General features: G+C 35.3%; 7 protein-coding genes and 2 long non-coding RNA genes across 25 annotated transcripts in view; 4 read left to right on the top strand and 5 right to left on the bottom strand.

The window, feature by feature from the left end:
* The window catches only part of LOC145135615 (Major facilitator superfamily protein), a 5,375-nt gene extending 3,178 nt beyond the window's left edge, over positions 1 to 2,197 (bottom strand). Inside the window, exons 1-4 of one of the 2 annotated variants that reach the window (XM_079069871.1) lie at positions 2,117 to 2,197; positions 306 to 486; positions 145 to 207; positions 1 to 13 (exon numbers count right to left, since the gene is read on the bottom strand). The exon at positions 1 to 13 is cut by the window's left edge and continues 77 nt beyond it. In XM_079069871.1, coding sequence (XP_078925997.1) covers positions 1 to 13; positions 145 to 207; positions 306 to 461 — 232 coding nt within the window. In that variant the 5' untranslated portion in view covers positions 462 to 486; positions 2,117 to 2,197. Of the gene's footprint in view, positions 14 to 144; positions 208 to 305; positions 567 to 2,116 lie in introns of those variants that run through there. The other variant, XM_079069870.1, reaches the window with a different exon arrangement.
* Positions 2,030 to 7,999, bottom strand: RKF3 (receptor-like kinase in in flowers 3). 3 transcript variants are annotated; one of them, XM_079069868.1, is made up of 4 exons: positions 7,580 to 7,999; positions 5,182 to 5,288; positions 2,957 to 4,914; positions 2,030 to 2,207 (listed from the first exon to the last, which is right to left on the bottom strand). In XM_079069868.1, the coding sequence occupies exon 3, from the start codon at positions 4,897 to 4,899 to the stop codon at positions 2,971 to 2,973; it is 1,929 nt and encodes a 642-aa protein (XP_078925994.1). In that variant the 5' UTR covers positions 4,900 to 4,914; positions 5,182 to 5,288; positions 7,580 to 7,999; the 3' UTR covers positions 2,030 to 2,207; positions 2,957 to 2,970. The 3 variants fall into 3 exon arrangements, with proteins under 3 accessions (XP_078925994.1, XP_078925993.1, XP_078925995.1); XM_079069867.1 differs by lacking the exon at positions 2,030 to 2,207 and having other exon boundaries at positions 2,727 to 4,914; XM_079069869.1 differs by lacking the exon at positions 2,030 to 2,207 and having other exon boundaries at positions 2,727 to 4,914; positions 5,202 to 5,288.
* A 5,732-nt stretch (positions 8,000 to 13,731) lies between these two features.
* On the top strand, positions 13,732 to 20,764 carry LOC145136172 (autophagy-related protein 18g-like). The gene is made up of 8 exons (XM_079070353.1): positions 13,732 to 14,166; positions 15,176 to 16,084; positions 16,173 to 16,415; positions 17,149 to 17,925; positions 19,111 to 19,268; positions 19,370 to 19,494; positions 19,577 to 19,888; positions 20,424 to 20,764. Exons 1-8 carry the CDS (start codon positions 14,002 to 14,004, stop codon positions 20,426 to 20,428), a joined length of 2,694 nt encoding a protein of 897 aa, XP_078926479.1. The 5' UTR covers positions 13,732 to 14,001; the 3' UTR covers positions 20,429 to 20,764.
* A 24,541-nt stretch (positions 20,765 to 45,305) lies between these two features.
* On the top strand, positions 45,306 to 46,982 carry LOC145141406 (uncharacterized). The gene has a single exon (XM_079074702.1). It carries the CDS (start codon positions 45,706 to 45,708, stop codon positions 46,900 to 46,902), a length of 1,197 nt encoding a protein of 398 aa, XP_078930828.1. The 5' UTR covers positions 45,306 to 45,705; the 3' UTR covers positions 46,903 to 46,982.
* A 14,892-nt stretch (positions 46,983 to 61,874) lies between these two features.
* On the bottom strand, positions 61,875 to 65,939 carry LOC145137843 (transducin family protein / WD-40 repeat family protein). 4 transcript variants are annotated; one of them, XM_079071978.1, is made up of 11 exons: positions 65,795 to 65,930; positions 65,204 to 65,354; positions 64,583 to 65,109; positions 64,284 to 64,403; positions 64,065 to 64,142; positions 63,294 to 63,470; positions 62,979 to 63,056; positions 62,716 to 62,891; positions 62,465 to 62,623; positions 62,314 to 62,374; positions 61,875 to 62,237 (listed from the first exon to the last, which is right to left on the bottom strand). In XM_079071978.1, exons 3-11 carry the CDS (start codon positions 65,009 to 65,011, stop codon positions 62,040 to 62,042), a joined length of 1,476 nt encoding a protein of 491 aa, XP_078928104.1. In that variant the 5' UTR covers positions 65,012 to 65,109; positions 65,204 to 65,354; positions 65,795 to 65,930; the 3' UTR covers positions 61,875 to 62,039. The 4 variants fall into 4 exon arrangements, with proteins under 4 accessions (XP_078928104.1, XP_078928105.1, XP_078928106.1 ...); XM_079071979.1 differs by lacking the exon at positions 65,204 to 65,354 and having other exon boundaries at positions 65,795 to 65,939; XM_079071980.1 differs by lacking the exon at positions 65,204 to 65,354 and having other exon boundaries at positions 64,583 to 65,000; positions 65,795 to 65,929.
* A 245-nt stretch (positions 65,940 to 66,184) lies between these two features.
* Positions 66,185 to 108,036, top strand: LOC145137752 (uncharacterized). 3 transcript variants are annotated; one of them, XM_079071892.1, is made up of 6 exons: positions 66,185 to 66,331; positions 91,709 to 91,801; positions 106,828 to 106,920; positions 107,035 to 107,184; positions 107,269 to 107,655; positions 107,738 to 108,036. In XM_079071892.1, exons 4-6 carry the CDS (start codon positions 107,070 to 107,072, stop codon positions 107,899 to 107,901), a joined length of 666 nt encoding a protein of 221 aa, XP_078928018.1. In that variant the 5' UTR covers positions 66,185 to 66,331; positions 91,709 to 91,801; positions 106,828 to 106,920; positions 107,035 to 107,069; the 3' UTR covers positions 107,902 to 108,036. The 3 variants fall into 3 exon arrangements, 1 of the variants encoding a protein (XP_078928018.1); XR_013721206.1 differs by lacking the exons at positions 91,709 to 91,801; positions 106,828 to 106,920; positions 107,035 to 107,184; positions 107,269 to 107,655; positions 107,738 to 108,036 and adding an exon at positions 67,974 to 68,669; XR_013721205.1 differs by lacking the exons at positions 91,709 to 91,801; positions 106,828 to 106,920; positions 107,035 to 107,184; positions 107,269 to 107,655; positions 107,738 to 108,036 and adding an exon at positions 66,682 to 68,669.
* LOC145138918 (uncharacterized) lies at positions 88,053 to 89,012 on the top strand. The gene is made up of 2 exons (XM_079072917.1): positions 88,053 to 88,387; positions 88,577 to 89,012. The coding sequence occupies exons 1-2, from the start codon at positions 88,053 to 88,055 to the stop codon at positions 89,010 to 89,012; spliced, it is 771 nt and encodes a 256-aa protein (XP_078929043.1).
* Positions 108,037 to 110,293: 2,257 nt separating the features above from the next.
* On the bottom strand, positions 110,294 to 113,225 carry LOC145140757 (uncharacterized). The gene is made up of 5 exons (XR_013722266.1): positions 112,287 to 113,225; positions 111,215 to 111,327; positions 111,033 to 111,080; positions 110,741 to 110,890; positions 110,294 to 110,618 (listed from the first exon to the last, which is right to left on the bottom strand). It is a non-coding gene; the product is annotated as an uncharacterized LOC145140757 (long non-coding RNA).
* An 801-nt stretch (positions 113,226 to 114,026) lies between these two features.
* Positions 114,027 to 117,523, bottom strand: LOC145140914 (uncharacterized). Of its 9 annotated transcripts, none has more exons than XR_013722346.1 (7): positions 117,150 to 117,523; positions 116,759 to 116,847; positions 116,176 to 116,617; positions 115,727 to 115,820; positions 115,498 to 115,550; positions 115,178 to 115,226; positions 114,027 to 114,414 (listed from the first exon to the last, which is right to left on the bottom strand). It is a non-coding gene; the product is annotated as an uncharacterized LOC145140914 (long non-coding RNA). The 9 variants fall into 9 exon arrangements; XR_013722347.1 differs by having other exon boundaries at positions 114,027 to 114,263; XR_013722340.1 differs by lacking the exon at positions 114,027 to 114,414 and adding an exon at positions 115,964 to 116,013 and having other exon boundaries at positions 115,086 to 115,226.
* Positions 117,524 to 144,179: the final 26,656 nt, after the last annotated feature.

Genomic DNA, 144,179 nt, shown 5'->3' with positions numbered 1-144,179 from the left:
CAAACAATGAGTACTGTAAAAAGCCATACTGTTAGATATGTGGAGTCCTTCAACATATATAGAGAAAGATATGATTTCAGCCGCAATCGGTCTCTATTAAAATTTAGAGATTATAACACGTGTGCTGAAACTGAACGTACTAACCTCAGCTAAGGACAGATTTAGATCTTCTGTGATGGCTGATTGAGTAGGCGACGAGTAACCCGCCTGAGAAATAAACAAACATAAACAGGAGTATACATAATTACAAGCAGTTTTAATTTATTATGGTTTTAGTGTGCGTATGGTGCAAATATAAAACTTACGCATGATCCAAAGGCGAAAGAGCCACAAACAGCAACGAAGGTGCTGAGATAAACCATGAAGTTGCTCTGCTTGATGCTTTCGTGTTTTTCATCAACAGTTTGAGCGACGAGTGGGGCTCGGATGTCATCTTGATTCAGGGTCTCGGTATTCGCCATATCAAAATTGTGAAGAAACTAGGATCTAAAATGAAAGCTCTTTAGTTATGTTAGATATATATGTATTCAACTAGTTGCATTTATATATGAAAGTGAAGCAAAATAACACAAACTGTTCTTTATTTTTTGAGAGGAATATTATGGACAGCTCGATTAAAAACAAGTTTGTTTGTAGTGTTTAAAGATTAGATCGATGGATGTTTTTAAATTTGCACATGGGTTGTTCTTTCTTGGTATCTTGTGTGCATCAATATAATGGCAGTTATCTGGACCTATTGTGAAGTACTGCATGCCACCATCTCAAACTATATAGCGACAGATTTGGAGTTTCGAGTTTCAACCAATGGCTTTTTCCTTTTAGACGGATTACCATTGCACAAAACTTATTTTGTTTTTAGTACATCATAAAGTTTAATAGATTAGTTCAATTATATACAACATTTATTTTCCCTATTAAACTCTTCAATAGTCATTCCACTTCATACATTAAATGTCAACCGCAGAAATGAGGATGTTGAGGTGCTCATTCGGTAAAACTTTGCTCGACAGCATACCAAACTCGGAGTTCTTTAGGAGTTGCACCAATTTCTGAAAAATTAAGAGAAGGTAGACTTCGGTGGTTTCGTCATATATATCCATAGGAGGCTTCCAACGGCAACAATTACGAGGGTGGAGACAGTGGAGAGTTCAAAGAGGAGAGGACGACCTCAAAGGAAGTGGAAAGATAGTGTTAGGCTAGATATGAAGGAGTTAGGTCTTTCAGAAGACAATACCTCAGACAAGAGTATTTGGAGACTTAGTACTAGGGTAGTCGAGTAGACTGGGATCCTTTATTATATTTATTTTGTTCTAGTTTGTGTTTTATGTATCGTATTGTACCGGTATTCTTGTATTTGCTTATTGTCTTATTGTCGGTATTAGCTTTCTTCGGTTATATATGTTGAAACTTTGTTCTCTTGTTTTTTTTTTTTTTTTTCTATTTGATGCATTTGCTCACCAACTCTTTGGCGTTTGGTGTTTGATGTTGTTTGTTAATAGGTAGGGTTTTTATGTGTCGAAGGTCATATATGTGATATATGTGAAGCAAGTTGTTTTTTCATTGACAATTTGGTCTTTATACATACATATGTTTATATGAGTAATACTCATTCATTTGAAGAAATAGATTATTACTTTTACATTATAGTTTTTATAAATATATATATAATAAGAACTATATTTTTTTCCCAAAATACAAATAAAAGTATTTAAGTCAAGCCAATTATAAAGCTTATTTATTATGTCAAATGTTGCTCTAAAAAACATTATTAATGTCAAACCAATAAAAAATATCTTAAAAAACATTTTCTAACACGTTTTTTAATAATTAAACATTTATTATAATTGTTTGAAATATTATTTATTCCTTTCTATTAGGCAAAATAAATAGTTTTCTCATAAAATTGTTTCAACAAAATATTCCATTTTTCGCATTCTTCATCATATCAACCACTAATCTATTGTTTAGACGAATTTATTTTGATTATTAAGTTTTTTTAAGTTAATTTAAAGTTTTTGGAATAAAAATATTAGGTTTCCAAAGATCTCGAAAGGGATTAGTTGGTAATTTGCAAGTTGTGTTATGTTGTCGTCATGGCTAATACAAGACCCTTTACCTTTAAAATATAAAGTATCTATACACAATTTGCATAGATTTTTGTCATTTTCATTAGTTTAATACTTTTTTAGATCTCAAGTTTTGCAGGCCTGCAAAAAATATATATTAAAAGGTTAGTATGATTATAGATAATGTGACAAACAAATGTGCTACTTCGTCTCATAATATATCATTATTTTAACATGTAATTTATAATATATTGTTATTAATGAGTGTTGATGTTGATATAAGATATTTGTAGTTGAACACTTCTCTAATGACATGTCACTATTGAACAAGTGTTAGAACAAACGAATGAACAAAACAGGAAAGTACATTGCCTTAATATATTAAGATAAAAAAAGTACAATGTATCTAATAGGAATAAGATTATGCATCAAATACATTGATGTGCTCAACAATTTGTTTGAAAAATGTATTATGAAAACGAAATGCCATAAGATTCAACAAAGTATGTCCAAGAATTGTTGTAGTTTGATCAAGTGTTGACACTCAATATATTTCAATTTAGGACAAATTCCCCTACTTTATGCAAAAATAGCAACATGTTCTAGTTTGCACCCATAGGTAAATGTATTTAGTGTGCTCCTTTGCAAAGAAACCAAGTATGATAAATAAATAAATAAATAAAGTTGTTTGTTCTTTTACTTTTACAAATTGTAACGAATCGAAGTGGAAATTTCCTTCAAAGACACGATAAATGACATCAAATCGGGTTTCCTCTGTTTACAAAATCCTACTTTACAACATAATATACAAGTCTATGATTCAAACTCATAGCTTAACCACATAAGGATTCGAGTGGGAAAAAAAAAAGAATAAAATCATGTAACAGTACCTGTATGAGGTGTGCTATCTGCCACCCGAAAGACGGGCTCCTTCGTGCTGCTCCCTCTTGGTGGAAAATTGTCCATCTATCTCAAACGACTGATACCCTCTAGGAGTAGACAAACGACCCGATCCACTACTACTAACAGATTTCTCGATATCCTCGATTCCGGCTATAAGCGGAATCGGCCTTTCCGGTATTGAAGGAACTGGTAAATCCGTGTCTAACATCTTCAACACCTGATCCATTGTAGGCCGAGCATATAACTGAGGATGAGATGCAAGAACTGCCGCCAACACATACTTCTCCATGATTTCAGGTGAACCACATTCCGGCATACTATCATCGATTACCTCTAAAGGTGTACCTTTTCGCACCATTGACCAAGCCCAATCAGCTAGAAGAACCGGTTGACCATCACCATCCCCAACCCCAATAAGAGCCTTTTTACCACTTAAGAGCTCCAAAAGCACCACCCCAAAGCTATAAACATCACTTCTTTCGGTCAGTTGCCCGTATAACGCGTACTCCGGGGCAACATACCCCATTGTTCCGGCCACCCTGGTGCTCAAATGTGTGGCTCCTTCGGGTGCGAATTTAGCTAGCCCAAAATCAGCAACTTTAGCCTCAAAATTTTCATCCAAGAGTATGTTACTAGCTTTGATGTCTCTGTGAATGATTGCAGGTTGTGCTCCGTAGTGAAGATAGGCCAATCCACGAGCTGTACCCAAAGCGATTTTTCTACGGATCGGCCAACTGAGGTTGGCTCGTGATGAATACTCCCCGAAAAGATGATCATGGAGGCTGCCATTTTTAACCAAATCACAAACGATGATCCGTTGATGACCTTCATATGAAGTGGTGGCGGTGCAGTATCCTCTCAAACCCACAAGATTTACATGGCGGACGCTCGCGATTACTTCCACTTCGTGTGTGAAACTTGCATCGCCAGCAGCCGAACAGTTCTTGAATCGTTTCAATGCGACTTCGGTATCATCAGGTAAAACACCTTTGTATACGTTTCCGTAACCTCCTCTTCCAATTATGTTATCTCTCGAGAAGTTTCTAGTGGCTTCTTTGATATCTTCGATGGTGTATCTGGTTAGCGTTGTGCTTCCGGTAATCGAGTCCAAAGCAGAGACGGTATTGGAATCGTTTCTTGTTCTTCGATTCCTTTTGAGTTTTCTGTTCCGATAGAACAAAAATCCAATCGCAATTCCAAATAGAATGATTGCAACGATAACCACGACGATGACAATTATAAGTGTTTTGTTTTTCTTCTTGGATTTTGATAAAGCGATATCAAGGGAGAATAAGCAGGCTGCGGTACCTCTGTCGGTGGGGCCGAATGGATTAACGAAGGCAGCAGCGTAGATGAATGGATAAGCGCGGCAGTCCGTTAGGTTTCCGACGAAGTCGCCGTTAAGGTATGATGCCTGGAGAGTAGAAAGCGCGACGGTGCATGCTGAACAAGAGGAACCGGAGAGCGACTGGTTACAAGCTGAAATGACGGGGTTCAGTGATGATCTAGAAACATGGCTTTCGAATTCTCGACGGGTACTTATATTCATACAACCAGGGACGGCAATCCAGTTCGTTTGGAAGCGGCATGTTTGCCGCAGATCAAAATTGGGGAAAAAGTCATTAGCCAGGATTTGGTAAGACGCCCAACATGACTCCGCGGAGTTCAACGGCGGTACGAAAGAGTTTGTACGAAGAAGGTAATCAGCTTCGACCAACCGGAGACCTTGCTGAGCGTACCGGCAGGCGGTTGCAGGATCATCTGTAGTAGGGCGACGAGAGCCAGCGAGACGACGGAGTAAGTCAAAGTTCAGAGGACATGAAACGTTGCTGCTTTGTAGTAGAGTCCGCTGGTGGTGGTAGCTGGTGGAGAGTGGGAGTACGGCTAGAAAGAGAAAGGGTAGAAGTAGGTGCTGGTGGTGGATACCCATGGATTCAACTGTCACCTTCAAGTAGAACAAAAGCGCAGTTAATAGACATCCCATTGCTGAAACCTAAAAGAAAAATATTATAGTGGACTGGTCCGGTCAAGGTCGGTTTGGAAAAGACCTGGCAGCATAAGCATTCTTTATCCGGTTTGGTCGGGTCGTATCTGGTCCATTTTTTCATAAAATTGACAACAAAAACTAGAATGTCACGAATAGTTTGCAACATGAAATTAAAAGGTGCTTGTGTGACCAAATCAAATTTGTAGCTAAATGTGTTTTCGTTACCAATAAAAGTGGTTTTCTACCGGCTGTATCTACAAAGAGTGCATTTAGTGCGGTAATAACGATCTGTAACAACGCGTAGATTAGTGTTCCAAGATCCGCAGGAAATCCTGAAAAGCCAAAGTAAAAGGTATGTTATCGCTCTGTATTTCCGATCACAGCCTCCTATTGGCTGTTTTAGTCAATTATTTAGTTGATTTGTTTCCTATTTGAATTATTTTAAAATAATAAGAGATAAGAGATTTAGTGGAAGATAATATTTGTTTCCAGAATATATATATATATATATATATATATATATATATATATATATATATATAATCTAAATCTTAGGAGTATTTTCACTGTAAGATAAATATCATATTAATAGTAGTAAAGTAGTAATGAGTGTATCCTGCAAAGTGCTAGTAGTTCACTGTAAGATAAAACTTTTGTTTTATTTTTTCTAAAATGACTCAAATAAATTTGTATTTGGAAAATAGAGTTTAAGTAAAAACAAAGATTACTGAGACAAAGTAGTAAATATATCCAAGTGCATAGAGTTACCCCTGTGTGTAAAAGAATTAAAAGATCAAAGATAGTTGTATGCATTTAGAGTCTATACAATCTGAATAGCAAACTATTTGATTTTACAAGCTTTCTAGAAGTTCCCATTTGTTTATACCGTTCTCCATTAATGAAAATGTTACTTGATCAACTGAATTTGAGATGAACAAAACAATGGAAGTAAGAAATTTATCTTGGACAAACAACTAAGCATCGTACCATTCTCCATTAATGAAAATGGTAAATGATCAAAAAGGAATTTATGAACATTATATGAAAACTGAAGGTTCTTAACAAGTCCCATGTAGTGGTACATTCATACTAAAATCTGAAGAGTTTTTGCATTGAGTAAGTACTAGGATTGACAAACAACTAAGCAAATGCAGATTTTTGTTAGGTCATTTGACATTGCATAGTCTATTTTTGTCTTGTAAAGTGCAAGGATATGTATTCTAGGTGACTTTAGATGGATTCACACTGTGTATAGTCCATAATGAACCAAAGATGATGTTAGCAAATAATATTTCATCTATATGCTACAATTTCAGTAAAACCACAATTTTCATCAACGAGTAACATCGCCTAACAAATCGATCACCTCATGAATCCTTCGAGTCCAAAAAACCACAATTTCAAATTAAGGAAGGAAAAAAAATGAAGCAAAAACCTAATATCATCAGTTGTTCAGTAACTACTCATTGACACCTAGTTCCCGAGTTTACTAAAGGAAAGAAAAGAAAGGGAAGGAAAATATGGAGACAAAAGAAAGGGAGGGGAAGGAAAGGAATAACTACTTTCGTGTTCCCGAGTTCGAATGAAATGGAAGGAAGGCTAAAAAAAAAAGGTGTTCCCGAGTTAAAAGGAAGAGAAAGGAAAACAACTTTACAATTTTACCCTTACCTTTTTTTTTTCCCACCAAACTAACTAATCTTTTGAGGCTAAAAGTTTTATATATTATTGTTAATGATAACGAAAATCATTTTACTAAATAATCAAATAATTTAGTAAACTACAACGTGCATGTTCAGATGCTATTCATGCTAACAAAAAATGAGTATTTTCCAAGCTTCATGGTGAAAACGTAGATTAGGACAAATGACTACCAATAATCAAAAATGAGTATTTGCTGCTACTGGTCTATTTAAAAGTTTAGTGGAAAAGGACCATTCTACCCTTGGATGCCCTATAAAGCAATAAGGGCTCATAATGGTTCATTGCATTTATATGGACGACAACATGAATTTACTAGAAAGTTGAAACTGTTTGTATCTGGACTTGAATGAGAAAGTATTGTCAGCTCTCCATTTTGACCAAATAAGCAAAAAATTGGCAGATTTTTAACCAATCCAAAACAAAAGTTGAAACTGTTTGTATCTGGACTTGAATGAGAAAGTATTGTCAACTCTTGGGTTACAAATTGGTGAAAAAACAACGGGGGATTACCAAAAAAGATGAGTAGCATTCAGATTTTGATTTCTATATCAAGTTGATTCATAGTAACAACTCAAAGAATGCACCTTCATTTGGATTACTCTTGGAAATAATTCATAGAAGTAGATTATATATACTGGATAAACTGAAACCAATTTGAAGTCAATGTAACAGTAATCAAACAAATATTTATACCTAGTTCTGTAAAGTAATTCATAGAAATACATTATATATACCGGATAAAAAAGTTGTCGACAAATGCAAACTACCTTTTGTGTTGCCAAATTGAAAATTATAATTGAATATAAACCCACTAACAACCACCATTAATAATAACATTCAATTGATATATGATCCTATAACAGTAGATGATAAACGAAGAATAGAAGCTTGAGAAGAAAAACAGAAGAAAAATAAAACTTACCTTGTTGCAGAGACGAACCAGCGGCTTGGAAGATTGCGCAAAAAGCTACAACTCCTTGTAGTTGTATACGTGCTGTGTTATTTGATCTCGTTATATAGTTATTTTAGGGGTAATTATGTAATCCGAATATATATCAAGAGACGATTTTCTTCCTTCCAAATCCCCCAAATTTAGGAAGATTAGGAGAGAAGGGGGATGCGGAAGCGGCTGGAGGCCGGAGGAGGAGGCTTCGTCGGTGTCTTCGACTGGATGCCGGAGGATAAGGCTTTGTCGGCGTTGTCGATTGGAGACCGGAGGCGGAGGCGTCTTCGGCCGGAGGCGAAGGTGGAGTCAATGACTTCGTGTAGTTGATGTTGTCGTTCGTATTAGCAGAAAAGTGAAGCCGATCTACAGGGGCAAAATGGGAACATTAGATCCAATTTTGACGTTTGGGTCAAATGAACAAATAAGAAGTGCAATTCTTTTACGATGTATAAAGGAGTTTTTTACAAAAACGTGGTAATTATAAAAAGAATTTACAAATGATGGTAGTTTTAAAAATATTTACAAAAAGATGGTAAAAGAATTTAATGGAGTTTTTTACAAAAACGTGGTACTTACAAAAATATAAGCTCAATAGCTTATATTTTATTACTAATAAATAAAATAAAATGGTCTCATCAGTCTACTTTCAACCTTTCTTCTTTCTTGAGTTTTCATTTCTTACTTTTTGGTTGGAATTTCACCGTTTCTTTTCCGTCGGCAACAACCAACAGTGTTTAAGAGATTATAACCTGAGAACTCGATGTGTGACATGTCTAAAACCAAGCATTTAAAAAGATCATGGAAAAGAAACAAGGCTTATATATTTTTTAACTAGGTAAAACCAAACATCGTAGGAGAACTAGTTGTGCGAAATCTCTAAAAGACTAAAACCATTAGTCAAGAATTTTCCGATTGCTCCAGAATCACTCTAAGAATGTAAGTAGACAACTACATTTAACTTAAGATCAGGATAGCGAGACTCGAGACTGTTACAAAACACAAATCTTGGAGAAATCTCGTATCTCATATAATTAAATGACAAGTTACAATTCGATAATGGTCGTAGAGAAGAAAAGCAAGCAAGTAGGAACTCCCGCTAGGAGCGAGGATGCCGCTAAACCGACAGACAAAAGCGACTCATGGCAAGGTCGTAAGGTACCGAAATATGAATTAGACTAAGATGATCCAAAGATTGTTGATCCAAGGGATTACCATAATTGTATTATGAGATAAACCTACTTAGACTAGAGGGAGTGGGTTGCGGCCCCTGCCGCACTTGAGTGCCACATCAGCAGGAACACCGCCCCCGAGGTGCAGTAAGGGGTGCAGTGTGGCATTCCAAGGGAGCACTCCTTCAAGCAATGTGATTGGTCTCTTTTGAATGATTTCAAGTGCAACAAACCATCTGCCCAGTTGTTGCATTGTATTATTATGATTTTTTAATAAAAAACAGCAGCACCCATCTTCCTAAAGAGATAGCCGCTGAGAAGGAGGGATGGAGTTACTCTCCCCTTGTGTATTTATTATTCACCTATAATGGGGAGAGGCTCCAGTTTAATGCAAAAATGGCAGCTCCGACGAGAAAGAAACCACAATTTCGAGGAAGAAGAAAACAAAAGTAGAGAGAAAGGATACATGCGGGATCCACTTCAATTATTTATGTTTTAATATAAAAAAGGACTCATAATTATTTTACCATTCTTTGGTAATTACTTTTCAAACTACAAGTACTTAGTAAATATTTTTCATAAATATCATGGCTAAGTTATTAAATCGTATAACATTTCAAACTTATTTTTTTAAGCATCTAAAATTCTTTTACCAATTTTATTTTCCTTTTTTCTTTTTAGTGTTTTACATAATGAAATAAAGAATAAATTATTGTATTAAAAAGGTATCAAATATATTACAAATTTTCTTAGGGAAAGATATAAAAGAGAATTTGTATTTTAATCATTTTATCAATTTTGTAACTTGACTCTATTATCTTCTAAAGTGATTTAACCATTATACTTTTTAGACCGTTTATAGAGACTATTATAATTTATAGTAACTGTTTTATTGATTTGGCTGATGATAAACCATTTAAGCTCTTTTTACAAGTGAAGCATAATTTTATTAGTGTTGCAAGATTCTGAGTGAATCCAAGGCATCTCCTCAAGTCCTTTCTGTAACATCCCAAAAATCATAGAAATATTTTTTTTTTCATAAACATCTCATTAACCATAAAGTGTTTACAAAAATCATTGTTTCAAAAGTATATGTAACATCCCGTTTTCCGAAGACGGTGGGCCAAGACCTAAGAAATCAAATAAGGATTTGGAGGAAATGCTCAGCCACGACGTGGGGCATGGTGTCCACAGTGTGGCGTGGAATTTAATGAACACGTGTTTTCAAGTGCCACCACGACATGGAAATGGATGGCCACGACGTGGAACCTGTTCAGGTCCAAGCCCACAAATTATTAGGGTTTCATCCATATTTAAACATCTTAACCCCCATTTAGGTCACCTTCTTCAGCCTCCATCCCTTAATCTCGAAACCCTAGCCTTCATCACTCTTGAAAGTTCATTTTTGGTGCTTTGTTGGTATTCTTTAAAGGAGAAGGAAGTTATTGGTGTGGCTTATCACCTTGTAAGCAACATATATCTTCTAGCACGTCTTTCTGGACTTGGGTGAGTGTTCAAGACTCAATCCTTTCCTTGCTAAGTTGATAGATCTTGGATTTTGGTCCCTTTTCTTCATATCTTGTGGATTTTGGAGGGTGGGATCTCATAAAGTTTGCAACTTTATGAATCCCCAGGTCACTTGGACTATTTGGCTCTTTGGATCTGAAGTAGAATTGAGTTCTAAGGCCATACAAGGAATCTTGGCCCTTTTGCCCTTGTTTTGACCTAATAAGAGTTCAAGGCATGCATTAGACATGCATGCCTGAAAAACACGAATTTTTATGATGGAAATGGTGCAAGAAACCCTTTTGGAATTGTTGGTCAATAGATCTTATAGGTTAAGTGCTTATTGATTAAGGCATGTCATGTTTTTGCCCTATTTAGACCTAGGAGTGAGATCTCTATCTATTGGAGGGTCTAAAGGGATAAAGTTGGAAACTTTATCCACTTGGACCTTAGAAAGGACCGGATCTGAGTTTTGGAGCCCTTGAAGTTGGAAATGAAAGTGACTTAATGGTTTAAGCTGCCCATACCAGTCCCCACGACGTGGCTCAGGTCACCACGACGTGGCGACTGGGTCTAGGCAAATTTTCTTTGTTATAAGTTTTGAAACCACAAGGGTCATCTATGAGGTTTTTTAAACTTATGGACTATATCCCAGATTTCGGGAAACCACGGGGACCATCTATGAGGTTTTGTCTAAAAATTATATTGATATGTTTTTCATGGAATTACATGTTGATATATTGATATGTGGAGTTTAAATAGTCTATTTGTGAATGTTTTTACCATAAATATATAAGTTAACTTGTGTGCATTCCAACCGTTTGATGAAATGCATAAACTAAATATGTCATATATTATTCACATGTGAATTTACCATATGATGTAATATTCACATATGATTATATCATGTAGCATGCAAATATGAATATATCATGTAATATTTACATATAAATATAAGATATAATTATCACATATGAATACACCAAGTGATACTCATATGTGAATATGCAATATAATTACCGCATATGAATATATCATGTGATATTTACATGTGAATATACCATCACACATGATTCAATATATGTTTATCGAGAGTATAAAACTAAGATGTTTGGTTATATGTTATTTACATGTGAAGAACTTATAAAAATTACACTCACATATGAATGTACCATGCATTATTCACATATAAATATATCATATAATTTATAAGATCTATATTCATATGTGAATGTACAAAATAAGGAGAACATACAATGTAATCATCACATTTGAATATATTCACAAGTTAATATACTATATAAAATAAAATATATCATATAATCTTCACATATAAATATACAATATAAATATAATATTTACATATGAATATAAAATATAAACAAATATATCATGTAATATTCACTTATGAATATACAATATAATTAAAATGTACCAAATAAACATATATTCACGTGTTAATAAAACTAACAAATCATAATGATGTCAGTTTAGTAAGAATGAAAACTTAGTGACATTATCATAAATTTTAACACAATAATTTTCTAGTTTCGGATTTAGATGAAATTTACATAGTTTATGTAAAATGGTGTGATTTACAAAATTCACATTTCACCAAACACCCTTTATTCTTTACTTAATGATTTATTTAAAGAGTTTTTGATAAATCAACTCCTAATTACACATATAAGCACCATTTGTCAAATACTAAAATTAATATATCATTTTTTAAAGTTTTGATACCGAACAAATTAAACCAAATATCTTTTTAAAACTCCATTTTAACATCCAATAAGCTAATAAATATTTTTATTGAAAAAATATAAATAAGCAATTTCAAACACCCCAAATGTTAAAACTTAAAGTTTTTTGACTAAACTGCAAATTTGGTCCCTGTGGTTAGCAAAAAAATGTGGATGTAGTCCAAAAAGTTTCCAACTTGCACCACTGGTCCAAAATCACAAACTTTTCGTGGATTTGGTCCCTGAACAATTTTGAAATGACTCTTTTACCCTTTTGATTTGTTTTTTCTATTTTCTTTATTAATTTTACTATTTAAATGTTTAAAAAAAAAATCCTACCCCATCCATCCTTCTTCACCGGTAACCTCTCTCTCTCTCTCTCTCTCTCTCTCTCTCTCTATCTCCACCTGCAAAACCCTCTTTCTCTCATCGTCTTCTTCATCCCTTCAAGGACAAAAACACCAGGTAACAAAATTTTAGAGCCACCTTAAAAAAACCTTAAGCCATCACCATCATTGGAATGATTCCCTAGAACCGGAGCAGTTTTTGATCTCAAATGGAATTCCCCCAAAAAACGATTCTCATGGAAAATGGGGTCTCAATCTTCTAAAGCATCCTAACCCACCCTCCAAATTCGTAAACCCCACCCTCCCTTTATCTATTGGGTTCATCACACACAAGAACAACCACGAGTTAAAACCTATATCTGCAATACCTTTCGATGGTGAACTTGAGTCACTGTAAAGAATCAGAATCTGCATATTGGACCTTCAAGAAATTGAATCAGAATCTGAAGATTGGGTCGTCAAAAAATTGAGATATGGAAATAATGGTGCTGAACAAGTGCTTGATAATCAGACCTTCATCACATACATACACCGATGAACACATAAATTGACACCACCTGAGCATCTAAAAACCCTAAAATCTCGGATCTGAACAACTACACACATTCACTGATGGTCGCTTCGCTCTTGGAGGTTCACTGAATGAAAACCTAGCTCCGACGGTGAAAATCCTTTGTTGGAATGAGAGACTCAAGAAAGAGAGTAATAGAGGGAGGTGTTGGCTTATCAATGTTCTCAATCTGGTTTATCAGTATGTGTGTGTGTGTGTGTTTGTTGAATTAGGAAGAGAGAACGAGAGACGCAAGAGAGAAAGGTATGTGTGTGCACATATGTGTGTTTAATTTGCATCAGTTTTTCCAAAACTTCATTATGTGTGCTCATACGTGTTGAATCTGCATAATCTTTTCCCAGAACTTCATTGTGTTCATAGTTTATGTATGTGTATTAGTGTATGATTGTGAATTAAATCAGTAAGATAGGGGTAGGGTTATCGGCGTAAGAGGTGAGGGTAGGAGGGGTGTTGATAATATTTTCTTTTTGCTTTTTTTTCAACTAATGAATTACTGAAATACATAAAAAAATGGAATAAACAAAATGGAAGGGCAAAATAGTCTTTCTAATTAATTTTAAATTTTTCAGGGATCAAAACCACAAAAAGTTTCAGCTTTTGGACTAATGATACAAGTTGAAAACATTTTGGAACTTATCCACACCTTTTGGATAACCACATAGACCAAAAATGCAGTTTTATCTAGTTTTTTTTAGAAAATTTTAAATGTCGTAATCTTTTGTGTATTTTTTACGAGCAAATAATATTTGTTTTTTTTAGATTCACTCGCTCACCTGATTTAAAATGGAAGTAATCTGACCTTGGGAGAAATCAACTCAACAATAGGAGGCTTTTGAGGAACACAAAATTTTGGGAAATCTTCAATCAAATCTTCAAGTCAAACCTAAACCAAGAACACACTTGCGATTACTTCCACGACACAAAAATCAATTCGATTACGCTCTCGGATGATCATAGTTGATAGGCTAGAGGCGTCAGCTACGGCGGTGGTGGCGGTGGAGGACGGTGACGGAATTTTTTTCACTGCTGAGTCGGTGGTGGTTGGGAGAGGTTCAGGTGAGGGATGAAGAAAGGCAAAGGAAAGAATACCGGATTGTTGCCTAATTCTTTGAAGATTATATCTTCTTGTATTAAGACCGTGTCTACTAATGCTAGCACCGTCGTTCGTTCCGCCGGTGCTTCCGTCGCGGCTTCGATTGCAGCTTCCGGAGACGATCAGAGAGATCAGGTGTTTGTTTTTCTGATCGACGTTATATACTTTTTACTATATATGTTAAATAATTGCCTGTTGAGTATTTTTGGCTGTACGATTAGAATAATCACGCTGGATGATATCAACTGGAATACCTCTTAGCATCGGCATGTTTGTTAATAACAACTCTGTGCAACCATGAGCTAATTTGTTAATTTACAAGTCCATGTGATGTTGTTCAAGCATAATAGGGCAGTGGAAGGCTATTGGAGTCTGGACAATATTTGTTTATAAGTAATATTAATCCATGAATGTATGATGCAAAGCTAAATAGAAATATGCACCATGGGAGCTGATGTATGACAATATGAAAAAATTCCTTGATTCCTTCTATGTCCGCTAAGTATCTGCTGAGTACTTTGGTTGTATGACTAAAGTAAGTATGCTGGATAAGATCAAGCGAAATAGCTCTTAGCAATTGTCATGTTTGTTTATTACAAATCTGTGTAATTATGATTCATCGGCTGATTTGAGAACTTAAAAAAGTTCGTATGACGGTATTTGTGCTTAATAGGACAATGGACTGTGCTACTATGTCTTCAACTTTTATAAGTACATAATTCCATGAATGCATGATGCAAAGATAAATGGACTTGTACATCATGGATGTTGATATATGATTCCTTTTTGGTTGTACACTTGTATTATTGAAGTAAGTATACTGATCAGATTAAATGATTATCATTATGTTTGTTAATTACAACTCTCTGCAGTCATGAGCAGATATGAAAACTTATAATTCATGTCATGTGTTGGTGCATAATAGGACACCAGAAATGATCTAGTATGTCTTGGAATTTGGATAATATATGTTTGTAGGTATAAGAATTCATTCATAAATGCATGATACAAAGATAAATGGAGTTATTGATCATGGGCGGTATTATCATATGTTAATTACCTGTCTGCTGATTATTTTTGGTTCTCCTTTTTATTCTCAAATATTTCTACTGCCACTATCTTAAAAAAAATTGATGGTAAACAGGTAACATGGGCCGGCTTCGACAGATTAGAAGTTGGCTCCACTTCCTTCAGACATGTTCTATTGCTTGGTTATCAGACTGGTTTTCAAGTGATTGATGTGGAGGATGCATCTGATTTTACTGAGCTTGTTTCAAAGCGTGATGGCCCTGTCACTTTCCTACAGTTGCTGCATATTCCTGCAAACCCTGATGGCAATGAGAAGTTCCTACCATTACATCCGTTACTAATAGTGGTTGCAGGTGATGAAGCCACGAGGCCCACACCCACCATGGGTCAAAATCGAAGCTATTTGAGTCCACCTGGCAGGGATGGTTCAGTTGTGTCTCATCATCAGTCAGGAGCCTCTGTGGGTTCTACTGCAGTGCGGTTTTATTCCCTTCAGTCCAACTGTTACGTGAAGGTTCTCAGGTTCAGGTCAACTGTTTTTATGGTCAGATGTAGTCCTCTGATAGTAGCTGTGGGTCTTGAAAAAGAGATACACTGTATAGATGCAGTCACACTTGAGAATAAGTTCACTGTTCCAACCTATCCAGTTCCTCAATTTGGAGGACAAGGAATGGTTGGAGTTGGAGTTAACATTGGGTATGGTCCATTGGCTGTGGGTCCACGGTGGTTAGCTTATGCTTCAAACAAACTGCTTGTATCAAACACAGGTCACTTAAGCCCGAAGAACCTTACTCCTGGTATTAGCCCATCCACCTCACCAAGCAATGGTTCATTGGTGGCTCGTTATGCAATGGAATCAAGCAAACAGTTGGCTGCTGGAATTATCACCCTCGGTGACAAAGGCTATAAAACCTTCTCTAAATACTATCCAGAGATGCTCCAAGATCGTCCGGGTTCTCCTATGACATCAAATCCAGGATGGAAAGTTATGAATGCTTCTTCAGAAGTAGATAATGCGGGCATGGTCAGTTCTACTGACATTTTTTTTAGCAAGGATTTAATTGATCTTTCCCTTGTGGATGAGAGATTCACTAATTATATATTTTCTGCAGGTCATTGTGAAGGATGTTATTTCAGAAGCTGTTATATCACAGTTTAGAGCTCATTCCAGTCCACTGTCTGCATTATGCTTTGATCCAAGTGGAACCCTTCTAGTTACAGCCTCAATACATGGCAATAATGTAAATATCTTCCGAATCATGCCTTGTACTCGAGGTGGTTCTAGCAATCAAACCCATGACTGGAGTTCCTCTCATGTGCTTCTTTACAAACTGCATCGTGGCATAACATCAGCTGTTAGTACACAATTCTTTTTCTATTTCTTTATGTAGAGGTGGCAATTTCGACTCATTTACCTATAAATGGGTAAAATGAAAAGGGAATGGGGTCACCCGAAGTGCAACCACAAGCATACAACCTCATCAATCTCTTTTTACAATCTGGGGCGTATTTGGTTTGTGGATTCTAGTGGAATCGGTGGAATTGGAATTTGAGATTCTATTCTATGGTGTGTTTGGTTGCCAACTGGATTGAATCTAATTCTGTCAAATTCCACATTTGATGGGTTCCTAGGGTTGGGTGGAAGGAATTCAATTCTATTCTCTCTTTTCTATTAATAGACCAAAATACCCTCATTATTTGTATTGAAATAAAAAAAAGTAAAAAATTAATTATTAGCGAATTTAAAATTTATTCAGTTCTTGCTATTGAATTCCATTCCCTTTCCCGCCAACCAAATACATAACAGATTACAATTCCCTCATATTTCAATTCCTTTGATAGATTTCATTCTATCCAAAAACATTCTGCAAACCAAACGCCCCTTAAGTTTTTGTTATAATAATTTAGCTTTTGTAATCATGTCTAACAATATTTATAAAATTGGACAAAAAACATTTACTGGTCAACCCAACCTCACATTAATTTAAGAAAACCCGTTTTGCCACCTCTAATATAATTTTTTAGTATAGACATGCCCTTGGTGGCACTCATTTGCTGACTTGATGCTTCATTTTATATGTTTGACAGGTTATCCAAGACATAAGCTTTAGTCGCTACTGTCAATGGATTTCCATTGTTTCATCCAAGGGTACTTGTCATGTTTTCGCTCTATCACCCTTTGGCGGTGACACTAGCTATCGGAATCATGGATTCCAGAGTCGATCAGTCAATCCCGTTCGATCTCTCCCATGGTGGTCAACCCCGTCATTCGTCATAGATGAGCAACCTTTACCACCTCCACCTCCTCTTACCCTTTCCGTAGTTGTTAGGATCAAGAATACTAGTTCTGGATTTCTCAATTCCGTCACCAATGCAGCTTCTTCTGTGGTCGGAAAGACACAAATGCCCTCTGGTGCTGTTGCTTCTGTTTTCCACAACTCTATGGCTTACCGTAATCATGATGTTTCAAAAAACAGTAATTCCTTGGAATCTCTGTTGGTTTATACTCCATCTGGATATGCAATTCAATATGAACTTCTGCCATCAATGGGGACCCAGATTGATGTTGGTTCAAGAACTCAGTATCAACTGGGCCAAGATGAGGAGTCAGGAGTGATATTTGAATCTCGTCAATGGTGGCAAGTTTGTAGGAGGTTGGATTCTCCAGAAAGGGAGGAATGCATTTCGGTTACTGGCCAAGGCTCTAAAACGTCATTTTACAACTCCAGAGGTAATGTCAGCATGGGTGGTCAAAATCTGGTGAAAAGTGATGCAGTGAAGCGAAATGATAGAGCACATTGGTTTCTGTCAAATGCTGAGGTCCAAATAAACTCTGGGAGATTACCAGTATGGCAAAATACCAAGGTATACATCTTAAACTCTTAGTACATGTGGAAAAATGGGTGGGTCGGGTAACAGGTCAAAGCAGGTTCAAGCCAAAATGGGTAAACTTTTAGTTTGAGCTAAAACGGGTTGGGTCAGCCAGCAAATGCTTTTTGTCCATGTATTTAGTTTTATAGATAATTGAAATGATAAATGTTATGTTATTACAAGAAAAACCTAACATGGTAACCCTTTTTCCAGATAAGACCTAAAGTTATTTTTTTTTACAATTGAAACCAAAAGTCTGACCTAACCTTTTCTTTTTTGACTTTTTAACTGTTTAAAAAAAATTAGGTCTTTTCTGAAGAAGTGGTCAAAATATTGTGTTTGTTATGCAAATAAGCATAAAATCTTATTTGCATAAGCGACACAACAATTTGATCACTTTTTTGGAAAAGACCTTTTTTACCGGATGGAAACCTGTAAACTTTTGGTTTAAATTGTAAATAAAAAATAAAAAAATAGGTCTTGTCTGAAAAACGGGTCAAAATGTTAGTTTTTTTTTTTTTTTTTTTTTTAGAAAAAAAATAACATTTATTATAAAAGCAATTAATCTATATTTTGTTCCTCGTTCTGGAAAAGTCGTTTTCCTTGAAAGCCATTTGAGAATTTAGATTTCCATAACTTTTCGTAAAAGTCATCTTAGAATTCTCTTACCCTCTAAAAGTTCCATGAAAGTCATCTTAGATTTGTTGGCTTTCCATAAAATCTTCAATAAAAACCACCTAAGGCTTGACTTTCTATAAAACCCATCAAAGACTTGTTAATTTTCCATAAAGTTATCCATGAAATCCATTTGAGATTTGTTAACCTTCCGGAAAAGTCACTATATAAAATCTGGAATAGCTTTCATGGAATTTAATTTTTTATAATGGATTTTCCGGGAAAAGGAGCAAAGAATAAGGGATTTCGTGGCATTTCCCTTTTTTAAATGCATGTGCATATGTTTTAGGCAATTTTTGACCCATTTGGCACGATCTACCCATTTTGACCCTTTTTCTTTCTAGTGACTTTTTTTATTGTGACCCATTAGTGATAGAATATAACCCAAGTCGACCCATTTACCTATACATGGGTCGAAATTGCTACATCTAAATATCTAATCTTAGCATACTTTTAGTTTGATGCTGCTCTATTTACGACTGATTTGTTGTGTTTTTTGTCCAGGTGCATTTTTATGCGATGAGATGTGTGAATTTGGAGGGATTTGGAGGTGGAGAGGCTCAGATTGAGAACATTCCGTGTTATGAAGTTGACATAAGAAGAAAGGATTTGTTACCAGTTTTGGAGCATTTCAATAGCATCAAATCAGGCTGGGATGACAGGTGATGATTGATTATATTTATTTGGCTGGACACGCGAGGGTTTTAGATATTGGATTAATAATAGTCAAATAAATTTCTTAAACTGTATTGATTTGTCCCAGAGTCTATTCTGCCCAAAAAAATCCCACTTTGGAATCCGGTGAAGATAGAGAGAAGGCCAGTGATGAATCTGTCATCTGTCTTTCAAAGCCAGCATCGGTTAGCTCTACTGAAAGCTCGGATGGAGGTATAAAAGAACTTGTATTAACATAAAATATAATCTAAATCAACTGATCTAATGTGATATTTTGGAACTTTTTTTTCTTCAGGATCATCCCGAAGGATTGAAAATTTGCTTGATCTTGATCCAGTGAACAATGGCAGTCGAGTAACAAGCACCCCATTCTTAACAGCCGACCATTTTGATATCAAGGAAGTGGGTAGTGTGTCTCCAGTTGAGAAGGAAGCGGTAGATTTTGAAGGGTGTTTTCAGGAGGGTTACTGTAAGGTGGTTGAACCGGGTCCAGGTGGTTGCAACATAATCGGTTATGGTCAAACTGATGGCGATGGGAGGGACACCTCAGAGAATGAAGGGGAGGAGGATGAACTGCTTGGTGGCATGTTTGACCTTTCTGAAGAAGGTAACCAACTACACATTTTGACTTTTCCATTCAAATTTAATTACTTCCTGGGCCAATTGCGGGCGGTTTTATATTTTTACTTAAACAGTCGATGGGTAAAGTTAAAAACAAAAATTGTGAAAATTTACCAAACTTACCGGACCCACCCACCCTTACTTCCAAATTCAAAATAGAATGTCCTATCATTTCTATTTGTATCGATTAGAGGGTGCCAATTTCGTCCAATTGACAAAAATGGATCAATTTTTGGGTATACTTTATCCCATCCAACCTGTATTCAAATAGTTGCAAACCTCTCCAATCACTTTATTATTATTTTTTGTAAATTAAGTTATTATTGTCATCATTTAGTTTTTGTAATCACATTAATAGTCAATTCATAAAATTCAAAACAAATGAACAAAAAGTATTGACTCGTTTACCCACCCTGTCTATTTTGCCACTTTTTTTTATTGATTTTTGAAATTGGAAATGTTTAGTATTTTTGACTTTTGACTAAGTAAGTTGACCTTTTGTATCTCAAATGGAACAACAGGTTGATACATTAGTTGCAAGATGCATCCGAATCCTTTGATGGCAAGGTTAGGGTGGGGGTGATCTCTTGCTCTTTATCTTTTCTCAGTTCTCATGTATATTTGTGAATAAATGACAAATTTTATGTTTTTTTTATTTTTATTGTGGGTCTGGTATTGGGATTTGGGTCATAGGGGAACGACTTTTGAATTCCTTCACTCCATCAACTCAAGTTTCTCTGCTTAGTTTGTTTGCTGGACGTGATCAGTGTGAAAGTTCTCTACAAAATGTATAAAAATAAATCTGTATATTTTTTATTCAAACAGAAAAACAAAATAAATTCAAATTAAGATTTTTTTTTTACTTACATAGTTGCAACATGTTTGTCTTTTATGGCATGATGGTTAGGGCTGCGATCAAGTTATTTGAGCTCAAATCTCATATAGCTCCAAATATGTAACTAATCAAGTTTGTGAATATAATGACTTGACTAGAATTCTTATCAAAGTTTCAACCCATAGGTGTAATATTTGGGGTTATTTTGTTTTATTGAACATAGCTTTTAAAGATACTTTCTAGTTATTCAAGTTTTTACATGTTTCATTTATTGAAATGGGCTATAGCTACACATGTTAGTCATGTGTTTATCGGTATATTTTCTCACTGGAAAATCGTTGTGATATTGGTGATGTGAACATAATTATGATTTTTTATGAATCGACTAGTTTGTTGCCTTCTCAAGAGTGTACGGGGTTATTGATGTTATTTTGATACAAAATAATATTTTGTCCATAAAATAAAGAAAAACTTGATAATTGATACTTGATAGTAAGAGATGTGAGGACTGAGGACCCATGGGTTAGTTGACTAACCTAATCTTCAAAAGGAAAGGTCAAAAAGGTAATCAGTCCAGAAAAGGGTAAATGTGCGATTTAATACATTTAATGTGAGCGAAAGGTATCATTAAATACTTTCAAATGGACAGGCTTCTCTTCAATCAATGCATGCATTAAAGAGCTCACAAAAAAAGTTTTAAAGAGTATAAACAGGCATATATCATTTTTATACCAGAAAATTACTGTGGTTTGTTGGTTTTTATGGGTTCCGTCCATTGACTTATAAAATTACAGGTGTGGTTTGCTTAGGCTAGTTTGATTGTGGATTTATCTTTTTCACTTTGTCCTTAATTTATATTTGTCAATTCATTATTATTAAATTTATAGAAATGGTCCATGTGCTTATTTGATAATTACAGATTGAGTCTCTGAAAAAAAATTGCCGCCTCGTCCTTGTGCCTTTAGTTTGTTCTTAATCAAGTCCCTATCACAAACACCATTAATTTTTTCTGTTACATGTGTAAAGTTATTATTTTACCTTAATTATGTATTTTTAACAATTTGTTATACTATTATTATCTAGAGTAAATTAGATGAATTGTTGTTATTACCATTTATTTATTTATTTATTATTGCCAAATGGCCCACCATCATCATCTAACGCCTCTCATCCTCTAAATATTATTCTCGCTTTCAATGAAGTCAACAACAAACTTCTCATTTTTCTTCTAGAATTCATCCCGTCGATGACACCACGCCCCGGTCTCTATGGAGGCCCGTCGCAACCACCGTCGGCCTTACCAATCATCTCACCGTACTCTTTCACCTCTGACAACCTCCCCCTAGTTCCTCTCGTTTTTCACCGGAGACCGTTGTCGTTATAGGGTTCTATACCAATGTTCTATATCGGTTTGCAAGTTTTCTATCTATTTTGATATCCAAGGTTCTAGATCTGGAAGTTCTACGACGGATTTGGAGTCACGAGATTCTATGTTGTAAATCTCATATCTTCTAGATGTGTTTGATTCCTATATGTTATGATATCCAAAATCAGTTTTGGTAAGTTTTTGCATAAATTCGTGTTCGATATGGAAGCCTCCAATGTTGTGTTAATATCCAAGATGTTGTTTCATTTTTTCGGTCCATAGCCTCCGATATGGTGTTGTTAAAACATCCTAGATGTTGTGTTATACATTCTAGAAATCATCCCATATATGGTTTTAATTTTCTGTAAACACACAAGAATTGTGGTGACTGGAAGTAAGGTCCAAGGCCTCTGATGTGGTGCTATTAAAACATCCTATGTGGTTTTAATCTTCTGTAAGATGACTGGGTGTAGGGAGCAGGATGGGTGGGGATGAGACTGATGACGTGTAAGTATTAACTCTTTACATAATGACTAAAAAACTATTTAAAAATAAATGAATATTAAAAAGATAAAGGGTAAAATGTTTATTTCACGTCTAGCAGGGACGAAATGTGCAACAAAATAAAGTTTAGGAAAACATATGAGTGAGAAAAAAAGTTAGTGACTAAACACGTAGATTGCCCAAACCATAAGGACTATTCGTGTAATTTATGAGAAATATAACTTATTGATAAGAAAAGTGAAATACTACCCGATGTATTTCTAACGAGAGTATTTCTAACGAGAACGACGTTGGTGAATTGTTGAAAATACTCAAGTATTGAAAATGGTAATGTACTTTGTGAACGCGACGCGTAGGCAAAGGGATATGCGACGTATGAGACAATATGTTGTTATATTTAAAGTGGTGATGTTTCACGCGGCGCGTACACATGTTAGACACGACACACAAGTGATCGAGAGTCCATGCCATTAAAAAGAGGATGTGGCGTGTCAACGTCGACATTAAACATGTTTAAACATAGGAGAGTCGGGTGTTGTGATTTCTTTTCCACATATTCGACCTTCAAAATTGCATATCACGATTTGTAAGAGCTTGATGCAAAAGGAGGAGCTAGGTGCGAAGGAAATAAAGAATCAAGCTTCTGTCTTGAATTGGAGGTAAATTTCTTATTCTTACAAGTTTAAATGGATTTATGGTGAAATTAGAGAGAGGAATGACGAAACTCTAGCTCATATACTACGAAAATCTTGATGTTGGTAATATAGTGAGCTTAATAAACTTGTGGGTAGGTGTTGTATGTTAGAATCATGGTTGGATGATTGAAACTGAGAAAAAAAGGTGATGAACCCTAATTTTGGAAGGTGGTGATATAATGAAATTGAGGTTATGTCTTGATCAATTAAGTTGTATAGATGATTTATACGTGAAGTATGATTATATTTGGTATAAAAAGTTGGTTATGTGATTAAGTCATGAATGAATGAATTATAAATTGAATTATGAGTTCCAATTAATGTTATGAGTTCCAATTAATGAAATAGGACTTAAAAAGGAAGTTAAGCTTATGTCTTAATGGGTTAAGACACCAGGATAAGTAATCCATGGAGCTTAATGAGTTTAGCTACATAATTAAGTATTATGTATTAGATGGAAATGTTGAATCAAACACATAAAAGGGTGATACATTAAGTTATAATATTCAAGAATTATGTGTTACTTTGACATCTATTGGCATTTCTGAAATGGGAGAAGCTGTGGGATTTATAAAAGCTTGAATTCCTTATACATGAATCATACACAAGTGAGTAACCATACTCATATTCTTGATTGTTTGATATCTAGTTTTGTGGTGATTAGCGTGTTAAGATTTTTAGTGCTAGTGCAATGTCGTAGTTTGTATGTAAAACTTTATGGTGAATATTATATATATATATATATATATATATATATATATATATATATATATATATATAATTTATTAACTTTGGATGATGTATATCCAAAGAGGTGTAATATACCATATGGTGCTTATGGTATTATCTATGTATAAGATGCAAAAGAGATTAAATATCTCTTATATATAATATGTTTTATGGTGTAATACATAATATCCATTTTATGATATTAACTGGTGAGAGGTCGATGTAACGTAAAGGTTATCTTGTGACTAATTTTGGTGTTTTAGTGAGCCTTATAACAAGTGTCTTAAGGCAATATCTATTCGATGTATGAATGTCATCAGTGTTAATTAAGATTAATATCGGATTGTTGATTAATAGTTAGTGAAGTTATTTAATAACTTGGTGTAATAGATAGTTGCATCTAATTGATACAAGATAATTAAACGGTTGTGTTCGATAAACTAAGGCTTAATAGACCGTAGAGTCTAACAGCTAGCAGTACGATGAATAATTGTATTTAACGGATTGAAATATTGGAAATTTATGATGACTGATAGACTGGGTATTAATATTTAGTATTAAGGAGGTAGAATGAGAGATATGTAGGTGATTAACGGTCTAATATCCATTGCACGTGGCAACGAATATTTATTTGGTGATTTGTCGGTGCGATATCTAATGCATGTGTCAACAGGATATCTATCAGACGATTTGTTGTTGTAATATCCAATATAGGTGGCAACGGATAATCTATTATGTGATTTGTTAGTGCGATATCCAATGTAGGTGGCAACATATATCCATTTGGTGATATGTCAGTGCGATGTCCAATGCAGGTGGCAACATATATCTATATGTTGATTTAACAATGGCAATGTCCAATGCGGTGGCTGCGGGTATCCAATTGGCATCAATTTTGGTATTATACTATTTACGCGTGGCATATGGGTGAAGTTGAAAAGGGTATTTTGCCTTGTAACATCCCACAGGGATTTGGATATATATATATATATATATATATATATATACACACACACACACACACAATAACAGATACAAAGGATAAACCCAATAACCTAGGGTCCTTATCTATACAATCAATTAAATACAAATGATTCTATCTAATATTTATTCAAACGTCTTGCATTATCCTTAAGTTTACATTCCCCCTCAATCTGAACTGGAACAAGGTTTAGATTGTACTTGAATCGATCCAACATGTTACGTGTAATTGATTTGGTAAATCCATAAGCTATTTGGTCATTGGTTGAGATAAAACGAACATCAAGGGCCCCCATTGCAACTTTCTCTCTAACAAAATGGAAGTCAACTTCTATATGCTTCGTCCTTGCATGAAACACAGGATTAGCAGTTAAATATGTAGCTCCTAGATTATCACACCATAAAACAGGTGGTCTCGATTGACAAACTCCAAGTTCTTTAAGTAAGGACTGTACCCATGTTACTTCAGCTGTACCATTTGCAAGAGCTTTGTATTCTGCTTCCATACTTAACCGTGAAACCGTGGGTTGTTTACGTGAACTCCATGAGATTAGATTTGGTTCAAGAAACACCACAAAGCCTCCAGTTGACCTGCGATCATCTGGACATCCAGCCCAATCCACATCTGTAAACACACTTAGCAATCTTGAATCAGACTTTTGAATGTGTAGCCCTGTGTTAACCGTACCCTTTATATATCTGAGTATCCATTTTACAGCCTCCCAATGCATGTTAGTGGGTTTAGATAAGTATTAACAGACTTTGTTTACAGCAAACGAGATATCGGGTCGAGTTAAGGTAAGATATTGCAAACCTCCTACCATGCTCCTATACTTGAAAGCTTCATCCTCAGTTAACAGTTTGCCATAGTCTTTTGTGAGCGTGGCAGTAGCTGACATGGGAGTTGAGGCACTCTTACAATTCGCCATATTAGCCCGATGAAGAAGATCAAATGCATATTTATGTTGCAACAGTGTAATTCCCCCTGAATTGTGAGTGACCTCAATTCCCAAGAAATAGGTGAGTTTGTCGAGATCATTAACAGGAAAAGAGTTTGAGAGGTTACACACCAGTTGATCAACAATCTCTTGAGAGGAACCGACAATGACAATGTCATCCACATACACTAGCATGTAAATATTATGCTTCCCATGATGAAACAGAAAAAGAGAAGCGTCGGCCTTGGAGGAGCAGAAACCGAGTTGATGTAATTTATGACTAAGTCGTGAGAACCACGCACGAGGTGACTGTTTTAAACCATAGATGGCTTTTTGAAGTTTGCACACAAAGTGAGGCTTACTAGGATCTTCAAATCCGGGAGGCTGTTTCATATAAACATCTTCATTTAAGAAACCATGAAGGAAAGCATTACTAACATCAATTTGTCGAAGATGCCAATTTTTGGATACTGCAAGGGCAAGAATTAACCGAACTGTGGCTGGCTTCACAACAGGGCTAAAAGTATTGTGGTAATCAATACCATATTGTTGAGTGAACCCACGGGCAACCAAACGTGCCTTATGTTTGTTAAGAGTGCCATCTGGATTCTGTTTAAGTTTAAATACCCATTTAGAGACAACTATGTTAACTTCATTGGGACGTGGAACCAAGACCCATGTTTTCTTCTTTTGAAGAGTATTGAATTCGGCTTCCATTTCTAGGCGCCACTCAGGTTGAGACAAAGCCTCCTGATGAGAATTGGGTTCAGCAAAACAAGCTCGCTTAGTAGGGTCATATCGAACAGTTCCATCCTTGTATAACTTAGGAAAATGCTTCCCTGCTTGACTTTGTGTAACAACACGCTGTTGTGATGATGGAGGACTTGGTGGAGATGGTGACTCGGGTGAAGTGTCAACTGGTGCAGAAAATTGAGCAGTAGTACCAGCATCAGTTTCATTGCCGATGTTATCAGCACTTTGAAAATCGGAAGTTTGATCGTTGTTGGAGGGCACAACTGCTGGCATATCTAGAGAAACAGGTGTTGGATTATTGTGTTCATTAGCCTGGTACAGTGGTTGTTGAACTGTATGAAAAGGCACTGTTGGATCCGGTCTTGTTTGACTCTTGTTACTCTTAGATAAATCTGCAGCTGCATCAGGTTGGTTAGCTAACAATAAGGATGTGTCATACTTCTGCATGTGGTCATTCATGATACTCGGTTCATTTTGGGGAAACGAGGCACCCGTAGCAGTGAGTGATGGAGTCCCGTTCATGACAGATGCAACAAAAGGAAAACGAGACTCATCAAATATTACATCTCGTGAAATATAAATTCGACCTGTTTGTCTATCTAGACACTTATACCCCTTATGCATTGAACTGTACCCAAGGAAGACACACAAAGTGGATCGAAAAGAAAGTTTATGATGATTGTATTTTCGAAGACTCGGCCAATAAGCACATCCAAAATTTCGTAAGAAAGTGTAATCAGGTTTGATTTTGAGAAGTCGAGTGATAGGAGTAGAGTTGTTTATGGTTCGACTTGGCATATGGTTTATAAGATAGCAAGCAGTTAAGAAAGCCTCATCCCAAAACCGAAGTGGGAGTGAAGAGTGAGCTAACAGGGCTAGCCTAGTTTCAACAATATGTATGTGCTTTCTTTCTGCTATTCCATTTTGTTGGGAAGTATGAGGACATGACAAACATTTTTAAGAACAAGTGAACGACCCAAACTATGGATTTGTGAATGACCAACATGAGAAATATGCAAACCTGTTCCATTTGCTACTTGGACCCGATCTTTACCATGATAGCGCTCTGGTAAGGACAAGTGGTCAAGATCACTTGTGAGATGGTCTGTTGCTCCGGTATCTATGTACCAATTTGGGTCATTGTTGTAGTTACCAAAAGTGGCACTATTTCCCCCACGATAATCCTCAGCTTGATAAGAATGATTGAATCTATTTCTGCAGGTCAAAGCAGTGTGACCTGGAATACCACACACTTGACACCGTGGACCGCCATTGTATCTCCCACGGCCACGTCCACGACCACGATTTCCACCTCGAGAATAGCTTCTTTGATTTTCACCTCTATAGTTGCTCGAATTTCTGGAATACCCTTCATTGTTGTTGTTTTTCCATGGATTGGTTGTTTCTTTTTTGGTGACACTGTTGACAGATGAAGCAAAGTCTGTGGGTCCTTTGGTTGCCATCGATTGAGCCTCATGGGCAATTAGATATGAATAGAACTCAGGTAGCTTCACTTCTTGTTGATTACTAAGAACGGTGATTGTTGTAAATAGATCTCCATGGCCTGGACCTAACCCAACTAGAGTATATCCAATGACTTCCTTGTCATTCATGGCATGACCGATATTGGCCATAGTATCTGCAAGTCCAGTCATCTTTTGATAATACTCAGAAGCACTCATATCCCCCTTCTTGGTGTTTGAAAGTTGCGTTCGAATTTGAATAGACTTACCCCTGTGTTGCGCAGAAAACATTGTATGAAGGGACGTCCATAGTTGACCGGACGTGTCTGTGCAGTGAGTGAGTTGCGAGAGAACTTCTTTCGTCATAGAAGATAGCAGGCCTCCAAGTATAGCCTGATCTTGAGTAATCCACGTTGCATAATCTGGGTTATCTTCCTGTTTTGCTGCATCACCGGTACCGACGGTGATCTTGGTTGCTGGGACTTTAGTTGTTCCATCCAGAAAACCATACAATTGAACTCCGCGAAGAATGGGAACGACTTGTGCCTTCCAAAGGAGAAAATTGGTGCGCGTGAGTTTACAAGTAATGGCTGTGGCGATCTTGGCCGAATTGATTACATTAGTGGAAGAAGAAGCCATGAGGAGAAGACGACGATAGCCCTTTAGGGATCGTAGCTCTGATACCAAGTTGAAAAGGGTATTTTGCCTTGTAACATCCCACAAGGATTTGGATCGATATATATATATATATATGTATATATATATATATATATATATATATATATACACACACACAATAACAGATACAAAGGATAAACCCAATAACCTAGGGTCCTTATCTATACAATCAATTAAATACAAATGATTCTATCTAATCTTTATTCAAACGTCTTGCATTATCCTTAAGTTTACAGGTGAGACATAAGTCGAGTGCATGGTGATAGTCGAGTACGTTAACTATAGAGTACGAAATACTTTGGTGGTAATACCCAACACGTGTTATGGTGTAATTGAATAAGCAGACTTGGTGAGCTGAGACATAATACAAGTTTTATAAATCATCTATGCTTGAGAATATATCGATGTATTCATGAGGAATTTATATTGGCGAAAATATATATAATTTTGGTGATACTGTTAGTAGTAGTAATATAATGGTGTTTAGGCGAGTCAAGTAGTAGATATCTAGCGACAATGCTCAGTGAGTATGGTGTGATAAATTGAAAGGCATTATGATTTTGAAAATTGTAGAGTTATTTATGATAATAAATGTTGATGAGATTATATTTATATAATGTGTAGGTTACTCACTAAGATTTTGTGGCTTGCTCTTTTGTTGTTGTATGCCTTTCAGGTAAACTTACTAAAAAAGCGAGGAACTATAGAAGAGAAGTAGTAATGCACGGATCACATTTTGTTCATGATTTACTGTATTTGATCCTCGATGATACCTACTTGTATCTAATTGTTTAACATTTAAGTACACCGGACGATTTTATATTTTAGAAAGCGAAGATTTTTGGTGTACTTTGTGTCAAAAAGTCGGGTGTTACATTGTTACATCCCCTTCCTCTTTCGTTTTATTTAGTGCTAAAACCCTCTCAATCCATGTATCACCAAAAATAAATGCCCATAATTCCCACCACTACCTCCTCATTACCATCATTGCCGCTGTGAACCCCTCAATGACTTATATTGATAAATATTTTATTCCCCTTGTGGAATCTTTACAAGTTGGGGTAGTTTACCAACATCACCATCAACAACCTCCCAATCTTTATCAATTTCGAATAATTAAGCCTTTATCTCTTTGAATTCATATGATTTTTTAGTTTTAGTTGCACGTCAGAAGGTTAAGCCCTTACTTGTTAAGAGTTGGAAGGCTTTAATCCTTAGTTGTTACACTTTACTTCTTGTTACAAGTTAGTTGATAATAATCAGACAAAATATCACATCTGTCATGGTTGGTGGATACGAAGACATAGGGAGGATAGGGAAGGTGGGAGTGGGTTGGAAAATCAATAATAATTATAAAAAATACATGGAAGAAAATCCATTGAGTTGGTTCAATGAATGCTCACTAGGTTTTCAAACTAAAAATATTTCAAAGTTAGTTGAACTTTTCCAATACCCTTAAGAGTTGGCTCAAGGAATGCTCACTAGGTTTTCAGAGCCTAACTTATGTATTTTGACATGTATTCAAATTGGAAGACTTACTAAAGGCTGAAGACGAATTTAGCTTTTAGATATTTAGAATATATTGTAATTTAGAGTTAATATATGTAAGTTTTTTACTTTACATTTGTCTTTAATTATTTTGCTACACCATCGTATACTTTGATAAATTTTTATTGTTATGGACCTGACTATTTGTGACTTACTTCTATAAAAAAAATTAACCTAAAGAGATTGTTGGTTTCCAAAATACTTAAAACTTTTATTTTAAAAAACTAAATAATTCAAATGAGAAGTGTCTTTGGATGTTGGTGAAAGACATTATTTTATGAAAATACCAACATAATGAGAATATCAACACTTGTATTTAATTGGTAAAACATTAATTTATGAAAATACCAACATAATGAGAATTATTGATTCTAGAAAGTAATAATTATAAAGAACAAAAACTAGTTATACTCATAAGGTATGAATATATAAGTCATGTACAATTGTTTGGGCACTTTGAGTAACCATCTAGTTACTACATATAACTAGTTAGTTAGAAGTTAAGTGAAAGATAAATCAACTTTGACTAGTTGGTAGTCAAATCGTGGGTCCCTCTCTTTAAGAGAGGGGTTGCTTGTTGGTTAAAGACTTTCACTCCATAACTCTTTTATACATCATATCTTGACTTTAAAGAAAGTATGGGGCCTTTTGTACCATTTATCCAAGTATATAATGAAGGGTAAAGACAAGAAACATAGTTAGTTGTTTTTCACATCTTTCCTTCTTCTTTCTTCTCTATATTGTCGAGAGCTAAAAACTCTCCCTCCATCTCTTAGTCTTGCAATTTTGGTGCATGATCTAGATGGCTATGTTCTTTTTTCTTTAAAGCTTTATTTGGTATAAACTTCTAAGGATTAAGAACAACATATTTACAAGTGAATACTAGCATCTTTGATGGTTGATCCTTGCTTGGTGGATACTTTATAGAGAGATTCTTCTTTGGAGTTTAATGCATGACTTCATCAACTTCCATCTCCCATGAGAATCAAAGTCTTCAAAGGTTGTAACACTTTCCTTTCTATGGTTGTTTTAATCTTTCCTAGCTTTGCAAAATGATCGATGGTAGGTAAAATGATTTTAGTTTATTCAAATATAAAATTGCTTCTGTTGCTAAACTCGTAGTTTTGACTATTTATTTTAGACTATTTTTGAATAAAACCCAACCGTTTTCTCCTTGCAAATGCATCCAAGCCATGATCAGATCATGTAGGTGGGTTGAAATAACGTAATTAGGGTTTATGTGAAAGCATAGATGGATAGAAAAAGTAAACAGGGGAAAATTAAAGTATGTACATAGGAGTCGACAACCTATGGTTGGTGTGTGTGTGTGTGTATTTGCATGCATTGACTTTGATCATAATTAATAATAAAAAATATTTTTAGAAATCTAAAAGTAGGGGTAAAATGGTAAATAAACAATGACTTGATAGACCAACTTGCACAACTGTTAAGTCTGGGATCAAACCTGCATTGAAACTAAGCCAACATGACCATATCCATAATTCTGAAAGTCATTGTACGATATCCAAACATACTACAAATTTAGTCCATATGGTTTGTCATTTTTTTTGTTCCAATCCATGTGGTTTTAAAATTACAAATTTCGTCCAATTTTGGTTGTGGATTTGGTCCCTCCATTTAACACCATCAAATTGTGTCTATTAAATCTCTATTGCATTATCATTTTGCCCTTAATATAACATTGTCTATTTATTACTCTTATTATAATATGTTTGTTGTAAGTGGCCCACCATCATGAAACCTTCTTCCACCCATGCTTTTTTGTTTACGATAGATACCATTAGTGTCATGAACATCACGAGCTCCACCTACCCACCCCTCTGTTGTGAACATCACCAAAGCCACTACCCCTCCTCTGTTGTGACCATCCTGACCCCATCCATTCCTCGATAAAGCTTTGTGTGAAACTCATATCTCCGTGTACATCAATAATTTTTAAAGGAACATCAAAATTAAAAACTACAACCAACATCTCCAATGATTTTGATATGCAACCCACATCTCCGATGAATCTTGATCACCCTAAGATCCACAACATTGGTCTTGCTCTCAAGATCCCAAATCTTAATGTTTGACTCTATAGCAGATCCCCAAACCAGGATGGCAGAAACGTTACATTGTTTCAACCCAATGTATACTTCATGAACAGTATCACAACATAATGTATAATAGTGATCAAAGCAAACACAACCATCATAAATATAATTGAAAATGTTACATTGTTTCCAAGTATTGTATGTTTCAAAACCAATTACATTATGATGGAAAATGAATAGTACGAAGCCGTAACGTCCCATCCTAAAAGGCCTTGTGAATACCTGTTTAGCGGTTTCCTGAGAATACAAGTAATTTTGAAAAGTGTCAACATTTAAGTTGGTGAGTTCATAAGAGTTTTTTATGTGAAAAATCTGTAACTCTTTCCTTGTAAAATGATAGTGTTTGTTCCATGCTAAAACTGAAGTTGGATTTTGGCTTGCTATTGTTGGATTAGGTGTCTAAGTCCATAACCATAATTGGTATGTACTTGATTTGATTGTAGCATGGTCCTTTTAGGTTGCCTTCACTCTTGCAACTTGATAGGATGACTTTTGGTGAGAAGTAGAATTTATTGTTTGGAATAATAAATTCATATAAATGATTTATTAATATGTTATGAAAATAATATATTAATTGGAAATCATGTTGTTTAATTAATATTTAATCATAAATTAATTTGGAATTAATTTTGGGATTAAAGGAATTAATTAAAAGTACAGGGGCTATTTTGCAAATCATTAATAGTTGTGAAACTGGGCTCTTGGACTCCTTGGATAGGAGTGGACGAAAATTATAGGGTGGCCCTATAAGTTTTCGTCCAAGGCCTTCTAATGAGGAGTCCATGGGTTGCTTAGGCCTTAAGCAGGGAATTAGGGTTTCCACCTGCAAACCCTATTTTTGGGACTAAGTCACCTCATGTATAAAAGGGATCTAACCCTTTGGATTTTCGGCCAATGCTTGCTACTCCAAACCCTAGCCTAAATTCTAAAAGCATCCTTTCTCTCTCCTCTCATCCTCTTGCAAAGAGTGTTTGTAAGCCATTAGAGGTGTCATATTTGAGGCACTTGTTTTCAAGAGTCAAGGATCTTCAAGGTGTCCTTGTTATTACTACATAACAAGTAAGGTAAAAATCTAAACCCTATTATTGTGTAATTTTCGAATAATATACTAGTTTCTAGGGTTTTGCTTTGGTATTCAATTTGCATGTTCAACTAGTGAAAAACTTAGATCCAAAACAATTAGGGTTGCATGAACACATAGGTTGTAGTTATGCTCAAAACCCATCAGCTGCGACGTTCTTCAGGCATCAGAATGTTAGACATTTGTCACCCTAGACCTGCCGGTCTAGCTGTAGCTAGCAACTTAGGTGTGGGATTGTCAGTCCCGTATAGATATATACACAAGTATCACGCTCTCTTACCGAGATTCTGGTTATAATTCAGAACTTTAGTGTGTACTCTGGTAGGTACGGTGAAGACTTTGTCTCACATAATTGTTTCAACAAGTTTACGTTATGTGTAATGAAAACCCTTGTAAGTGTAAATATCACTTTTCCATAGTATTAATGTGGTGTATAATAATTATATACTTTTATATAATTATTCGCCTTGTCCCAAAATGTTATAATAGTGTTAATGACTCATAAACTATATTTATTATAGTTTATTATAAATGTTTCGTTGTACCCATATATACACATATATATAAGGTAACATGTTTGGATGTTCATAAATAACATATATTATACATCTAACACAAATATATAAACTATTATTATGATAAAGTTAGTTTTCTAGTTTTTGGTCTTTTTACGTCTCCGAACGGTAAATATTGAATTATAAACTATGTAAAATTTATGTTCACCTTTTTGTGTAGTTTAATTCAAGCTAACCTTATATGTTTAAAACAACATATTTTAGGTCAAATCTCACAAAAATGGTACCATAACCTGGTTATGACCATTTTTGCTAGAAAATTCTAATTTTTACTTAGAATGATAGATTTTTGGGTTTTATTTTTGTAAAACCAAATCCTTGGTATTTATAACTAGTTTCATAACATATGTCCAAAATAACTTATTTTGATTTATATCCCATAAAAATGGTGTAATAACTTGGTTACGACCATTTTTGCTAGAAAAATCATATTATGTTCTTAAAAAAACCATAGTTTTTATAGTTTTGTTTTTATGACTTTTTCTCAAGAACATATAGCATGTTTATACTCATTTTTCATAGAATTGTATTTTAAACAACATACCACACATAATGTTCATAATACTAGGTAATAAAATTATTTCATGTAGATAACATTTTTACACAACATGAAGATAAAGCATGTATAACAGCTTATATAATTATACAAGTTTACTTGTACCCCTCCCCCCCCCCCTAATAGTTGGATAAAAACAAAAATGAGGGGTATGAACTTACCTTGAGTGTGTTTCTTGGTGGATAAAGAGGTGAAGATGAAATATTTCAAGCTAAGAACACTTGAGATTGAAATATCGTATGGATATTAACACATATTAATGTGTGTAATTGTAACAAAACTAGTATATATATATAGAATCACTAGATTAGTAAGGAAAAACTTACCAAAAGATCAAGAACCAACTTATAGAGATTAATCTTGAGAGAATGACTTGTTCTTGAAGAGAAAATGAAGAAAATGAAGAACATGGAATGAAGGGGGGGGGAGGGGGGGTTCGACCGAGTTTAAGGAAGAGAGGGATGGGGTGAAGGGGGGTGGGGTAGGTATGGAGGGGGAGGTAGGGTGTGACTTTTTGAATAAAAAATTCAAGTTGACTTTTTTTTTTATTAAGTTAAAAAATCTTTATAAAAGGTGTAATCACCATATAAGACAAATGTTGTCTTTGTAGTGTATTTATATAAAAATGGGTAATTTTTATAAGAGTTGGTGATTTTTATAAAAAGTATGGTAAAAATGATGTATAATTACTTAATTTGAATCATCTAAATTCAAATTATTATAAAATTCATTATCATAAAAAATAATAACACACTACACGAAAGTTAGGATGATTCCTAATTCTTTTTGTTAAAGTTTGAGTGTTTAAGCCGGGTAAAGAATTTGTCGCATTTGGTGACGAATTCACCAAAAATCTGAATATGTAACTCTTGTTATGAATTTTCCATGTAGCATAAAGTTTATGAACTCAACTACATTGTGTTATGAATATTATTTATACCTAAATAATATATAATTGAATTATCGAATTTTTAAGTTACTAACCCTAATTTGGGTTTATATTCAATAATTGGAAACAAGAGAGGTGCTTTGCAGTATAACTCGTCAATAGTACATTAGTATCATTAGGGAATATCACATTGTCTGTCTCTTTTATTGGTAGGAAATACGCGGATTCGGTTAACCTATCGACAATTGCCCATATGGTTTCATGCCCACCAGTTGTCTTGGGCAATTTAGTTATGAAGTCCATGGTTATCCGCTCCCACTTCCACTCGGGTATATCCGATTGTTGTGGCAAACCCGAGGGCTTTTGGTACTCTACTTTGACCTTGGCGCAAGTCAAACACTTGCCCATATAATTAGCGATTTCCGCCTTCATGTTTGGCCACCAATATAGTTTCTTAAGGTCTAGATACATATTGTCTGACCCAGGATGAACGGAGTACTTGGTCTTGTGAGCTTCATCCATGATAATGTCTCTGTACCCGACAAATATCGGTGTCCATATTCGATTCATGAGATAACGAGCTCCGTCACCCTTGACCTCAAGGTTTTTATCCATTCCTCGCAAGGCTTCACTTACGACATTCTCAGGTTTCAAAGCTTCAAGTTATGCCTCATTGATCCGGGTGGACAGATGTGAATGGATAGCCATTGTTAATGATTTTACTCGGCGGCCCACGTACTCCTTTCGACTTAGGGCATCTGCTACCACGTTGGCCTTGCCCAGATGATAACGAATTTCACATTCATAATCATTTAGTAACTATACCCATCGTCGTTGTCTCATATTGAGCTCTTTTTGATTGAGGATGTGTTGGAGACTCTTATGGTCAGTGAAGATCGTACACTTTGTACCATAAAGGTAGTGTTTATAGATCTTTAAGGCAAACACTACTGCCCCTAATTCAAGGTCGTGTGTGGTGTAGTTAACCTCGTGAGTCTTAAGTTGTCTTGAGGCATAGGCAATGACCTTTCCCCATTGCATGAGTACACAACCTAGACCCTGCTTGGACGCATTGCAGTAGAGCACAAAGTCATCCGTTCTTTCTGGAAGAGACAAGATCCGATCACTGCATAAAGCTTGCTTTAGCGTCTGTAAGGCAGTTTCTTGTTTATCCTCCCAGTTGAAGGTCACTCCTTTTTGGTTCAGCGCAGTAAGTGGCTTTGCGATGTTGGAAAAATTCAGTATGAACCTTCGGTAGTTGCCAGCAAGGCCCAAAAACTGGCGGATTTCTGTCGGTGTCCTCGGCGCTTCCCAGTTTTCAATTGCTTTAATTTTGGAGGGGTCCACATGTATCCCTTCCTTGATGACCATGTGTCCCAAGAAGTCCACCTTTAGAATCCAAAATTCACATTTTAAAAACTTTGCATACAGCTTCTCCACCCTTAGCGTCTCCAAGACTTATCGCAGATGTTGACTATGCTCTTCCTCACTTCGCAAATAGATTAGTATGTCATCGATGAACACTATCACGAATTTATCTAGGCAAGGTCGGCATACGCGGTTCATTAGATCCATGAACACCGCGGGTGCATTAGTCAATCTGAAGGGCATCACAACGGACTCGTAGTGGTCGTAACGAGTCCTAAACTCCGTCTTAGGAATATCCTTCTCCTGGACTCTGAGCTGATGGTACCCCGACCTTAGATAGATTTTCGAGAAGTATCTCGATCCCTAAAGTTGGTCGAACAGATTGTCAATTCGGGGTAGGGGATATCAGTTCTTGATGGTGAGTTTGTTCAACTCCCGATAGTCAATGCATATACGGAATGATCCGTCTTTATTATTTACGAACAAGGCTGGTGCTCCCCAAGGTGAGAAGCTTGGTCTGATGAATCCTTTACTCAACAGTTCGTTCAGCTGATTGGACAATTCCTACATTTCTTCCAGGGCTAATCGATATGGTGATTTGGCTATGGGGGTGGCTCCAGAAATCAAGTCGATTCTGAACTCGACTTGTCGCATGGGTGGTACTCTCGGGAGGTCTTCTGGGAATACGTCGGGAAAATTTCAGACTTCTGGAATATCCTTGATGTCCTTCACTTCTCTCTTCTCATCAACAACGTGGGCTAGGAATGTGTGGTACTTCTTGCACAGGTACTTTTGATCCTTGATGCAAGAGACGATTCAGAGGTTTGTGTCGGGTTTGTCACCATAGATGACAAGGGTTTCGTTACCCGGTAAGTTAAGTGGGACGAACCTTTCGTAACACATGATATCGGCATGGTGGGGGCTTAACCAATCTATGCCAATGATTACATCAAAGCTTCCTATTGTAACAAGCATTAGGTCGATTTGGAAGGAGTGATTGTTTAGGGTTAGTGTGCATCCTATGTATATGTATTTGGTGCTTTCAGTTTTTCCATTAGCCATCTCTATTCTGAATATTTCATTGAGTGATTGAGGTTTTTGTTTGAGTATGTGTTTAAACTTGTGGCTCACGAAACTTCTCTCCGCACCACTATCGAAAAGTATGCATGCATATGAGCTATTTAGGAGAAACGTATTGGTAACCATAGCGGGATCATTCATCGCTTCCTCGTGCCCCATCGTCAAGACTCTTCCCACGCTTCCGACATTCTTGTTCTTTGCCTTTGGGCACTCCCTTTTGAAATGCCTCGTCTCCCCACATCCGTAACACGCCTGACTCACCCCAACATTAGTGGCTTGGGTGGTCTGTTGAGCGGTATGCCCCTTTCGTGTTACAGTTGTTGCAGTACATCTCTCGACAAGCTCCATTGTGATGAAAGTTGCACTTGTTGCATTTAGGCAGGTTCCCATCATATTGTTTAGTCGGCGCTGGGGCAGTAGGGACAGTGGCGGCATGGACTGCCACAGTTTGTGGTCTTTTTGACAGACTCTTGAGTCGGTTGGCCCTTTTTCTTGTTCCAAAACTTTTGCTTGTTATCTCCCATTTTTGGTTGATCAGGTGTGGGTGTCATAATGCCCTGGCGGACTCTGTGGTCGACAAGACTTTGTGCCAAACATTTGGCACTGTCGTAGGTGGTTGGGTTAGCAGATACAACCATTCCTTGAATCTGGGTGGATAGTCCCCAGATATAGCGCTCCACCTTCTTATCTTCCGGGGTGACCATCCCGGGGCACAAAACTACCAAGTCGTTAAACTTGGTAGTATAGGTGGCCACATCAGAGCCCGTCATTGTATGGTTCCAAAGCACTTGTTCTAATTTCTGAATTTCGCCTCTCGGGGAGTACTCTTTCAGCATCATGACCTTCAGATCTTCCTAACTCATAGAGTTGGCCATGGCGAGAGTCAGGGTTTTAGCATGGTCATTCCACCAGGATAAGGCCGAGTCAACGAAAGTACAAGCTGCGTACTTGACTTTACCATCATCTGGGCATGAACAGACTTCAAACACAACTTCGGTTTTCTCAAACCATCTCATTAAGGTGATGACACCGTCGTCGCCATGAAAAGTTTTGGGCTTGCAGTTCATAAAATCCTTGTAGGAGCACACTCGTTGGTGTCCTTGGCTTTCGCCCTGATTGGAACTGTAGGCACCGTTCCCGTTTATGTTTCCGTTTGTGCCATTAATGCTAATTTGTGCCATGACGGTTGCCACCGCGGCTGCCACAGCGGCTTTGAACATAGCGGGGTCCACCTGTGGAGTTGGTGTTGGTGGAACTGTTGGTGTTTCGCTGGCACGTCAGTTACTTCTGCGTGGTAGCATTCTTCTGCCATAGGGATTAGAGATGGAATAATGGTAAGTCCTCGATCATAGTTATAAATCGGGTATTATCGTAATAGAACGTATCAATTTATATGTTTGTTATGTCTTGCCTTTATTGTAATTTGTAAACATTTCAATAAAAAAAGTAATTACTATAACAAGTATACAATTGCATAACAATTTAAACTTAATAGTAATACCCAATGAAATAAAATGCAAACCATTTCATTGATAATGTTTCATAGTAGTACATAGTTTTGGAAAATTGACCTTCATGGAGGTCTATAATACACCTGAAACCCAAAATAAAATCGGCAGCATAACGACCCCTAGAATAGTGTAATCAATTATTCGCAGGGTAGGACCTACATGCATGAGGGAGTAGCACCAACGCTTACTCACAAAACCTAGTCTATAACAAAAGTTGAGTATGATAAACACTACTCATGGCGAGTGACATCTTTCGTCCCTCGAAGTGTGGCTATGAATGCTCGCATCTCCCTTGTTTCCTCTCTAGCCTCCTCAGCTCGGCGCTCTGCATCGATTATCCTCTGCTCCATGTCGGCATGCCTGTCCATGAGGTCCCTAACCTCGGCTCGGGCAGTCGTGACATCCTCCTGAAGACAATCGATAATCCTGCGTGTCCGATCATGGTCTTCATCTAGACGACGAAACTGGGAGGTGGTGACCTCAGAAGTGGCACCAACATCTAGGATCTGGCTGATACACTCCCTAGCATGTTCATTAAGGCGCGAAATGCGGCGAATCATGACAGGGAGAGCCATGTCGGCCGAACCGCCGTTACGGAGGTCGTAGAACTCTCGGCACATCCCGTACGGGGGATGCTGGCCACGCTCACAGATCCATCTGTGTAGGTCCTCTGTCCAGCGGGTGTCGGTCCCTGGAGTGGTACACCTGTCAGAAAAATCTCGGGTCTACGAAAGGGAGGTATCCTCTTACGAGGAGTGTGCATCCATAATGGACCACCTGGATGGCGGAATACCAGAAAACTCGGCTTGGGCATAGGATCGTGCAGCTTGCAGACGACAAAGTGTGGGTCACTGACCTTAGAATCGGCATCAGAGTCCTCCTCCATCAGGTCCTCGTCAATGTCTTCATCATCATCTTGACCCTCCTCCGGGTCCTCCTCAGCGGTTGGTGACCATGTTGACTGTGCAAGGATAGAGGTATAAGAGGCATATAAAGAGTCTAGGTGTATGGTTCTATATATAAAATCATAAAATAATCTTATAGTATTTTAAACTTTATGTTTGGTTCTAGAGTTTCTTTGTATGGGGTGTTGGTAAGTCTTAGACTTGTTGTTCACTATGACTATTCCTAAGCACATGTTAGTCATATCTCAGACAAATACAGTTGATCAGACTCTATTTTCCAAGATCTGATTACATAACTACCTAGGCCTATTCATAGTGTTCAACTTATCTTATTACTTTTTTATTGTCCTTATTAGGACACCGTTATAGTATGTAGGTATGTACATATACTTTATTAAAAATATCATCATATTTTAAAAGTATACTTGTACGAAATGTTTTAGTCAGAGAGTTTTAGTCCCATTGTATTTATAGTTGTATATCTTACATGGTTTGATATACTTAGTTCACTATAAACAATGCTCTCATACCAATCTGTCACACCCCCAAACCAGGATGGCGAAAACGTCTGGGGGTGGATGACTTCATGAACAATATCACAACATAAGGTACAATAGTGATCAAAGCAAACACAACCATCATAAATATAATTGAAAATGTTACATTGTTTCCAAGTATTGTATGTTTCAAAACCAATTACATTATGATGACAGAATGAATAGTATGACGCCGTAGTGTCCCATCCTCAAAGGCCTTGGGAATACCTGTTTAGCGGATTCCTGATAATACAAGTAGTTTTGAAAAGTGTCAACATTTAAGTTGGTGAGTTCATAAGAGTTTTGTATGTGAAAAATCTGTAACTCTTTCCTTGTAAAATGATAGTGTTTGTTCCCAAAAAATCCATTATTTTCTTAAAATGAGTTGTAGTCTTAAAAACTTAAGACCAAAAATGTATAAGTATTTCTATACTTTAAATAGTATTACGTAGTTTTATTCTTATAGAAAACCATCTGAACGCATGTTACCCCGTAAACTAAATGTATTGTTGATTCCCCATGTGAGTTATTACAACCATGCTAAAACCGAAGTTTGCCTGTTGCGACGTTCTTCATGCGTAAGAATGTTAGATATTTGTCACCCCAGACCTGCCGGTCTAGCTGTAGCTAGCAACTTAGGTGCGAGATTGTCAGTCCCGTATAGATCTATACACAAGTATCACGCTCTCTTACCGAGATTCTGGTTATAATTCAGGACTTTAGTGTGTACTCTGGTAGGTACAGTGAAGACTTTGTTTCACATAATTGTTTCAACAAGTTTACGTTTTGTATAACGAAAACCCTTGTAAGTGTAAATATCACTTTTCCATAGTAGTAATGTGGTGTATAATAATTATATACTTTTATATATTTATTGGCATTGTCCCAAAATGTTATAATAGTGCTAATGACCCATAAACTATACATATTATAGTTTATTATAAATGTTTCGTTGTACCCATATATATATATATATATATATATATATATATATATATATATATATATATATATATATAAGTTAACATATTTAGATGTTCATAAATAACATATATTATACATCTAACACAAATATATTAACTATTAGTCTGATAAAGTCAGTTTTCTAGTTTTTGGCATTTGTACGTCTCCAAACGGTAAATATTGAATTATAAACTTTGTAAAATTTATGTTCACCTTTTTGTGTAGTTTAAGTCAAGCTAATCTTATATGTTTGAAACAACATATTTTAGGTCAAATCTCACAAAAATGGTACCATAACCTGGTTATGACCATTTTTGCTAGAATACCTCAATTTTTACTTAGAATGATAGATTTTTGGGTTTCCTTTTTGTAAAATCAAATCCTTGGTATTTATAACTAGTTTCATAACATATGTCCAAAATAACATATTTTGATTTATATCCCACAAAAATGGTGTAATAACGTGATTATAACCATTTTTGCTAGAAAAGTCATATTATGTTCTTAAAAAAAACATAGCTTTTATAGTTTTGTTTTTATGACCTTTTTCTCAAGAACATATAGCATGTTTATACTCATTTTTCATAGAATTATATTTTAAACAACATACCACACATAATGTTCATAATACTAGGTAATAACATTATTTCATGTAGCTAACATTTTTACACAACATGAAGATAAAGCATGTATAACAACTTGTATAATTATACAAGTTTACTTATATCCCCCCCTCCCCCCGCTAAAACTTGGATAAAAACGAAAATGAGGGGTATGAACTCACCTTGAGTGTGTTTCTTAGTGGATAAAGAGGAGAAGATGAAAGATTTCAAGCTAAGAACACTTGAAGATTGAAATATCCTATGGATATTAACACATATTAATGTATGTAATTGTAACAAAACTAGTATATATATGCATAGAATCACTAGATTAGTAAGGAAAAACTTACCAAAAGATCAAGAACCAACTTATGGAGATTAATCTTGAGAGAATGACTTGTTCTTGAAGAGAAGATGGAATGAAGGGGGGGGGGGTAGGATGTGACTTTTAGAATAAAAAATTCAAGTTGATTTTTTTTTAAATAGCAATTCTTTATAAAATGTGTAATCAGCATATAAGACAAATATTGTCTTTGTAGTGTATTTGTATAAAAATGGGTAATTTTTAGAGTAAATTACACGAATGGTCCCTTTGGTTTGGGGTAATTTGCATGTTTGGTCCCTAATTTATTTTTTTAACTCGGAAGGTTCCTACTGTTTGTTTTTGTTGCGTGCTTAGTCCCTGTCTTACCTAAAAAGACTATTTTGCCCTTGATTTTTTAATTTATTTAAATAAACACACCCCAAACCCATTTCCACCTCACCTTACCTTACCTTACCTTAGTTACCCTACATTATTTAAATAAATTAAAGAATCAAGGGCAAAATAGTCTTTTTAGGTAAGACATGGACCAAACACGCAACAAAAACAAACTGTAGGGATCTTCCAAGTTAAAAAAATAAGTTAGGGACCAAACGTGTAAATTATCCCAAACCATAGGGACCATCCGTGTAATTTACTTTAATTTTTATAAGAGTTGGTGATTTTTATAAAAAGTGTGGTAAACATGATGTATAATTACTTAATTTGAATCATCTAAGTTCAAATTATTATAAAATTCATTATCATCAAAAAGAATAACACACTACACGAAAGTTATGATGATTCCTAATTCTTTTCGTTAAAGTTTGAGTGTTTAAGTCGGGTAAAGAATTTGTCGTATTTGGTGACGAATTCACCAAAAATCTAAATATGTAACCCTTGTTATGAATTTTCCATGTAGCATAAAGTTTATGAACTCAACTACATTGTGTTATGAATATTATTTATACCTAAATAATATATAATTGAATTATCGAATTTTTAAGTTACTAACCCTAATTAGGGTTTATATTCAATAATTGGCAACAAGAGAGGTGCTTTGCATTATAACTCATCAATAGTACATTAGTATCATTAGGGAATATCACATTTCTCTTAAAATTCTAATACGAGTTGAGTTGATCTGGTTGACTTTTGTTGATCAAAATTGACGGTTGTCACAGCAGAAAACAACCGGTACCCACTAGAGTTGAAGCAAAGAGCATGAATTGTGATAGTGGCATCATCCAAATCCCAAAGCAAAATCATCACATCTTTTCTACCACTAGTATATACATAACCATAAGTCGTCACTGTGACGGTGTTACATAGCATTTGTGTCTGACTAAAGTTGATTTAAGCTTGGAGTTGGTCAAATTCCATATCTTCAAAATTGTCCCAAGCGGCTGAGACAATTGTCGTCTACAAAGTGTTATGGCTAAAACGAACACAATTAGCCCAATGATGGTGTGCATCGCCGTCTTCAATGGTGTATTTGCATTCACCGAGTGTGTTCCATAGCTCGAACGAGAATGCAGTGGAGAAAACATGTTTGGTATAAAGAGATTAAATCCATAACTACCTATTGAAAATGATAAAATTTGTAATTTTGAAACCATATCGATTGGAACCAAAAAAATCGGTAAAGACATTGACCAAATTTGTTGTTTTCTCTTAACTTTATTGTGTGTATGAAAAAACTAAAACCATAATGTACAATTATAAATTTTTAAGACTAAAACTAAATGCAATAATTAACGATGCTACTCACTTGTATATACATATGTGTATAACTTGTCAAATTGTTATTTGTCTTAATATTGATTAAATATGCGAAATGTTTCGTATTCTAGTAAGTATTTTAAATATTCTATTATAAAAAGTTACTGACATTTATTATAGTAGATGGATATTGAAAATGTTTGACTTATTATATCTCTTAACAATTAAAATTAATAAACATGTAGATATGTACTAAAGGTTTTAATATTAAGTTATTAAATAATTATTACCAAAGAGAAACAACTGAAGTAGGATTAGAACTTTTTACCAAAAAAAAAAACGTAATATTTTCTTGGTGGATAAGATTTTATCTGCTGAATCTATTTATAAAAAAATTGTTTATATACGATTAACGTGTATGTATATGTTTGATTAAGTAAAAAGTAAAATCTAAAACAAGTGGTAAAATACAATGGAATACGGATGATTACAACGTGTGTGACTGACAGCTTCAACCAATATGACGAGGCAAAAAAAAAAAACACAAACGGCATCTCACCTGACAGCCGAACCTCCCACGTAGGCTCGGACAACCGTTGGTAGTTTCCCAAGCCTACCCAAATATAAACAAAAAATTATTTTTAATTAATAAATTAATTAATGATTTCCACCGTAGAGCAGACACACATACACACATAAACCAGCTTTTCAGGTATCATCACTTCTTTCACTACCATCATCTTACTCACTCTATAGAAATCGCCATTAGGCTCTCTTCCATATTCTCAAACAAGTACACTTCGAGTATCATCTTCCCTCTTCCTCTTTTAATTTTGCTGGTTTGATCTAATCGATTGTATATTCTTTCTTATGCCCAGTTTTGTGATTCTAATATTGTGTTCCTAATCTCATTCTATTTTTGGGTTTGTGTTCTTAATTTAGAACTTTGTTGTTTTTTTCTGTGTTTGTTTTCGGTGTGTGTTGTTTTTCTTTTCTGAGTTTGTATTTTTGATTGCAACCTTTTTGTTTTTATCTGGGCTGTGCTGTTGGCTGTTGATCTTAGTTTATTTCTAGGTGATTTTTTTTTGTATTCATTTATTTTTTATCATGAAGAACACAATGTTGGTGTTGGTTATGATTAACTTGTTGATTATTGTTCATGAAATTCGATTTTCTTTTGCAATTTTGGAACCTGTTGATTTTTTAGCCTTACAATCGATTAGAAAATCACTTGAAGACATGCCTGGTTCTAATTTCTTTTCTTCATGGGATTTCACATCCGATCCTTGCAACTTTGCCGGCGTTTTCTGCGACGGTGACAGAGTTGTTGCTTTAAACCTCGGAGATCCACGCGCCGGTGCCCCAGGTCTCTCCGGCCGTCTTGATCCGGCTATCGGGAAGTTGACGAATCTCGCTGAATTTACCGTTGTTCCCGGTCGTGTCATGGGTAAACTGCCGGCAACATTGTCAGAGTTGAAGAAGCTCCGGTTTTTAGGCATTAGTCGGAACTTTATCTCCGGTGAAATACCGGCGACTTTGGGTGAACTTCAAGGGCTACGAACACTTGATCTCAGTTACAATCAGCTCACCGGAAGTGTTCCTTGGGCCATCGGAAGTTTACCAGCATTAGCTAATGTCGTTCTCTGTCACAACCATCTGTCCGGTTCAATACCTTCGTTTGTTTCTCAGACTCTAACCCGGTTAGACCTTAAACACAACAACCTCTCCGGTTCGATACCTCCCGGTTCACTCCCTTCTTCGTTAGAATACCTTTCTCTCTCCTGGAACAGTTTCTCCGGTCCGGTTGACCTTTTATTACCCCAACTAAACCGGTTGAACTTCCTAGATTTAAGCCTCAACCGGTTCACCGGTCAAATCCCCAGTTGCGTTTTCAGTTTCCCGATAACCAACCTCCAACTCGAGAGAAACCTTTTTTCCGGTCCGGTCCAGCCATTCAATGAGGTTGCAATCCCAACCGTTGATCTTAGCCACAACATGTTGTACGGACAAGTGTCTCCACTGTTCTCAACAGTTCAGAATCTTTACCTCAACAACAACCGGTTCACTGGTTCTGTTCCGACGACTTTGATGGACCGGTTAATGGCCGGAAACGTACAGTTGTTGTACCTGCAGCATAACTTTTTGACGGGGGTGCCGATCAATCCGATGGCGGCGATTCCACTGAGCAGTTCAGTTTGTTTACAGTACAACTGCATGGTGCCGCCGGTTCAGACGCCGTGCCCGATCGAAGCCGGTACGCAGAAGACCCGACCCACATCACAATGCATGGAATGGAAAGGGTAAAACTGGAAATTGATCCTATACTCTACTTCTAATCAATCTCGTATAAAATAAACTATTATTAAACTAAAAATATTTTTTTATTCATTTGTTTTTACATCCAATTTAATTGATTTTTTTTAAAGGGGAATTATAAAAGTTTATTATATATATATATATATATATATATATATATATATATATATATATATATATATATATATATATATATATATATATATATATATATATATATTCAAGTTATTTCATCGTTTTGCAATATAATAATGTATCGCTTTTGCCATGAAAATATAAATTTTAAATAAGTTGCAAATAAAATCCATATTTCGAAAATTTTCAGATATAAATATACGTCGGTTTTTGAAATACGGATTCCGTTTATAACTTATTTACAATTTATGTCTTCTTTGCGATAATACATGATTGTATTAAAGTTATATAACAAAATGATGTTTTGAGCATACATATTTTGGATACGAGACTGGTTAAATAGATGTGTAAAAATATTAGTATTTAAATGAATACATACAAGTTTTTTATAGTGATTGTTGATGGTTTCGGAATTCGGACCTTAATGTTTAATGTTACTTTCAACGGTTCTTGGTTATGTGTTTGTTTTCACCGCTGATTGTAGATTGTGGTCTGTGATTAAGTACATAGTTAACCACGAAAAAAACTTAGTTTTATCAATATTTTATACTATAGTGGTTAATGTATAATGAAAATGTCATTTTGATTTGAGTACTACCAAAAATGAAACTATAGTGGTTGATGTTCAATGAAAATGAAACATTTTAATTATTAACAAAGAAAAACATTTAATAAAATATAATGATTGAATTGATTATTAATATTTTTCATTTTTCTAAAAACCTCTTATTTGAGACGGTCTTATAGTTACATAATAAAAGCATTTTTTCAAGAGCTTGAAATATGAAAATTTTAGAAACTCTTAACATGAATTTTTTCAATAATATGTGTTTTCAAAGAACTGAAAATTTACAATTTATTTAAACAATTCATAAAAATCAATTTGAAAAAGCTCTTCTATTAAGTTTTTATTTTATTTTATTTTTTATTTTTATTTTTAAGCTTTTCCATTTAAAACTTTTTTATGAAAAAATTCAATAAAAAACTATCCTATTATAGATACTCATGTGTTCAAACTTCAAATACCATTCTTAAATGGCACATAAATACTCAAAAGTTCTGAAAATAAACATTTTTAAAAAACACATCATTCTTAAGATTGTCTGATTAATTATAAAAAATATATTAATAAACAGAAAAAAAATTATTACTTTTTTAAACTAAATGTAACAGTTACTAATATAATATTTTTATTTTTAGAACATTGTATTTTGAAAATGTTTATTAATCATAGCAATACAAATTATTTTGTATTTAAATTACATAAATTGTTCTTTCGAAAAGCAATATTCTAATAAAAACAAATAAAAGTAAGATTTACAAAACAAACAAATCAACAAAAATAAATTTTTATTTGTTTCATTTAATCCTTTTTTTTTTCTTTGTCCAATTAAATTGCGCATTAAATGTCGCCAAAATCTTTCTTATAATAAATCTTTAAAAAAAAGTCAATATTATTAGGTAATAAAATCGAATCTACAGCTTTTGGATCGTATGGGGTTTATTGGGAGCAGTTGGCAATAGGCATGGTTTTTGTTTCGTTGGCTTTTTCTTGTTTGTATGATTCTATTCTTACATTTTTTAGTTTTTAGACCAATATTTCAATAGTGTTCATGGTATAATTAATTGCTTAGTTTTATTTATTTAATTTATTATTACTACTTCTGTAAAACTCAAAACACATCATAATTTTTTTTGTAATTTTATAATGTCCTTTGACATATAATAAAACTCGAACAAATCAATCAATTTTTTATTCATTTGTATGGTTTGTTTTCAAGCTAAAATTAGACTTGCGTAGGTCAATCGTCTATCTATTATTTTGTCATGTGTGTACGTACGTTACAAGATTGGTCTATAAAAAAAAAATCAAATATCCTTGTATCTTTTGTTCCTACTAACCTTCATATTCATTAGATTAAGACAAATGTCAAAATCAAGAAAGAAGATTAAAAAAGAGAATTAGTGGATTCTACATGTCATTAATTTATAAGAGTATGAAGATAAGTAGGAACAAAATGTAAGAGAATATTTAATTTTTCATAAAAATATTCAGGGAAATTGTCAGAAAAATCATAATATTTTCAGGAAAGTTATATTTTAGTCCCAAGATTTTTTTTTTTGAACATAAAAGTCCCGATTATTTCATTTTGGCTCAAGTTTACAAAAAAATCTTTTTTTTTCTTTTAACAAGAAATGACATATTATCATGTTTTTACAAAAAATCGGGACTTTTATGTTCAAAAAAAAATCTTGGGACTAAAGTGTAACTTTCCTGAAAATATTGGGACTTTTCTGACAATTTCCCAAAATATTCATATACGTGGTAAGTTTCTTTTCTTCATTTAGATTAGATGTTGAGTTTTTCCCCAAATACCCATAAATAATTGAAAGTACATTTATTGGTATTTTTTGTGCATCAGGATTGATAAACAATTAAAAGCCATAAAATAAAAAAGAGAAATTATATTTTTGAACAATTGTCGTCATTTCAAATAGGTATGAAGATTTTTTTTTGAACCGACAAATAGATATATAAATAGGCAAACCTCTAGCAAGAGACTAGAGGCCGCAATGCGAGTTTACAGAGGAAAAATCAAAACATAAAACAAAAAAACAGATAACAAGCCACCAAATAACAAGAACTACAGACAAATGAATGGACTCCTGCACCAATCTTGCCACTCCAAGCTTGAGTTTTTCCTCCTATTTTTGATCCAAAGAAACGTAGTGGACTGTATGATATCTACACATTTGGTGGAGGGCAACCGCTGCTTTTTAAAAACTCTGTTATTTTGTGCTTTCCAAATATTCCAGAGGGATCCATAGCAGATCCCGAGTAGCAATTTCCTCCTTAGTGGGCAATCGAACCATTTGGTTGCGTAGTCTAGTACGTCACACACCGATAGGAGAGTGGGTGTTGGAATCCCACACCATTTGAATGTCCAGTCCCACACAGTTCTGGCATATTGACAGCGAACCAGAGCATGATCCGCGCATTCCTGTATGTCCCCACAAAGACTGCAGAGAATATTTTCCAGATTTACTCCTCGCTTGGATAGAGCCAAAGCTGTAGGAATCTTACCCATACGCGCTTTCCATACAAAACACACTACCTTAATGGGGATATCAGCAGTCCATTCAAAGCTCCCGATAGAGATAGTAGAGCAGGATTCCCAGACTTTTCGAAGAGCTTTGACAGTAAAACTCCCATCAGAAGCGAGACCGCAGGTCCACGAGTTTCCAGATCCACTTGGTTGTTTCTTCAATATCCGATCAATTGCAATTTCTTTTTTCAACAATACTTTGCTTACCCTGCTATGTTCTTCCAGACTCCAGGTAGTTTATTATTAGCATAGTAACTATCCGGTTTCGAATTAAGATCATGTAAACCTATGATTGCAGTTGCCCAAGTTGTTGAAGGACCAACTCTTAGCCTCCACCACCACTTCACTATAAGAGACACATTAATGGAATTAATTGTGCCTATTCCAAGCCCGCCAGCTTCTTTGGATGCAGTGACCATATCCCAAGAGGCCCAATGGATCTTTCTAGTACCCTCCGAACTCCCCCATAAAACTTCTTTCGGATACATTCTAGTTTGTCGATCACCCCTGAGGCGCCACGAATAGTGACAGGAAGTAGGTCGGCATGTTCCCAAGAACCGATTGCACCAGGGTTAAACGACCTCCAAATGAGAGTGTTTTAGACTTCCAATTTGAAAGCTTATTTTGAAATCTTTCAATTACCGGTTTTCAGGTTGTAATACGCTTCATGTTTGCCCCAACCGAGACCCCCAGATAATTGAATGGTAGTTTGGCCGGTTCGCATCCTAAAGGTCTGGCATATCTTGTAACTTCCTGCGTGCTTACCCTCACCCCAAATACCCTAGACTTGTTGAAGTTAACCCTAAGGCCTGCGGATACATGAAAACAGTGGAGAATCCTAGCGAGATTTTTGATATTGTGTTCGGACCACTCACCAAGGAATAGTGTAACGCCCGCAGATTCGGGCTAGTCAATTTAGAGACGATAAGCGTAAAAAAATGACTTTTTGATATATGATTATTTAGAATAAATAATCTTAACTAAGTTTTAGTATATGTCACAAGGTTTCCGTAGATATAAAGAACGCCGAAATCCGAGTTATAACGAAGAAGTTATGACCTGTCGAAGTTTTCCGACAAAACCGACACGACACCGGGAATCATAAAAAGCGAGTTTATGATAGAGTACTTTTTAGCCCTAGTGATCTAAAAGAAAGTTGTAGAGTACGTCTCCACCTACGCGTGGATATAAAGAACGTCGAAAACGGAGTTCGTATGCAAAAGTTATGACCTTCCGAAGATGTAGCTGTCTGAGGGCATGACACGTGGCAGAAACCCTAGCCGCCTTAAGTCACGATGTGAATATGAAGTTCACGACGTGAAACGTGTCAGGGACACTAATCGGGGCTAGAAAACACGTGTTAAAGCTACAGGATGACTCATGGAAGTTCACGACGTGAACCTATCATGTTCACGACGTGAATGGGTCCAGAACAGCCTATAAATAGCGATCGAGACCCTTTCATTCCTTACACCTTCTACTTTCTTTCTCTCTCGTTTTCTGAAGCCGTTCCGCGTCCCGAGCCCGACGATTACGAACCGCCGACCGTTTCTAGTTAGATTCTGTCAACTCACGCTAATAAGGTGAGTGCATATTATTTTTATCTTACACATAGATATGAAGTATTTTATATAAATTACGTGCTATGTGTGCATATTATCTGTATACTTGTTATCTATGTTAGATGAACACTATTATACATGTTTTAAATGATTTAAACTGTATATGTATTTTATATCTACAAATATGTTGGGGTAAAACATGGGTAGATGAATTAGATGATGTGTGATGAAATAAAAATTGATGAGAGGTATCGATGTTTAAGATGATTTAGTCATCTAGCAGAGTATAGACAACGGCCACAGACTATTCTAGATAGTCCAGTGGAACGTTAGCAGACTCGTAACCTGTAGGTATTTTTGAACTAAGTGTTCATTAGGTGTTTTTGAACTAAGTGTTCATTAGGTATTTTTGAACTAAGTGTTCATTAGGTGTTTTTGAACTATGTGTTCATCCGATAAGTATCATGTACAAAGTTCTTCTTTTTGACACTATTACGTATCGGGGTACGGGAGCGTACGGGAGTACTTTATTAGTATTTTACCTATACTTCTTATTTTGAAGAGCTTTGGAGTCTTCGTTTCTTTTATAAAGTGATCAGACGAGCTTCATGTGTTAGCGTTTCCGGTCACGATGTCAGACCACTGCTAGGCAAAGTTCGATGCCGGATAGGGTGAGTCTGGGGGTAAAATACCTCACGATATTCAGACCACTGCTAGGCAAAGTTCGATGCTGGATAGGGTGTGTCTCGGGGTAAAATACCTCACGATATTCGTACCACTGCTAGGCATTGTTATCTAGATAACTACCCCTGACTTAATTGTCTTGTTGTTCTTTCTTTTACGAACGAAGGTTTGTGGTGAAACTTATTCCATTCCCCTAATTTGATGTCTTTATCGATCCCCGTTTGTTGTTAGGGAATTTATGAAGCAGCTTCGTCAGTTTGTTGTTCATATCGATCCTTTAAGCTAGATCTTGTAAGATCATTGTATAGGATCAGTACGTGGGGATCGACGCTCGTTAGTGCTTGTAGTATAAACCTCGGGCAGCGATGGACTTCGTGCCTATTCCTTAGGATAATCCTTAGGAATGAAGGATAGATGATTCTTAGGGTAGATCCTTAAGATTAAAGAAGATAACGGGGATGGGTAATTGGGTTGATTGTTTGATGATTAAATATAATAATTATATTATTGTGGGTTGAAAACCCTATGTACTCACCATGTTTTCCAACCTGACCCACTCAAGTTTATTTGTATCACAGGTGTCGATACGAAACTACTTTACACTGAGAGATTTAAAGGAGATGTAGATCACTAGTGTAAATAAATGTAAGGTCTGTTTATGCTTATGTTTCAGTATTGACTATGACATCCTAAAGTTTTAATATGAACAATATACATTTCTTCGGAAATGCTTTGATAATATATTTATCATGTTTTTCTAGGAACAAATTCCGCAACATTTTTATTAAAAAAAAGTACTCTGATTTTCAAATAAAGCATAAACAAAATCGGTATTTTTTGGCCGTGAAATTTGGAGATGTCACAGTTGGTATCAGAGCATTAGTTTAAGCGAACTAGAAATTTGTAGGATTTCTAGACTTAAACTTAGAATGCTAAGTGATGATCGTGAGATGAGTGTCTACCATATTTTAGACACGAGCACTAGTATATTTTAGGAAAGATGTCTAAAATGTTTTTATGTGCTAAATGCTATATGTTTGCCATATATGATATTATTTGTTCGGATCTATGGTCTGTTGCCGACCGGATCTGGAAATTTTATGTGCTCAGGATTCTAAACGTTTAATTACGATATTAGAACTGGCATGTAACTTTTTGGAGTAATAAGGAGGAATATGCGTCAAAACCTTCCTCTATCTATATTCTCGTCTCGATACACCGAACGTCTGCTTTGGTGTATAGAACATCATAGTGAAGACTCATAGTGAACTGAGTAAATTGAGGAAATGAGAAGGCTCACGATAGTGAATGACTCCTATCGGAAGATATCGTAAGAGTGGTATCTTGCCTTCAGAATGTGTCTGATAAAATAACAGTACGTCTAGAGAAGTACGGTACATCTAAATGTACACATTTGATTAGTGGGATGATAGAACGATTGGTGTAATTCCTAAAGTATTCCTATCATTTGGAATTTCCATCACCAACCGATTTGAAGTAGAATTGATGATTGAAGATACACATGGAAGAAGTCCTAGTAGAGTCTAGGAAAATTTTTATGATTAATTGGACGTATTCGTATGTGTTAAATTGTTTTGTGATTTTAGGACTTGGGGACTGCGAGACAATACTTGGGACGAGTATGAGTAGGTGTGAATAGTAGTAGAGATCTATACTACTGGAAGCACATGACTCACACTTGGATCAAGGAAAGTCACAAGGTTACCAAGAAGCTAGTAACTGATTTCGTTTTTGTTCATGTATGCCGTTACCATCGTTTCGGTAATGACTAATGAGATGATTGTTATTCCGACCCTAGTGGTCATATCAAATTGAGTCCGACTACGATGAGTTTGTTACGTGGTTCAGAGAACCAAGTTCGATGTAATATCTGACTTAAGCTAGAAGATTGAAATCAAAGCGATCAATAGTATCGCGCTTGTTGTTAAAGAAGTTGATAACTAGAAAAGCTACATGTAAAATGTGATTATATCACATTAGAACATAAAGGAAGGTATAGTCTGTTCTGGAATTTGGCTCTAAGAGACCTGAGTCTAAGCGTTGCGACATACGATGAAAGGTCATTAGAATATGACACATCGATCCATGGTAGTAAGAAAAGAACTTGCCTTAAGTTTGTTAAGAAGAAGAAGGAGTCTCCAGTAAGGATCGAGATTGTGACTTGAAGGTCATAATTTTGAGTTTAACATAAGATAGAAAGCAGGTGCAAGATTTGAGCACCACCTGCAGTCAAGAAGTCCAAGAGTTAGATACTCGTTTGAAGTAACATAGATTACGGTTATTACTTAGGATTGAAAGATAACGTATGGAATCATTATACAAGCCCTATTTCGTTGATGATTCTGGGACGTAATCATCCTAAGGGGGAGATAATTGTAACGCCCGCAGATTCGGGCTAGTCAATTTAGAGACAATAAGCGTAAAAAAATGACTTTTTGATAGATGATTATTTAGAATAAATAATCTTAACTAAGTTTTAGTATATTTCACAAGGTTTCCGTAGATATAAAGAACGCCGAAATCCGAGTTATAACGAAGAAGTTATGACCTGTCGAAGTTTCCCGACAAAACCGGCACGACACCGGGAATCATAAAAAGTGAGTTTATGATAGAGTACTTTTTAGCCCTAGTGATCTAAAAGAAAGTTGTAGAGTACGTCTCCACCTACACGTGGATATAAAGAACGTCGAAAACGGAGTTCGTATGCAAAAGTTATGACCTTCTGAAGATGTAGCTGTCTGAGGGCATGACACGTGGCAGAAACCCTAGCCGCCTAACGTCACGATGTGAATATGAAGTTCACGACGTGAAACGTGTCAGGGACACTAATCGGGGCTAGAAAACACGTGTTAAAGCTACGGGATGACTCATGGAAGTTCACGACGTGAACCTATCATGTTCACGACGTGAATGGGCCCAGAACAGCCTATAAATAGCGATCGAGACCCTTTCATTCCTTACACCTTCTACTTTCTTTCTCTCTCGTTTTCTGAAGCCGTTCCGCGTCCCGAACCCAACGATTACGAACCGCCGACCGTTTCTAGTTAGATTCTGTCAACTCACGCTAATAAGGTGAGTGTATATTATTTTTATCTTACATATAGATATGAAGTATTTTATATAAATTACGTGCTATGTGTGCATATTATATGTATACTTGTTATCTATGTTAGATGAACACTATTATACATGTTTTAAATGATTTAAACTGTATATGTATTTTATATCTACAAATATATTGGGGTAAAACATGGGTAGATGAATTAGATGATGTGTGATGAAATAAAAATTGATGAGAGGTATCGATGTTTAAGATGATTTAGTCATCTAGCAGAGTATAGACAACGACCACAGACTATTCTAGATAGTCCAGTGGAACGTTAGCAGACTCGTAACCTGTAGGTATTTTTGAACTAAGTGTTCATTAGGTGTTTTTGAACTAAGTGTTCATTAGGTGTTTTTGAACTAAGTGTTCATTAGGTGTTTTTGAACTATGTGTTCATCCGATAAGTATCATGTACAAAGTTCTTCTTTTTGACACTATTACGTATCGGGGTACGGGAGCGTACGGGAGTACTTTATTAGTATTTTCCCTATACTTTTTATTTTGAAGAGCTTTGGAGTCTTCATTTCTTTTATGAAGTGATCGGACGAGCTTCATGTGTCAACGTTTCCGGTCACGATGTCAGACCACTGCTAGGCAAAGTTCGATGCCGGATAGGGTGAGTCTGTAGGTAAAATACCTCACGATATTCAGACCATTGCTAGGCAAAGTTCGATGCTGGATAGGGTGAGTCTCGGGGTAAAATACCTCACGATATTCGGACCACTGCTAAGCATTGTTATCTAGATAACTACCCCTGACTTAATTGTCTTGTGGTTCTTTCTGTTACGAACGAAGGTTTGAGGTGAAACTTATTCCATTCCCCTCATTTGATGTCTTTATCGATCCTCGTTTGCTGCTAGGGAATTTCCGAAGCAGCTTCGTCAGTTTGTTGTTCATATCGATCCTTTAAGCTAGATCTTGTAAGATCATTGTATAGGATCAGTACGTGGGGATCGACGTTCGTTAGTGCTTGTAGTATAAACCTCGGGCAGCGATGGACTTCGTGCATATTCCTTAGGAATGAAGGATAGATGATTCTTAGGGTAGATCCTTAAGATTAAAGAAGATAATGGGGATGGGTAATTGGGTTGATTGTTTGATGATTAAATATAATAATTATATTATTGTGGGTTGAAAACCCTATGTACTCACCACGTTTCCCAACCTGACCCACTCAAGTTTATTTGTATCACAGGTGTCGATACGAAACTACTTTACACTGAGAGATTTAAAGGAGATGTAGATCACTAGTGTAAATAAATGTAAGGTCTGTTTATGCTTATGTTTCAGTATTGATGATGACATCCCAAAGTTTTAATATGAACAAAATACATTTCTTCGGAAATGCTTTGATAATATACTTATCATGTTTTTCTTGGAACAAATTCTGCAACATTTTTATTAAAAAAAAAAAAAGTACTCTGATTTTCAAATAAAGCATAAACAAAATCGGTCTTTTCTGGCCGTGAAATTTGGGGATGTCACAAATAGTACATCATCTGCATATAGTAGGTGCGATATTACTGGTCCCCCATTAGGGATTTGCAGTCCCTGGAAGACCCCTCTTTCGCAGGCCGCTCTCATCGCCACACTCAACCCCTCCATGGCTATTATAAAAAGGAATGGCGATAATGGATCGCCTTGTCTTACTCCCTTGGAGATACAAAATTCCTCAGTTGGACATCCATTGATGAGAACCGAAGATTTGGCTGATGCCAAACAGCCGTTGATCCACTTCCGCCACTTGACTCCAAACCCCATTGATTGCATGTTTGAGTTTAAAATGAAAGAACCCCTTTCTAAACTTTACAATATTATTACTCCAAAACATGCTACATGTATATTTATAAACGTATTTTACATATATGGTATTATTACAAAAGACTGGATACAAACCGACTATTAAGACTTTTACAAAGTTTTATATATATTACATAATTTCCCAGGAATTTATACACCAAATACAAAAGCTATAATATTATATATTCTACATCTTCTACCAGTATAAAACTATACTGCATGCTTATCACCTGCAATAATTAAACACTGAGAGGGATAAGCGGGTGACGCTTAGTGAGTTCAATAACAGTTACAATATAACATTATGACATATACATATCAATATGACAGAAGCAAAGAGGGACAAGGAATATCATTTTGCTAGAATACACAGGCTTTCAGCCCTATCTTAGCATTCTGCTAATGCCAAAGTGATGCTTATGTCATACACTTTATGGCCAAAGGCTACATACCAGTACCCAAGTGATGCTTATGTCATACACTTCGTGGTCAAAGGTATAGTTCATTATCATAATAACATGGGAAAGCACATTGAACATATAACACATAACATACAATTTTCCCTATATTGAACTCACCGTGAAATAACCGAATATATAAATAATAATTTGGGCAGCACTTCGCCTTTAAAAACGACTTTCTTTTATGAAACCGGGGATTTTAGTTGAAAATCGGGCTTTGCGCGGGCAAAGTTTCAACTTGAAAACATTATTTTCTCGGGCTTTCGGAGCGTCGGGACTTGCTTCGGGTGTCGGGGATGTTTCCAAGGCTTCGGGGGGGAGGGGGGTGTTAGGGTAATTTTAGAGAGATTTGGGGGTGTAAAAGAGTAAATTTCGTAACCAAAATCCGGAAGCCTTCGGTTGCTATTTATAGGGGACCGAGAGTTCGCATTACGCTGGGCGTAAATCTCCGGTACTCTGGGCGTACAGCGAGGCGGTCTACTACGCTGGACGTACGAGGTGGATGAGATTAGACGCGTCAAGCCTACGACACGTGGCACTCTTGCGAAGGAATAGGGAGGGTGACGGACTCCGAATCTCTTACACGAGTACGTTGGGCGTACTCATGTACGCTGGACGTACTTTGATTTATCAAACTTATAAAATCCATATCTTTTGCATACGAGCTCCGTTTTTGACGTTCTTTATATCCACGCGTAGGTGAGATGATATTCTACAACTTTCATTTAGACTCCGTCGGCTAAATTTGATTTTATTTTTAAAGTTATATTTTTAACGGGCCGGGATAGGACACGTCCGTTAAAAATTCATAACTTCTTCATCTGACATCTGATTTTGTCTGTCTTTTTACCGTTGTACTACTATTAACGAGATCTTCGATTCTCGTTTAGGTTGTGTCGGCTAAAAATCACTCGATCTTTATTTCGATTTTTTAGCTGTATACTGCTATACCGAAACTTAAAAAAATCATAACTTCCTAATACGAAGTCAGATTTGAACGTTCTTTTTATGAAATTTCTCGGTTTTATGAATACTACGACTTTCATTTAGATCATAAAGGCTAAAAAGTAGTTTATCGAAAACTCATTTTTATGTCATACGGCGTCGTGCCGGTTTTGTCTCGAAACTTCAAATAGTCATAACTTCTTTGTTATAACTCGGATTTCGATGAGGTTTTCGCCTAAATATTTCTAACGAGATTCTTTACAACTTTCAATAATATAATTTTACTTATTTTAAACTTTATATTTTCGTTAATTTCAATAGCTGATATTTGATTGGAATCTCATAAGACTTCCAATACTTTGTGAATGATTCTAAACATAGTTTTACTTCAATTCTAGTAAAAACTATCTGTTAGAACTCAAAGCTTAAATTCACATAATATTTCATAATATTATTCACTTTTAAATTACAAAACACGATAATTGAACGTGTATGTTACATAAAAATTCCCAGTTTATAGCGTCGAATGCTTTGTTGAAGTCGACTTTGAATAATAGTACCTTCTTTTTTACAGTTTTTGCCCACGAACAAATCTCATTAACTACTAGAGAACCATCTAGTATACTCCTTCCCTCCACATAGGCAGATTGTACCTCGTCAATGCAAGATCCCAATACCTTCTTGATTAGGTGTGCAAGTATTTTCGCAATGATCTTGTATATCGAGCCGATGAGGCTGATGGGACGAAAGTCACTTAGCACAATGGGGTCTTTAACTTTGGGAATTAAAGAGATGAATGACGAGTTGCAGGCATTGTCAATTTTCCCGTATTTCTCAAAATGTTTCACCACCGCAGCAATGTCCCCGAGTAGCACATCCCAATATTTTTTAAAGAATTTAAACGAGAACCCGTCGGGCCCCGGGGCCTTCTCACTGCCACACGCCCATACTGCTTCTTTGATTTCCTCCAGGGTAAACGGGGCCTCGAGTATTATATTATCTGTCGGTAGAATGCGTTTAAAGTGACTGCTCACCAGCTTGGGTCTAGAAGGCCATTTCTCCTTAAATTTATCAGCAAAAAATCTGAAAAGATTCTGCTTTAATTGCCCCCGGATCAGTGCACCAATTACCATTGATCATAAGTCCCTCAATCCGGGTTTTTCGATTATTATTATTAACATAGCCATGAAAGAACCTCATGTTTTCATCACCATCCACCGCCCACTTGATCCTGGATTTCTGTTTAATATCCAGTACCTTGTATTTCTCCTGCTCAGATACCATCTTGAGACTATCTCGCCTTTTTTCTTGTTCCACAATAGTTAATGTTCGTGTCTCGGCCACACGGTCTAATTTTTCCATCACCTCCTTATGTTTACGTAATTCCAGTTCCTCTTTGGGATGGTCACCAACTCTCTATTCCTTTAATCCTTTCTTAACAAATTTCAATTTGGCTAGAAGGTATTGGTCGGGTGTTCCGTACCCCATGAAGTTGTTCCAACAAGAGATAAAAGCTTTCTCAAATCCGTCTCGCAACAACCATGAGTTGAAAAGTCGGAATAGTGGTGGACCAAAATCAGGTATGGAACTGGATAATAGGATCGGACAATGATCTGATAATTCCCGGGGGAGGGCAGTGACAGTGGCTGTGGGGGAGATGTCAAGGAAGTCGGGGCAAAAAAGAAATCGATCCAGCTTACTAAGCTTCAAATCATTGTCTCGGAAGCACGTGAAGCGGAATCCTCCCATTTTAGGATCGATTAGCCCAACTTCCCTGATGAAATCATTAAGAAGAAAGTAAAAGGGTATTTAATTTCTCAATAAAAAGAGTAAATTACACGACTGGTCCCTATGGTTTTGGGTTATTTGCGCGTTTGGTCCCTAACTTATTTTTTTAACTCGGAAGGTCCCTACTATTTGTTTTTGTTACGCACTTGGTCCCTACTGTTTGTTTTTGTAACGCGTTTGGTCCTTGTCTTACCTGAAAAAACTATTATTTCAATAGGGAAAAATTGTGGGGTAAGTAAGGTAAGGTGATGAGGGTGGGGTTGGGAGTGTGTTTATTTAAATAAATAAATAAATCAAAGGCAACATAGTCTTTTTAGATAAGTCAGGGACCAAACGCATAACAAAAACAAACAGTAGGACCTTCCGAGTTAAAAAAGTAAGTTAGGGACCAATCGCTCAAATTGCCCTAGAACTAGAAGAATAGGCATGTATCATGTATGGAATTTTAAGGCTAATAATTTTTCTCGTTACATCAGCCTTAGTTTCCTTTTCAGCTTTAAACCTGCAATGCAAGCCAAGCATGTCGTGGGGCTCACTACGATTTTGCAGTTTGCACCAATGTCATTCTGTCAATGTGTATGCTATAGTGGGCCTCTTACTACAATTATATACATAGAATAACTTTTGCTTTTAAAATATTCATAATCAATAGTTTTTATAAAACTCTGTTGAAAGATTTTATCCTTGAAAATTTTAACAAAATTTAGCTGAATGAGAGGCCCGGTACTAATTTATTAATTAACTGATCAAACTCTTGCCCACCTAAGAGGAGCAAGAGTGATATCTGATATATTATGATCCAATGTGTAAAATGTGTGTGAGAGACCAAATCTGTAACTAAACTGTGTAAAATGTGTCGACTGTTGAGTGCCAAAATCAAAGTATATTTGTTTTAGTGGAACTTTCTATATAAAGTTGTAGAGCATGTGGAGATGTTAACTGCGCTTAATGTACGACTTATATCTCCTGAGAACATGAATAAATGTTTAAAAATGTTGGAGGCCTCAAACGGTTGAATCTTAGGGAAAAAACACCATTTGCTCAAAAAGATTTGAAGTGGTATACAAACTTATTGTACAGATTATCATTACTTGGAATTAAAGATGTTACATTTGTGTTGTCACGTTAGTATATCATTTATTTAACGCGTGCATGTTAAAGGGTTCTATAATTCATGGCGTGCATGTGTAAATTTATTGAGGTTGAAAATGGTCAGATAAGTAAAAAATAATACTAATAATAAGTTATTTTTTAAACTTGAAAATGGTCAAATGAATCAAACTGGTCGAAACTGGCGTCGAAAATATGTGCAAAGTAGAAGAACACACCACAGACAAAAGACTGAGCCATATGTGCAAAGTAGCAACATTTGGAATAAAAATATATTACATATACAAATATTCAACTATACCGATGAAAGAAAGAATTTATTATCTATATTCTTGTATATACAATCCTTTTGTGTAAAAAGCAAATGAACAACAAATGATTTCCATGAAATCCGTTTATTTTATTTTCAATCAAAATGTCGTCTTCGGGGTCGCCTATTGTTAACAGGAAGCGGGTTGTCTCCATTACCAGGAGCAGGGAAGTCCCACTTTGCAATATCTCCATCAAATGAAGAACTAACAAGCATTGGGTAATGAGGATGCCAACTGCAGTCTCTCACCGTTGACTTATGGTGCACAAGTCTCGCAACTTGAGCTCCACTCACCTGTTGGTTTATATTTATTTATCCTGTTAACTTATAATTTTGTAAAAAAAAAAAAAAAAAAAAAAAAAAAACTTACCAAATCATATATATAAACACAGGAGTCATGTGATCCGGTATATATATACTTGTGGCCAGTGCTGCAAATTTTATATAAAACAATGAATGACAAGTAGTTAATAAAAAACATTTGATCTTTACAGGAAAGATAAAGCAACTGTAGTTGTTACCTATATTCTGGTGAAAAATAGCAGCGTATTAGTGTCCGCAACACGGAATGACCTTTATATGTGGAAACAGACTGATCAGATGGATGCTTCACATCTCTTGCCCGAAGTGGGTAGTCCATCCATCTGTAATCCCATTCATAGTTTCTGAACCCTGGACTCCTGAAATCAATTTTAAAATACTTTTATTATATATAATTATAATTATAATTTATAAATAAATAAAGGAAGGAAGGACATTTAATTTAGCATACCGAGTGGCATTAGAGGACATTTTTCTGATATCCCAAAGCTTGATAGTCTGATCCTTTCCATTTGAAATGAAATAACGACCATCTCCACGGCTGTCGAGAAATGTAATTCCTTCCAGATGCCCCATCAGGATTCCAGCAGGTTTTCCTTTTGATCTGAAGCATCTTCTGTCCCAAACCTGTATATAAATAAATCCCTCTAATATCCCCATCCATTTATTATAAAAAGGATTTCTAACTACAAACAACTGTTTCTTATTAATTACCTTACACAGATTATCGTCACTCCCAGAATATATTAGATGGCTGGCTTCATCGGCAAAGCACACGCTGTTTACATCTGACTGCATCATGTAACAACATATGTTACTCTAATAATCTATACAATTCATACCATGTGAACGTGAAAGTATTTAGGTTTTAATACATAATAAATAAAAAAGAGAGATTACAAAAGAAAAATGGGTCAACGATGTTTAAAAGAAATAGACACATTCACTTGAGTCAAAAAACATAAGCACTCTGAAACAACAACCTGATTGTAGAATCAAAATTTTGCTAAAAAAGAGTATTACTATTACCGTATGTGCTTGAATTCGAAGGGAAAGTCTGTTTGCTTCAACATCATAAACATAGATTGAATCATCACTGCTTCCAGCTACAAGTTCTCTGCCATCATTAGAAAATTTCACTGAAAAAATTCCAAACGAATATCCCCCTTCATCATCACCAGAAAATTCTAGCGCTTCATGGATCTCCTGCAATTTATCATTGTCAAACAAATTTTCAATAAAAGCTTAGTAGTAGTAATAATCAGATTAACTTCCAATGTTTTTGCTCTGGAAAACTAAATGAATCAGGTGGTGGTATATACAGCATACCAAAACCAAACTATTTGATACTTGATAGCATGTACAAGACATTACATTAGAAAACCAATCGTAGAAAAGGGCAGTATTCTTCTTTGTTTAGTATATTGAAGAGAAGAGAAGAGAAGAATGAATGTGTAAATGATAAGGAAAATACTTGTTTATAAGTATAGAAAACAGTGGTTATATTACAATATAAATTGTAGTTTATCACAATTTTAATTAAAATGAGTAATTAACTATCCAAGCCCTCCTTTCGATAGTCTTCTTTGAACTTTACTCAAGTTTTAGCATATCCCCATATATAACGCTTTGATAGCTATGTGGGACAAGTTTTTTTTTTCTTGATATGCCCTTGATCACAACCATAAGAAGACTTGAATGATAGTCTTGATTAAATAAAAAGCACGAACTTCTTTTACTATTATGATCATGCCTGCAAAACACACATAGTACTAGTCACAAGATAGATGTAGTTTATACCGTGATGTTTGCATGAGACTCTGTTGCAGCAGATCCAATATTAACTATGTTGACAATAGGAGACATAGTGGCATAAACCTACAAGTAGCAATAACAGCACGTATATCTTAATAACTAATACAAACTAATGAACAAGAACAGATGGATTTTCTAGATCTGTCAAATGTTAAATCATTTTAGGCGGATCACTTTAAAAAAAAAAAAAAAAAAAAAAATCACCAGGAAACGCTTATCTGGTGAAAGAGATGTATCAGTAATCGTCCACCGCAAGCTTTTGGCATGGACATTCTTCTGAAGTTTCCACCCCTTTTCAGCATTATATATTTTAATGTGGCTTCCCTATTACAAAGCATAACTTTTATTTAGAGTAAAAACTCGAGGACAAATGTTTTCACTTGAAATCCAAATACTTGAGCAGGAGTATTGTTTTCCAGCAAAGGATAAAAGACCTTAAAAACTTTAGTGAGGCAAGAAAATTCATATTTTGATTTGTCATAACTTGAAACAAACAAGAATACCTGAAATGCAGCAACAAAAAGGGAACCATCGTCTGAAAACTGTGAGACATAAGCCCGGGTGGTCAACTGGTCAACTATAGAAGGACCTTTAACAGGCAAGTATTTATTTAGAAGATGACAGCGATCGGCTGCAGTGAACCTCCCTCTACCAGAGTAATTCCCTTCTCTACCAGCTAACATCTTCACTGGAGAAACTGGAAATTCAGGCCTCCGTGGAAGAACTTGTTTCAACCTTTTATGGGGTGCTGATCTCAGCTTTGTAAGCTGAGCAACTTCATGCTCCAAATTGTTCTCTGATGAAGGTTGAGGAGTGTCATTATCATCTCCAACAGGAGATGACTCGCTGTCTGAAAAGTCAGGGTCAATCTCCAATCTACTCAGAGCATATCCCATGTCACCTATAGCAGTATTCCAAGCCCTAAAGTACATTTTAACAGAAACACTTTATAAATGATTGGAGTCTTGGAATAGCATAAAGCATTACACTATGCTCCTTCATATCATCCACAATTTTCAACTTGCATCTCCTGCAAACAAGAATACCATATCATATCCTAATTCCAGGATACCCGTTCTAGAATTAAATTTGATATGGATTTGTTGGAAATTGGGAGCAAACACCTTTGTACTTTTATTGCTGCTTGTAAATTTTGATCTAGATTTCAATTTTCTACAAATTTCATGAACACGTAGCATTCAGCTTTTAGTCTTTAATATCAAAAGTCAAACTATTTGTGGTTCCACCGAGGGACTCTGATGAACACCTGCCTCACTAAGAAATACAACTGTAATATAGGAATCGGCACACCTTCGAACTAAATTTTCAGTTATTCATTCGATAAACAAGTTGATTTTCGGTGATTAATCATTCTATATAGAATCTTAAACAATACCATAACAGACTACCATTTGGTGGCTGTTGACTTGTTTATCAGAACTAAAAGCAGTTTAGCAACTGTCAAATCAACAAATTCTCGAATACAAAACAACACACCTTTAATCGCTGGATATATTCAATGATAACAATCTATAAAAACTAAAAGGAAAACACCGATTTAGCAATCGGAACCCCCACATTAGTGAATTACGGGATAAATACCACAACAAATTACATAAGCATCAAGAAGAATCAAACTCTAATTAAACAGCCTTGAAGCATCACTTGTGCGATTAAACAACGAGAATATAGCTATTGAATTGCCTGTAACTTACAGGAGACAAAACGACTTCTTGGTTATCTGAACTCCATCACCAACCTTCAAAGGACTTAATGAATAATTATTTATGTAGAATTTTTTAGTACATTTTCAACCGTCTTTTTCTTTTTCCTTTTCAGAAAACACTCGTATGTTTAAAAATTTTCAGAAAACACTCGTCCAACTTTGTTTATCATTTTAGAGGGTGTTTGTATTGACTTTTAAACTGACTTGACTTTTGACTTTATCTTTTAGAAAAAGTATTGGGTAAAATGAAAATGACTTTTTAATCAACTTTTCCTATAGAGTAAATTCAGTCTTTTTGAAAAGTCACGGAATGGTGACTTTTCCTAACTTTTCACCAGCTAAAAACATTAAATTACATTTATAACCCCATCTACCCTAATCAATTCACAGACAATATGTTCCCTCATTACTCTCTCGTTCTCTCCGCTCACCCACTTTCTTCTCTCTCGCATCTCGTTCGATCGTTCCTGCAACACCGGCGATCTTGCTGCAACACCGGCGATCTTCTTTCTCCATCTCCGATCAGGTAAGTTTGTTTTCTTTTCCAGTCGATTTCCGATTAATAACTCCGATTTTACAATATCTTTGTCGATTTCCGATTTCCAGTAGCAAAGAAATGTAAGTTTTCAATTTTCCTTGAACTGTTCTTCTCTCTCGCATCTGAAATACTGATTATTCTGTGATTTGTTCCTCCCGATTTCTGAAATTGATATTCTATAATATTCTGTGATTAACATACCTTTGTGAAATTGATGAAATAGGGATGAAATATTGATTAATAATTAGTGAACTTGATGAAATATGGATTAATAATTAGTGAAATTGATGAAATATGAAGCTGATGAAATTTTTTGTTCATGATATTTGTGTTAACAGGTAACCGATTTCTGTGATATTTTGTTTTTCTGTTTTGATTAGAATTTTGATAAATTAATGAAATCATTTAGGAAGGTTAATGAAATTGGTTTGTTGTTTAAATGTTGATACTATATGTAATTCACAAATAATGGATGAAAACGACACTACAATTGTTGATTGTGAAACATCTTTGAAAATGAAATTGGTTTGTTGTTTAAATATAGAAACATGTACTTTTTAGTCATAACCAAACACTTTAACTTTTGACTTTTTCCCTTCAAAAGCTAATCCAAACACATTTTAAAAAACAACTTTTACAAAAAGTTCTTTTACAAAAAGGACTTTTGCCCCACAAAAGCTAAGCCAAACACCCTCTTAGTCACTTAACTTTTTTAGGTGTTGTTTGTTTTTTGGAAAAAAAAACCTCTTCAGACCTCTTATTGTTGCGCGGTGCAGCACACGCACAACACTTTTCATCTCACAACTGTTTGTTTTTCAGAAGTCTTCGGATTAAAAAACATTTGCGCGTGTTCTTCTTGGCGCAACACTTGTTTTGCCTCTTCCAACCTCTTCTTCTTCTTTTTTTCTTGCTAAAATATTGATTACATATTGTTGAAATCTTATTTCACATTTTTTTCGATTTTTTTTGTTTATTCTTGTTGAAAAAATAATTTCTTTTTTTTATATTGAATAATAATAATTTGTTGATGATATATCATTATTTTATGCTAAAATATCTTTATTTTTTGTTAAAATATCATTATTTTTTGCTGAAATATCATAAATTCTTGCTGAAATGTCATAAATTATTAAATTTTCAGTATTAAAAACTATTTTCGGATTATAAAATCAGTTTATTTTAATTTTTTAATATCTGTAGCAGCATGCAGACATTAAAAAAACAAACACGTTTCTTATTACAGTCTGCAACCGTTTGGTCCACCTCTCTACTGCAGAGGATTGCAGAGGTGGTCCGCAGACTTTATGGATTTTTGCTTCAAAAAAACAAACAGCACCTTAGTGGCTTAATGAGGGAACGAATTGTGTTGCAACCTAACAATTTAGTCCCTTTTACTTATTATACCCGGTAACCATGCCACATCATCCCAATTTGACACGTCATCGATGACATGGCGAAAATGTATTTACGTCTTCGACCCAAACGACGTCGTTTTGGAATGTGAAACGTAGAGGCCACGTTCACACTGTTCATCCCGCCTCCGTATAAAATGTGAAGCTTGTGCCCTAAAATGGCACAATTCCTAACCTGGTTACCCCAACTACACCCTAAACTTCAATACCAATCGCAGAAACGATGCCTTCACGATCATCTCCAAATCACAGTTGGTCACCCAACTACAGTCGGCACATGGCTGAAAATGTCTCGAATGGAGTCACAAATGAAGACTTGGCGATCAGTCTGCTGTAGACACAGTTAGAGATGTCGCATGTGAGGGAAGAGATTGCAAACGACCTTCGTGAACTACGACGCAGCCTCACTGGAGACTTGGACGCCCTCAATCATGAAGTGGATGATGTTAGGGCAGGTCAACTCGATCTAGCTAACATGGTTGTTGATTTTAAGAAGCATTTATGTTCATTGCAAGCGTCGTATGTCAACATCGTTTTGGGAGAAACAAGTGGAAGAAAGTGAAATGGGTCCTTCGGGTTTTTGTCGTTCCTATTGTGGGGGTGTTAACCTACAAGTTTTTAAAATGACAGAAGAACTTTAGGTTATAACATTTCAATATTGGGTTTCTATTTTGTTTTGATATGCATATCATTTATTATCCTTATTAGTAACGCGTTTTGTTCATTGTCTTTTGGTTTCTGGTTGTAGTATTTGGTGGTTTTGTGATCATGTTGTTGTGATGATCAGTATTTTGATGGTAGTCATAGGTGATGGTTCTCGTATGTACTTAGATAGACGTGGTAATCATATTTTAACTTGTTTAATCGATGTAAAGATGCAGAAACCCATGAATAAAATGTTGGTTAAGTTCAAATGTTCCTGTTATAAATGTAAATGTGCATGTGTCGTGAAGTAATATGTATATTTTTTGTTGATTTTCTTCTTGGGACCACATGAAACAGTCAAACTTTTTAAACCATTAAAACATGAATCCCAATGTTTGTGTGTGGGACATGGGACAAAAAAGAAGAATCTAATACCCAAATTTGTCGTTGCCTATAACCCAGAAATGGAAAACACTGGAAAAGTGCTTTTTTGTTGTATTTCTGATTGTCCACTTTGGCTAATTGCCTGGAAGAAATGAAATACCCCTAATGGGTTAAGTCAAATAAAAAAGTTAAAACTGAAATACCCCTAGTGGGTTAAGTCACATAAGAAATATTGACTGTAATACCCCTGATGGGTTTAGTCAAATAGAAAAGAATGACAGAAATACCCCTAGTTCTTTAACTAATTAAAATGAGACTAATACACCTAAGGGGACTGTATGTAATTTAACTTCTTTTATTGACTAAAATACCCCTACTTTAATAATAACTTGAAATAACATACACCTATTGGATTAACTAATTCGAATGACTAAATTACCCCTAAACTAACATATACATGCACTCCTCAAATATTTTTAATGACTATATTACCCCGTACACACTAATATAAATAAGATCATACATATAATAAATACATAAACAATTCCAAATATCAAATGTTAAGATTATTTTAACATATATGAACATAGAAAACATAAATTCCCTTGTTCAATCCACATAACAGACACACAATTAAAATTGTAATTAATCTAACTCCATTGGCGATCCAACACTACTACCTTCACCTTCAACTCTTTTAGAAAGCTTTAGTTTAAGAATTCTCTCTAGCTTTTTCCTATTGCTTGGTTGACCTGTAGTATACACTTGCCCAACAACTTGATTAACCCTGCCCAGTTCCTCAGCTTCATTAACCCTCACCACTTGCTCAGATTCGTTTACCCTCACCACTTTCTCAGATTCGTTTACCCTCACCACTTGCTCATATTCGTTTACCCTCATAACTTCATCAGGTTGTAGCTCAACTGCATCATCCATAACAGCATCTTCTCCACCCCCTTGCATATTCACTGATTCTTGTGTTTTCATGAACTTTTGTTTCTTTGTGAAATTAGTTTTAGGAGGCCTTGGCACTTGAGTGCAAGTGGTCTTGTTGTGCCCTTTCTGTTTGCATATGCCACAAGAAACCTTTTTCCCTGCATTTGAAACCGTGTGTTTTCCAGACCTTTCAGAAGCATCCCTTATTCTTTTGATTGTTGGTCTGCCTGGAATTCTTCTTTTTAAAGGAGGCAATGGAGGTATAAAGTTTGTTGAAGGCCACATGTTCATCCAATTCATGCCACTAATAGACTGTTTGTAGGTATTATGGAAGAAGGTTGCCAGGTACAATGGATCTACATATGGCCCATCAGGTGTTACGTTTAAAAACACTAATGTAGCTACTGAATGAACACAACCATACCCATTTAGTTGCCATAACCTGCAATTGCATTCCTTTTTTGTGACATCGATAATGTACGACTCATCCATTTTCCTTGTTTCAAACTTCATACCCCCATAAGACACAACCTGCTAATGCCTACATAATGTAATGCAAATGTTTAGAGTTGACAGAGGTAAGGTATGTATGAAAAAATAAGTATGCATACCTTTGCTCATTTTGGAGAATATTCAATCTTGTTATGATGTTTGGACAAACAAAATAATGATTCCATCCTTGACCTGTGAGTTTCATAGTGACCATCCTTTGCATCACATATATACGAATGTCCTCTAACATGATGATAATAGGTTTCTTCCTAGCATCCAAAATGACACTATTAAAGCTCTCTGAAAATCCATTCTCCACAGATTCACATGATGAATTGTGAACTCTAAAAAAAGCTAGAGACCATGTCTTTGGATCTCTATCCAAAACAAATTTTCAAACTTGGCTCCACTAAACTTCTTTCTGAAATTAGCATATATATATATATATATATATATATATATATATATATATATATATATATATATATATATATATATATGCCTAGCACACTGCCTATGTTCTGCTGCTGGGAATACTTCTTTCACTGCGTCAACCAAACCCTGCATATGTACCAGTAATAGGTGAAGTTAGAAATGTAAATATTTATTATACTATGTTTAATATTTTACAAACATACCTTGTGTTGATCAGAAATTAAAACCAAACCACTTCCTTCATTCCAACATTGCAAATCTTCTGCAAGATTTTCAATGAACCATTTCCAATTCTCCTTGTTTTCCACACATACAACTGCCCAAGTAATTGGGAATATTCCATTGTTAGCATCCCTACCAACAGCACAAAGCAACTCACCTTGGCAAAAAGTTTTCAGGAAACAACCATCCAAGTTAATGATCCTTCTACACCCTCCACTCCACCCCTCTTTGACTGCAGCAAAGCATATGTAAATCTTGCTGAAGTAATTATTACCATAATGCATTGTATCCACAGAAATTTTAACAGTGGATCCAGGATTTGATCTTTTAATCTCCTCACTGTAAGACCATATTCTAGCATAATTTTCTACAACCGTGCCTTCAGCTAGACTCATTTCATACTTTTTGGCTCTCCTACACTGACTCATACTTACTATAATGCCAAAAGTGGTTTTCACCTCCTCTCTAAGTAATCTCACACTCATCTTCTGATTGTTGAAAAAATGTTGGGTAAAGTGGGTACCTATCCATCTATACGTAACAATTGATCCGAATTTAAAATTCTTTGAACAATCATGGTCACTAAAAAGAGACTTGATTTGGAAAGACTTGTCATCAATCATCCATGAACCCCAAACCCTAAATGTACATTTTCCATCACAACATTTGGCTAGCAACCTTCTACTATCATTTTCACAAAACATAATTGATAACCATTTGCAACAACATAGTTACAGAGCATGTGTTTCAATTTTTTAGGACTCTTAAACCTCATACCTAACACAGGTTCTTGCTCCTTCCAGTGCAGCTTTTCATTGAAAATATTTGGCAACTGAGGATAAAACTAGAGTGATATTATCTCATTTAAGTAAAGTTATTAATAAATGGCATGGCATACACAGTCAACAAGCCAAGGGGTTTAAGTAACACAGGTGGCATAAATATGATCGGCTGACCCCTTCACAATTGACATAATGACGTAATTGACCCGAAAAAATAAAGTTCGTTCCCTCATTCAGCCACTAAAAAAGTTAAGTGACTAAAAGGGTAAACCCTATAAAGTTCATAGGTCGTATGTGTCATTTTCCCCTTATATAAAACTAGAGTGATATTATCTCAACTAGTAAAAAAAGTTTGAGCTATGCCATGGGTTTTGACCGATAAAAAAAGTTTCCTTTAGTTTTTTTTCTATTAACAAAATATCGGAAATACCCCTTACATCTTTTCTTTTTATATAATAAATATAGCGAATCTCCTCAATCCCATTGCAATTGATTCAATAAGCACACATTGAAACTATAGTTGCCATCAAAGGAAAAAGCACATTCCAGTAACAATCTACAAAAAGACCAAAGCACACTTGAAACTTATTATTGCACCAGACCAAAGAGACTTCAAACTAAATAAGAATCTCTGTCTGTCTAAGCATAAAGTTAATTGTTTCCTTTCCGTCATGCATCGAAAGCTTTTCCATTCTCACTCCCATTGTCATTTTCTCCATCAGAGCTATCTTCTATTTCAAGTGTAAATGGTGAAAAGCATGAATATAATGGTTAAATTGTGGGTAAATTGTTGGAAATTTCTCATGCACATACCCGATCATGAATAAGTAATTAAATCACATTTCTAAAAAAAATTCCAATTGTTTTTGACAAACACACATCTTTTTAACTTCATAAACTCATCAAACATATCTTTATATTAGATAGAAGAGTTTGTTAGAGGATTTTCTCCTTGGTAGAATGGTTTCTCCAATCTGAAACTTGTTTTCTACTTTTTTTATTGATTAGTTGAGTTTTTGTGCTTAACATTGGGTCAGTTCATAGCATCTACTCTTCAAAACCAAGCGGCACAATCAGTTAGATGTATTCATTGAAATTCAAGTTAGTCGGTTTTCATCCCTTGTGGTGTATCTGAAGGGTCCACATACATCTGTGTGTATGAGGTCCAACAAACCTTCACCTCTTTCATAAGATTCAGTGAAAGATGATTTTGTCATCTTACCCAAAAGACAAGATTCACATGCATCATCCGACCTTACGCTAAATGATTCCAACACTCCATCCTTTTGGAGTTGGGCGATGCGTTTTTTGTTAACGTGTCCACAACGACAATGCCACAAGCATGCTTTATCTATACCATTAGACGAATCAATTTGAAATACATTATTGCCTAAATTGTCTACACACATCACATTTTCGTACACGTCATCACAAGGTAAAACTTCAAAATAAAAATACCATTTTTAAGCAGAAATTGAACCATTCAAATCATTAAAAGCATATCTAAAACCTTGTTTGAACAATGCATGAAAAGAAATAATGTTTCGTGTTATTTCTGACGAGTACCAACAATTTATTAAATCTAAATCAACACCATTACTAAGCACTAGACTATAAACTCCAATCTTGGTGACATGTGAAGATTGCCTATTCCCCATGATCAAGTTCATTCTACTGTGCTCCACCTCCTCACTTCTTCTTAGCCCCTGCAAATCAGAACAAATGTGAAATCAACATCCTGTATCAAGGACACAAGAACGAGAAGATGATGAGTTATCAGATGAAATAATGTATATACCTGTAGAAGTTGGATTCACCTTGCCATCTTTGATATCTTGCAGATACTTTGGGAAACTTCATTTCCAATGCCCTTTGTCGATGCAGTAAAAGCAAGTGGCCTCTTTGGGATCAGAGAGAGGAGGAGCATCAGAACTGGATTTACCTTTGGGTCCATTGCATGACGACCCATCATGAGACTTTCCCTTTCAGTTTTGCTTTGGAGTACCTTTCCTCTTCTTCCCCTTCCCTTGACCAATGGCCAGAACAGGAGCACTAGAAGGAGTGGAGGCAATACTATTTCCCTTCATACCCGCTTCAGCTGTATGCAGGAGGTTGTGCAATTGAGCCAAGGTGGCCTCACTGTTGTTCAAATGATAGGTCAAGATGAACTGATCATAACAACTTGGTAAGGAGTTCAAGATTATGTCAATAGCCAACTCATCTTCAAAATGCACATTAAGCCTCACAAGGTGCTCCATGTAACATTGCATTCTCTGTACGTGGCCACAAATATATTCTCCCTCTTTAATTTTGCACGCCATGAGGGACTTTACCACCTCATATTTTTTCTGACGAGCTCGCTTTTGGTACTTCTCAAAAAGGTCCTTGTTCATCTCATATGGCCACTAATCCTCATAGAATCTCTGGACCTCAAGGGTCATCGTGACGACCATGATGCAAGCAACTTTTGTTGCATCATTGTAGTGCCTCTTGTAGGCGGCTAGTTCTTCAGGAGTGGCCTTCTCTTCTAGTTATTTCTCAAGGACATACTCCTTGTCCTCGAAACGAAGGGACATTTTTATGTTGCGCATCCAGTCATTGTAATGGGTGCCATCCAATGTCACCTTTGAGCAGATGATCAGCAACAAGAAGTTTTGATTTGAGGAGGAGGAACCAAAAGCATCATTTGGAGTAGACATGTGTAAAAGGAAGGTAGTTTTAGTTAGATAAGAATAATCATAAATATAGCAACCCAAAAATGAAATATTAAGGTTGGGATCCAACTATATAATTCACAACTTAGAAAAGGGATGTTGTAATCTAATTGTAAATTTTATAAAGGTAAGTAAATGACGATTTACCAATTCCACCATGTGAAAACGAAATTGTTAAAAGGAAATTAAGTTTTTGATGAAAATCCTAGATCTTTTGAGATTTATTGAAACTGATTAATGACATGTTTAATCTCAGATTATGCTCTTCTATTTGTGACTAGGGTACCGAAGATCACAAACAAGATGTGAATAACCATGCAAATGTGCTTGGTAACCTCATTATCATTTATCATCTCAATTGATGTGTTGGTAAACCACACACGCTCCATCAACAATGATAATTTATGAGATACCCATTACAACTTTTTATTAGTCTCTATTAGTGTGTCGGTTAACCACACACACTCTACTAACGACTTATAAAGTGTAATGTGCAATTTCATGGGCTAGCATACAGATTCACATTTTTCCGAAAGTAACTAAGACTGGGTTTCTTTATAAAAGGGTTTAGTTACTTTTTAATATCATTATAATTTTAATGAGAATTATATGTCCTGTCAAACTCGTTCGACTAACGACCCTCCACTAATCAAGGAAGCGGTGAGTAAGAGTAGACACCCATTCAACTACCATTTTATAGGCAGTTTCCTTGTACCCCCTTATAGACTAGCTTCGTGAATGAGGCGTACTAGCGGTTCGACTGACTTAGTCTTATACGTATACTAATTATTAAACTTTTAATTTTACATATAGTATAAGGTGTTTTTAAAACCTTTCAAAATACTAGGTTTATAATTAAATTTCGAAAATTAAATATAATTTAAATTTAAAAAATAAACCAAATGATTTAATATTTATCTATTAATTAACATTTAATCAAATATATTAAATCAAATAAGGATTATCTAATTAAATTAATCAAATAATTTAATCTTAATCCTTACCCTCTAAATTTTCGAAAATAAGGTATAGGATTTAGTCCAATTTTAAATTATCTCTTTTGAGGTAAGTAAAATGATAATTACCAAAATTTGAAAAACCCTAATACATATCAAAATTTTGAAATTTGCTTGGGGAGGAAGGTTAGGGTTTCAAAACCCTAACCCTAATTTCGAAACTTAGGGGGCAAGATTAGGGTTTCAAAACCCTAACCCCATTTTCGAAATTTAGGCCTTTTAGGGTTTAATTTACATAAACCCTAATTTGATCAAATTCAACAATTATAGCAAATTCAGTTGAAAACAAACCAAACGCTCTGATACCACTGATGGGTTTTAGGCATAACAAAACAAACTTAAAACTTTTAAGTGTGCATGCAACCTGAAACAAGATCTATGTTTTCACTATCGAATCTCTAACTATGAACATCAAAAAGAACCCTATAAACCCTAGGTAATTTTCGAAAAAACACATAAAATGGTATAGGATTACATACCTTATTGTTATTATAGCAAATAACAATGATCCTTAAATTGTAGAAGCTTTGGAAGCAAGCACCACAAATGTCGTGCCTCTAGTGATTCACACCCAAGCTAGTAAGAAGGAAGTTAAGGAGAGGGGAGAGTATAATTTCGGCCAACCCTTGGGGAAGAAGTGATCGCCGAAATATGAAGGCTAGGAGCCTTTATATAGTGCAAGTAGGAAACCCTAGATAAGCACAAAACCAATATAATAAAATTATCTTGAATTGATAATTATCTAGCTTCCTAATTATCCTCTAAGGATAATTCTAGAAACCCTAAAATACCTCTAGAAACCATCTACCCTATGTGTGGAAGGTTTTGGAGCCTTTTTTTCAACTATTGAACAATTGAACTTTAGTCCCCACACTTTTGATTAATTCCATTAATCCCAAAATTAATTCCAATTAATTTCTGATTTATTATTAATCAAATATTAGTATTTATAATTAATATATTATTCTCATAATACATTAATAAATTATTTATTTCAACTGATTAATCAAATAAGAAATCAACCTCTCTATCTCTCTCCAAAAATCATCATGTCCAATTGCTAGGTTGAGGGTAACCTAAAAGGATTATGTTACTATCAATTCAAGTTTATACCAATTATAGTTATGGGCTTAGACACCTAATCCATCAGTTTTTTGAGCTTAAAATGAAGTATACACAAAGTACTACAATCTAGAAAAAATGACCTTGTTCCGAAATCATATGAGGAAGTTATGTATGTTTAAAGTTAAGTAAAAAAATTATAGAATGTTGAAACGAAAACCAAAAAACTCAACAACCCTTGTTTTGAGCTTTATAAGTCTGTGAATTCTTAACTAATTAAGATGTTTTTTGCACTTAAAATGAAGCCTACACATAGTACTATAATCTAGGAAAAAATAACCATGTTCCAAGGTCATATGAGGAAGTTATGTATGTTCAAAGTTGAGTAAAAATTTTATATAATGCTGAAACAAAAACCAAAAAAAACATGCATCAATCAATGAATATGTTTACTTGAAAAAAAAGTTTATAACTTTAATGTTCAGTAATGGGCATTATGCATTTGACATTAAAAATCTAGTTAATTAGTTATATCAAATACTAATTAGGTAATTGTATAATATGTCATGCTTAATTCAATTACCAAATCCTATTTACTAATTACAGTGAGTCATTGCATTGTACATTTGAATTTTTTTTTCTTCAAGAAAACATATGCATGTGATTGATGCATATGTTTTTTTTTCAAGAAAACAAAGTAAGCAGACATTGTGAACCAAAAAAATTATCAACAATAAAGATAACAACCATAATAGGGCATTTCTTGACTTTACGTATTATAAGTTCATTTATCGGGGTTCTCGTTACACTTATATTCATATAGTTTTTGGAAATCGAATGGAAATTTTTTAATTTGGGTAACTGATGTCTCCAGTTGTACGTGTTCATATAATTTGGTTACTATTTTCTTCTAAATATCTTAGGTCAAAGGAATCATATTTCCATTTTTGGGAAAAAAGTTGTAAGAAAGTTGATTACTGCGATAAATGTGAAATTACCATATTATTCTTATTTTAAGCAATCGTAGATTTTTTTCCTGATTCCACTCCTACTCTTAGAAATCAAGATGCTTGGGATTGGGATGAAACTGTTGAGGGGCATAAAGGTCCAGTTTGGATTTTTAGATCATAAGAGTTAAAAGATTAAAAAGACCAATGTTTATTAAGGTCAAAAGCATTTTAACAAACAGGTGGTGTGCATAAAGCAAACCATTAATGATCAATGAAGTTGTACAGTAACAAATGATGATTTTTTAACATTAAGGGTATTTAGATGATTATCTAATCATCGTAACATTATAATAAGCTAATTAAATCAATATGCATGTGGATGAACATGATGAGTAATTTCAGAAATTAGTCGCAATCGCTATACGTACCTTAACCCAACACCAAGTTTCTCCCCCCCCCTATGTATTTTATTGTGTGCGTATCTTGCTTCTGATTGCAGATGGGGTCTCAATATGATGATGGAGAAAGATCGCGTTATCGTGATGATGGTGACCAGATATTGTAACGCCCGCGGATTCGGGCTAGTCAATTTATAGACGATAAGCGTCAAAAATGAATTTTTTATAGAGGATTATTTAGAATAAATAATCTTAACTAAGTTTTAGTATATGTCACAAGGTTTCCGTACATATAAAGAACGCCGAAGTTCGAATTATAACGAATAAGTTATGACATGTCGAAGTTTCGCGACAAAACAGGCACGATACCGGGAATCGTAAAAATTGAGTTTATGATAAACTACTTTTTAGCCTTAGGGATCTAAATTAAAGTTTTAGAGTACGTCTCCACCTACGCGTGGATATAAAGAACGTCAAAAACAGAGCTCATGTGCAAAAGTTATGACCTTTCGAAGATGCAGTTGTCTGAGAGTATGACACGTGTCAGAAACCCTAATTTGACTGAGCTCACGACGTGAGCATAGAAATTCACGACGTGAGGAGTCAAAACGCAACTCTTCAAGGCTATAATACATACGGCAAATCTACGTTTAAGGCTCACGACGTGAGCATGATTTCTCACGACGTGAGGAGTCAAACGGACACTAATCGAGCCTAGAAAACACCTGGGAAGGCCACGGGATGACTCATGGAAGCTCACGACGTGAGAGAGCCAACGGTCTGTTACGATAAGTGAAGGAAAAAAACTTATCTTTAGTCTTTTAAACTTTCCTTACGACGTGAGAGAGCCAACGGTCTGTTCGACCATTTCATTCCTTACACCTAAACTTTCTTTCTCTCTCTCGTTGCTGAAGGCGTTCCGCGTCCCGAGCCCGACAATCACGAACCGCTGATTGTTTCTAGTTAGATTCTATCAAAGCACGCTACAAGTGAGTGCATAGTTACTTTCATCTTACACATAGATATGAAGTATTTAATATAAATTACGTGCTATGTGTGCATATTATCTGTGTTCTTGATATCTATGTTGGATGAACAAAAATATACATGTTTTATTGGTCTTAAACTGTATATGTATTTTATACCTATAATTATGATGGGTAAACGATGGGTAGATTAAAGATGAGATAAATGATGAACGATGAAAGATGAGATGAATGATGAGCGATGATATATGAGTGGTAAAATATGGTGAGAAGCGATGAGCCAAGCGATGACCCAAGCGATGGCCCCGTCATCTAGCAGAGTATAGATGACAACCACATACTATTCTAGACAGTCCAGTGGAACACTAGCAGGCTCACAACCTGTAGGTGTTGTGAACGATATGTTCACCCGGTGTACTCTAAAAACCCTGGCAGCTATGGACTTAGTGCCTGTTAAATGAACCCTGGCAACGATGGACTTCATGCCTATTCCTTAGGACAATCCTTAGGAATGAATGAGTGGATTATAGGCGATTCTTAGGATAAATCCGTAAGAATAGAGAAGATAATGGGGATGGGTAAATGGATTGATTGTTTGATAATTAAACATAATAATTATATTATTGTGGGTTGAAAACCCTATGTGCTCACCAGGTTTCCCAACCTTGCCCACTCAGTTTATTTGTATCACAGGTGTCGATATGAAGCTACATTACATTGAGAGATTAAAGGAGAAGTAAATCACTAGTTTAAATGAATGTAATGTCTATTTATGCTTATGTTTCTATATTGACGATGACATCCCAAAGTTTTAATATAAAAAAATTACATTTCTTCGGAAATGCTTTGATAACATACTTATCATGTTTTTCTGGGAACAAATTCCGCAACACTTTTCTGTAAGAGATACTCTGATTTTCAAAATAAAGCATAAACAAATCGGTCTTTTCCGGCTGTGAAAATGGGGATGCCACAGTTGGTATCAGAGCATTAGTTTAAGCGAACTAGGAATTTGTAGGATTTTTAGACTTAAACTTTGAATGCTAAGCGATGATCGTGAGATGAGTGTCTACCATATTTTAGACACAAGCACTAGTTTATTTTAGGAAAGATGCCTAAAATGCTTTTATGTGCTAAATGATTTATATTATAGCTATAAAGATGCCTTATATTCTATTATTTGATTGGATCTATGGTCTGTTGCCGACCGGATCTGGAAACCTTATGTGTTCTGGGTTCTAAACGTTTAATTATGATATTAGAACTTGTTGGATAAGGTGTCTAAGTCCATAACTATTTCTGGTATGTACTTGACCCGACCCGACATGGTCCATTTGGGTTGCATGGCACCATGCAATTGGATAAACTAAAATGAGAGAAATAACACTTATGGTTTATTAATATATTATAAGTTCTAATATATTAATAATATTATTTAATTAGTTTGATCAAGAATTAATTTAGAATTAATTAAGTGATCAAAAGATAACTAATTAAATATATGGGTAGATTATGTAAATCTTCCATATCTTATATAGTGGGCTAAGAGGCTCCATGGATTATCAAGTTGGGTTCCACCCATAGGATGCTCCATGGATGCTCCATGGGAGTTACAAACCCATGGGTCATGGAAATGAAGAGTCATGACACATTAGGGTTTACATGGTGTAACCCTAGATGTGTCAACACTATATAAGAAACTCATTCTCCACCAAAATTGGCTACACATAAGAAACAAGAGGGCTAGAGCCGATTTTGCAAGTGTAAGATTCTCTCAAAGTTTACTCCTTTGCATTTGGTGTTGTGTGAAGCATTTGAGGCATCACACTTGGGGTGCTAGGCTCACAAGGTTTCAAGGATCATAATCAACAACAAGGTAAGTTATTCTATCTTTCATTCAAGTTAAAAATGTTCCCCATGTATGCTAGATAGGAATATAACCTTGGAATTCAACTTTGCATGATTATTAGACAAACATAGATCGAAGGTTATTAGGGTTGCATGTACACTTAGGAAGTGTTAGAATGCTCAAAACCCATCAGTGGTATCAGAGCCTAGGTTTGTTTGTTGTTTTTTTTTGTGTGCAAACAACTTGAAAAAAAATCGTTTTTCTGTTTTCTGCTCGTATGAAAGTTTGCACATTTGTTGCTGGAAATGGACTGGAAATGGACTAGAAATATTACCCTAAGTCTAAGCGTTGCATTATATGATGAAAGGTCATTAGAACATTACCCAACGGTCTGTTACGATAAATGAAGGAAAAAACTTATCTTAAGTCTTTTAAGAAGAAGAATGAGTCTCCAATAAGTATTGATTTTGTAACTTGAAGGTTACGATTGAAAGTCCAACGCAAGATAAAGAGAGGGTGCAAGATTAAGCATCGCCTGCAGTCAAGAAGTCCAAGAGTTAGATACTCATTCGAAGGAACATAGGAGTTACAGTGATTACCTAGGATGAAAAGATAACGTATGGAGTCACTATACAAGCCCTGTTTTGTTGATGATTCTGGGACGTAATCATCCTAAGAGAGAGATAACGCCCGCAGATTCGGGCTAGTCAATTTAGAGACGATAAGCGTCAAAAATGAAATTTTGATAGAGGGTTATTTAGAATAAATAATCTTAACTAAGTTTTAGTATATGTCACAAGGTTTCCGTACATATAAAGAACGTCGAAATCCGAGTTATAACGAAGAAGTTATGACCTGTCGAAGTTTTGTAACAAAACCTGCATGATACCGGGAATCGTAAAAAGTGAGTTTATGATAAAATACTTTTTAGCATTAGGTTCTAAATGAAAGTTTTAGAGTACGTCTCCACCTACGCGTGGATATAAAGAACGTCAAAAACAGAGCTCGTATGCAAAACTTATGACCTTTCGAAGATGCAGCCGTCTGAGAGCATGACACGTGTCAGAAACCCTAATTTGACTGAGCTCACGACGTGAGCATAGAAATTCATGACGTGAGGAGTCAAAATGCCACTTTTTAAGGCTAGAATGCAGATGGCAAGTCTACGTTTAAGGCTCACGACATGAGCATGATTTCTCACGACGTGAGGAGTCAAACGAACAATAATCGAGCCTAGAAAACACCTGGGAAGGCCACGGGATGATTCATGGAAGCTCACGACGTGAGCATGTGAGGCTCACGACGTGAGAGAGCCAAAATCAGCCTATAAATAGCAAATGCGACCATTTCATTCCTTACACCTAAACTTTCTTTCTCTCTCTTTGCTGAAGGCGTTCCGCGTCCCGAGCCCGACAATCACGAACCGCTGATTGTTTCTAGTTAGATTCTATCAAAGCACGCTACAAGTGAGTGCATAGTTACTTTCATCTTACACATAGATATGAAGTATTTAATATAAATTACGTGCTATGTGTGCATATTATCTGTGTTCTTGATATTTATGTTGGATGAACAAAAATATACATGTTTTATTGGTCTTAAACTGTATATGTATATTATACCTATAATTATGATGGGTAAACGATGGGTAGATTAAGGATGAGATAAATGATGAGCGATGAAAGAAGAGATGAATGATGAACGATGATATATGATTGGTAAAATATGGTGAGAAGCGATGAGCCAAGCGATGACCCAAGCGATGGCCCCGTCATCTAGCAGAGTATAGATGACAACCACGGACTATTCTAGACAGTCCAGTGGAACACTAGCAGGCTCGCAACCTGTAGGTGTTGTGAACGATATGTTCACCCGGTGTACTCTAAAAACTTTGGCAACTATGGACTTAGTGGCTGTTAAATAAACCTTGGCAGCGATAGACTTCGTGCATATTCCTTAGGACAATCCTTAGGAATGAATGAGTGGATGATAGACGATTCTTAGGATAAATCCTTAAGAATAATGAAGATAATGGAGATGGGTAAATTGGTTGATTTTTTGATGATTAAACATAATAATTATATTATTGTGGGTTGAAAACCCTATGTACTCACCAGGTTTTCCAACCTGACCCACTCAGTTTATTTGTATCACAGGTGTCGATATGAAGCTACATTACATTGAGAGATTAAAGGAGATGTAAATCACTAGTTTAAATGAATGTAATGTCTGTTTATGCTTATGTTTCAGTATTGACGATGACATCCCAAAGTTTTAATATAAACAAATTACATTTCTTCGGAAATGCTTTGATAACATATTTATCATGTTTTTCTGGGAACAAATTCCACAACACTTTTCTTTAAGAGACACTCTGATTTTCAAAATAAAGCATAAACAAATCGGTCTTTTCTGGCCGTAAAAATGGGGATGTCACGGATATGGTGATGGTTATGATGATTGGATGGGAATGATAGAGGATGCAAGCTTGTGTTCTCGGTCTCTCTGTGAAACAAATAGGAAAAAAAAGAAATGCATACATCAAATGCATAAATTTTTTTTTTCAAATTGGTTTGTTGGTTCGTTCCCTAAAATAGAGTTCGTTGTTGAACCTGATTCATCTCTCTCTCTCTCTCTCTCTCTCTCTCTATATATATATATATATATATATATATATATATATATATATATATATATATATATATATATATATATATATATATATATATATATATGGCTTAGGTTATTCTATTCAAAGTAATTATTGTGTTATTGTATGCATAAATGTGGGCCAATCAATTTTACTTATTTTAAGAAAGTGATTAATATATATTATTGAATTAAATATAATTGAAAAATATCATCTAATTTAATTACAAGGGTATTTTAGTCAATTAATATAGATTTAATAAAGGAAAATTGCATATTTTAAGGGATCATAGATTCTATTAATTTTAAAATCCGATTTTACGAATTATAATTCTTTTAATTCGGACATTCTGACAGAATGTGTTTTTGAGTATATTCAAAAATAAAAATATTCTTGAACCATAAATAATAAAAATATTCTCGAACCTATTTCTTGATCATGACTTTAAAAATTTCTTGTAGAATAACAAATTCTTGAACAATTAATTGAAGAATAAAAACAAAAGATACATTATTTCTTATAGAATACGGGTAATAATTGTTAATAATTACATTTATTGTTAAAGAATAAAACTAAAAAAACTGTCAAAACGGGAAAGAAAATATCAAAATCTAACAACGACACTAATACATTATAAAAGAATAATGTTGCTTAGAATCACTTTCAATTTTGCGGTCCGTTCTTCAAGCATTTCTGTGAAAACAAAACCAAATTGTAGTTTAGATTCCAACAGAATTGTAATTCATGATTTCATTCCAACAGAATTGGAATTTATGATTCCATTCCAACAGAATTGGAATTCACGATTCCTTTTATCTTCTTCATGTCAATCTCAAGAATTGTACCACACGTTTATGTTTTCTTTCCCTTAGATCACAATGTGCTCCATATCTATCAAAATTCACAACTATACAATAAGATCATCAAGAGAATTGATTTTTTTTATCTATTTAACTAGTAAAACTCAATCAAAAGAAACATACCCAATCAAAGAAGATATCATCACCATTGTTTTCCTGCCAAAGAACACCACTAGAGATGGTAAATTACATTAGAGATGGTAAATTCCCACTAGAGATGGTAAATTCCCAGTAATCAAGAGAGAAACATTTGAAAGCAAAACATGTTACGTTGTTACCAGAAATTACATTATTACCCCTAGTTACAGAAATGCTTGATTGTAATGGGGTTCAGTCCTTTCTTTAATTCCCCAATCTGTATATATTTACACACACACACACAAATAAATAAATAAGTAAAAACTGATTAGTGTACTTTTAATTTCGTTATATATCAATCAAAGGAACCATTGTCGATATCCAAAATAGCTTTGGTCGTTTTGTGCTCTGTTTAGATCACTTTTCAAATCAGTAATCCCTATATATCTATCTTTTAATTCGTGTGGTCTGTGTATATATATAAATCAACGAAATTTAAATGAGAAAGAAAATACTTACAACAAATCTAGCAGACAAGAGACACAAGAGGATGCAAATACCCAAAGCCTTCCCCTAATTTCATTCGAGTTTTCTCACTTCACCATTCTATCATCTTCCCCACCTGGCTCCATTTCAGTATTTTCAGTTCCAGAACCAAAAGAAAAGGGAAATCTTCACCGGAGCTCCAGGAGCAAAACCCATCAACGAAACCACCAACAAGATTAGTAAATTCATCTGGATCAATCACTTCACCACTATTGTACAAAGAAGGAAACAACGATATATAGAGGAATGGAAAACAAAAAGCCCTAATTTTTAGATTGAAATTGCATGGTGGTTCTTCAATTGAAATGTCGGTTTTTGCTTAGATAAGGGCAACGTCGGAGGTGGTGAGGTTTTTTTGAAGTGCTTTGTTGGCTGGATCAGGCCCTGAGAAGGATGAGAACATAAAGGGAGACCGTAATTTGCAAAAAATAGGGTCGAAGCACCACTTCTCCGATCCCGTATCCGATCCCATAAAGCGCAGAAAGGTCGGATTCTCCAAAGTCGGTGAGTTTTCCGGTTCTCTGTCTTCTGTCGATCGATTCTTCTCCCCCTTGATTCGTGATCACTGGTGGAACAAGGAGGAGTCCTCTGGAGACCGATTGCCCATCTTTGCCCGATGCTTCTCCCCGATCTTTTCCCGATCTGTTAGTCAGGTGATGAACACGGGGAAATAAAGCCCTTCTTTTTATTTCAGTTCATTCTTTTTTAATGGAAGACATCGGCTGTATATAAGAAAAGAATTTAGGTTAAAATTGAATGCTAGCAAGATTATAGGGATTATTTGTGGAAGCTAATTATCAAATTACTAAAATACCCTTGTTTATTTATTTAATTATTTAATTTTTTACTTAATTTTAATTGGTCCACATTTATGCATACAATAACACAATACTTAGTTTAAACAATTGAACGCAGCGCATATATATATATATATATATATATATATATATATATATATATATATATACACACACACACACACTAGCCGTTACTCGCGCAAAGCAACGGCGACGAATAGTTTTTTCAACGATATGTTTCTTTTACAAAAATGTTATGTTCCAAAAGAAAGTACATGTTTAAGACAATAGAATCCAACTTTTGCGTTATTTTTGACATGATACATCAAATAACTGGTAAAAATAAACGGTTCAAGCCGACACAAAATATAAATCGTTTAAATCGTTCAAACAAAAATAATATAATTATATACGAATACATAAAATATGGAAACGTGTAAAAACACATAACTGCTAATACATTATTAATCTCGCAACACTTCTTTATATACCACGTTTGTTGTATAAACTTCATCACGTTTAAATTTTCGTTAGGCTTCACTAACACTTTTGTATTGCCACATGAGACTCCTCTGGATAATGCAACATAAAGTTGGTCCTGCGTGAATACTGGGTCTCGAAGATAAATACCTACATTCAAAATTGTTTGTCCCCGAAATTTATTGATTGTCATTGCAAAGCATAATCGAATAAGAAATTGTTTCCTCTTTAGCTTGAATGGGAACATGTCTTCATCAGACGCAGATAGAAGAAGCTTTGGCAAAAATATCATCTTGTCAGCATGTTGACCAACAGTTATTTCTGCATCAATGACATTTTGCTGAAAACTTTTGCATATCAATCGGGTGTCATTACACAATCCATTTGATGGGTCAATATGTCGTAACAATATGATTGGGCATCCATTTGGACCATATCTGTAACGAAAAAATGTTTGGGACGAAAACCCAGAATTTGTGAAACCCTAGTGACCATTTATGTAACTTTATCTAAAATATATTAAGATTTTTAATAACAATTTTGTGAAACTTTAATCATCAGATTATAATAACAAAAAAATGTAAACTCAATCTGTCTTTTTGCGGCAACAAATAGTTGTAACCCTAGATTATAATAACTAAAAAATGTAAACTCAATCTGTCTTTTGCGGAAACAAATAGTTGTAACCCTCGCAATGCAGTAGGTTGTGAATTTTTTTTAAGATTAGTTTCAGCTCGGCTATAAGTTTTCTTTCGATAATTATTATCATTTTGGAAACATATATTCCAAAGAACGTATCAGGATTAGAATGGACGAATCTATGTAGGATTATTTTTGAAAACATAGTTATTCCAAAGAACACAAAGTCTATGTATTTTCATCTTACAGTTTATTTTGTATTAAAAAGTCTATGTATTTTCATCTTTCAGTTTATTTTGTATTTGTAGGGTGATGAAAATATGCCTAAAATTGACCATTTCTTGCTATAGAGTATTAATCACTTTCATAGTTGTTAAAATCGTACGAGTCACGAGTTGACTCGTACGAGTCGAGCCATTTGATACCCAAAACGGTTCAACTCGTAAGGTGACTCGTTTTTTGTCTGAATGGTAAAAAAATTCCGGTTCAAGTACCGACTCAGACCGAGTCGAGTTGGCTCGTAAATCGGACGAGTCATGAAACATGTGGCTTACTTTCGTTTATCCAATGGTTAAAGTTATTATCCGGTGGTTAAAACTATTATCCAGCTGTATGATGGGTTTTACAGAGATAAAAGTCAAAGTGTAAAAAGGTATTGTCCTTTTTTTCTTAAACTGAACTTCATGTCTGCTCCATCTTTTCTTAAACTGAACTTCTTGACTCTTCCTTTTTTTTCCTAGACTTCTTCATTTCCTAAGACTTCGTTAGTTCTTCTTCTTTACCTGCGATTCTTCTTCTTAACTTTTCCTGCAATTCTCCTTCACTCCTTCATCACTTAACAGGTAAGATTTTTTCCTCTTTTTCACTTTTTTGTATAAGATTATGATATTGAATGTGAATAAATTTGTTGAATCAATTTTTTTATCTCTAATATTTGAATTTTCTCGGACAAAAAGAGTCCCCAAGGGTATTTTCGGAATATATTGTTTTTTAAACATATGTGAGTTAGTTCAGGAAGCTAACTCTTTCCCATAAACTTTTTCTTAACCTGTTCTCGTTTTCTGTCTTCCCTGTTCTTGTCTATGTTCTTTATCTGTTCAAATATTATATGTGTTCTCGTTTTCTTTCTTCCCTGTTATCTCTGTTCTTTCTCTATTTAAATATTACCTGTGTGCAATTTTTATTTTTGATCAGGTTCTGTTTAGTAATGTGATTATCTTTGATCATGTTCTTTGGTTTGTAGAGTTTAATTATGCCAAAAGGAAAGGCAAAACCAAATATCACTTGGGGACATTGTACTAAAGTAGATCCAAAAAAATAGAGTTAGATTGCAATGCAATTATTGCAATAAAAATTTTTCTGGAGGAGTATTTAGAATGAAGAATCATCTTGCTGGAACAAAAATAGATGCTTTTGTTTGCACTATGGTTGATGAAGCTACAAAAGAACTTTTTAAAAAATTATTGAGGGATTTTGAGGAAAACAAGTCTAAGGCAATGGATGATGAATGTTTTGAAGTTGAGAGTGACGGGAACGGGAACGGGACTGTGAAATCGGTTTTCAATAAAGGAAAACAAAAAACACTGAATCAAGCATTGAAGGATAGAGAGCCCGTAACTCGAGCTTTATGTCGAGTTATATACGGTGAAGCGTTGCCATTTAACTTGGTGAAGTCTCCATTGTGGAAAGAAGCTTTGAGACTCGTAGGGGAGTATGGGAAAGGATTGAAACTTCCTTCATATCATGAGGCGAGAGTAACATACCTAAAGAAAGAGGTAGAATGTGTTGAATAAGGGTTGAATAAGTATAAGGAAGAGTTGAAGAAAATGGAGTGCACTCTTATGTCCGACGGTTGGACAGATGGAAAATAAAGGTCTATCACAAATTTTCTTGTGAATAGTCCAAGTGGCACGGTATTTGTGAAATCAATTGACACATCTTCGTTTGCTAAAGATGCAAATAAGTTATTTGAAATGCTTAATTCAATTGTTGAAGAAATTGGGGAGGAGAATGTGGTCCAAGTCGTCACCGATAGTGCTTCGGCTTATGTGTTAGTCGGTTCAAAGTTGGAGCAAGAGAGACCTCGTTTATATTGGTCACCGTGTTCCGCCCATTTGATTGACTTGATCTTGCAAGACATAGGAGGTGGAAAAACATTCAAAGACACCTTAGATAAAGCACAAAAAGTAACCGTTTATATTTATAGACATTGTGTTTTGTTATCCATGTTTAGAAGGTTCACCGGTGGTCAAGAATTAACACGAGCCGGAGTAACACGATTTGCTACTTCTTTTCTTACATTGAAAAGATTTAAAGAGTTAAAACATCCCATTTGACGGTTGTTTGCTTCTAATGAATGGGCCGAATCCACCTTTGCTTCTAAAGATGAAGGGAAGTTAATTGAAAGAATTATTTTGGTTGATGTCAACTTTGGGAAGGCTATAAAATATTGTTTGAGTTGTGTAGTTCCTATTTTTAAGGTATTGAGACTTATGGATGGTGATGTGAAACCGGAAATGGGATATATATATATATATATATCAAGTTATGGATCGGGCAAAAGAACAAATAAAAGTGAACTTCCATGGTGTCGAGTCAAGATATAAACCTATTTGGGACAAGATTGATCTTAGGTGGAATATGCAACTTCACAGGCCACTTCATGCCACGGGATCTTTTCTTAATCCTAGGTATATATTTTTATTATTTCACTAACATTTATTATATATGACTAAACACATACTTTCTTTTATTTTATAAACTAGTCTTCATTTTGAGGAGAACTTTAATGTCGATAAAGAAGTTGTAACGCCCTGTTCTGAATTGACTCCTAATGTGAGGCTGTGGCCCGAAGGCCGGTCATCATAAGGATTATGCCTTTTGAAAAGGGTAAGATCTAGGCTATTTTGGGTGCGAGAGATGTATTAGAAGCGATCTGGATGTTCGGTTTGTGTTTTGGAGCCTAAGGGTATTTCGGTAAAGTGTCAGTTTGGGCTTTTGTGGAAAATGGACTCTTGTTCGGAAGGTCTTAAGAAAGATATGAGTTGATATAAGTGTACAGCTTCTCGTTACCTTTTCATGGATATAAGGATTGTCGAAAACGGATTTATAACGAAGAAGTTATGGCCTTCGGAAGTTTAGTGGTTTCAGGCTTAGCCGAGTACGTTGGGCGTACACAAAGAGTACGCTGGACGTACTGGTGAAGAAGGCAGTACGCTGGGCGTACTGACCAGGATGGGTCGCGAATGTTCTTCGGAGTACACTGGGCGTACGCCAATCAGACCTGAACCCTATTTTAGGGTCTTGGACCCTATTTAAGCTCCTTATCTCATAACCTAACCCTAATATCTTCAGCCTCCACCCTCTAAACCCTAGAAATCAACCCTTAACCCTCATTTGAGTGATTTTGGAGCTTGGATGGCCATTAGAGGAGTATTTTGGTGTTTTTGAAGAAGAAGGTGTTTAGAGAAGAAGCAAGAGATTGAAGAGAGCTTGTAGATCCAGAGGTTTTACATCATTTCCAGCCTATTGAAGGTATAAAGTTATCATCTTGGTGCTTCTACATCATAGATCTAGGTTCTCATGGATATTGTTCCTTTTTGGTTTCAAGAATGGATTTTTATGGTGCAAATCCGTTTCTGGACTTAGGGTTGCCACCCATGAAGCTATTTGAGTCCCTTGAGTAGTAAAGTTGCAATCTTTAAGGCCCATTTGCATCCATGCAAGAGATCTAGCCATTTCCATGAAGATAGTTGCTATTTTTCCAAGTTTGATTTCATTTGGTGGGGTGCAAGCCACCAAGTGATCAACTTTATGGGTTAAGAAGGATTATTACACTCAGATCTGAAGTTTGGAAGTTGTGTCTTAAGGGATTAAGCAGCTTTGAAGAAAAAGGCTTATCAGGGGAGTACGTTGGGCGTACACGCCAGTACGTGCAGCGTACAAAAGAGTACGCTCAGCGTACACTCACACAATGGACTTTGCGTTATTGGGCCTCGGTTTGGGGTCAGGCTTTAAGTTAGCAGATTTTGGGCCGTGATGGGCCACCAAGAGACAGTTAAGGGCCCAAGGACTAGTTTGGGTTTGGGTGGAAAGCCCATTTTAGGAGTTGGGCCCAATTTAGAAAATTGGGCCATTGGAGGACTTTAATGGGCCTTAGTCATTTTGGAAAGACTAGAAAGGATTGGGCCTCGGTCATGGTCCAATTTAGATTAAAGGGGTAAAATAGTCATTTTACCCTTAGATGGATTCTCAGTTTTTGACTAAGTGTTTATTATGGTCATAATAGCCAGGGAGTAGTTGGCGCAGCGGACAGAGTTACCTTGCACGAGTTTTCAGCAACCAGATTGAGAGGTACGTTTCCTTCCAGTAGTAACGAGTCTACGGCCACAATACCGGCCCGTTTAAGTAGTAGAGTATGTCGGGGTAAGCCCGATGTCGGGGTTAGCTCGATGCAGTTTATATGTTTCCGAACTTCGGTCTGATGCCGGGGCGGTCCCGAGAAGTAGTTATGTATGCTTGATGTCTTTGTGATTCATGCATGTTTATGTGTTATGTGTTATGTGTTCCGGACTCCGGTCCGATGCCGGGCAAGCCCGATGCAGTATATGTGATTATGTTATATGTTATGTGTTCCGAGGAAAGCCCGATGTATGTTAGTCATTATGCCATGTATTATGTATTTCGGGGCAAGCCCGATGTATGCTAGTTTATGTGTTATATGTTGTTGTTCCGGGCTTCGGTCCGATGTCGGGGCAAGCCCGATGCAGATTATGTGATTATGTTATGTATGTGTTGGGGTAAGCCCGATGTCGAGGCAAGCCCGATGCCGGGTGAGCCCGATGCCCGATGCCGGGGTGAGCCCGATGCCGGACAGGAGTCTGATGTCGGGTAAGCCGATGTCGGGATTCGTCCTGATGCAGTTGGGAGTAGTCCCAGAGTTATGTGATTGTTTTATGTTATGTGTATGGTATGTGGTAGTTTGGGGGAGCTCACTAAGCTTCGTGCTTACGGTTTTCAGTTTTGGTTTCAGGTGCTTAAGTTTTCAAAAGAGGAGCTCGGGAAGATTGCAGTGCACACACCATTTGTTCAGCCTGGGATGTTTATACTCTGATATATTTGACAGGTGTTATTATGTTCTTGGGATATACGATTTATGATTTTATATGTTGAAAGATGATGATTGTTTTATTAATGATTTAAAACGAAATTTTTGGCTTGTATTTTTGGGATGTTACAAGTTGGTATCAGAACCTTGGTTTGAGGGATTCAGGCACACTTTCGGGTGTGTCTGAACTCAAACTAAGGAATTGGTATAGAAATTTTCAAAAAGAAAATCAATTTTTGTAAAAAGGATCTTGAGGAAAGAAAAGAGTTTTAGAAAAGCGAAAAGAATTTTTAGAAAGAAAAGAACTTTGAAAAGAGAAAAGGGTGTGGTGCATGCAATCAGCTGAGCTCAAGTAAGTACTCCCAAATTACCCATACAAGTTTATGCTATGTTATGATTATCAGCTTTATTACAACAACATGCTAGATTAGGACTAAGGATCTAGGAGCCTTATGTGCCTGTTATATGTGTTCAGCTTTATGAGAACTGCATGCTAGTACAGATTCCTGAGTAGAGGATAGAACAGTTTGATTGGGTTATGTGGTTAGTTTTTCATTGTCCGAATGCTGCTTGCTTTGTGCTTTGTGGGACTTCTAGTGATGTGAGTTAGCTAGTAAGTGAATATGCTAAGTCACATATGGAACAGGCTGAATAATCTCAGAGTGATGGACTTGGCCCTATTGCGCAGCTCTCGTCTAATTCCAACCGTTCTAGGGACGAGTCTTTTACTCGAAGGATTATCTGATCTCTGTTGCATGTGGCTATATTCATGAGGTAGTTAGTTGACATTAATAGGAAGTCCTTCAGCAGCTAAGGACGGGGTGAGACAGAGATTTTTTCTAGGGCAAGCCTAGGATGAGATTAGCATGAGAATAGCAGTAGTAGTAGAAGGAACTTGGTGGGGTCGAGGCAGTTCTTGAGGAAAGTACGGATAGATGTGGAAGGTAGTATGGGCCCGTACTATTGAAAGCAGAGGATTCGTACTCGATTCAAGAAGGCATGAGATAAAACCAAGGAACTTGTAGTGTGTGTGTGAGATCCCTCAGTAGTAATGAGTATTCTTATGGTAGTTACGGAATGCTTGCAGCATGGTGACGCTTCGGGGTAGACCAGTGGGCAGTTCTGGTGCAGATGAGGGATCAGGCTCGGGTTCAGGAGCCGAGCAGCTCGGGGAGCAGATACGAGAGTTTATTTCAACTGAAATTACATGCAGTATATTGGACCAGACTCCTTTGATCTTCGGTACAGTCAAGGAGGGGATATTGGAGCTTTTGGATAGCCACCTTGAGGTCTTCCGGGCCGAGATCATTGCGGGGCAGTTAGGGGCTCCTCTGGGGCCCAGTTTTTATGGATCACTAGGATCCCTCGGAAGGGAGGATACCGTTATTAGATCTTGTTTTCAGGGATCAGAGGTGGGTCACGCACCTTGCCTCCAGGAGAGTCCACTGCGCGATTGGATCGTTGTGGAGATTTCGCGAGCCGTACGTGAGGAGTTACCCGGCATTATTGAGCGTGTTACTGGCAGGATAGCCGCTAGGTTTCAAGGTCAGACAGCGACTGTGCATGCCGTTGATGGAGTAGTCGGGGTAACTCGGGAGTAAGAGATTGTGTTAGATGGGCACCTAGGAAAGAGGAAGCGGGAACATGGTCTGAGTCAACCAACCGAGCAGTTAAGTTCGGCTGTAGCAGGAGTCAAAAACCCAAAGGGTCGTGGCAGTTCCACAAAGGACGAAGGGGTACAAAAAGATTTTTGTAGCAGGTCTAAGTGCGGAAGGTGCGGGTGGAAGGGTCACAAGCGTCAAGAATGCACGTTGGAGGAAGAATTGTGTCATCGTTGTCATCAGCCTGGACACATCAGAGCAAATTGCCCCCGTATAGGGGTTAAGGCAGCTCCGGTTTCATTGCAGATACTCCAGCAGGGAGGGGTAGTTCAGGCTCCAGTGCCCATGGTTCCGCGGGAAGTCAAGATCGAGCCACAATAGATCGCTGGTATGTATTCCAAATTCAGGTTTTGTTCATGAATTTATTGTTATGGTACTGCATCGATATTAGTAAGGTTATTTCAGAATTTTGTGGCCTGCTTGTGATTGAGTTATACGTCATCTGCATACTATGGATGTTAGTGTAGTAGTTCGAAGATGTTCCCTTTAGAGCAGGTTCTCAGGATGCAGTCACTGTAGCAAGTGTGTGGCTGGGGCTCGGGAGGTGTTATGTTAGTCTTTCAGAGTGGTTCAGATTCGGTATCGGTTAGTTTTAGAGCACTAGCAATAGTAAGTATTGGTTGCCAGCCGATCGATCGTTGGATGATAGGAAGGATTGGGAATACTTTCCTTAAGCTATGGGCTGCAAGAAATTAGCGGGATCAAAGTGGGGGAGAACTACCCGAGTGGTCAGAAGCAGAAGTAAGTGCGTGACTGGTTTGGGTTTTGCATCATTGTTGAGAAGGAAAGCAGCCAAGTGGTTGTTTGGATGGAGGAGCACGTGAGCGGGGAGTTGGGGAAAACTTCCCGAAGTAGAGTTCGTGTATGCATGATTAGCTGATGACTGGTTGGGAAACCAGGCTAGAGATTTCTTTCCGTCAGATCGGGAGACGGTCGAGTGGTCGTCTTGATTGAGGATTGGATGAGTTGGGAGTTCAGAAAACGTTCCAACATTTGGTTTAAGCTTTTCCTTGGCTTTGGGAAGCAGGTTTCAGTAACCAGGTTAGAGCCCCAGTTAAGACTCAAGTTCAGTTGAGTGTTAGGTCGAGTGTGTGTTCGACTCAGTGTGGAAGTGTTGTAAGTTTGCGGGTGTAGCCGTAGCATTCACTAGCAGCCAGATAGTGTTAGAGTGTTGTAAGTCTGCGGGTGTAGCCGTAGCATTCACTAGCAGCCAGATAGTGATAGAGTGTTGTAAGTCTGCGGGTGTAGCCGTAGCATTCACTAGTAGTCATATAGTATTAGAGTGTTGTAAGTCTGCGGGTGTATCCGTAGCATTCACTAGCAGCCAGATAGTGATAGAGTGTTGTAAGTCTGCGGGTGTAGCCGTAGCATTCACTAGCAGCCAGATAGTGTTAGAGTTTTGTAAGTCTGCGGGTGTAGCCGTAGCATTCACTAGGTTGGTAGATAGCATGGGAGTGTTGTTAGATCGCGGAAGGAACAGTAGTACCCACCAGTTCAGCTGCAGCAATGAGGATATGGAAATCCACGAATTGGATTTCGGAATTACCCAGATGGATTAGACCTGGTTGAGCCAATGATAAGACTGTAGGAGCGCCAGTACAGTTATGAGACCAGGGAAGCAATGGACTGCTTAGAGTCGTTTGTGATAAAAGGCTACCATTGGTCAGGTAGCAAACACTTCTATCCTGGGGTTTGGTGACGTCAGGACTCAACGAATGGACCCGATCAGTTAGATCAGAAAGTTATTAGAGCCTCAGTGGCATGATAATTGGTGGCAGCTAGTTCCATAGAAGGATTGGGAATCCTTTCCAAGCAGTTGAACTGTAAGAGCTAGTCGAATCGAAGTGGGGGAGAAACCCCCATGTAGTCAGGAATAGAAGTAAGTGAGAAGTTGGAATGAGTTCGCGACCTTTGCGAAGGGAGGAGAACAACCCAAGGGGCTATGAGCGTAGACGAGTACATGAGTGGGAGTTTGGGAAACTTCCCCACGTTGCAATCGTGTATCGCGAAAGTTGATGGCTGGTTCGGGAAACCAGATGGGAGAGCCTTTTCAGTAGGCATCGAGTGAGTCAGGACGTTAGGCTGCGTGAGGGTTTGGCATGGAATGTTTTGTGTTGACAGGTAGTGGTCAGACCAGCATGGAGAGTGTTGCAAGACGGTGGGTTAGCCGCAGCATTCTTCAGTAGCCAGTTAGAGGAGTGTGGACGAGGGCCCGCATCTCCTAGTTAGCGGAGTGAGGGCGAGGCCCGTATCTCCTAGTTAGTATGATCAAGATCAGGAGGGGTTAGTATGTTGAGATTTAGTGTGGAGTCAGGCCTGCTTAGCGCTAGATAGGTGAGACCTGAGGGAGAGGCCACTCCGAGATATAGTTGGGTGAGACCTGTAGGCGAGGCCCGTATGATCGTAGCAGCGCAGGTAGGATCTGGTAGAGACCTTTAGGGTCAAGATAGGGGATCGGGAATCCCAGGATATATAGAGCCAGAGAGGCAAAGTAGAAGGAACAGTTTTAGGCAGCCGAAGCTTTCTGCAGAAGTCGCTGGGGACGACTGAGAGACTGAGCTTGGGTGCAGTAATCGGTGGGAGTCCGGTAACCCAGTTAATGGCGGATTAGTAGGGACCAGGGTGGTCTCGGTTCATCTGGAGAGCGGATAAGAGACAATACAACCTTCAGATAGGGGCAGCGATAAGAGGATTCATGCGTGGAGGTAGTTATTGACTGAGAGGTGCTAAGCCACTAACAGCTGGATTAAATAATCTCAGAGTGAGTGATTTGACTCTGTTGCGCAGCTCTCGTCTGAGTCTAACCGTTGCAGGGATGAGTCTTTTACTCAAAGGATTATCTGATCTATTCGCTGGGAGGGGTTTTCAGCATGAGGGTATAAAAAGAGGAAGCATTCAGTAGGTATCAGTGAAGTGGCCAGCAGTGGGAGTGGCTGGAAATGTAGATTCAGCGAAGGGTATGTGCTTCACAGAGAAAGGAAAGGTTGTTGTTTTTGGGAAAGTTACCTTGGGAAGGCCAGTGAACGCGCAGGAGAAAGGGGTGAACCCATAAGATGTCCAGCATAAGTACTCAGGGAGTACCGAAAGGATCGTCATTCGGGTAAGAGTCGTGTTCTTAGGATCGTTAGTGATTAGGGCGCTCTCGAGATTCTTACCTTCAGGGATTATTTTGCGGAGAGACCGGGTGGAAGGTCAATGGAAGTGATCCTTTGAGGATCGGACGCAACATGTGATGTATGCATTGGGCAGGAATGTTGTAAGCAGATCGCAGGATAGTTGGTCGTAACGGACTTCGAGGACGAAGTCCAATTTAAGTGGGGGAGAGTTGTAACGCCCTGTTCTGAATTGACTCCTAGTCTGAGGCTGTGGCCCGAAGGCCGGTCATCATAAGGATTATTACTTTTGAAAAGGGTAAGATCTAGGCTATTTTGGGTGCGAGAGATGTATTAGAAGCGAACTGGATGTTCGGTTTGTGTTTTGGAGCCTAAGGGTATTTTGGTAAAGTGTCAGTTTGGGCTTTTGTGGAAAATGGACTCTTGTTCGGAAGGTATTAAGGAAGATATGAGTTGATAGAAGTGTAGGGCTTCTCGTTACCTTTTCGATGATATAAGGATCTGTTCGGTTTTGAGCATTCTAACACTCCTATGGTGTACATGCAACCCTATAAACCTTGGATCTATGTTTTCTCTATTATACATGAAAATATTAAATATTCCAAGGTTTCATCCTAACTAGCATATTATGAAGCACCTATACTACAAAGTTCTAGTTAGATGACATACCTTTTGATGTAGCTTGATGTCTTCAAGCTTTAAGAGCTTAGCCCCAATAGTGTGGAAGCCTCAAGTGGAATCACAAATCACCAAAACACCGTGGAAAACCTTTAGAGAATATGGATACTTGGCTCACACTATGAAATCGGTTATTGCCCTCTTTAGTGTATCCACACTAGCCACTAGCATAATTTCATGAACCATAAGACCCTTTATATATTGTGGACGATTAGGGTTAAACCCTAATACCCATGACCTTTCATTTCCTAAGATCCATGGGTTAAAGCTCCATGGACTATCCATGAAGACTTAGCCCAACCTAAATGAACTTGGCCCACTACATATATATATATATATATATATATATATATATATCTAAGAGTCCATATTTAATTAGTTCCTTTTGATCACTTAATTAATTATAAATTAATTCTTGATCAATACTAATTAAATAATATGATTATATATTAATATATTAGAACTTATAATATATTAATATAAATCATAAATATACTATTCTCAAAAGACTATCCATATAAATTGTGTCGGTGAAGTGCAACCCAAATGGACCATGTCGGGTCGGGTCAAGTACATACCAAATATAGTTATGGACTTAGACATTAATCCAACAGTCTCCCACTTGGATAAGTCTAAAACTATTATTGAGTATGACTTCAAAAACCAATTGGCAATCGTAGCTCTTAAAGTCGTTGTCGAACTCTGATCTTGTCAATGAACTCTGACCTTTGTCAATGACTTGTCCATTAGATAAGGGATCATATATTCCTCCATTCTAGATATCATATGGACTGAGACATGGATTATAATCATTCTCTCTGTCCATTTGTTGTTTCCCGATTTTCGATTTATGATGACTGACTGATTGAACAAATCAAATCAGTCCTGGCTTGGCCAAGCACTCATATGTGTCATCGCTAAATCATCGAGGGGCCCACAGATATCGTTTTTATCCCGAAGGTAAAAAGGAATGGATAAACTTTGACTCATATGGCTTGTTCTACTACTTGTTGAATCATACACAAAGGCACGTTTTACAACATCGAGTTACCAAATGCGTTTTCGTGCAATCAATGTATAACCAACTCATAGTAACAACTCATATCTCTAGGTTTGAAGAATATAAGATATTATCGTCTCATGATCACTCGTGATAAAATCCATGAAGTGATTCAAATGAGCGTGGGTTGAATCCAATACTCAGAACTTATGAGCACTCATGAGTGTTGTAGCACCACTTTGTCCACCAACTTGGACCTCTACAAACCAACCCATGACAGTCTTGATTTATATCTACTTCCAACATATGACCGACTGTGGATGGTTTGAATAACTTAATCATTCAGGAAGAGCGACTTAGTTATTCTGGAAGTCAAAACATGCAAAGTGAAACACAAGAATAAATGAATCGAATATGGTATCAAACCCTATGAATATAAATAAACACTTTTATTTATCACCATACTGATTACTCATTATTCATTGTTTCGGTTTTATCAACTTTATACTTGAATTAAAAACACTAGTTGTCCCATGCTCCAAGCATGTACACTATGTTTTTCTTAAACAATAGTTTTGCCATACACCAAGTATGCACTCTATGTTTGTCTATGATCCTTACTTTGTGAAATAAACCAATTGAACATAATTTCAATGATTCTAATTTCACACTCCCAAATCCTTATCGAAAAATGTGAGAATTTCAAATTCCTATCATTTATCGAAATCTGTTTAGATTTTAAACTTATATGCACTGAACCTCCTGTAATGAATATGTACAAAGTCACAAAGACTTGTCAACAGTCATTATAAGGTATTCCAATGGAGATCAACTCCATGGAAACTAAGTCTCATATTCAAAGTACATTGCTTTGGACATGCTTCTTGCATTAAGTTTTCTAATCTTACACAGATAACTTCCACCTATGGAGACAACTCCATATTCTCATTTTGACTATCACTTCTGAATAAGAGATGCCTCTTTTCAGAATATGTCAATATGGTCCTTCCAAAATTAGCACTATACTTCCAACTGTCCCTGAGCAACCAATCTTTGGTAAACCTCAGATTGTCCTCAACAATTGCTTAATCATTTTAGTCATATCCAATTCTAGACATTTTCCCTTCTTAATGCCTCTGGGCATTTGGAAAAATTTAGAAATGACAAATATTATAGCACATGCAATCGATCCTGTACCCAAAGCAAATGGTACACGATTCATGATGTCTCACATAAAGACATGATTCTAGACCAGTCTTTTGCTACAATATTTTTATTTTCCATGTTTTCAAAATTTGACTATGAAGAGGGATGCCGTAATCATAATCGAATTTTGAGAACGCAATATGTAGAATTTCCTTAAGTTGAACCAATCCAACATGAAATTCATATATATATTCTTGACTAAAGATGATTAAGGTCTCAATCTAAGCCTTTAGAACTGAAATGAAGTATATCCTCTCCCTTAATTATAGCAAAACAACTTTTTCAATCCCTGCAGCCTCACGAATTGAAACTTTTGTTTTCTATAATTAACATTGCTAACTTGCAACACTAACAATAGTTATCATGCTCCCACTAACATGATGATTATTAGCATAACACTTATGCTCCCACTAGCTTTGACATGTACTCAGAAATCAGTTGGACTTCTAGAAATCAATACTTTATTGACTTTCTTAACAAAGTTCAGATTTCTGATACGAGATGCTTTGATAAAACTTTATCAAAATCATACACCTTTCCTTAGATAGCATGCATGTGTGTCTAAACAATTTCAGAACTATGAAAAGGGATGTCGTAATCATAGTCTCAATTGTTTAGACCTTTTGTCATCTGCTTCAAATCTACTTGATGGAAGTGTTTTCTCACCATCATTTTCATGAATCGGAGAGAAACCTTATGACCCTTAGACTTTATGGTGTATGTGTTCTTATCCATGTGAATCGTCAAAACCATAGTCACAAGACAAGGATAATGACAAATCCAAACTCATATGGACTGAACTTATGCAATCTTAACTTCTTGCCACCTGGCAGTACAGGGCCTACCATTGCTTCCAAGTTGTTATGCAACCAATTGAGAACTTTCAGAAATCCTATGCAAAGCCAACTTTAACTGGAATGGGCACAGAATATGTCACCACGATAGGTTATAAACCTCAAGTCGTGTGCTAGTGAAGAACCTCAGGTTTTATTCTTGATTAGTTCTTGAAATTCTTTTTAGGATCTTTAAGACTCCCACTATCCTCTTGACATATAAGACTATCTTGCCAAATATCCAAGAGATAGTGCGGATTCTTTATCAAGACAAACACTTCACACAATTGGCCTTAGTTGGTCTTTGTTTTATCCAAAACATCACAACTTACCAATTTCAAATGTACAAGAGTATGACACTTTTACTCTTACATTTGACAAGTGTTTTAAACCTTTCTTTAAGATATGTCACTCAAGTTACAATCTTGGAGTATGACTCTAAGAATTGTTTTGGAACGAAGTGTGACTCATCTTCCTGATCTAACCATTTCAACAATTCATGACTCCTCTTCTTAGTCATAAGAATGCACTAAGATGACCTTTAGAGGACTAATTGTCATATGATTTCTAAATCATTAAGATGATCACAAACATGATACTAAAGTACTCTCCCATCTTTTCAGATTTGAGAAACTTTTATCTTTCTGCCTAATTTGATTCTTCCCATTCGTTCTGCCATACATTGAGACTTTTCCAATGTTTCAGAATTATACTTAAACTTGTAAGTATAACCATATTTACTAAACTTTAGTAAATCAAATAGTCTTAACGAGCTTTGTGGTGGACATGACCAATGCACAAGAATGTGTACTCGATCCCTTTAGTCCTTCACTTGACTCACACATCCATGTGAACAAGTAATTAGTCTTGATTTTCCAATGCTTGAAAGTTCTCATTCATCATACTATTCAACTTGCATGATTCCAAGTTTCGGTCCAATTGAAACTTGGGCGATGAGGAACTTTCCTGATTTGGTAAATTTAGACACTACCACAAATGAAAGAATCAAATCCATTTTCCAATATTGCTGTCAGTGGAATCATATAAGCAACAATTTTCCACAAATGCCATTGTAAGGATACTTCAAATAAATAAAATTAAACAATTTTCTTTTATTTTAAAACTTTGCGGAAAAACTTATCCTTACAATCCACATGGAAAATTGTTGTTATCTATTTCTTAGCAATATATCATAACTTCTTAAGCAACTGCTCAAAATTCTGATGCGATCGAAATCCACCTTCGCGATCAGAATCAGCATATACTTCCTTTAAGATTTCTCTCTATTCTTTGATTCTTAAAACATCAACATGTCACCCAGTCACATCATGTAATGAGGATCTCAGAATAGAACTTAACAGAGTTAGATAATGGGCTCTACCTGATGTAGAGTCAAACTTATTGACTTTAACATCCTTAGGTAAATTTGGCAGCTTTGCAATCAACACCCCTTCATTTGGAAAAATAAACATATGGACCCTTTGGTAATGGGACTATCTCAGACTTAGCCTTTCTCTTTACCATTTGGTCAACCGAGTTGACTATGGCCAATCCCTTTCCATTGGGAAGAGAATGCTTTTTCTGGATTTCCAGTGTCACCATTGTCACTGTCCATAAAGTTTTTGGGAAGTTGATCTTCTAATCAAATTTGCTTTACTATCGTTACAAATCATTGCTGATTCAGCAGCACCAAGCAAATATATATGATCATTAAGGTTCATGTCATAGTCTGTTTCATAGTAGTCCCAAAGGAACTCACTATGTGACTTTGAAAGTGATTGAACATCCAACTTTCTCAAGACTTTGACACCCAACTCACCCGGCTTGTCAATATGTGACTTCATCTCTAAGATGTGATCACACATAGACCTTGCTTGCCAAAAGGGCTTGAGTGACCTTGAACTTGTGGGTTAGGGAGAATAATTGGAGGAGGTAGAGGAAGTGAAGTTCCAAGAGATTTGGGAGGATCATAGATGTCTGAACCAGACATCTTTTTGGGAGATATTCAAGATAGTTGATCTAAAGTCCTTAATATAACACCCAATATGAAATATTAAGGCTAGGACCCAGCAAACTATTTTATAACTTGGAAAAGGGATGCCGTAATCCAAGCTATAAAATATTTGAAGGTAGGTGATTGACGATTCACCAATTTCCACCAAGATAAATGAAATGTATTATTAGGTTTTAATTGGTTTTGAAACTCCTAGATTCTTTTGAGATTCATTGAACTTTTCAAAGGCATGTTTCAATCTCGAGTGTGCCCTTCAGGTTTTGTGACTGGGATGCCGAGGATCACAAAACAAGGTGTGAATAACCATGCAAATATACTTGGTACCCTTAATATTTACCCCTCAATCGATGTGCCGGTTAACCACACACGCTCCACCGATACTATGATAAACATTAAGTTACCCTTTGCCTACCTTGTTAAATCAAGCTAGTGTTCCGGTTAACCACACACGCTCCACTAACTGACTTAAGCAAAGTGCAAAGTGTAATTTCATGGGTTAGCACCAAATTCACATTTTCCTAAGTAACTAAGATTGGGTATTAATAACAGTTTAGTTACTTAGTATTTATCATTAATACTTTTAATGAAGGGAGAATTATAGTCCTTGTCCTACCCGTTCGGCTAACGAGCCTCCACCGGTCAAGGAAGCGGTGGGTGAGAGTGGACACCCATTAAACTGCCATTTTATAGGCAGTAACCTTATACCCCCCCTTATAGACCGGCTTCGTGAATGAGGCCTACTAATGGTAAGACGACTTTACTCTTATACATATATATATAAATATTATTAACTTATAATATTATAAAGTATAAGGGTTGAATTTTAACTTTTAAAATTCTAAGGGCTTAACTTGGAATTAAAATATTCATAAGTGAAAACTTTACAAATTCCAAAACTTGAGGGCAAGTTTTGAAACTATTCAAAACTTTTCATTTCATAACTTATGAGTTTAATTAAGGTTTAATGGAAAAAAAAATTCAAGTTCCATAACTTGAGGACAAGTTATGGAAGACATTAAATCATTTAATGATGACATTAAAAATAGTGACTATTCTATTTTCATAACCTATGATACTTAATGACACTTTAAAAAGAAAAACTCTTCACTTTCCATAACTTGAGGACAAGTTATGGAGTTCATAAAAACCATTAAGATCAAATATTCCAATTAACACAATAATCAAATAATTTTTCTATGATCTAGATTAAACTCATAAGTAAAGATAATTCACATCAACAATTTTCAAGAAATTAGATAATCATATAAACTAATACAAATCTTGAAACTTTGACAATTATCCTTTGAAGACTCTTGGAATTCATAACCTAAAGAGTTAATAAATGAGACATTTCACATCCATAACTTATGGAAGTTTCAAAACTCTTAAGATCATAACTTTAAAAAAAACTTTTGAGTTCCAAAATTTTATGACAAAATTTGTAACTCCTTAAAACCATTTGGATCAAACTTTTAAAACAAATAAAATAATCATATCATTCTATCTTTTAATAAATTGACCTAATTCAACTCTTGTAGTAAAGTGACTCAAATTTTATAAATAATTAGTTTTTCATAAAATCAAGTAATTATCATAAAATTTGACAAACTTCATGTTGTTTTTTTCTTTTTTTTCCTTCAACTTGAAAAAAAAATACATTTGCATCAGTATAACAGAAAACAACCCATGGCTCTGATACCACTGTTCGGTTTTGAGCATTCTAACACTCCTATGGTGTACATGCAACCCTATAAACCTTGGATCTATGTTTTCTCTATTATACATGCAAATATTAAATATTCCAAGGTTTCATCCTAACTAGCATATTATGAAGCACCTATACTACAAAGTTCTAGTTAGATGACATACCTTTTGATGTAGCTTGATGTCTTCAAGCTTTAAGAGCTTAGCCCCAATAGTGTGGAAGCCTCAAGTGGAATCACAAATCACCAAAACACCTTGGAAAACCTTTAGAGAATATGGATACTTGGCTCACACTATGAAATCGGTTATTGCCCTCTTTTGTGTATCCACACTAGCCACTAGCATAATTTCATGAACCATAAGACCCTTTATATAGTGTGGAGGATTAGGGTTAAACCCTAATACCCATGACCTTTCATTTCCTAGGATCCATGGGTTAAAGCTCCATGGACTATCCATGAAGACTTAGCCCAACCTAAATGAACTTGGCCCACTACACATATATATATATATATATATATATATATATATATATATATATATATATATATATCTAAGAGTCCATATTTAATTAGTTCCTTTTGATCACTTAATTAATTATAAATTAATTCTTGATCAATACTAATTAAATAATATGATTATATATTAATATATTAGAACTTATAATATATTAATATAAATCATAAATATACTATTCTCAAAAAACTATCTGTATAAATTGTGTCGGTGAAGTGCAACCCAAATGGACCATGTCGGGTCGGGTCAAGTACATACCAAATATAGTTATGGACTTAGACATTAATCCAACAGGATCATCGAAAACGGATTTATAACGAAGAAGTTATGGCCTTCGGAAATTTAGTGGTTTCAGGCTTAGCCGAGTACGCTGGGCGTACACAAAGAGTACGTTGGGCGAACTAGTGAAGAAGGCAGTACGTTAGGCGAACTAGTGAAGAAGGCAGTACGTTGGGCGTACTTTGGAGTGCGCTCGGCGTACTGACCAGGATGGGTCGTGAATGTTCTTCAGAGTACGCTGGGCGTACCATATGTACGTTGGGCGTACGCCAATCAGACCTGAACCCTATTTTAGGGTCGTGGACCCTATTTAAGCTCCTTATCTCATAACCTAACCCTAATATCTTCAGCCTCCACCCTCTAAACCCTAGAAATCGACCCTTAGCCCTCATTTGAGTGATTTTGGAGCTTGGATGGCCATTAGAGGAGTATTTTGGTGTTTTTGAAGAAGAAGGTGTTTAGAGAAAAAGCAAGAGATTGAAGAGAGCTTGTAGATCCAAAGGTTTTACATCATTTCCAGCCTATTGAAGGTATAAAGTTATCATCTTGGTGCTTCTACATCATAGATCTAGGTTCTCATGGATATTGTTCCTTTTTGGTTTCAAGAATGGATTTTTATGGTGCAAATCCGTTTCTGGACTTAGGGTTGCCACCCATGAAGCTATTTGAGTCCCTTGAGCAGTAAAGTTGCAATCTTTAAGGCCCATTTGCATCCATGCAAGAGATCTAGCCATTTCCACGAAGATAGTTGCTATTTTTCCAAGTTTGATTTCATTTGGTGGGGTGCAAGCCACCAAGTGATCAACTTTATGGGTTAAGAAGGATTATTAGACTCAGATCTGAAGTTTGGAAGTTGTGTCTTAAGGGATTAAGCAGCTTTGAAGAAAATGGCTTATCAGGGGAGTACGCAGGGCGTACACGCCAGTACGCGCAGCGTACAAGCCATGCAAGTTGTACGCGCAGTGTACAAAAGAGTACGCTCAGCGTACACTCAGACAATGGGCTTTCCGTTATTGGGCCTCGGTTTGGGGTCAGGCTTTGGGTTAGCAGATTTTGGGCCATGATGGGCCACCAAGAGACAGTTAAGGTCCCAAAGGCTAGTTTGGGTTTGGGTGGAAAGCCCATTTGAGGAGTTGGGCCCAATTTAGAAAATTGGGCCATTGGAGGACTTTAATGGGCCTTAGTGAGTTTGGAAAGACTAGAAAGGATTGGGCCTCGGTCATGGTCCAATTTAGATCAAAGGGGTAAAATAGTCATTTTACCCTTAGATGGATTCTCAGTTTTTGACTAAGTATTTATTGTGGTCATAATAGCCGGGGAGTAATTGGAGCAGCGGACAGAGTTACCTTGCACGAGTTTTCAGCAACCAGATTGAGATGTGAGTTTCCTTCCAGAAGTAACGGGTCTACGGCCACAATGCCGGCCCGTTTAAGTAGTAGAGTATGTCGGGGTTAGCCCGATGCAGTTTATATGTTTTCGGACTTCGGTCCGATGCCGGGGCGGTCCCGAGAAGTAGTTATGTATGCTTGATGTCTTTGTGATTCATGCATGTTTATGTGTTATGTGTTATGTGTTATGTGTTCCGGACTCCGGTCCGATGTCGGGCAAGCCCGATGCAATATATTTTATTATGTTATATGTTATGTGTTCCAGGGAAAGCCCGATGTCGGGGCAAGCCCGATGTATGTTAGTCATTATGCCATGTATTATGTATTTCGGGGCAAGCCCGATGTATGCTAGTTTATGTGTTATATGTTGTTGTTCCGGGCTTCGGTCCGATGCAGGGGCAAGCCCGATGCAGATTATGTGATTATGTTATGTATGTGCTGGGGCAAGCCCGATGTTGGGGTGAGCCCAATGCCCGATGCGGTCGGATGTCGGGGTGAGCCCGATGCCGGGTAAGCCAATGACGGGATTCGTCCCGATGCAGTTAAGAGTAGTCCCAGAGTTATGTGATGGTTTTATGTTATGTGTATGGTATGTGGTAGTTTGGGGGAGCTCACTAAGCTTCATGTTTACAGTTTTCAGTTTTGGTTTCAGGTGCTTAAGTTTTCAAAAGAGGAGCTCGGGAAGATTGCAGTGCACACACCATTTGTTCAGCCTGGGATGTTTATACTCTGATATATTTGACAGGTGTTATTATGTTCTTGGGATATACGATTTATGATTTTATATGTTGAAAGATGATTATGGTTTTATTAATGATTTAAAACGAAATTTTTGGCTTGTATTTTTGGGATGTTACAGAAGTCAAATGCGGATTGTATGATGTCATTGAAAGGATGTATGATAGGCCAACAATGGTGACAATTCATGAACAACTTGTAAAGTTCAGTGAGAGCATCAGGATGTTTGTGATATCCGCATCCGTGTTAATGAGGAAGAAAATGCAACCTGGTAACTTTTAGCAAAAATATAACCTAGTAAAATATATAATAATTACATTATTATTTATTACTCATTTGTTCTATTAAATTATAGCTAAATGGTGGTCAAGTTATGGAGATGAGTGCCCGGAACTTCAACATCTTGTTATTTGTGTCTTGAGCCTCACATGTAGTGCCACCGGATGTGAGAGAAACTGGAGCACTTTTGACCATATACACTCCAAGAAGAGGAACCGTTTGGAGCAACAAAGTTTGAATGCATTGGTGTTTGTGAAATATAACATCAACCTTGATACACGACTTCAAAAGAGAAAAGAAAGAGGGGAGACTTATGATCCAATATGTTTGTCGGACATGGAGTCGGATGGTGAATGGATTACTGAAAAGGAGGATGTATGTCTCCCCGAAGATATCTCATGGATGGATGTTCATGAATGTTTTAAAGAGGATGAAGGAACTAGTACTAATAAAAGGAAGAGAGGTAAATTATACAAAGGGATGATTACATATTATAATATTAATAAGAATCAAGTTTAATAAATACAAGCTTTATTTATTTGTAGGACCAAGGAACCTAAACAAAGTGCCTAATGTTAAAGACAAAACTAAAAGCCAACTTGTTGACTTAGATAATAAGGATGAGGAGGAGGGAGATGATATTGGTTTCCATGAGACAACGGTGGTTGAAGATGAAGATGATGATGACCACTTTATCCCTGAAGTATAGTTTTATGATTTAAACACACCAAGTCTTTTTGTCATTTGCTTTGTTACTAAATCACTAGTTATTTTTTGATACTTTATGACATGTATGACCCTAACTAGTGAATTTGTAACATATTAGTAAATGTGCTTAAATATTCGGCTTATATTTTGTTGACACATGATGTTATATATAATTTTTAGTGTCATGACTCTTACAAGTCGAGTCACGAGTTAAAATTTAGGATTTCGAGTCACGAGTTAACAACTATGATCACTTTGATATCCTTGAGATTATCTTGTTCTTTTTATTATTCATTAAAGGGAAAACTGCAATAAAATCCTTACATATTGGTCTCATAATCGATTTAGTCCTTATATCTTTTTTTATTCAATTAAGTCCCAAAAACCGGTAATCATATTCAAGTTAATCATTTTACCTGGTCAACAGGTCATCCAAATTTAAAAAATTATATTTTTGGCCCAGATTTAAAAATATATTAAAATTTTGATCCAAAATTTACATTTTTGGCCGAGATTTTAAATTTTATTACAAATTTGGTCCAAAATTTAGCATTTTGGCCCAAATTTTAGAATTTTGTTACGGAGTCATCCTAACTTTAGTTTTTTTTACAAATTTTTTTCTCAATATTTTGTTTCTAATATGTTTTTCCCTTATAAAATCATATGTATACAAAAAAACATATTTTCACATAAAAAATTTTATATTTTCAATATAATTTTTTTTTTAAAAAAAACTTTTTTTGTATACAAAATATCTATTTATAAAAATAGGTATTTATTAAGTACATAAATATATACAAATCTATTTTTAATATATATATATATATATATATATATATATATATATATATATATATATATATACAAACACGTATTAAAAAAATGTATACAAACACCTATTTTTTTTATAAATACATTTGTATACAAACACATATTTATAAAAAATGTAAACAAACACCCATTTCATAGTAAACGGGTGTGTGTGTGTGTGTCTATATATATATATATATATATATATATATATATATATATATATATATATATATGCACACAAATAGGTGTGTATCAATATTTTTTTTATAAAATCATGTCTGCATACCTTTCTTTTATAAAAAACGTGTTTGAATACTTTTTTATATAATACGTGTTTATATACATTTTATATATAAATGTGTTTATATATATATATATATATATATATATATATATATATATATATATATATATATATATATATAAGAACTGTATACAAACACTTATTTGGGTGCATATAAATATGTTTTTACAAAAGAAATGTGTACGTTTACTATGAAATAGATGTTTGTATATATATATATATATATATATATATATATATATATATATATATATATATATATTGTAAAATACATGTATGTATGCATTTTTTTTATAAAAACAGATTTTTATATATTTATGTACTTAATAAATATCAATTTTATAAATAGTTATTTCGTATACAAAAAAGTTTTTTTAAAAGAGTTTTTATATATAAAATATATGATTTTTATGTGAAAATATGTTTTTTTGTATAAATATGATTTTATAAAGAAAAAACATATTCGAAACAAAATTTTGAGAAAAAAAGTTGTAAAAAAAACTAAAGTTAGGATGAGTTCCTAAAAAAATTCTAACATTTGGGCCAGAAGGTAAATTTTGGACCAAATTTGTAATAAAATTTAAAATCTAGGTCAAAAGTGTAAATTCTTGACCAAATTTATAATAAATTTTTAAATCTAGGCCAAAAATGTAATTTTTAAAAGTTGGATGACTTGTTGATCGGGTAAAAGGGTTAAATTGAATACGATTACTAGTTTTTGGGACTTAATTGAATAAAAAAAAAAGATATAATAACTAAATCGATTATGAAGCTAATATATAAGGACTTTATTACAGTTTTCCCTTCTTTAAAAATGCACAAATAAGGAGAATTGATGTTTTTCAACAACTATCAACACTTGCTCGCAAGATAATCCTCTTCATCTTGATGGATGCATTTTAATAATAAAAAATAATTATTGAAACTAACGACTAATTAGTAGCACCTTCTTTTTGCATTTTGCAAACATAGTTATTTTAGTCGATTTTAAAATTTTATCAAACTCGCGAATAACTCTAAAAATTGCTTCAACCAGTTAACTATGTTATTAGTTGATAGTAATATTATTGAACCTCGTTCAATATGATATATTAAACAGTTCAAGGGTTTTTTATTTTTATTTTTTATTATCCCATTACATAATATTATCAAAAAAACATATTTTAATTTTGAACCGATACACTTTTTCTAAAAATATGGTAAAAAGGTTGTCTTTTATACAAAATATTTACTTTAATTCTCATGTATATTTTCATTAATATATAACTGCATGGCATAAGTAAAAAAAGTATGTTATGATACAATAAATTTAATAAGAGAGTACAGACTAAAACATACCAAAATGAGGCTTAAATCCTATTAATGAGTGATATTTATGTTTCAGTAGGTTCATTTGGAGATTAGACATGGATGCATGAATGCCATCCTTCCCCTTTGTTAACAATAACAAAAGTTACTCTACTTTAGAAGTTAAATCTTGTGATTCCTTATTTTAGAGCGCATTCCATACCATCATATGACTACATATCACTACAAGTACCATTTTGTTGAATTTTTGTAATATTACTCACTTAAGCCCAAGCATAAACATCACTCACCGTCTACAAAACCAAAAACAAAACTCATTTTCATCAAATAGTACAGATGAATAGAAAGAACATTTGCGTTTTTTTCTACATATGCAAACACAAAAGAACTTCAAACCAAAACCAATTTGATTTACCTTAATATGCAGGCTCCTATTTCTTTTGTCTATCGATATACAAACCTCAAGCCTTACTCGTTTTAGTAGATTATGTGCACCAGAAAAGAACTTCTCCTGATCAACACGTGGAACTAAAATTATGTTCTCAGAATGTGTGTGAAGCGATACCTTGATATCAAAACGAAAACTATAAATTAAAGTTAACTCAAAAAGACTAAAACTAAAACTAAACCATGCAACTACAACTTTCTTGCATTTAAACCATTTAAAAGTAAATATCAATATAAAAGAAGCATTTCAAAGAGGTTACCTTCATGTATCTTCATGTGAGTCTGTGACATTGCATTCACTCCAGCCACTAATACCCATGTTGAGGTGCAACATAGTTACAATTTGACATAATAGCAACAAGGTTACAATGATGCGAATACAAAGAAAATAACACAACTAAAAGAATAAGTAAAAGTGAAAATCGCATAGTTTGGGTGGAACCTTGCCATCAATGAATTCAAGTCATCCATGCATAGTGACCACTTCTTAAAGATGTTGAACCAAAACAGACTTAAGAATTGATTAAAAACACCACTGCAACAACAAATAACAACCTGCCATGAACAAATAAACGAGTTAATCGAGCTTTTGTAATTAGACCAAACTGTCATGCATTAAAATCATGCTACTTGTCAAAAAAAAAAAATTCCTGCAGGTAACCATTATACACCTTAGGGAGGAGGGAGTCATTCCCTCCCAACCCACTGAACCCACTGTCACATCAAATTTTCTCTTCTTTTTCTTCATCTTTCCCAACCCACAACACACGGAAATCCTATCTTTCTCAACCCACTCAATTAAAAAAATACAAAACAACTAAGGTACAAGTTTTAAAACACATGGTACAAGAGAAAATGAGAGAGAGAAAGTAGAGAGATGATGAAGTGGGTTAGTGAAACCAATTAAATAACCCGCTGAAGCGGGAGTGGTACCAGCGGTAACTCTATTGCTAATTAAGATTTTACATTGATTGTTTTGTATTTTTTTTTAATTAAATGGGTTGAGTGGGTTCAAAAAGATAGGGTTTCCGTGTGTTGTGGGTTGGGAAGATGAAGAAAAATATAAGAGAAAAAATAATGCGGCAGTGGGTTCAGTGGGTTGGGAGGGAATGACTCCCTCCTCCCTTAGAATTATACGTTATAATTTATAAGTTATGGAATACAATGGTATATAAATTTCCCCCCTTTTGCATTGAGGATGTTTCTTCCCTAATCCCTCATGGTTTAGCAACTACATAACATCACAAAACATTAGGGATGTCAACAGTAACTTCCAAATCTGAATGATAATTGCATACGCACCAACACTTTATATGACTGATAAAGGCTCTTTATACCTAATTTCTATTCAATGAACATATTAAGCACATCTCACTATGTCATCTACTATCCCTTTTCTCTACCACCTACGATCTCCAAGCTACTGCTCCTCCATGTAAGGCATTCCAGATAAAAACTATAAAGATCATACAAAATGGATACATTATACTTAACTACAGTTATAGAGTCTATACCCTCTAATTTGCTGACACAATCGTATATTGAACGGTTTGGTTGGTGTGGCCACACATATACATCATTACCTAGGTGTGGTTGTGATGAGTCGTCAATGGTGTTGTTATGTACCGGTGGTGACGTCGTTGGTGGTTTGGTGGAGTGTACATAGACAGAGAAACATATAGACGGAGACTGACGGTGGAGGTTTGCAATGGTTCACTAACGGAAGAAGCGGGTGGTGGTAAAGCAGTCCTAGTGTGGTTGTGGCAGGGGCGATTCAGAAATTAGGGTTTTTAAATAGAAGTAGGCGATTTTCAATCGAGAGAGAGAGAGAGAGAGAGAGAGAGAGAGGGGGATTCAAATTTTGAATCACAAATGAAATGTTTCCATTTGAATTTTTGAAGATGAAATGGAGATTAGGAAATTGATATGTAACTCAACCTATCTGTTCCTGTGAAGGAGGAGCAGAAATGAGTTCCATGTGGAACGAATAAGTGAATAAAAGCGATGAGGAAAATTAAACGTGATGAAAGTTGAAGAATGAGACGTGGAAAAGGAGGTTAAGTGGTAAATCTTGACGATCTAGAGTTTTCATAGAGAAAGAGGGAAGGGAGAGAAACTAAAAGTGGTAAAAGTGTAAGGGAGAGATCGAAGATTGATTGTGGTGGTGGTGATTAGGGATTCTTTTGCAGAGAGAGATGTCGGTGGTGGAAGGAATAAATGATGGTACTATGGAGAGGCTTGTATTTCCGATGAGGGTGGTGGCGAGCGTGGTGCTGACGGTGGTGGAGTTCTTCAGGTGTGTACCAAAATCGAAGAAGATAACGAAGCAACTGGATAATCGTGCAATCAATTGTGTGGAGAGAGAAGCAATATTTTAAAGTTTAGTAGAATGAAATTTGGTGAACTAAATGGCAATTCATATGGTAGTTCAACTTTGAAGAGGACCCGATCAAACATAAACAAAGATAAAGAGGGAAAGATAAGAGGAAGCCCTGTCAAAAGTACATTTTATTTAAAATTCAAATGCTATGTTATCATCTATTGGGAAAGATAAGACATACTATTTGAATGTTTCGATATGTATTAATTGTATATTAAACACTTGTACTACAATGTATTTTGTAGGACTTAAATGGTTTGTTGTACTGTTACCTTAAACATTTGGACGTCTTAAATCTATTTATATAAATAGTAAAGTTTATATATATATATATATATATATATATATATATATATATATATATATATATATACTAGCCGTTACCCGCGCTAAGCGACGGGTGTGCATAATTTCTGCAGAGGAGATTAGTTTTTTTACGCAAATGAGAGTAAGATGCGGTGGTGAGGGTTAGAGTTTACGCAAAAGTTGTATACTCGTTTTTTTAGATAAAACATCTTAAAGTTATATGAGTAATTACTTCAATTATTTAAATTGGTCGGTTTGCAACCAAGACAACAATTTCTAGATGCATGAAAACATTGTATTTCAGTAAGAGATAAAAAAAAATCAAACAAATAGCCGTTAAACAGAAAATACCGATTAATGTAAACTGTGCGAGATTTTTATAAGTAAACCCCATCAATATCTTATCTTATATAAAATGATAATATTTAGCCTTTAAAACAAAAATAGTGAACTATTGATAAATTGTTTCCAAATTAAATGTAATAAACTTATATGTAAACCCCATCAATATCTACTTATATGTTTTTGGTTATACTTTTGGAACGATATAGTTAATATGATTGTAATATTTAGTTTAAATCTTTTCTAATTACATAAAGTTATAACTACTTTATGTATAATACATAGAATTGTTAAACAAAATACATTTCTCTAAAAAAGGCAATAATATTTATTTACATTAATACTCACTCACGTTGGTATTTCTGAATTAGAAACGTCATAACATGAAAGTGAAACCAAATCTCCACTTTCATGTACATAAATCACTAACTTCAAATAAACATTGTCCTCAGGTACACGCCAACTTCAAACATTTTGCATAAGAAGAATCATCCGTAGTGTCGCCATAAGTAGCATTAGTAACATGTGATAGAATTTTGAAGCATTGTCAATTTGTCTTTAGTTCTTTTGTATATTCCAATGTTAAATATAATTCAAGTTTCAAAGTACAATGCCTAAATAAGAAAACATAAGTTTAAAATAGAAATGAAAGTAAGATGTTAAAGAATAGAAATGACAATACTGTCAAACTAAAATAAACAAAGAACATGTAATTGACATATGCAGATAAATGGTTGTAAATTGCTATTTTTTTATTCATCTTTAAAAAATAAAGGAAACAAAATGTATGGATAAAAAAATGTAATTTTGTCTTTGTTTCAAACAAAATGACGGTGTTGCTTTTTTGGTCCATGTTCTAATATACCATACTATAAAATGACATTATGTAAAGTATTTAATCGTTGTGAGTGATGATAAAGGAAAACAAAAAATGGCATCATACTTGACTGTTTACGACATCAATCATACACAACCACATACGCACATAAAACACACTCTCATATACTACACATACACACATAGCAACAACAACACACACAACTCAAGAAATCTACTTTCATTTACCTCAGACATTTTACTTTGGAAAATCTATAAAAACAAAAATGAAAGTATATTGTTATATTTGAAAAATATGTAGCTATTTCTGTCATTTGATCCAAAAATGGCCAAATGCAATGCATCAAGTACAAAAATTGCTAATGGCAAGATAAAACAACTTACTTTCACTTATCAAAAAATTCACTTCCATTTGAATAAGACATTGTACTCTTGAAAATCAATCCCAAAAAAATAAAGTACATTATTATATTTAATAAAATAAAAGTATACTGTAATTTCTTGCATTAAACCTTAACATATGGGGAACTTGAATCATACCTGGAAGTACCAAGGAGGCAAGGATTAGCTCGGACATCATTAAATGATCCTGTCAAGAATAATTATTTTTTGGTTATAATTAATCCATTGATACAAACATAACCAAATATGTTTAATATTGTACCAAAAGTGTAATAAGCATGCTGCAGATCAAATGAATGATGGATGTCATAGCAACACCATTTGTTGTTGGTTTGTTTATAAACCCACCAAATTAAAACATAGATTTTTTGTCAAAATTGAAACTTTTTTTTCTTGAAAAATACAAAAATGTGATAAAGATAAATGCATAATGTCACCATGAAAGTCAACCATAATACCTGCTTTGCTAACTCTTCGCCTACAAATTTTAACCTTTTGCTACAAAAAAAAACTGATAAAAAAGTCAAGATCGATAGCTTCCAATAGGTTAAAAACAAAATGACATCTAATAAGCTAATAAATACTTTATCGGGACTTACCAAACAAAAATGTCAAAAATGTCAAAGAAAAAGACAAATTATTGAGTTTTTTAGCAGCACACTACACAAATTCACGTAGGATACTTACCCATGGAATGTTATTGTTATGGATCGAATAGGTTCTAGTGAAGATTGGTGATGGTTTCTTTTGATACTGTTGTGGTACCTGAATCAGTTAAAACCTGCAAAGCAAGAACAAAAAATTTGTCAAAAATGTATTTCAATTGTTGAACAGTTAGTCAAAATCGAAAACCTAAAATATTCAAAACAAATCCATAACAAATATGTGTATGTCTGATCGCAGAACTGGTGAAATTAACCACACCTACACATTTTGCTTTAAGTAGCTTCATTTTATGGCCTGAGACATTGTTCCTATAAACACAAATTTAATCACACGCATACACACATACAATTAAACATAGAACCACAAACTGTATTTATTTTAATCAGAATAAAAAACCACATGTAAATCAAAAATCAAGAATGGGCAAAAATCGATTTAAAAACTAAATCAGAAAATATAAATCAATGTACCTGAAACATAGGGGAAGGGGGAAGGAGCTAGTTGCATCCATGGTAGGGCTTGGTTAGCAGATTGTTGATGAATGTAAAGAAGGATAGAGGATCATCATTGCTCCTCTGCGGATCTATATGCGTTAAATGGGAGAGAGAAAGTTAAGTGAGAAACGTGAAGAGGGGGTGATGGAAATTCAGAAAAATAAGTCAAATAGTTTAACCTAGATGCCGACCAGATTGAACATCAAGCTCTTTTTCCTAGATTTATTACTGAACACATATACTTATAGAAAGATACCTCAACTGGCAGAGAAGCTGAGTACCAAAGATGGCCTTAAAAGCTTGAAAATTCCAGAATAAATAAACAAAGAGAAGAATAATCAAGATTACTAACTCCTTAAAAACTTACCTCAAGCATCTTCCTTTTTTTGTGATTACCGTCTTCAAATCATACCAAAACCTGCAAGAAACATGTGGTTGTTAAAGGCACATTAATAGAAAAAACAATGATTTCTCATCTATTAAAAATTACAAAACCAAAATAAAACCCAAATCAAATGAAATAAGAGGATGAAAGTGACTTTTTCAAAACAAAACCCACCTTTCAGATCTGGGTTTCGCTGCAGAAAAAATGAAAAATTAATTACAATCAGTAGGCGTCTCTGGTTCCCTTTTCTTCTCCCTTTAAACCTATCAAAATTTCAACATGAAAAACACAGAATTAATTCCTCTTTAGTTAAACTGCTTTGTCCTTGTAAGGTCGACAACAAGGGTTTCTGGAGAGACCCATGTTCCATAACTATTGACAAAAAGAACCAGAAATCAACCTTCATTTGTTCGTGTTTGTGTGTATGAGTACAGAGAGACATGCCATTGTATTTCCGTGTGTTTTATGGATAATATATATACAAGTGACAAACTAACTCTTTAAAGTGTGATCCAATAACCCTACAAATGAAAACAAAATCATACCAGGTAGATCGATGTTGTACCTGAAATCGAGAAGAAGAAACAACAATACCGAGAGAGAGAGAGAGAGAGAGAGAGAGAGAGACGTTGAATATATGTTTGGTGGTATGCAGGGGTGAAGAAGTTCAAATTCAGGGTTTTTATGATTCGTGGAGATAAACGTGCGATGGTGGTGGCGTATGGTGGGGACAGTAGTGCAACGGTTCTGGTGTTGACTGTGGATGACGGCGGCGATTGCGACACTGCATATGATATCTAGGGTTTTGGAGTGATGGTGTGATGGTGATTGTTGTGAAGTATCATAAAATATAGGGGGTGATGGTACCAGATCGGGGTGGTTAAGGGCGGTGGCAGAAAAGGTGGACTTCCACGGGGTGGTGAATGGCGGTGGCGGAAATGGTGGACTTCCAGGGGGTCGATCATCTAGTTGTAAAAATCGTTCGACGGTAGCTCGCCGGTCGACTGGTGTTAAGGGATTAATCGGTCTTGGCGGGGATTAATCGGGGATTAATCGGAGACCATAGATTATTAATAAAATATTAATATATTTTAAGAAAACCAAGTACTTCAAAAATAGAAAATAAGAAAATTTGTAATTTGGAAAATTGAAAATACAAAAATATGAACATTTTGGTATAATATTTGAAATTTTGAAATTTTGAAAATTTTGGAGTAAAAAAAAAGTTGGTTTTTTGAATTTTTTTTAAAATGTTTTTTAATTTTTTTGATCTTTTTTCGACTTTTTTTTTTTTACTTTTGTTGACTTTTGTTGACCGATTAATCCCGCCAAGGCCGATTAATCCCGCCAAAGCCGATTAATCCTAAATTTCCGATTAATGCCCTAATCCTCGACGGTTAGAGAACGTCAAACGATTAATCCCGATTTCTGCAACCATGATATATATATATATATATATATATATATATATATATATATATATATATATATATATATATATATAAAGGGCTGAATTATTGTGAGAAGCAAAAGATTTGTGAGAGCTTGAAAATTCCTAATCCGTACATCATTTTTCAAAATCAAAACCACCAATAGTAACGAAATACAGCGTCTAAGCCATATCTAGGCTAAAATAAAATTGACGATTTGATCTGAAAAATGTTCACATATATATATATATATATATATATATATATATATATATATATATATATATAGAGAGAGAGAGAGAGGGAGAGAGAGTTAGGTTCAAGTGTTTAAACTAATTATTGTGTTATTGTATGTTTAAATGTGGACCAATCAAAATTAAATAAAAAATTAAATAATTAAATAAATAAATAAGGGTAATTTAGTAATTTGTTCAGTAACTTCCAAAAATAATCTCTATAATTATGGTAATTTACTTTTGACCTAAATAAATAAGCCAAAGCCTGTTAGGACCCAAAAAGATTATCCCTTGACTTGAAAGGGGCATCTTCTACAAAAACTGATCTTCTCGCCATGAGTATCGTTCACGAGACGTTCATCAGAGAAGGGAAGATTTTCACCACCATTGAAAAATTCACGAGATCCAAATCCTTCATAATTCTTACGACCAGAAACTTCAACATTGAGGTTTGATTCTTCGTTCATATCTTGAAGCTTTGAGTTAGCAAGAACACTTAGTCTCCAAAGGAGTTTCCTGTTGTGAATGGAGGATCAAACCTCAATGATGAAATTCAAAATATTGAAGGAACTGCTGAATCTCTTGGTCTTGAATATCTGGATCGCGTCCTCACCGGTGACGCAAATCGACCGTCCTCTTTTTTGCCGCCGGATGTAGCGTTGCTGGCTGTTTATCAACCATGCGAAGGAGGCGGCCCTTTTTCTCCTTCCGATCTTCGGTTTTCTCCTCCCATGGCGGTCAAGGTCTCGTTTGGGAAAGATTCCCCAGTACACGTCAAACAGGCGCCTGCTACGGTTTCTTTTTGTAGTGTAAGAAATTTCTCATTCTCAGATTCCTTTATTGCAGTTTGATAGATCTATATGAACACTAGGTGCAATCTGTAATTCTGTATTAATCAGTTCTTTGTAGTGTAAGAAATCTATACGAAAACTAGGTGCAATTTGTAATAATCAACTCATTGTAGTGTAAGAGATCTAAAGGAAACTAGGAGCAATTTTATAAACAATGTTATCATTTCATTTGTAATCTGTGTAGCATTTGAGTCATTCCATGACCTTCCAGAGCTTAATTATTACATTGTGTATACATACGAGAACTAAATCTTTGATACTACTTTAACTCCTATATTATTACTTTTCTAAATGACTATTTACATTGTCCCATTGATACGATCACTGATTGATGAACACTTCTTTCTCATGGGTTTTTCTATATATTTTGGTACCTGAATTACTTTAATTTGTTTGGCATGTAGGCTTGTTTTGAAGGTAACCCTTTTAAGACAGTTCTTGGCCCTTTTAAGCTTTTCTGGCGTTGCATGCAATCCAAACCCGGGTAGGAATTTTATTGGAATGGAATCACGAATTCCAATTCTGTTGGAATGGAATCACGAATTCCAATTCTGTTGGAATCACAGAAGTTGATGCTTGAAGAAACGGACCACAAAATTGAAACGGACCACATTATTCTTTTAGAATGTATTAATCGTTGTTAGATTTTGATGTTTTCTTTCCCGTTTTGAAAGTTTTTTTAGTTTTGTTCTTTAACAATAAATGTAATTCTTAACAATTGTTACCCGTATTCTATAAGAAATAATGTATTTTTTGTTTTTATTATTCAATTGATTGTTCAAGAATTTGTTATTCTACAAGAAGTTTTTAAATTCATGATCAAGAAATAGGTTCAAGAATATTTTTTATTATTTATGGTTCAAGAATATTTTTATTTTTGAATATACTCATAAACATATTCTGTCAGAATGTCCGAATAAAAAGAATTATAATTCGTAAAATCGGATTTTTAAAATTAATAGAATCTATGATCCCTTAAAAAATGCAATTTTCCTTTATTAAATCTACATTGATTGTCTAAATTACCCTTGTAATTAATTAAGATGATATTTTTCAATTATATTTAATTCAATAATATATATAATCACTTTCTTAAAATAAGTAAATTTGATTGGCCCACATTTATGCATACAATAACACAATAATTACTTTGAATAGAATAACCTAAGCCTATATATATATATATATATATATATATATATATATATATATATATATATATATCAACAATCATATGAACTACGAACGCATATATGCATGCATGTATCAACAGTCATATGGATTGCAGAGTGCGGACGCATATATGCATGCATGCATCAACAATGCATATATGAATAGTTTTCAAAAAAAAAATTCATCAAATCTTTTTTTTTTTCGCCTAGATATGATTTAGATGTTGCATTTCGTTAATGTTTGTGGTTTTTTGTTTTGAAAAATGATGTGTGGATTATGAGTTTTCAAGTTCTTACAAATCTTTTGGTTCTCAAAAGAACTTGCACACACACACACACACACACACACACACATATATATATATATATATATATATATATATATATATATAAAAGGTCCAATTCCGGTGAGGACTCAAAAACTGGTTAAGACTGCAAGGACAGTTCTCCACCACTCATTTCATCAAGAGCACAAACATCAAACCCAAATACTTGCCCGTGGTGTGTTACGGACTCGAGGATTTAATCATGTGCGGCGAACGTCCATGGAACGTCATTTAAGTGGGTTTTATTATTTATTTTCGTTTATTGTTTTTTATTTTTTTTATTTTTCTTTTAAAAAAATTAAAAAAAAAATTAAAAACATACAGAGAGGGTGTAAGTCAATCATTTAAGTGGGTTTTTTTATTTTATTTTTTTGTTACACTTTTACCATTGACAAAACAACCACCACGTCTTTTAGGATAAAGAAGCATATGAATTTGATAACTTGGGAAAAACGAGAGGGTGTAAGTCAATCAGAGTATCAGAACAATACATGAATAATAAAAATACAAGCATACGAGCAAGAATCGAGAATCAACAATAAATATTAGAAAGTAAAAACATACATAGGGAAAGGTACCCGTTAATGATCATGTTTGTCCTATCATGTATCATGTATCATGTATCATGTATCAGGTATCATGTATCAGGTCATGTCCTCGAAAAGAGTAAGCATGTCCGATCCTGAGGAATTAAATATCTTAAAAGGCCCAGGACGAGCCAGAATTAAGGACATTTATCGTTATTATAAATTTTTATTTTTAGATAAATATATATAATAAAAAAAATTAGGCCATGTGTAGCTACCGACTTTGTCCCCCCTCAACACCCCCATGAGAGTAAGTTCATCAATGTCAAGCCTCTCACTAGCCACCAACTTCCTTTTAAGTGCTCTTCCTCTTACCGTAAATCATCATTGACTACAATTCTTACTATTGTTGATGGTAGCCTCTTTCTGTCATGTTCATACTACCTCAAATGGCATTCCCTTAGTTTTTCAGTGAGAATTAAGAGTACCACGAACCACCGAAAAACTAAGAGAAAAGCATTTTAGATGGTGTAGACATGTCACAACGAGGCTACCTTGTCAATGAAATAATCTAAAAATAACACTATTTGAAATGTCTCAACTAGCCCATGCTTAAACGTTAATTAATCATTAGGTGGTACACGACCAATTTGATTGTGTCTAACGATTAATACATGTCTAGACAATTAATGAAGTATATATATATATATATATATATATATATATATATATATATATATATATATATTTAAAAGTTCTTATATCAATAAATACTATTCGAGTAATTGTTAGTGTTGTTAGTTATGTTAAGTTATTTTGTTACGATATTAGTCTTATTTATCTATTTTGTTATGATATTTGTCATGTTTATTAATTTAGGATACACTAATCGACCAACTTAATAACATCTATCGAGTTTTACAGAATTAGAAAATATAAATGTTTTTTTTATTAAACTAATCACGTCTAAATGATAGTAAGTAATTTTAACATATGGTCAAAATAGTTGCTTGTGGCACCCGATAAAAGGTTGGGTGGGTGTGGAAACTTTATTAGGATTGGGTGGAAAGTGACCTAATCGCCACAACATGCCAAAACAACCCACTACGTTCCAAAACCACATCTATTATTATTTACCTTTGCTTTTCCTAAATTTTATAGTTTTTTAATTAAAAAAATAATATGTAAATAATAAAGAGAATCAAGTTTTTTATTTAATATTTTATTCGGCCACCTAAAACCAAAAATGTATTACTATTGAAGAAAAAAATCATATAAGAATATTTGCAACAAAAAGTTATTTATAATTTGTTTTTATTTTTAATCATACAACATGCTTAGAGTGGATAGTTTTTATTATCAATGGCATATTTATGTTAGTATTATTTTTTTATCCTTTTATTTAAATAATAACTTTATATTATCCCTATATTGTATATTTATAAATTTATAAAACTTTTTTTTAATTAATTTAAGAAAAAACATCATAAATGATCATTGTGTTTTTTAGAAATCTAACATATAATTCGTAAGTTCAAAAAACCTCTTAGATAGTCTGTGTGGTTTCAAAATTATTAACAAACGGTCCTTTTTGCTAACTATGTTAGCTTTTGGTCGTTAACTATTATTTGATTATAATATTTGGAAGGCATTTCCGTCATTTCACTACAACATTGATCATTTATCAAGTTGTGTCTTATTTAATAAAGAAAAGAAAAAATAAATATATTATTAATATATTAAAAATAAAGTCAAAATTAGCCTACAAAGTCTAAATGAAAGTTGTAGATCTTGTTTTTACCTACGCGTCGATATAAAGAACGTCGAAAACGGAGTTCGTATGCGAAAGTTATGAATTTCTGAAGTTCGGGGCGCGAAACCCCAAAACTGTTAGAGACCACGACGTGGCAAAAGTGGCCATGACGTGGCATGGCTTCTGACGCCTTCTGGAGCCTGACAGAGCAAGTGGATGATGACGCATGCAATGACGACCAAACCCACGACGTGAAAGAAGTGCCCACGACGTGGAAAATGAGAAAAGAGCCCTATAAATAGATTTGAAGGGGCAGCCGTTTGTGGTTGCCAAATCTCTTCTCTCTCACCCATATTACCTCGATTTACGTGCAAAGAAGTACCCCCAAAGCCCCGATATCATCCCGATACCCGAAGCGAGTCCCGAAGCCCTGAAGATCCCGAGGAGAAAGGAGTTTCCGAGCCGAAGCTCTGCCTGCGAGAAGCCAGCTATTTGAAGATATTCTAGTTTCACCGAAGAGCTACTACTCTTAGAGCCGTAGTGCTGTCCGATCATCTTCTGATCAAGTGAGTGTATAGTCCCTTTCATAAACACGATCTTAGTACAAGTATTGGTTGAATGTATTATATCTATGTTATGAGTGAGTGTATAGTTACTTTCTTCTAACATATAATGTTAGGCGTGTCAAACCCAACAAATAAAGAGTACAAATGACTCCTTAAACACTACTACTATGCACTAAAAACGTAGTACAAGGTAAGTAGGGTCGATCCATAGAGACACGGGACAAGTGTTTATACCTTTTTGTGTAAGGTACAAAAATGGTCACAGAATTGGGGGAATTTATAAGCAATGATTTAAACTATAGAATAAAGCAATAAGTAAATGATTGATTAAGTGAAATAAGTTCAAGATTTGTAAGTACTCCAACTCTATGCAAGACAAATTAGCAATGTGATTCCATGGATGACAAGATATTGTTTAATTCTATCTAAGTTGGTACTTGAAAGTGTTAACAAGCTCTAACACTTCCCATTCACCACAATAATTAACCAAAACAACCTCTTTGATTAATCCTAACCTTACCAATCTAATCTAAACAAACTCTTAGAATTAGGTTGAAAGATTGCATTAAACTTTATGTGAATGTTCCCAACAACACTCAATACTCCTCATAAGCTCGGGAGCATAAGAATGTGTGAATAAGATTTACACTAAATTCATTCAATAGAAATCAGTTTAGTGCTTGTTACCTAGTCCAATTTACAAAACAATTACGGATTTTGCAATTAGATAACTTGAATGATCTAACCCTAATTCAAATGGCCAATAAGAATCACAATTAGAATCAAACATTCGATTGAAACAAAATCAAATTCACTAGATAGAAAATTGAAAGAAAACATCAAGTCATATGATTGAAATCACAACTAGAAGTCAAGACATAAAGTTGGAGAATCTAGGGTTCTAGCCACTCATGACTAGAACAAGATCACAAATCTAGAAAATGAAATTAAAGTTCTTAGAAAATGAAATCAAATGTTCCCAAGTGTTAATCTACTTCCAAAAGCTCTGAAAATCGCCTTCTCTCTGCCCAAAAGTAGACCCCCCCTTAAAAAAAATTGGTTGTCTCAATTATATGAGAGTAAAACTACTTTAAAAACTGTCGAGACGTTTACACGGCCCGTGTAAATTAAAGGGTGCAATTTACACGACCGTGTAAACAAGAAAAGTAGAATGCTCCTGTATATGCGTTTACACGGCCCGTGTAAATTATAGGCTTCCATTTACACGGCCGTGTAAACTCCTGTAAAACCAAAATCTTCATTTTCTTCATAACTTCCTCCTCGATGCTCCACAAGTCCTGAAATTTTGTCCGCAACTTTTATTTACCTCCTCCAACAATATCCTACCTCCAAAAGTCCCTAAAATATCACAAAAGTATGTGAATGAAATTGCCTCATGAAAAATCCCAAAAAACATGCAAAATGCATGAGTTTAAGCCTATATGCAATGTACTTTTATGAAATAAAGCTACAAAATGGGTACATGAAATGCACCTAACATATAAGTATTAAGCATTTGCTACGAAATACGTGTTATGTGTTTATATATTGTTGTTTATTTGAGATAAGCGTGGAATGGGTGTTTTATATAGGTTTTAAATGAGTTAAACTGTATATGTATGTTATATCTACAAATATGCTGGGTAGAACATGGGTAGACGAATTAGTTAGTGTGTGATGACGGATGAGTTTGAGGATGAGACGAAAGACGAACCTTGGTAGCTATGGATTTAGTACCGTATAGACAAACGTTGGTAGCTATGGACTTAGTACCTACACTGGTAGCTATGGATTTAGGACTGTAAAGATAAACCTCGGTAGCTATGGATTTAGTACTGTATAGATGAACCTTGGTAGCTATGGATTTAGTACCGTATAGACGAACGCTGGTAGCTATGGATTTAGTACTGATAGATAGATGATGATAGCTATGGATTTAGTACTGTTAGATAGACGATGATAGCTATGGACTTAGTACCTACACTGGTAGCTATGGATTTAGTACTGTTAGATAGACGATGATAGCTATGGACTTAGTACCTGTTAGATAAACGTTGGTAGCTATGGACTTAGTACCTACACTGGTAGCTATGGATTTAGTACCCGATGAATGAGCCATAGCAGCTATGGAATTAGTGCTTTACGAAAGAACCTTGGCAGCTATTGTCTTAGTGCTTAATAAAGAATCCTGGCAACTATTGTCTTAGTGCCTAATACGGAGTGAACGAATAGATGACTCTTAGGGTAGACCCTTAAGAGTAAGGAAGATAATGGGGATGGGTAATTGGAATGATCGTTTGATGATTGAATATATATATATATATATATATATATATATATATATATATATATAATATTGTGGGTTGAAAACCCTATATGCTCACCAGGCTCCCAAGCCTGACCCACTCAGTTTTCTTTGTATTACAGGTTGTGGCACAAGAGCATAAGTTGGCTGACGTAACGAGAGATAAGGATTATAGGCCCGTAGTTATAATTAACTGTGTAAGGTCTATGTTGTTCTGTTTATGCTTTTGGTCTGTATTGAACATGACATCCCGAGATTTTGGTATATAATGAAAATACATTTCTTTAAAGAAATGATTTGATAAATTCTTAGCATGTTTTGTTTTGGGAACAAATTCCGCAACTGTTTTCTATAAAAGATTACTCTGATTTTAAAAACAAAGCATAAACAAATCGGTCTTTTCTGGCCGTGAAATTGGGGATGTCACAGTTGGTATCAGAGCATTAGTTTAAGCGAACTAGGAATTTGTAGGAAATTTCTAGACTTAAACTTAGAATGCTAAGTATTGATCGTGAGGAGTGTGTCTAAAATATGTTAGGTAGTACACCTAAATGGACACAAGCACTAGTTTGTTTTAGGAATGATGCCTAAAATGCTTTTATGTGCTAATTGTTTTGTGTGATAGCTAAATTGATGTTATTATTTGTTCGGATCTATGGTCTGTTGCCGACCGGATCTGGAAACCTTATGTGTTTAGGATTCTAAGCGTACGACTACAATATTAGAACTAGCATGTAAACGTTTCGGAGTGATATGGAAGATCGTAATATCTATCGCGAACGAAGATCTAAATTTCACCTTATTCGGTGTATAGATCAAGAATGGTAAGAACAAGAAGTGGTGTTGGAAATGCAAACGAGAACAGGAATCGATCGTCTGTGATTGAACAAGTAGCTGTTGAAGCTGTTGCACCAGAACCAATCACCATGACTGGAGTGCAAGCCATGATTCGGGCTATGTTAGCCGAACAAAGGGAAGAAATGCGACAGATGTTGCATGGAAATAGGGACGAACCTATCATACCCATTGAGGAACCCGAACTAATTCCCGAGCGATCAGAGGAAGGGAACAATAGTCGCATTGTGAGTCAAGTTGGGACTCAAGAAGAACGAAGGAATGACCCGGAAAGGGGAAACAACAAGGATGGGCGCATGTATAAGAATTTCTTGGGCGCCAAGCCGCCAAGTCTTTCTGGAAGCCCAAAGCCTGTTGAAATTATGGATTGGATCTCCGAAATGGAGATGGTATTTGAAAGTTGCGACTGTAGCAACAAACAGAAGACTGTCTTTACAGTTAGACAACTGAAGACCGGAGTCTTGAGCTGGTGGAAGTTACTGGCAGATATGATGCCTCGAGGGGAAGCCCTAAGGATGTCTTGGGAATCATTCCTGGAGCAGTTAAAGATGTAGTACTGCTCAGAGATAGATCTGATTGATCTGAACAATGAGTTCCAGAACTTGAAAAAGGGGGAAATGAGCATTGATGATTATGCTACTGCGTTTATCGAAAAGATGAAATTGTTTCCATACTTGGTGCCGACTGAGCTCGCCAAGATCAAAAAATTTGCTAACGGATTGCCATCAAACTTTGGCCCAACGGTCAAAATGGCAAGTACGTTGAAGGCAGCCGTTAGAGCTGCTAAGAATATCAAGACTCAGATAAAAGAGAAGGGTCTAGATAAGGTTGAAGTTGGAGAAAAGAGGAAGTTTGAAGGATCCTCAAGACCTGATAATAAGGGAAAGTTCGCAAAGTCTAACCTAGATGACCAAAGGTATGGACCCAAGTGGTGTGAAAAGTGCAAGAAGAAGCACTTTGGAACATGCAACGAAGAAGTAACCTGTTACAAATGTGGAAGGATCGGCCACTATTCCAAGAACTGTACACACAATGATAAGGTGTGCTACGGATGTGGAGGCAAGGGGCACATGTCTAGAGACTGCCCAAAGAAAAATGAAGCAGCAAGGCTAGAAGCACCGCCAAAGCCAAGGGCATTCCACATGATCCTTGATGAAGCAGAAAACAACGCGAGGATTCAAGGATGAAGACTTCATATATATATATATATATATATATATATATATATATATATATATATATATATATATAAAGTCTGTATCAGGAAGTGTAGCCTATTAGAGGCGTAGTATAGGGTGAACTTGAACCTTTGTGTAATCGTTTCAAGAAATAATATAAACCCTAGTTTTGTTATCTGATGTGTTGTATGATTGTGTGATTTTCTTGTATGGTGACTTGGTCGACTACGGGACAACACTTGGGACGAGTATGAGTAGGTGTGAAAGGTAGTAGATGCATATACTACCGGAAGCACAGGACTCACACTTGGATCAGGGAAAGTCACAAGGTTACCAAGAAGCTGGTGATTGATTCTGTTTTATTCGAGTATGTCATTACCCTTGTTTTGGTAATGATTAGTGAGATGGTTGTTATTCCGACCCTAGTGGTCATATAAATTTGAGTTCGTCTGCGATGAGTATGTTACGTGGTCTAGAGGACCAAGTTAGATGTAACATCTGACTTAAGTCAGAACGTTGAAATTAATGCGATCGATAGTATCGCACTCGTTGTTGTAAGAAGTTTGCCACGTAGAAATGCTACATGCTGAAATGTGATTATATCACATTAGAATATGAAGGAAGGTATATTCCATTCTGGAATTTAACTTTAAAAAGACCGAGTCTAAGCGTCGCATCGTGCGATGAGAGGTCAATAGAGCACGACCCATCGGTCTGTTACAATAGATAAAGGAAAGTATTTATCCTAAGAAGAAGGAGGATTCCACAATAAGGACTTATTTGGTAACTCGAAGGTTATGATTGAAAGTACATCATAGTACGAAAAGCATATGCAAGATTGAGCATCGTCTGCAGTCAAGAAGCGCTAGAGTTAAATACTCTTTCGAGGAAACATAGAAGTTACGATTTGTGCTTAGGATCAAGAGATGACGTATGGAATCATTATTTAAGCCATGTTTTGTTGATGATTCCGGGACGTAATCATCCTAAGGGGGAGATAATTGTAACGCTCGTACATCCGGGCTAGTCAATTTAGAGACGATAAGCATCAAAAATGACTTTTTGATGGAAGATTATTTAGAAGGATTAGTCTTAACTAAGTTGTAGTATATGTTACAAGGATTTCGTACATATAAAGAACGCCGAAATCCGAGTTATAACGAAGAAGTTATGACCTGTCGAAGTTTCACGACAGAACCGGCACGACACAGCGCGACGTAAATAGTGAATATACGTTAGAGCGATATTTGGCCTTATCAATCTAAATGAAAGTCGTAGAATACGTTAAACTGAGAGCGTGCATAAAAAGAACGTCTAAATCTGACTTCGTATGAGGAAGTTATGATTTTTCGAAGTTTCAGCATTAGCAGTATGCAACCCGAAACTCGAGATTGAGGTCGAGTGATATTTAGCCAAAACTTTCTAAATGAGAATTTAATATCTCATCAATAGTAGTACAACGATAAAAAGACAGACGAAAACGGAGTTCAGATGAAGGAGTTATGAATTTCGAACGGAGTTTTCCTGTCCCGGCCTACTAAAAATAGTATATTATTAATATATTAAAAATAAAGTCAAAATTAGCCTACAAAGTCTAAATGAAAGTTGTAGATCTTGTTTTTACCTACGCGTCGATATAAAGAACGTCGAAAACGGAGTTCGTATGCGAAAGTTATGAATTTCAGAAGTTCGGGGCGCGAAACCCCAAAACTGTCAGAGACCACGACGTGGCATGTCTTCTGACGCCTTCTGGAGCCTGACAGAGCAAGTGGATGATGACGCATGCAATGACGACCAAGCCCACGACGTGAAAGAAGTGCCCACGACGTGGAAAATGAGAAAAGAGCCCTATAAATAGATTTGAAGGGGCAGCCGTTTGTGGTTGCCAAATCTCTTCTCTCTCACCCATATTACCTCGATTTACGTGCAAAGAAGTACCCCCAAAGCCCCGATATCATCCCGATACCCGAAGCGAGTCCCGAGGAGAAAGGAGTTTCCGAGCCGAAGCTCTGCCTGCGAGAAGCCAGCTATTTGAAGATATTCTAGTTTCACCGAAGAGCTACTACTCTTAGAGCCGTAGTGCTGTCCGATCATCTTCTGATCAAGTGAGTGTATAGTCCCTTTCATAAACACGATCTTAGTACAAGTATTGGTTGAATGTATTATATCTATGTTATGTGTTTATATATTGTTATTTATTTGAGATAAGCGTGGAATGGGTGTTTTATATAGGTTTTAAATGAGTTAAACTGTATATGTATGTTATATCTACAAATATGTTGGGTAGAACATGGGTAGACAAATTAGTTAGTGTATGATGACGGATGAGTTTGAGGATGAGACGAAAGACGAACCTTGGTAGCTATGGATTTAGTACCGTATAGACAAACGTTGGTAGCTATGGACTTAGTACCTACACTGGTAGCTATGGATTTAGGACTGTAAAGATAAACCTCGGTAGCTATGGATTTAGTACTGTATAGATGAACCTTGGTAGCTATGGATTTAGTACCGTATAGACGAACGCTGGTAGCTATGGATTTAGTACTGATAGATAGATGATGATAGCTATGGATTTAGTACTGTTAGATAGACGATGATAGCTATGGACTTAGTACCTACACTGGTAGCTATGGATTTAGTAATGTTAGATAGACGATGATAGCTATGGACTTAGTACCTGTTAGATAAACGTTGGTAGCTATGGACTTAGTACCTACACTGGTAGCTATGGATTTAGTACCCGATGAATGAGCCATAGCAGCTATGGAATTAGTGCTTTACGAAAGAACCTTGGCAGCTATTGTCTTAGTGCCTAATAAAGAATCCTGGCAACTATTGTCTTAGTGCCTAATACGGAGTGAACGAATATATGACTCTTAGGGTAGACCCTTAAGAGTAAGGAAGATAATGGGGATGGGTAATTGGAATGATCGTTTGATGATTATATATATATATATATATATATATATATATATATATATATATATATATATAAGATATAATATTGTGGGTTGAAAACCCTATATGCTCACCAGGCTCCCAAGTCTGACCCACTCAGTTTTCTTTGTATTACAGGTTGTGGCACAAGAGCATAAGTTGGCTGACGTAACGAGAGATAAGGATTATAGGCCCGTAGTTATAATTAACTGTGTAAGGTCTATGTTGTTTTGTTTATGCTTTTGGTCTGTATTGAACATGACATCCCGAGATTTTGTTATATAATGAAAATACATTTCTTTAAAGAAATGATTTGATAAATTCTTAGCATGTTTTGTTTTGGGAACAAATTCCGCAACTGTTTTCTGTAAAAGATTACTCTGATTTTAAAAACAAAGCATAAACAAATCGGTCTTTTCTGGCCGTGAAATTGGGGATGTCACAGAGAGCTTCCAACTAATTAACGATGAGAGAAACCCATTTCATCTGGATTTTCATTGATTTCACTATATGTATGTGTGTGTTTTTTTTTCATTTCTGGAAATCAATCTTCATTCCTAAGGTTCATGACTTAGCACATGGTGAATACTTATGGGATTTCTCATTCTCTTCCATCTCAAATACGATGTGAACTAATGCTTCAAAAGCCTACTCCATGACTGCTCTATCATGCAAGGGTACAAATGATTGATTCCAGAAATCAAGATTTTTGGTTCAATGTGTATATTTCTCATTTTCTCATAATCCCAATTAAACATATATGTGTATTGGGTCCAACTCCAATTCGGATTTCAGCTAGAAGAGAAAACACAAATTTTATGGTGAATTTATTAAGTTGCACATCTACTCTTCGTGAAAATGCCTCCATAAAGCTATCGCATCCCTACTCGAACTCTGACAAAAAATATGCAATATATATATATATATATATATATATATATATATATATATATATATATATATATATATATATAGAGAGAGAGAGAGAGAGAGAGCTAGGTTCAAATGTGGATTGACATCTATTGTGTGGACGTGTGGACAATGCTATTATGTGAGAATGACAAAGAAAATATGTTGTTTGGTAATATGAATACGTTCAATGTTACATAACTATTGTCATTATTATGCATTCTCACTAATTAAATCATCTATATGGTTATTATAGACGTTTTTTCTATTATTCTCATTCTGTCATAATGTTGTTAGAATGTTTATTGGGTCGTATTCTATCAGAACGAAAATGGATAAAAAACGATGCGTGAGAACAAAAATGAATAAGAATTAGTGAGAATGCATGAAAATGACAATGGTTGTGTGAGGTTGAATGTATTCGCATTAACAAACAACATATTCTCGTAGTAATTCTCATAAAATAGCATTGTCCACACGTCCGCACAATAGTTGTCTATCCACATTATAACCTAGCCCTATATATATATATATATATATATATATATATATATATATATATATGAGGGACCATACCTTGAGTCCGACTTGGGTAAGTTTATCTGTGTATTCAACAACCTAACTAAGAGAGAGAGAGAGAGAGAGAGAGAGAGAGAGAGAGAGAGAGAGAGAGAGAGAGAGAGAGAGACCTAAATAATATATTTCTTTTTTCTTTTTTCTTTTTTATTTAATAAGACATAACTTCATAAATGGTCCATATGGTAGTGAAATGACGGAAATGCCCCCGAATATTATAATTAAATAATAGTTAACGATCAAAAGCTAGCGGAGTTAGCAAAAATGACCGTTTGTTAAAAGTTTTGAAATCACATGGATCATTTTGAGAGTTTTTTAAACTTAGGGACTATATGCCAGATTTCTAGAGAACATAATAACCTTTTATGATGTTTTTTCTTAATTTAATTGATAATATACTATATATTACTATAATAAGTATTTTTTTAACTTCATAACTAATAAAATACTATTAACATAATATATGATTTATGTTTTAGAACAAAAAATACATAGATAAACGCTTTATAAAATAACCTAAATAAATGTAAATAAGTATATAATTATTAAGTATATGATTATTAGAAAACCTTAAAACCTTGTGCATTAAATAAGGTCCTTAAATATATATATATTTTATTTATTTGATATTATAATTAAAAATAGAATTCATATGCATCCATTTGATGTTCAACGTTGTTGTTATTATTATTATTATTATTATTATTATTAAATTTTATGATTGTTATCATTCATATTGACGTTTAATCGAACATTATATATAGTTTTTCCATCTAACCATAGGTTGTGATATGTAGTCACGCAATAATGGAAAAATAGTAAACATTATACATGTTCTTTATAAATCAACATTCACATAGTGACAACCTTGAATATGAGCGATTGCAATAGCTATATTATTTAGGACATCTTGTAGACCAAACCTTCGCGAAAAGCACGTCGTCAAACCTTTTTACTTATATAATGAACGATTACAACATCCATGTTTACAATGAGAAAACCAATGTCAGGCATAATAAGTCATTGTGCAATTCCCATAAAAGTCGATCCAAAGTAATTCAACAAGTAATTTATGTTTTTAAATAGACTTCAAAATCAATGTGTATTCTCTAATGTATGCTAATAAATCGTATAAATTTGAAGTATGATTTATCCATTAATTCATCTTGGTTAGAGTATGAGCTATGAGTCGATTGTTTATGGTTCTTGGTTTAAATCAAACAAATTAAACCATAATTTTTCACATCATCTTCACAATCGAGTCAATCATATCATATGGTTTGCAAAACTGCGTTTAATTCAAGCTTCCTTTCATATTTGTCAATATACTTAAACTATTTTTTTAGACCTATTTAGAATAAATTGTAATTTCGTCTGTATAAGATAACCCACAATTACGACACAGTTGACAAAAATTTTGTATGCACAAGGCAATCCATTAAATGATTCACCAATATAAAAGTCTTACTCGCTATCTAAATAATTCAAATCTCACTGTCTAAACTGCTAAAAAAATAATAACAATTGAATAAAATTCAAATCATAAAAACAATATAACGATAAAAATAAATGGAATAAAAAAACAGAGAAACAAAAGAATCAAATCATAACTTAATTTTTAAATAATTTGTTCACTAAAACAATAAAATATATAAAATAATAATAAAAAAAGCATAACTAAAAATAGAATGATTTAAAAATAAAATCTAGAATAATGAAATATTTGAGTGATTGATAAGTGGGTGAATTTTATAAAAAAAAATATTAAAGAAGTGATATGAAATTTTGATTTGATTGATGGTATGGTGCAACAAAAAATATAAGAGATTATATAGTAGCACCCGACTTAAAAATAGTTAAGCATCATGAATAATCTAATCACAAGCCCAACATAATTACAAAAGCCTATTACAAATAATCATATTAACATCCCTCCCCACAATTTGAACGACAGATCTGTTGCAAACGTTTAAACCGTCTCGAGAGTCAAGAAAAAGAGTTTACGGAATACCTTTGGTGAAAATAGTAACATGTTATGAGGAAGAAGAGTCATGCAATACACAAACTTGCGTCATCGTCACTTTCTACTAAACAAAATGAATGTATATCTCAATATGTTTGGTGCGCTGTGAACCAGATTGTTTGATAAGTAAACTAAAATAACATTGTCATCGTAGACAAAGGTCACAATGTTAGTCTAATGATGCAATTTTCACAAAGTAAGTTGCATAGGCAACATGTTTTAGCAACCGCATTTACCATAACCATGTATTGTCTTGCCATGCTTGAGCCGGAACGGTTCCTGGGCGCTTTGAGGAGCATGGCAATAAATTGTGGCCGAGAAAAGCGCAGTACCCAGACATGGAGTGCCGTGTTTTTTTTTGTATGACTGGTTAGTGTTTAGAAGTTAGTATCACCAAGTTAGCAGAAACCGCCAACACCCAACTTAGAACCCAGGACCTCTAATCTTAAGAGTCAAAGCCTCTACCTGACATGGAGTGTTGTGTGGCTCAGCAACCAACCCAATTTGCATTTGAATAAGAGTGATACCACGAAAAGGAGAATCATAAATATATAACCTATGAGTAGTGGTGCCCCGAACGTGCAGAAGAATCCATTTGAGAGCCATGAATATAAGGCTCTCGAGGATTGTGAAAATCAAGTACTTAAGAGCACAAATAAGACTTCTATAAAGAGTTGTATCAATGAAATAGAGATCACTGTCGTCTAGTTTGGTCAATTTATCATTTGTATCATCTGGAGTGTGAGCTAGTTTACAATTGATAATACTTGTTTATTCCGGAATATCTAGGTCATAACTTTGTTGCGATAAAAATATAACTAGGTTGTCAAGCATAACAACAATACCGAGAAAATAATTGAGATTATGAGAACGACATAGAGAACTCATTACCCAAGATGGTGGTGACCTAATGCAATAACTCAGATGATGACGTAATGAGTATTATATTATCCACTGAGTAGCAGGTAGGCAATGTGAGGAACATGGAGATAAACAAATAAAAAAGAGTCGCTGCAGCTGCGAGAACGTAAATTTAGAAATAAATTTTGTAGATTGTGAAACAACGTCGTTCTAGTAATTACGTTTTTTTAACGGCTGATGCACTAAACAAAAGGAAACTAATAAGACGCTAGCAAAAGTTACAAATAATATTCAATTTTCGACTTTTAATTGGATTAAGTTTCGTTCTAATAATTACTTTGGTCCAACAACTATTTTGGAGGTCGGGTCTATAAAATTAGTGCATATTTTGGCAAAATGTTTAATTCTTAAATAAATACTGGAAAATAAAACTTAACATTTATGTGAGTTTTGCCTTTTCTTTTTCTTTATAAAAAGATCAATTAGTCGGAAAATAAACCTGGGTAGAGACCATAGAGCACAGTCGCCTGTTTTCTTATAGGCATGATTCTGTGCATCTATAATTTAACTATCATACAATAACTAAACAAATTTATTAATTTATAATTTCAAACAAATCATTGTATTTTTGTGAGAATTATATATATACTATTTCTAAATAGAAAAAAGAAAATAAATAAAGACAAAAGGAATATAGTTTTATTAAAGGTATTTTAAAATACGTAGAATAAGATAATATCAAGCAAAGAATGAGGTGTAGAGGGAAAGCGTGTGGCACATGCACAGCCACCTGCAAATGAGACAACTAATGTGTCCAAATTCACCACCACCATTGTAATACATTGTCTCCGGTCATAATTTAACCGTCAATCCTTTAAAATTTAGAGAAATAACCAATTAAGCTGATTCTTATAAGAGTTTTTTCAAGATTTAAGAAAAAGATTAAAATTTTCCACATGAATTTTGCAAGTCTCACATTTAAAGTTAGCAAATTATCTTCAGAATCATCAAAATAATATTGTTTTGAAAAAATCTACCTATTCTAATAAACAAAATCTATATCATTTTTCTAACTTGTCTTTTTTAAAGTGACATTTTTCTATCATTTCTACCGTTTGTCCATTTTTTTTAACAAATCAAATTCAATTCAAAATTTGAAAAATAAAAAATCTTATCCTAATAATATTTTCGAAATACATGGTATCTATCTTTTAAAAACCCTATTAAATCTCCCATATTTTAATGTATCCCAAAAATCAAATAAACAATCTTATAATTATCTTTATTTTTATTATATTTTTGTCTATATAATAGTTTTAAACATATCCACCGTGGTTTCCATTGATTATATATATATATATATATATATATATATATATATATATATACTAGGTTAATTGAGTGGCATTGAGATCAAGTAATCGATCCTACTAAGACAATGATCCTAGGTTAATCAGATTCTTCTCTGATGGGATCAAACGTTAACGTCCACCTATACTGATTTTATTGGAGGCTAAGGTAGGGTTTCTCTTATGATATGACACTTAAGGTGATAAATGTGTGTTTCTTTTTAATGGCTTTGAATTCTGATATGACACTTAAGTTATCTACTAGTATTTACGTCACAAACTTCCCCTCGCATTTCTTAGTACGCGAATTACGGAAAACATGTGAATATTTTGGTACAGTTATTGATGTTTTCATTAATCGTCACTTATCAAAACAAGGCAACCATTTTTCTTTTGTATGTTTCATTAAGGTGATAAATGTGCAGTCTTTGGTGGACAATCTTTGCACCATCTGGATAGGGAAACTGAAATTGTTTGCCAATGTGGCGAGATTTGATTGAGGTACTAAACAGCCAACAATATTATGAAGTGATCAAATGATATATGGGTTAGTAATAAACCTACATCGTTTAATGCACACATCCCTTCTTTTGCTTATGTTCTTCGTGGGGATGATAGGGGTGTGCTTCCAATTCCTAAAGATAATATGCTGACTATGGTGATTGATAATAATTGTCTTACTACGAAAGATTTCTTGTTTACATTACTTGGTTGTGTAAAAGAATTTTGTTATCTTACAAATATGCATGTTATTTATAATAATGAACGGCTTCATGATGTGGTGTTTTGTTATCTTACAGTTTTGTTTGTTGTTTCAGGTATCATCAGTTTGGAAAAGAAGGGCCCGGATTGATCGCAGTGCTCACACCTATTAATTCTGCAATGAGTGATTTTGGGATAAACTCTGATAAATGTTTTACTTAATGATGATTTGAATTGTTTGAAATAAATGGTATCAACGTTTTAGCTATATTAAAAATGAAATTTTTACCCTTGATTTTTGGGTCGTTACATAATTCCCCTTGTTGTTCGAGAATTCCAAGTACCCAATCAACAGCAGGAACACAACTGAGGGGTTGTCTTATCCCCTGTTGCTGCTTCGGCTTCAGCTAGCATGGTAGGGGCAGTTACGGAAATAAATAAAACCAGTGCAGATCAGCAGCATGATCAAAATCGAGGGGTTGTCTTTTCCCATATTGTTATATCGGCTTCAACAAGAATGGCATGGGCAGTTTCGGAAAAAAAAACCAATGCAGATAAGATTTCTATTGGATAGAATATTAGATCAAAGTTTTGTGACTCTTATAAAAACGCAAACAAGCCTTCGGAGGGATTTTCTATTCTAGAAAATCTTAATGCTTTTATAGAGACTGGTCAAGCTATGGGGTTCTCAATGAAGAGATGTGAAGCTGATATTCAAAAGATTATTACGCAATTTGGAGAATTTGAATGTCAATGAATTTTTTCTCATTGAATATTCAAGGTTTTACTAAGGCGAAGAAAAAAAGGACTGTGAGAAAATTATGTATGGATCATTGCATCAATTTTCGTACAATTCATGAGACAAAATTTGTTTCAATATGATTTTCAAGTTAGATTGTTATGGGTAATTCATATTTTGATTTTGATGTTTTTGTTTCTATTGGACTATCAGGTGGTATCCATAGTGTTTGGGATAACATAATGTTTCCTAAACAGAGGGTGATTACCTTTGATCATTTGCTTATTGTTGAAGGTGTTTGGATTACTAATAATATTTCTTTGTTAGTAATTTTGGTTTATGATCCTCAAGATGTAAGGGAAAAAACACCTTATGGAATCAGTTACGTAACGTTGTTGATGCTTGGAATGGGGAGGTCATTTAATGGGAGATTTTAATGAAGTTAGATTTGATTATGAGCTGTATGGTCCACTCTTTCATAGTTTGGTTGCGGATTCTTTTAATGCTTTTATATCTGATACAAGCTTATTGGATATTTGATTGGGTGTATATTCTTTTACTTAGACTATTCCTAGTGCTAGTAAAATGAGCAAATTGGATAAATTTCTTATTTCTGAAAATATCTTGAAGTCTTTTCCAAATTTGACTAGGATGGTTCGTGATCGTCATTTTTCTAACCAGTGGTCTATCTTACTTAAAGAGTTGGTGGTTGATTATGGTTTGTCTCTGTTTCATATATTTCATTCTTGGTTATCTTTTGAAGATTTTATTTGTTTAGTGGAAGATTCTTGGAATAATGATGACGTTATTGAAGAAAATGCTTTGGTTTCACTTAAAAATAAACTTCAAGCGTTAAAGAAAAAGATCAAATATTGGAATGAGTCTTATAGAGCTGCTTGGGAATCTTCTAAAAGTGAAATGCATGATGTTTAGGATGATTAGGAGCGTAAAGCTGGCAGGAGAGAGAGGTGGCCGAGGATAGGGCTGCCAAGTTTTTTATTCTTAAGCAGTTGAATGATCTAGAACGTGGCGAAGTTATGGATATAAATCAAACATATAAGATTGCTTGGGCTATAGAATGTGATGAAAATTCAAAATATTTTCATTGGGATGTTCTAAAAGATGATGTTTGGATTGACAATCCATACCATGTCAAAAGGAATTTTCTAACGTATTTTGTATATTAGTTTGGAAAATCTCCCAACTCTCGACCTCATATTGTGAGGGATTTTTTCAATAAACTTTCTTCGGAAGTCTCCATGCAGCTTGACTCTATGATTACGAAGGAAGAAATTAAAAAAGTAGTTTGGGATTGTGGTTCAAAAAAATCTCCAGGTCCTGAAGGTTTCACTTGTGAATTCATTAAGAAATTTTGGTATGTGGTTAAGGCTGATTTTGTCAATGCAATTCTTGAGTTTTTCAATTCAAGCAAATTCCTTAAAGGTTGCAATCCTTATTTTATAGCTCTTATTCTAAAACTTCATGATGTTATTTGTGTTTCAGACTTTTACCATATTAGGCTTATAGGGTGTCAGTATAAAATTATGGAAAAAGTTTTAGCCAGTCGCTTGATTTCGGTTATTACCGGGTTAGTTAGTGTTGAACAATATGCTTTTATCAAGGGTACACAAATCTTGGATGGCCCGATGATTGTAATGAGGTGGTCTACGGTGTAATAAGAAATAAATCAACTATGGTTTTTAAATTTGATTTTGAGAAGGCTTATGATTTGGTTAGATGAGATTTCATGATGTGGTTCTAGAGAATCTTGGTTTCAGTGTCAATTGGAGAGCTTGGAGTCAAGGTTGTCTTTCTTCTCCTACAGACTCTGTTTTTGTCAATGGTCCCCTACCGATGAGTTTTAGTTTCACAATGGCTTATGCCAAGGTAATCCTTTTTCCCTGTTCCTTTTAATCTTGGTTATGGAAAGTTTGCATGTTGCTTTTTCTAAAGCGATGGAGAATGGTTTTTTCTCGGGTTTATGTATTGGAGTTACCTCCTTCTTAGTGGTGTCTCATTTGTTTTATGCAGATGATGTTCTTTCTATTTGTGATTGGAAGAACTCAAATATTTCTAATCTCATTCGTATCTTGGATTATTTTCACCTTGCTTCTAGGCTCAAAATCAATTTACATAAAATTAAATTTTTGGGTATAGGTGTTGCTCAAGACTTGGTGGTTGAGATGACTAACTTTATAGGTTGCACGACTTTAAAGCTTCATTTCTATTATCTTGGTTTGGTTGTGGGTGGAAGTATGAATAGATTGGGTTCTTGGTCGGAAGTGATGAAAAAGGTGCTTTCTAAATTATCTAATTGGAAAGTTAAAACTTTATCAGTTGGTGGGAGATTGACTTTGCTGAAATCGGCTTATGGGAGCTTTGTCTACTTATTTCTTGTCTCTTTATAAGGCTCCTTGATGCGTGTTGATTGTACTAGTTTTAATCATACTAACTTAAACACAAAGACAAACACACGGAAGGCAGTGTACCTATCGATTAGCAGTTTAGTTTAGGTAAATAGGTTATCGAACACAAGGAACGGTAAACAATTAAAATTAATACTAATATCATCTAAATAAAACAATATTTAAAAGGGGTTTTTCTATAGTTTTGCAAGACTAGAAATTTGAGCAATTGCTAAACACTTAAACAAAGGACAATTAACAACTAAAATAGAAGCAAAAGACAACTAGATTCAATAAGATAAAAGAGACTTCCGTTTAGATTCGATTCACTTATTCCTATGGTTGATTCTGTGGCAAGTGTAATGGATTAATATATCATTAGTTACCGATTTCTAATGTGACTAGGTTCATGTTCACTATTACTAATCCTTTAGCAAATAAATCAATTCAAGCAGTGATCAAGTGATTAAATCAATGAATTTACTAGTGTTCAATTTGAATCAAGCAAGACTTGTAATAATAGTTAATCAAATTTGTTGGTTCAATTAACTCACATATGGTTGGTCATCATACATTCTCACACATTAACTTACTTATCCTCTAGTTAACCCTAGGTTATGTTCAAAACACTAGGCATACAATCTTGTTTTCACAAAACCATAAGATTCAAGTAATCAAGTAGATGTTCATACAACTCAACATACTTAGTCATTAACATAAAATAATTATCGTTAACATATAAGGGTCTTTTAACAAGTTTAACAAGATAAATAACCAAATTAATATAATCCAAAGCCACTAATCAAACCATATTCATAAGCTCATCTAGTCTAAATAGAAGTATGGAGTTTTAGCCCATAACTCTAGCAAGAACAATCAATAAAACGAAATTCTTCAATGTAGAAATAATGTAAACAAGAGAATTGAGTAAATTACTAATGATTTTGCCTTAGATCTCTTCAATTCCAAGCCTCTAGTTGAATTCTGAAAACCATAGCCTCTAAGAACGTCTCTGGCCTCCAAAAATCGCTAAAAACTTCTAGCTAACATTAGGGTTTCGAATGATAACGATCTATATACAGATTCTAAAAAACAACGCAATTCGTCGAGTTTTATGACCCAACTCGCCGAGTTTTTTACTTAAATCGCATGTAAGACAAGACACTATTTTGTCGGGAATCTTCATAGCAACTCATTGAGTTTTATGCATAACCTCGCCGAGTTCTTCTTCAATTTTGCATTCTTCCTTCAAAATCCAAGTTCCAAGCTTCCAATTGCTAAACCTGCTTCCTTTTAGATCCGAGCATGTCTTTGTTGCTGAAAATGAAATTTTAAAGTAATTAAGCATATTTTGTTCATTATTTGAGATAAAATCAACATAAAGTATTAAGATAATGCATGAATTTTATAACTAAATATTCTCATATCACTCCTCTTGGTGTACTCGTTGATATGGAATCAATAAGGAACAAGTTCTTTTTATGGGTTAATTTGGAAGAAAAGAAGTCGACTTGGATTAGTTGGAATAAAGTTTTGGCTGACAAAAATTTTGGTGACCTTGGATTTAGCAGTCTTTTTTCTTTGAACAAAGCTCTTTTGTTCAAATGGATATGGCATTTTCTTAATTTTAATGTTGCCCTCTACCATAGTTCTGATGGTGGGCTGCAAAAGTCTTTTTCTAGTGGCCACGGTTCCCTTTAGATAGAAGTGGTTAAATCCACTAATAAAATTAAAGGGAAGGGAAGGGTATTAACTTTATGTTATTATGTAAGAAGAAAATAGGATATGGATCCAGGACTTCTTTTGGAACGATATTTGTGTAGGAGATACACCCTTTAAACTGATCTTTCCGTAAATCTTTTCCCTTGCGATTGATAAGCATATCAAGGTTCAAAATAAGATGGATCAAGTTGGGTTGGTTGATTTCTTTCGCAGGTTACCTATGCAAGGAAGGCATGTGAATGAGCAATGGGTCCAACTTTGTCAGATTTTGTCTTCAGTTGTTTGTTATGCTATTAAAGATAGATGGTACTGGGATTTGGATTTGGATGGTTCTAAGAATTTTAGTGTGTCCTCTACTCGTGCTTTTATTGATAAAATCACTTTGACGGTTGACTCGCCTAATAAATTAGTTAAGTTGGCTCCTGTTAAAGTTAATGTTTTTCTTGAGACTGAGTTTAGATAAGCTTCCAGTCAGTGCTAACTTGGAAAAAAAGGGCTTGATATTCAGTCTGTTTCGTTCCCTTTGTGTGATGATGGTAAATCATCTTTTCTTTGGTTGAGACATAGTTACTGGTCTTTTGTCTCAGATTGCGAGATGGTGGAAATTTTCTACTTTGTCCTCTTTTGAAGAGTGGCTTTCTTGGTTCTCTTCGCTTCAGTTATATATTTCTCTTAAAAATTGCTTAGATTTGGTCTTTATGACGATGTGATGGGTGATTTGGAGTTGCGGAAATAATTTCGTGCTTGTAGTTAAAAAATGGAGATTGGCGATTCTGTTTGACAACATTGTTACCGGGTCGTTTTTTGGGTTAACTATAGGAGTAGAAAAAGATTCTATAAATTGGTTGGTTGTTGTCAAGACCCTAACATTGTTATTTCTTAATGTTTTTGTATTGACTTTTTTGGTTTTCCTAACTAATTTCTTGCTAGGCTGGTGTTTTTAGTTCTATTGTCGTTCGATATATATATATATATATATATATATATATATATATATATATATATATATATATATAGCAAAGTTCTATTGAAAACTTAAAGATTTGCGACAACCGAAAAACTCCTGATCCACTCAATGTTTTTCTAAACCAACACCACCAATCTGCTTGAAATGCAACGCCTAAAACATATCCAAGCTCAAAAGAATGGACGATTTTTTTGTTGAAATGTGCATGTATATGCACATTTTTTTGACGTTATCAAGTTTCAACTCTTTTAAACATTGGCATTAGAGTTTCATTGTTGTCTTGATTTTGAAATTTTGAAAAAAAAATACAAGATGTGTATATATGCACATTTAAAAAAACGGCCAAATCTCTTTTTTGAGCATAGATATGGATTAGAAGCAACATTTGAAAACTAATGGTGGTCTTCATTATGAAAAATGTTAAGCGGGTTAGGAGTTATCGGGTTCTCGCAACTCTTTGAGTTCTAAAAATAACAAAATCTCATATATATATATATATATATATATATAGAGAGAGAGAGAGAGATAGGTTCAGGTGTTTTAAGTAAGTATTGTGTTATTGTATGCATAAATGTGGGCCAATCAAAATTTAAAATAAAAATAAATAAATAAATAAGGGTAAATAGGTAATTTGATAATTAGTTTCCAAAAATAATATTCTATAATTATGGTAACCATTGACTTCAGCTACTAGGCTTTTTTAAAACCACCGTAACCTTAATCAAACCATCTCCAGCCGTCACCTCCATCCTTATGCCTCCCACCACCGGCCGCCACCCTACCCTCTTGCTCCTCCGACCACCGTATCCACCGCCCTTCTGTCCCAACCAAATGGCGAGATTGGAGAAAGCCAACAACACATCCCCTTTTACCGACTTTCAATAGACGTTTTGGAGAAGCTTTGTATTCCCAATACATTTTCACACCGCTTCCTATTTTTACCTTTCCCAAACCACCACTGATTCAATTCGACTAGATCGTCGTTCTCTTTTCATCTTCCCTCTAAATTCTCTTTCCTTCCACCTTCTTCTTTGTGTCTCAGACTCGTAAAACCTTCAAAACTCAATTTAATCGCCATTGGATTCTTTTTCCAGGATTGAACGATGAACCTGCACAACTGCAGAAGGATGAGCGACATGTGTGACCCTCAAACATGGCAGACTTTCAAAATTCCAGGTTTGTTGATTCAATCTGGTTAACTTT

The sequence above is a fragment of the Lactuca virosa genome, chromosome 9 (assembly GCF_052849685.1).
Source record: "Lactuca virosa cultivar CGN04683 chromosome 9, Lactuca_virosa_CGN04683_v6, whole genome shotgun sequence".
Taxonomy (NCBI): Eukaryota; Viridiplantae; Streptophyta; class Magnoliopsida; order Asterales; family Asteraceae; genus Lactuca; species Lactuca virosa.
The sequence above is the reverse complement of the archived record's forward strand: the minus strand, read 5'-3'. Positions and strand labels throughout refer to the sequence as shown.

Bases quoted from the DNA above. Each gene is read 5' to 3' on its own strand.
- RKF3 (XM_079069868.1), bottom strand. From the start codon at position 4,899: ATGGGTATCCACCACCAGCACCTACTTCTACCCTTTCTCTTTCTAGCC.
- LOC145136172 (XM_079070353.1), top strand. From the start codon at position 14,002: ATGAAGAAAGGCAAAGGAAAGAATACCGGATTGTTGCCTAATTCTTTG. The intron at 16,416-17,148 runs GTTAGTACACAA...TATGTTTGACAG, and splicing joins ATCGTGGCATAACATCAGCT to GTTATCCAAGACATAAGCTT. The intron at 17,926-19,110 runs GTATACATCTTA...TTTTTTGTCCAG, and splicing joins CAGTATGGCAAAATACCAAG to GTGCATTTTTATGCGATGAG.
- LOC145141406 (XM_079074702.1), top strand. From the start codon at position 45,706: ATGAAGAACACAATGTTGGTGTTGGTTATGATTAACTTGTTGATTATT.
- LOC145137843 (XM_079071979.1), bottom strand. From the start codon at position 65,011: ATGTACTTTAGGGCTTGGAATACTGCTATAGGTGACATGGGATATGCT. The intron at 62,892-62,978 runs GTAATTAATAAG...ATTTATATACAG, and splicing joins GTGACGATAATCTGTGTAAG to GTTTGGGACAGAAGATGCTT. The intron at 62,375-62,464 runs GTAACAACTACA...TAAAATTTGCAG, and splicing joins TATTTTTCACCAGAATATAG to CACTGGCCACAAGTATATAT.
- LOC145138918 (XM_079072917.1), top strand. From the start codon at position 88,053: ATGAAGAATCATCTTGCTGGAACAAAAATAGATGCTTTTGTTTGCACT. The intron at 88,388-88,576 runs GTATGGGAAAGG...TCTTGTGAATAG, and splicing joins GCTTTGAGACTCGTAGGGGA to TCCAAGTGGCACGGTATTTG.
- LOC145137752 (XM_079071892.1), top strand. From the start codon at position 107,070: ATGTATGATAGGCCAACAATGGTGACAATTCATGAACAACTTGTAAAG. The intron at 107,185-107,268 runs GTAACTTTTAGC...ATTAAATTATAG, and splicing joins GAGGAAGAAAATGCAACCTG to CTAAATGGTGGTCAAGTTAT. The intron at 107,656-107,737 runs GTAAATTATACA...ATTTATTTGTAG, and splicing joins TACTAATAAAAGGAAGAGAG to GACCAAGGAACCTAAACAAA.